At 43.1% G+C, this 110,612-nt stretch overlaps 3 protein-coding genes and 1 long non-coding RNA gene across 14 annotated transcripts; 2 read left to right on the top strand and 2 right to left on the bottom strand.

The window, feature by feature from the left end:
* The first annotated feature begins 3,316 nt into the window (after positions 1–3,316).
* Positions 3,317–58,378, top strand: SYN1 (synapsin I). Of its 2 annotated transcripts, none has more exons than XM_081567186.1 (13): positions 3,317–3,827; positions 19,073–19,130; positions 19,235–19,326; positions 21,388–21,544; positions 21,717–21,806; positions 52,084–52,146; positions 53,209–53,351; positions 53,450–53,524; positions 53,625–53,727; positions 55,078–55,224; positions 55,582–55,669; positions 55,769–56,360; positions 57,335–58,378. In XM_081567186.1, the coding sequence occupies exons 1-13, from the start codon at positions 3,451–3,453 to the stop codon at positions 57,360–57,362; spliced, it is 2,013 nt and encodes a 670-aa protein (XP_081423312.1). In that variant the 5' UTR covers positions 3,317–3,450; the 3' UTR covers positions 57,363–58,378. The 2 variants fall into 2 exon arrangements, with proteins under 2 accessions (XP_081423312.1, XP_081423311.1); XM_081567185.1 differs by having other exon boundaries at positions 3,339–3,827; positions 57,297–58,378.
* On the bottom strand, positions 44,335–47,950 carry TIMP1 (TIMP metallopeptidase inhibitor 1). The gene is made up of 6 exons (XM_081564209.1): positions 47,867–47,950; positions 46,840–46,968; positions 46,003–46,082; positions 45,694–45,820; positions 45,307–45,431; positions 44,335–44,608 (listed from the first exon to the last, which is right to left on the bottom strand). Exons 2-6 carry the CDS (start codon positions 46,958–46,960, stop codon positions 44,438–44,440), a joined length of 624 nt encoding a protein of 207 aa, XP_081420335.1. The 5' UTR covers positions 46,961–46,968; positions 47,867–47,950; the 3' UTR covers positions 44,335–44,437.
* On the bottom strand, positions 58,372–68,904 carry ARAF (A-Raf proto-oncogene, serine/threonine kinase). 10 transcript variants are annotated; one of them, XR_014076078.1, is made up of 16 exons: positions 68,847–68,904; positions 67,004–67,158; positions 66,756–66,859; positions 65,868–65,970; positions 65,630–65,784; positions 65,419–65,517; positions 63,850–64,006; positions 63,718–63,745; positions 63,493–63,638; positions 63,196–63,398; positions 61,373–61,549; positions 61,225–61,271; positions 60,621–60,758; positions 60,253–60,384; positions 59,145–59,279; positions 58,372–58,941 (listed from the first exon to the last, which is right to left on the bottom strand). XR_014076078.1 is itself a non-coding variant. In XM_081567187.1 (16 exons), the coding sequence occupies exons 2-16, from the start codon at positions 67,097–67,099 to the stop codon at positions 58,807–58,809; spliced, it is 1,836 nt and encodes a 611-aa protein (XP_081423313.1). In that variant the 5' UTR covers positions 67,100–67,158; positions 68,847–68,904; the 3' UTR covers positions 58,372–58,806. The 10 variants fall into 10 exon arrangements, 8 of the variants coding, with proteins under 8 accessions (XP_081423313.1, XP_081423317.1, XP_081423320.1 ...); XR_014076079.1 differs by having other exon boundaries at positions 63,850–63,991; XM_081567187.1 differs by having other exon boundaries at positions 60,621–60,725; positions 61,211–61,271.
* LOC145536915 (uncharacterized) lies at positions 67,619–70,145 on the top strand. The gene is made up of 2 exons (XR_014076080.1): positions 67,619–68,265; positions 68,909–70,145. It is a non-coding gene; the product is annotated as an uncharacterized LOC145536915 (long non-coding RNA).
* Positions 70,146–110,612: the final 40,467 nt, after the last annotated feature.

The raw sequence follows: 110,612 nt of genomic DNA, 5'->3' as shown, positions 1-110,612 counted from the left end.
GGGTAGAGATGAAATCAGTGAATATTAGTTATCATAAGAGGAATGAGCCTAAGTGAGGGGGTCTGGTTGCTACTGCAGGGTATGAGAAAGTTATATATGTCTATAAGAAAGTGGAAATTTGGCTGTATGTGTATATTATGAGGCACATATCTTTGTGTATGTGTGATAGGAAGACCTATAGGGTCTGTGCAAGAATTAAGGATGTATTATGTGTGTGTGGAGTGCATGTGAAGTTACAACTGTGTGCACCATAACAATGTGTGAGTTATAAGGATGTGGGGGTATATGGGTGCATGTGTGCTCAATCGTGTCTGACTCTTTGGGACCCCTTGGACTATTGCCCTCCAGGCTCTTCTGTCCATGGGATTATCCCAGCAAGAATACTGGAGTGGGTTGCCATTTCCTCCTCCAGGGGATCTTCCTGACCCAGGGATCAAACCTGTGTCTCCTGCAGCTCCTGCATTGGCAGGTGGATTCTTTACCACTGAGCCACCTGGGAAGCCCATAAACATGGGTACAGTACTGATTACGAACATATGTCAAGGGTGTGTGTTTCAGAGTCATTGCTCACCAATGCACAACAAAGAAAAACATTCTTGGAGCCCCTTCTGTATGTTCCTTCCTGCTGGAGAAGATGAAGCTAGTGCAGAGAAGGAGTTGAGACACTCCTTGCGGGTGGGGGTGGGAAACTCTTCATTCTTCTACAAAAAATTAATTTCGGGAAAATGAGCCACCTGGAGAAAGGGGATGACACTAAGGGGCATGGTACTATAAACCTGGCAATGGGGCCGCTGGGAAGAGGCAGTCTAGAGACAGACTCCTAAGGAGCCTGACTTCTTACTCCTAGAGGAGCCAAAAAGGTCTGTAGACCCTGCAGCTGCTCCTGTCCCTCAGAGAGGGTACCACAGACCCAGCAGAGCTTGTTTGCTTCCATTACTGAGCAAAAACTGGGGAGCACATACTTCGTAATGTTGGGAAATACCCAATTTCTGGGCAGTTCCCCATCTGGGGAACACTGGAATGTGGGATGCCAAAGGGCATCCATGAGAGAGAGAGAAGGAATGGCCAAAGTAAAGGCCTGCAGGTGGACTGAAGCTGGCTTGGATGGAGGAGGGAGCAGAGACGATGGACAGTAGGAGCCTAAGGGGAGAGGGGACTTCCTGGAGACCTTGGCCAAAAGTGATCTTTGAGAGAGAAAGAAAGGACACTCCTGGCAGAAGTCACAGCACTCCCCCACCTCTATCTTTTAGAGTTGGTCAGGTGATTGTTTTTACAGGTGAGGAAGCTGAGTTTCAGAAATGTTAAGCCACTTTCCCAAGAGTATAGTGGAGGCCCAGTTTGAACCTAGGCACTCTGACTCCAGACCTCATACCGTGACCTTGTTTGAACACACCAAAGATTTAATGAATGGAGAATGTACAAGTGAATAAGTGGATGATCCATTTGAAAGTCCTTCAGGCAGAAAAGACTACAAATCTGCCTAGGTCTCTGTATGTCCGTGTGATGCCTCTGTGTGTGTGTAGGCATATTCATGTGCATGTATACATGTATGCCCATGAGTATTACCCTGGGCTTGTTTGTTTCGGTATAGATACTTAGATTGGTGTGTTCTATCTCTCTATTTTCTTCAGGCAGAAAAGTCCAGGCAGAAAAGACTCCAAATCGGCCTGCTTCTTGCCATAACTTCTTCCATATCACTTGGTCCACCATCATCACTCACTATGGCCCACAAGGCCCTGCTCCATCTGGAGCCTGCTAACCTCTCTGACCCCATCTCCTGCCACAATCTCCCTCACTCACTCTGCTCCAGCCACACTGACAACCCTTCCTGGCACACTTTAAAAAAAATATGGATCACAAAGTGAACATGACCCTTTGGGAATGAATTGGAGTTCTTGGATTCCATCTGTAAAATGGAAATCATATTACCCACTCCATAGTATTGTTGTGAGAATTGGGTACAATCAGTCAGCGAATTATTATTTTTAAATGAATTTGTGTCTTCACTGTAATCAGGATCTTATAGGAGCTTTCACATCCCACCTCTGCCTCGACTACAAAGATCATTTGTGCATGTGGCAAACATTATTTGGCACCTACAGCTTGCATACCCTAGGATGGGTCTGCCTTTGCCTGTGGAAAGCTCTCTGGTACAGAGGATGATAGGCTTGGGCACTGACAATGCCAGGTGGTTATCATGGTTTCTGACTGTGTCCAGGGCAAAAGGATGGGGGCTTGTTGGCCGAGTGTGTGTCTGGGGAGATGAACACACATCGGGACTAGACTTCAGGGAATGTGTCTATGTGGAGATCTGGGTTTGTCCATGATTGTCTGTGGGTGCATTTTGTCTGGGTGTGCATGCTCATGTGAGTTTCCCTAGGTCTCTGTGTGTCCGTGTGGTGCCTCTGTGTGTGTGTGTGTGTGTGTGTGTGTGTGTGTGTGTGTAGGCGTATTCATGTGCATGTATGTATGTATGCCCATGAGTATTACCCTGGGCTTGTTTGTGTCAGTATAGATACTTAGATCGGTGTGTTCTATCTCTGTACATGCCTCCGTATGTTTACCTACTTTTGTGTATTTCTATATGTATCTCCACGTATGTGTCATTCCCAGTGTGCCTCCAGGATGCCCCCCCAACCCTGGGCAAGGATGTACACTCCGCTCAAGTTTCCACCTCCTCCTGTCTGATGCTGTCTACACCACCCCCGCATCCATCTCTCTGCCTAGCTAAGCCTATGTGGACGTGGGAAACTGATCTCGCAGAGTACTGCGTGTGACCGTCAGCTCTCGCCGTGAAGGGGTTATTTCTCTACTTTTGAGTCTGCGAGTATAACTCCATTCCCACCCCCCAAATGCCTCCTGTGGTGAATATCAACACTGGAAACCTAGTATCTGCAGAGGGTCCTAGGTGTGGGTGCGAGTGCATGTGAAGGCCAGGATGAGACAGGGTGGGAGGCTTACCTGATGCACCCACCCGACCCTCCGGACAGGCTCCCACCCCACCCCCATCCCCAAGTTGCGCACCCCCAATCAGAGGCGGGGGAGGGGAGACAGGATGCGGCGTGGCGCTTGCGCACTTATGCCTTCAGCACCGCGGACAGCTCCTTTCGCCCCCGCCTGCCAGCGCGCGCCACCGCCGCCCCAGCACTGAAGGCGCGCTGACGTCACTCGCCGCTCCTCCGCAAACTCCCCTTCGCAGTCGCCTTGGTCGCGTCCGTGCCGCCGCAGGTCCAGCCGGACTGCACCACACGGAGCGCGAAACAGGGGGTCACGGGCGCGACTAACCGCGCTGCGGCGGCGGCGGCGACTCAGCGCTGCCTCAGTCTGCGGCGGGCAGCGGAAGAGTCGTGTCGTGCCTGAGAGCGCAGCGGTGGTCCTGGGCCCCTCGCGGTCCGCCCCCGCGGCTCCTGACCAGACTGCTCCTAAGACCCCCTGCCCCGCGCCGCAGCCATGAACTACCTGCGGCGCCGCCTGTCGGACAGCAACTTCATGGCCAATCTGCCAAATGGGTACATGACAGACTTGCAGCGCCCGCAGCCGCCCCCACCGCCGCCCGCTGCCCCCAGTCCCGGGGCCACGACCGGTCCTGCGACCGCCACTGCCGAGAGGGCCTCTTCGGCCGCCCCTGTGGCCTCTCCGGCTGCCCCTAGCCCCGGGTCCTCGGGGGGCGGTGGCTTCTTCTCGTCGCTGTCCAATGCGGTCAAGCAGACCACGGCGGCCGCAGCCGCCACCTTCAGCGAGCAGGTGGGCGGCGGCTCTGGGGGCGCAGGCCGTGGGGGCGCCGCCGCCAGGGTGCTGCTGGTAATCGACGAGCCCCACACCGACTGGTAAGCCACTGCTGCGGACGTCCCCCCGCGGTTCTGGGTCCCCAGATCATCCCATGATGAGCAATTATTGAGCGCCGCTTGTTTGCCCTCTGCCTGCTCCCCTCGCTCAAACCCTCTTCCTTTAAATTATTATGCGAAGCTCTTCCTGTGTGCCCCGCCCTTTCCTCCCCGCTGCCCTTACCCAGGCCTTCTTGATCCATACAGGGAGCAGTTATCGGGCGCCTGCTGTGTGCCTCCATCCCACAAGCCTGACTTCAGTATATCCTGTGAGCATTCAAGAGTCTGATGTGCCCTGCACCCCGCAACCCGTGCCCCAAAGGTCTTGTCCACTAATGGATCTTGTGAGCATTTATCAAGTACCGGGAGTGTGCCTCAGTGGGGAGCCCTTCCTCAAGGCGTTTGGCTTACATGAATTCTGTGAACATTCGTTGGGAGCTTGATATGTGTTTTGTCCTCAGTCTTTGCCCTAAGGTCTTTTCTGATCTGGTGAGCATGTATCCAGAGTGCACTATGTGCCCCACCCCAGCCCTCACCTCAAAAACCTTTTAAACTATTCACTGAACATTGATTGAGTGCCTGCTGTGTATCCCACCCCAGCTTCTTGCCAAAAGCGTTGCCTTTAATAGATCCTATGAGTTTTTATTGAATGCCTTCTGTGTGCCCCAATTCAGTCCCCCTAAGGGCTTATTTCTCCAAAGGATCTAAGAAGCATTTATTAAGTGCCTGATGTGTGCCCCATCCCCAAGCCCTTTCCTCAAACATATTTTCCTTAAATGAGTTCTATGAACATTTTAAAACCTACTGTGTGAGGCTTATCTTCACACTCTCTGCTCTAAATCCTTTTCCTACAGCAGACGGATCTAGAAGGCATTCATTTGAGTGTCTCCCTTACCGCCTGTTCTCAAACTACTTCAATGATCTTTCCTTTGGTAGACCCACCTAGCCTTTATCAACTGCCTGATCTAAAGGTGTGAGCCTTCTCTAAAGGCTCTTTCCTTCAGTATATTCAGCAAGCATTTATTGAGTGCCCACTGTTTACATCACCCCAGACCCTTTCCCCAGTGCCTTTTCCTCCAGTGGCTTCAGTCTGTATATATTGAGCACCATCTGCATGACTCAACCTCAGACCTTCTCCATCAAGACCTTTGCCTCCAATTAATACCGTGATCATATATCTGCACTTACTGTGTGGAGCACTTCAATCTGTCTTTCCAAAGACCTCTTTAAAAAATCACTCCTGGAGCATTTGTGGAGTACCCACTGTGTGCTGATTCTGTGCCTTCTCCATAAAAGCCTTTCTTCCCAAGGATGGAGAATCAAGCTTACATAAATCAAGTTACTGTATCCCCATTTCCCTTCCCCCAAAGACTTTTCCTCCAATGGATCCAGTGATGATATGCTCTTCCATAGCCGCCCCCCCCATCTTCCCCAAAGACCTTTTCTTTTAACGGATGCAGTGAGCATTTGGTCATTGTCTGCCAGGTGCTTGATTCTAATCACCTTCCCCCAAAGGCATTTTCCTCCGGCGGTGGCTCCTGTAAGCATTTGTGTAGTGCTTCCTGTGTGCTCTATATTCACACCTCCTCCCCAAAGTGCTTTTCTTCCAGTGGGTGCAGTGAGCACATTTGCAGTACCTGTTGTGTGCAGAAAGTAGATTCCCCTTCTTTACTCTTAGGATAACCTGTGCCAGTCATACAATATCTCCACAGAGTCCTTTCCTTTGATAAATCTAGAACCAAATTTAGAAGGGTTACCCTTTTCTCACTCTCTTCAGTCTCCCTAGGATTCCCTCTCCCAATCTTAATACCCCAAAGGGACTTTTTTCTATTTAAGCCAATAAACACTTAACTGAGCACTTACTACATAAGAGCCATTCTCAACTTCCCCTTTCCAAGCTTGGAAGTTCCTGTCCTTGTCTCAAGAGCTCTCTCTCCAGGGGTCCCCTTCAGCCTAAATATATTGAATACCGGCTCTTTACTGGTTAATTACCTCTCCTCTGCCAGGAGCCCTTACCCAGCAGGCTTTCGCTCTATTTAGAGCCATTTATTCATTCTACAGATAATTGTTGCATACTTTCCATGTGTTAAACTATGGGAGGCATTTATTATGCACTACAATACACTAGGAAGAAGCCTCCTTGAGTTCCTTTTCTTTCTAATCCCAACCACCAGTTGGGTTCTTCATACCTTCTCCTCCACTCAGCCCCAACAATCTTTTAATGAGCACTTATTGTATACTACTGAGAACCCATAGTCAGTGCCTCTTCTCCTCCTTCTGTAGCCCTAATTCCTCCCTCAACAATCTCCATCCTGCCTTTCACATGACACAATCTCAAAAACTCACGATGTGTACCTACTGCATTCTGGCTAGGAACCCTCTCCCACGTAGTAGCCATCTTCCCCACTGCCCTTTCCCCCCAATTAATCCAAAAAGGATTTATCACTCTCTTACTGTGTTCTGTTCAAACAACATTCCCATCCCTGCAGCAGACTCCTCCACTCTTTTCTCCTTCAATCCATAAAGCATTTATTGAACACGTGTTTTAATTCCTTCACCAACACCCACTCACACAGATGCCATCTTCCTGGCTAAATTTGCTGTATTGAAGTCAACAAACCTTATTGAAGCCCTTGCTGTACATTGGGGGCTTCCCAGGTGGCGCTAGTGGTAAAGAATCTGCATGCCAATGCAGGAGACGCAAGAGATGCAGTTCTGATCTCTGGTTTGGAAAGATCCACTGGAATATTTTAGTAACCACCCTCCTTTCGACTTACCTTCTTCACTCCAACCCTCCAGGCAGGTCCTTTGCTGCAGCATTTTCCTTCATTCCATTAAGCATTTATTAATTATCTACAGACCACTGACAAGACCCTTCCCCTTTCCATAATCACAACTCCTATATGTTCCACTTTTTCTTCTAATTTGTCTAGCAAGCACTTACAGAGCACCTGCTGAATTCTGTGAACTATTCTTCCCTTCCATTTCTGTATCCCAAAAACCTTCCTTTATCCCAGCAGTCGCTTCAGTCTTTTCTTCCAGTCAACATAGCAACTATTTATTTAGTGTCTAGTATAGATAGGGTGGGATGGGCAAAGGGAGAGAGCCTGTGTACACCAGGTTTAGTGCGAGGAACAGAGACTCTGCATCACCAACTTGCAGACATTCAGAACCATGCAGGCTTAGCGATTTCAGCCTGGGATAAAAGGAATCGTGCAAATTCTGTGATGGGGTTGTACACCTAAGTACAGTCTGGTGCCTTCCCCACCAAACCTCACCACTCTCATTCCTTCCTGGGTCTTGAGTCCTGTGTGCTTTAAAGCTGCAAACTCAGAGTTGAGATTCATCACCTCTTTTTACAGATCATTTAGTCCAGTGTTTTTCCAGCTGTAGGTCACCTCTTGGCTTGTGACCAGTGTTTCATTTTCTTCATGAAATGAAAATAAAACTATGATAAATGATAATACTGATACATGAAAATTAAAAATGAGAGTATGTTGCACATAGTAAGTGGAATTATTATTTAGTGAAACTGTTACTCCAATAAGAAATATAATCATTAGTGTGTACCATACATATTATATGTATTCTGTAATATATTTGTTATACAATGGGTTTATAGTATCACATACATATATATGTGTATGTTTCTTTTCATGAAATTAAATAAAAATAGAATAGGAAATATGACCCCATTGTACATATTAAAGGTAATTATTTACTGAAACTATCATTCTACTATATGCATATTTATATACATTCTAGATACTGCAACACATAATATATAACATGCAATATGTTATATAAGACATCCTATAATAAATTTTCTGTATATGTGTCTTGTATAATATATATTATATATATAGAACGTTCTTATTGTGGCTTCTTTTCTTAGACTTCCCTGGATGCAGACCTTGAGACTCTGAGATTTGTGTGCAGATTGATCGAGGAGAGCTCTTGGGCACAACACGTGTTGCAGAGGAGGAGTGGGGGAAGCAGGACTTGGCAGATAGAAAGGTTGAGCAGCTGTGATGCTGTGCAACTGTTGCTCCAGCCAATTATCTGGGGAGCTCTGGAGCTGGGATGACCCTTCAGAGTTGTCCCAGTTGAAATGGGGTGGCCAGGCTTTTGTCGTCCTGCATTAGTCAGTCAGTGACTGCAGGTTGCCCTTTGGGAGGAGGCATAATCTTGCAGAAGTTGAGTCCCTGCTGAGGGGGCAGTTCCCAGTGATGGACAGCACTGTGAGCCTTCAGCAGCAGGTATACCCAGAAGCTGGAGGACAGTTATGACAAGAAGGAGGGGCTTGAAGATCTGAGTAGAGCACTTAGGCAACCCCCAGGACTTCTCAGATTCACTTGCTTTTCAGAACTAAGTTCATTCCATCTGGGAACAGTGTTTCTAGGATTCTAATTGGTCTTGTTTTCTGGGGGGCACTTGAAAGAGCACAGTTAGTAGGACAAACTACAGCCTCCACTGTAGTTTGATAATTGTGGCATGAATAAATGATACATTGTTTCCTTCCTGTACTACACAATCTAGATTCCACTCACCCTCAGCTAGCACCTCTCTTGGTCACAGTGGCTTACCTGGTGAGTGATCCATTCCCTCATCCTTGAGGAATCCCTGAGCTCCTGATCCCCATCTGCTCAGGCTATGACTGCTGTACTTGTCCATTTGCCTTCAATGTTGAACAAGAAATACCAACAAGATGTCAAAACAGATAGCCTGGGGGCCAAACATATTCCTCCCTGCCCCCATTGTTTAACGGCAGCCCTATCCCCTCGGGGGCTTCCCTGGTGGCTCAATGGTAAAGAATCCACCTGCTAATGGAGGTGGGAGACTTGGGTTCAATCCCTGAGTCAGGAAGATCCCCTGGAGAAGGAAATGGAAACCCACACCAGTATTCTTGCCTGGGAAATCCCATGGACAGAGGAACCTAGCGGGCTACAGTCCATGGAGTCGCAAAGAGTCAGGCATGACTTAGCAACTAAACAACAGCAAATATCTCCTCCTGATGATCCGGGTCCATGCTCCTGCTGAGACAGACTCATCTTGTCTGTTGGCTTGTGAAACCTGAAGTGTCCTGGTAACAGTCAAAGCTTAGAATGTAATGGGGTTCTTGCTGTGTCCCCTGGTAGCAGTGTTCCCCCTTGGAGAACAAGGACCTTTAACCTTGCAGAGCCCTGAGGGAACAGGAAACACACATTCCAAAAGTGGATCCAGGGATTGATGGTAAGCTAGGCCACTCCTACTTTCACCTCTGAGTTCCCAACCCAGTTTATTATTCTACCTGTAAGGAACACAGCCCAAACAATGTTCATTGATTTAGGGTGTATACTGTGTTTTGGAGGATGGTACCCCATTCTTGCACAGTATCACCTCCAAGCTGAAATCTTAGCTGTGGCTATACCAATTTGTTCCATCACTCTGTCTGACTAGCAGCTTCTGCATGGTGTGGTATAGAATGTCATCAGTATAAAATGTCAGTTGATTTCATGGTTATGGGTTACCTTTACAGCTCCTTTGCTGTAAAGTGTGTCCTTCAGTTTGTTGCAGTGTTATGTGGGATGCCATAATGGTGGATCAAATATTATGTAAACCCTTGGACAGTGATGCTGGCTAAGGTCCTGTAGTCGGGAAAAGCAAACTTATATATAGAATATTCCAGTCAAAATGAATCATTACTCTTTCCAGAGTAGAAGGGGCCTGGAGTAGTCAGCTCACCACAGAGTGGCTGGTTGCTCTTCCTAAGGGATGGTGCTGTGTTAGGGACCCAATATTGGTCTCTGATGCTGGCAGGTTGGACATTCAGCAATGATGTCATAGGCCCCTAACTCAGCCTCCATCTCTGTTACCCTTGCCACTTCATATGTGTGCTCATCTGCCAGCGCTGGGGCGGCTGATTCTCGAAACTGGCTGACATCATTTGGCTGAGTCATTCTAGCTACCTGGTTGCTTAGTGCCACTTCCAGGGTGGATGCTATCTGGTGGGTGTTAACACACAATACAAAGATCTTCGCTCCATTTCATCTCCAATCCCATTTGTCCATCCACATTTCAGTGTCCCAGGCCTCCTTTTCCTGATCTTCCAATATTGTTCCTTCAAGGCCTCTGCCTAATTAGCCAAGCCATTTACCACTACCCATCAGTGAATATGTATTTGAATCTTGGGTTGCTTCTCTTTCCCAACAAAATAGATGACCAGGTGCACAGCCCAAAGCTCTGCCCCTTGGGAGTTGTGCCACTGTTTTTCAAGGCCACTCTGAATGGGGCTATAGGATAACCCCTGTTCATTTTTGTCCATTCCACCCACATAACAAGCCAACCCATTTGTGAACGAAGCTTAAGATTTTTCTCCCTTCATCTGCTGGTTCTAAGGAGTTCTCTTGGTGAGCTGAGGGAGGCACTAACACAACAGTGTGGATGACACAGGCATCCAGGTTACTTGCTCAGACAGCTTGCTTGGTCCTGTCTGGGATCGATCCTGGCTGCTGGGCCTATCTGACTTCATTACTTGGTGGGCCTGGCATGACCCAGCTCATAACAGGCAGCAGGATACGTGGTTCCTTGGTACCCTGTGGTCAAGCATTCTGTCTCACCCAGGGCCCAGTACTGTACCAGGATTTATTTCTCAAAAGCTGTGTAATTCTCTGCTGCAGATGGCGTGGCCTTGGTCCAGAACCCCAGGGGCCTCCTACTCAGGTATACCATAAGCTCCACACTGCATTTTCCCCCACTATGCAGTATCATAGGATCTGCTGGATCATATACCCTGAGTGGCAGGGCTGCTTGCACCACAGCCTGGACCTGTTCAGGGCTAGCAGCCTTAGATGTCACCTAAAATATGGATCAGAACAGTATTTCCAGGTGTGGAATATGCTGCCTCCAGAACTGAGGAAGCTTCCCATCTGTTGTGTTTTTATTTGTCATAATGGGAGGTGCACAATGCAATGCTTTGCCCTATGATTTGGAAGGGCTGTCTGGCATACCTTGGACCCCCAAATCCCTAAAAACTGTACTAATATGACAGGGCCCTGAGTGTTTTTAGGGTTTACCTCCCACCCTCTGGAGTGCATGTGTCTTATCAAGGCAGTGTGCTAACCAACTCTTGCTCATCTTGCCTAATCAATATGGTGTAATTGATATAGCAGTCCAATGTGATAGTCTCTGGGGTATCCAGATAGTCCATTTCCCCTTCATCTATATGATAACATAGGGTGAGAAAGATAACTTAGCCCTATGGCAAGACCATCAATGTATATTGTGGTCAGTCCCAGATGAATGTGAAATGTCTTTGATCTTCTGATCAAAATAGAAAAGGCATTCATTACATCAGTGGCCACCTGCCATACCTGAGATCTTTTCATTTGCTCCAGCAATGTCAGCATGACTAGTACTGCAGCTTCAATCAGTGCTACCATTTGGCTGAGCTTGCAGTAGTCTACATTCTCAAGGATCCATCCAGACTCCTCAGGGCCCAAATTGGTTAATTCAGCAGAGATATGATGGGACTGAGCTTCTCGGGTGGCTCAGCTGGTAGAGAATCTGCCTGAAATGCAGGATACCCCTGTTCGATTCCTGGGTCAGGAAGTTCCCTTGGAGAAGGGATAGGCTACCCACTCCAGTATTCTTGGGTTTCCCTGTTGGCTCTGATAGTAAAGAATCCACCCACAATGCAGGAGACCTGGGTTTGATCCCTGGGTTGGGAAGATCCCCTGGAGGAGGGCATGGCAACCCACTCCAGTATTCTTGCCTGGAGAATCCCCATGGACAGAGGAGCCTGGCAGGCTACAGTCCATGGGGTCACAAAGAATCAGACACGACTGAGCGACTAAGCACATATACATGATGGGACTAACATCCCTGCATCCTTTGGATCTTTCAGAGGGACGCTAATTTCTACCATCACCCTTAGGATAGATACAATATTGTCTTTGATTTACAGCTTTGCTCAGGGAAGGCAGGAATAGTTTCTGAGGCATCCATTTGAACTTCCCAACTACCATAGCTCTTTTCCCACAGGCCAAGGAACTCATGTAGGGGTTCTGAAAACTACAGATATGTCCATTGCAATTAGGTGTTTGTGAGCTGGGGAAGTGATCACTAGGTGGACCTGTGGACCGAATGTACCCACTGTGAGCAGGACCTGGGCTGGGACTTCATTTATGACCTTACCTCTACTGTGCTTCTCAACATGTCTGGTGCTACTCTCACCAACGTATTCCTCATTTGTAATTCGGGTATATGCTCTGGGCCCTCCCATAGAATACAGTCAGCTAGTTGGTTTTCCAGACTGGAGTAGTGTATCTACTCTAACACATCAGCTTCTCTGAGCCCTTTGATCCTTTCCTCCACAATCAGCCACTGAAGTCTGGTGTTTCTACTTCACTTGGTGTGGGCCACTGTTCTTGCCAGGCTTCCACAAGTCATCCAAAAATTGTATCAGGAACATTTCCTAGAGTCCTTACCATGGTTTTAAGTTCTGTGTCCTGGGAGAGTGCTCCAAGTTCATGCTTCATTCCCTCGATCCATTGTCCTCAGTATCCAGTATAAGGCATGCTTTCCCAACTCCTGCCGATACATGTTAGCCAGATTCTTCAGCTTCCATGTATCATTCCTTTCCTTCCTTTGCAAGCTGAGAACCTCTCCAGGCAGGTTGTGCTAGGATTTGACCCTGGTTATTGATCTGGTTGCCAGGAGGGGAAGGGAAGTTGATTCTGAGAGGAAGAAGAATTGTTTAATAAGGCACATGCTTCACTCAAGGCCTGTGCATCATCTTCAAGCAAAGGGAAGGTCTATATTCTAACAAGAAGAATTGGTCTACTTCTGCAGATCCAGTGGGTTCAGGTGAATCTGTAAGGTCAGGGTGTTAAATGCATGTTCCCAGATATCCCTATCCCAACCTCAGGGCTCCACTCATGTCCTATTAGGGCCCTGAGCATGGAATAGGGGATGTACTGGGCCTGAGAATTCAACCTTCTCTGAAGTTCTGCTACCCTTACAGTTAAGTCATAAGTCTGATCTTCTCCTCTGTCTGCCCTAGGTCACAGAAGATTGAGGTTTCCTTAAATACACCCAAATTTGCTGGCATATTGAGTGCAGCACTTTCACAGCATCATCTTTGAGGATTTGAAATAGCTCAACTGGAATTCCATCACCTCTATTAGCTTTATTCGTAGTGATTCTTCCTAAGGCCCACTTGACTTCACATTCCAGGATGTCTGGCTCTAGGTGAGTGATCACACCATCGTGATTATCTGGGTTGTGAAGATCTTTTTTGTACAGTTCTTCTGTGTATTCTTGCCACCTCTTCTTAATATCTTCTGCTTCTGTTAGGTCCATACCATTTCTGTCCTTTATTGAGCCCATCTTTGCATGAAATGTTCTCTTGGTATCTTTAATTATCTTGAAGAGATCTCTAGTCTTTCCCGTTCTATTGTTTTCCTCTATTTCTTTGCAGTGATCACTGAGGAAGGCTTTCTTATCTCTCTTTGCTATTCTTTGGAACTCTGCATTCAAATGGGTATATCTTTCCTTTTCTCCTTCGCTTTTTGCTTCTCTTCTTTTCACAGCTATATGTAAGGCCTCCTCAGACAGCTATTTTTCTTTTTTGCATTTCTTTTTCTTGGGGATGGTCTTGATCACTGCCTCCTGTACAATGTCTCTAACCTCCATCCATAATTCATCAGGCATTCTATCAGATCTAGTCCCTTAAATCTATTTCTCACTTCCACTGTATAATCGTTAGGGATTTGATTTAGGTCAGACCTGGATGATATAGTGGTTTTCCATACTTTCTTCAATTTAAGTCTGAATTTGGCAATAAGGAGTTCATGATCTGAGCCACAGTCAGCTCCCGGTCTTGTTTTTGCTGACTGTATAGAGATTCTCCATCTTTGGCTGCAAATAATATAGTCAATCTGATTTCGGTGTTGACCATCTGGTGATGTCCATGTGTAGTCTTCTCTTGTGTTGTTGGAAGAGGGTGTTTTTTATGACCAGTGCATTCTCTTGACAGAACTCTATTAGCCTTTGCCTTGCTTCATTCTGTACTCCAAGGCCAAATTTGCCTGTTACTCCAAATGTTTCTTGACTTCCTACTTTTGCATTCTAGTCTCCTATAATGAAAAGGACATCTTTTTTGGGTGTTAGTTCTATAAGGTCTTGTAGGTCTTCATAAAACCATTCAATTTCAGCTTCTTCAGCATTACTGGTCAGGGCATAGATTTGGATTACCGTGATATTGAATGGTTTGCCATGGAAACGAACAGAGTTTATTCTGTCCTTTTTGAGATTGCATCCAAATACTGCATTTTGGACTCTTGTTGACTATGATGGCTACTCCATTTATTCTAAGGGATTCTTGCCCACAGCAGTAGATATAATGCTCATCTGAGTTAAATTCACCCATTCCAGTCCATTTTAGTTCGCTGATTCCTAAAATGTCGACATTCACTGTTGCCATCTCCTGTTTGACCACTTCCAATTTGCCTTGATTCATGGACCTAACATTCCAGGTTCCTATGCAATATTGCTTTTTACAGCATTGGACCTTGCTTCCATCACTGGTCACATGCACAACTGGATGTTGTTTTTACTTTGGCTGTGTCTCTTCATTCTTTCTGGAGTTATTTCTCCTCCGCTCTCCAGTAGCATACTGGGCACCTACCAACCTGGGGAGTTCATCTTTCTGTGTCCTATCTCTTTGCCTTTTCATACTGTTCATGGGATTCTCAAGGAAAGAATACTGAAGTGGTTTGCCATTCCCTTCTCCAGTGGACCACATTTTGTCAGAACTCTCCACCATGACCCAGAAAAGGTCAGTTTTCTTTCCAATCCCAAAGAAAAGTAATGCCAAAGAATGCTCAAACTACCGCACAATTGCACTCATCTCACATGCTAGTAAAGTAATGCTCAAAATTCTCCAAGCCAGGCTTCAACATTACATGAACTGTGAATTTCCAGATGTTCAAGCTGGTTTTAGAAAAGGCAGAGGAACCAGAGATCAAATTGCCAGCATCCACTGGATCATAGAAAAAGCAAGAGAGTTCCAGAAAAACATCTCTTTCTGCTTTATTGACTATGCCAAAGCCTTTAACTGTGTGGATCACCACAAACTGTAGAAAATTCTGAAAGAGATGGGAGTACCAGACCACCTGACCTGCCTCTTGAGAAATCTGTCTGCAGGTCAGGAAGCAATAGTTAGAACTGGACATGGAATAGCAACTGGTTCCAAAGAGGAAAAGGAGTATGTCAAGGCTGTATATTGTCACCCTGCTTATTTAACTTATATGCAGAGTGCATCATGAGAAATGCTGGGTTGGATGAAGCACAAGCTGGAATCAAGATTGCCGGAAGAAATATCAGTAACCTCAGATATGCAGATGATACCATCCTTATGGCAGAAAGCAAAGAAGAACTAAAGAACCTCTTGATGAAAGTGAAAGAGGAGAGTGAAAAAGTTGGCTTAAAGCTCAACATTCAGAAAACTAAGACCATGGCATCTGGTCCCATCACTTCACGGCAAATAGATGGGAAAACAGTGGAAACAGTGGCTGACTTTATTTTCTTGAGCTCCAAAATCACTGTAGATGGTGATTGCAGCCCTGAAATTAAAAGACGCTTACTCCTTGGAAAGAAAGTTATGACCAACCTAGACAGCATATTAAAAAGCAGAGACATTATTTTGTCAACAAAGGTCCGTCTAGTCAAGGCTATGGTTTTTCCAGTAGTCATGTATGGATGTGAGAGCTGGGCTATAAAGAAGGCTGAGTGCCGAAGAATTGATGCTTTTGAACTGTGGTGTTGGAGAAGACTCTTGAGAGTCTCTTGGACTGCAAGGAGATCCAACCAGTCCATTCTAAGGGAAATCAGGCTTGAATATTCTTTGGAAGGACTGATGTTGAAGATGAAACTCCGATACTTCGGCTACCTGATGCGAAGAGCTGACTCATTTGAAAAGACCCTGATGCTGGGAAAGATTGAAGGCAAGAGGAGAAGGGGATGACAGAGGATGAGATGGTTGGATGGCATCAACGACTCAATGAGCATGAGCTTAAGTAAACTCTGGGAGTTGGTGATGGACAGGGAAGCCTGGTGTGCTGCAGTATATGGGGTAGCAAAGAGTCGGACACGACTGAGTGACTGAACTGAACTAAATACACCCAAGGAGGTCTTTTGTCTTTTATAGTTTGTTTTTTTAAAGAATTACTTATTTATTTGGCTGTGTCGGGTTTTAGTTGCAGCACATGGGATCTTTAGTTGCAGCATGTAGGATCTAGTTCCCTGAGCACAGTTTGAACCTGGGCCCCCTGTCTTGGAAGCACAGACTCCTAGCCACTGGACCACAGGGAAGTGCCTACATTTTGCTTTGAATTGGTGATTATTCACCCTGAGCATGTCATATATTTCTTCAGCTAATCAACAGTGTTTAGTCACCCAAGTCTGGTTACCATTTCCCTCACACCTGTCAAGTACCAGCTGGTGCATTCCCTTCCACTAGTATCTCATTACAGTTCACCATCAGTTAAATCACTGCTACTTCAAAACCCCATGGGCCTGCACTATAGTTCTCCCACTCAGGAGAATCCACTCCATGCCACATCTTTTCTCCCTGCAGACATCTCCTGTATCATAGGGTTTGCTACATCTTGTGGTGCAAGTGGCATCCTGCTTGTACCACAGCCCAGACATGCCACAGGGCACTCTGTGTTACTACAGCATGTCAGAGGCCGTCTATGCTGCATGCATGCGTGCTAAGTCGCTTCAGTCGTGTCCGACTCTTTGCGACCCCATGGACTGTAGCCCACCAGACTCCTCTGTCCATGGGATTCTCCAGGCAAGAGCACTGGAGTGGGTTGCCATGCCGTCCTCCAGGGGATCTTTCCGACCCAGGGATCGAACTCATGTCTCCGAGACTCCTGCATTGCAGGCGGATTCTTTACCACTGAGCCACCAGGGAAGCCCTCATCTATGCTCCACCCGCACAAATGATGGCTCCTTTTTGCCTGCGCGCTGCTGGGTAGCCCAGCTCCAGAAAGGCAGTAGAATTTTCCTTGTAGTTTGACTTCTCTGACCCACTGTTTTAGGTTGGGATCTCTGACAGATTTTTCAGGCAGAGAATTGCATGCACAGGCTTATTTGGGAGTGTCTTTGGGATCAACAAGTGGTGCTAGTGGTAAAGAACCCACCTGTCAATGTAGGAAATGTAAGAGACACTGGTTCAATCCCTGGATCAAGAAGATCCCCTGGAGGATGGCATGACAACCCACTCTAGTATTCTTACCTGGGAAATCCCATGGACAGAGGAGCCTGGCGGGCTATAGTGCATAGGGTAGCAAAGAGTCAGATACAACTAAAGCAACTCAGCACACATGCATTGGGATCAACAGCTGTAAGGAAGGCAAAGTTGAGCAGTTGGAGAAGTGTGTCCACAGTGCAGTTGCATCTGAGGCCTCAGCTGATCCTAGGGAGATCCTAGGGTGGTCCTTCAGAGTCAGCCTATAATTGAGGTGAAGAGGCTGGCCTTTGTACTCACTCACAGACCAGATACAAGCCATGGGCTGTCCAAAATAGGTATAACCTTGGGCAGGAAAGTTTCCTGTGATAGAAGATAATTCCCCAAGGGACACAGCTGCAATCTGTCAACAGCTGATACTTAGGGTGCATTGGCCTTGAAGAGGAGACCTGAGCAGAGCACCATAGTATCCACTACATATATGGTCAAAAAAGTTTAAAAAAGACAGTAGTGATATAGTCTATACTCGTCATTTTCTAAATGAAAAATGCGCAGGTCTAAGAGACTGTCTTCCAACATCTGTGAGGGGACAGTGTCAGAGATGGGGTGGGAGGCAGGAGGGAAGAGTGAAAGAGAGAAGAAAATAGCTTGCGGTCTTTGGGGTATGTCAGTGAAATCACCAGAGTCCAGTTGTGCTACATGTATATCAGAGACCCTGATGGTGTGCAGGTAGGCGATCCCAGGAGTGGCTCCTCCCCTCAACCCCTGTCTATGAAAAACCTGATTGATGATGAGCTTCTGTTTGTGGACAAGCCTGTCAGATAGGAATCCTGTGCCTGGTGGAGGAGTCTAGCTGGGGATGGGCCCAGGGACAGTGACTTAGCAATTCGTGATATGCCTACTGCCATTCCTACCCCTCTTCCCTGCTGTAGTTTCCTGTCATCCTCAGCGGCCTTTCTCTCCAACCTCATCATGATTGACTCCAGCTTCTATTGATCCCTCACCAGCCTGCAGCCCTTAGTCTGCTCTTCCTTTTCTGATGCAGCTGCCCACTCATGTCTGCTGTGTCCCTCTCGGTGCACAACAACACATGGTAAATGTGTTCCTCCTTGGGAAAGGACCCAAGCAAAGAGATGCTGCAGCTCACACATACAGGCACTGACACATACTTGGACATAGTCCATATATATATATACATATATGGTGGCTCAGCTGGTCAAGAACCTGCCTGCCAATGAAGGAGATGCAAGAGAGGCAGGTTCAGTCCCTGGGTTAGGAAGATCCTCTGGAGAAGGAAATGACAACCCGCTCCAGTATTCTTGCCTGGAGAATCCATGGGCAGAGGAGCCTGGAGGGCTGCAGTCCACTGGGCCGCAAAAGAGTTGGACATGACTGAGTATGCACACACACACACGTAGATATAGATATGTCCTCTAAGAATCTTTGCCATTTTACAAACCTCCATGCCATTTCAAAGTATGTTACAGTGTACAAAGCACTCCTTGTTTTGAGAAGTTTTTCAAATAGCAGTGTGACAAGCAAACCATACTTTGGGAAATGCCTGCCCTCTGTTTTAAGAACTTATAATTTGCAGTGTCCTTTGACATTTACAGGGCTTCCCTTGTGGCTTAGTTGGTAAAGAATTCACCTGCAACATGGGAGACCTGGGTTCCATCCCTGGGTTGGGAAGATCCCCTGGAGAAGGAAAAGGCTACCCACTCCAGTATTCTGGCCTGGAGAATTCCATGGACTATATAGTCCATGGGGTCGCAAAGAGTCCAACATGACTGTATGATTTAGTACCTTGACATTTACATACCTCCACAAGGATTATAACAGACTTCATTGTTCACAAACAACTGTTAGGTTTTTTCAAAATATTTCAACCATCATAAATCACTTTATAGTTTCTATAGTAGCACTGGAGGAGCAAAGGGGTCAAAGGACCAGTCTGGGTTTTGTCTTCCTGAGATTTGAGCATTGACAGATGTGCTCTGCTTTTCCTCTTCAGGGCGAAATACTTCAAAGGGAAAAAGATCCATGGAGAAATTGACATTAAAGTAGAACAGGTTAGTTGGGGCAGGTGGACCTGGGGGGTCAACTGTCCATACTGCAAGCTGAGTGGTCTTTTGTGTGTGATGTGAATGAATCACTGATTTTTTTTCCTTCCCAGGCTGAATTCTCTGATCTCAACCTCGTGGCTCATGCCAATGGTGGATTCTCTGTGGACATGGAAGTTCTTCGGAATGGGGTGAAGGTTGTGCGGTGAGTGTAAAAAGGTTACCTTGGTGTTATGGGAGAGACATAACTCCCTTAGAGCTGACGGAGATTCCCCACCTCCTCTCCTATCTTTCTGTGAACAAGACTTAGGCACATTACAGTAGCCAAGATATGGAGACAACCTAAGTATCCATCTATGGATGAATGGATAAAGAAGAAGTGGTACACACACACACACACAAAGGGATATTATTCAGCCATGAGAAAGAAGGAAATCCTGCCATTTGTGACAACATGGATGGAACTTGAGGCTATTATGCTAAGTGAGATAAATCAGACAGAGAAAGAGAAATACTGTATGATATCACTTATATGTGGATTCTAAAAGACCCAAACTAATAGAAATAACCTTTCTAGAAAGGTGATTGCCAGAGGCTGCGGGAGGGTGTGTAAGAATAGGAGAGATGTTGTTTAAGAGTACAAATTTGCAACTGGTAGATAAATAAGTCCTAGAGATCTAATTCACAGTATGCACGATATAGACAATAATACTGTATCATAATCAGCAAAGCTCCTATTATAAAAGAAGGCAATGGCACCCCACTCTAGTACTCTTGCCTGGAAAATCCCATGGATAGAGGAGCCTGGTAGGCTACAGTCCATGGGGTTGCTATGAGTCGGACACGACTGAGCGACTTCACTTTCACTTTTCCCTTTCATGCACTGGAGAAGGAAATGGCAACCCACTCCAGTATTCTTGCCTGGAGAATCCTAGGGACGGCGGAGCCTGGTGAGCTGCCGTCCATGGGGTCGCACAGAGTCGGACACGACTGAAGCGACTTAGCAGCAGCAGCAGCAGATCTTAATTATTCCTACCATGAAAAAAAGAAATGATAATTATGTGACATGATAAGGGTACTAACTAATGCTACAATGGCAATCATATTACAATATATTAATATAAATGTATCAAATAACATGTTATATACCTTCCCTGGTGGCTCAGTGGTAAAGAACCTGCCTGCAATGCAGGAGACCCAGGTTCCATCCCTGGGTTGAGAAGATCCTCTGGAGAAGGGATTGGCTGCTCACTCCAGTATTCTTGCCTGGGAAATTCCATGGACAGAGGAGCCTGGCTGGCTACAGTCCATGGGGTTGCAAAAGAGTTGGACACAACCTAGCAACTAAACAACAACAATACACCTTATGCTTATGTAATAATTGACATATAACATGTCAATTATATTCCAATTTTTTTTAAGAACCTAGAAACAGAATGAAAGGAGATAGCTTCTCTTCTGAAGAAGAGCCAGGGATCTCAGAAGACAACAAGCCAAATTTTTCAGCAACTAATTCAACAAACATTTCTTGAGCATCTACTGCATACCAGGTGCTACTCTCAGCATTTCACATTCAACAAATATTTACTGAGTATCTGTGTGTGCCAGGAGCTGTTCTTCATGCTGAGGTCCTGGAAGTGAACACAACAGACCCCAAAAAGACCAAAAAAATCCTCTGCTCTCATGAAGCTTACATTCTACTGTGGGATACACATAATAAACAAAGAAGAAAATGTCAAAGTGCTAAAAAAATAAACATATGTACATCAGCAAAGGGCTGTAGTGATTGTTGGATGGTAAAGAGTCTGCAGTTTGGTTGGTGTAGACCAGAAGAGTGAGAGATATTTGAGGAAAGACCTGAAGGAGGTGGAAGAGTGGTGCATGCAGAAATCTAGGGCGGCTACATTTCAGGCTGAGGGAATAGCCCATGTAGAGCCCTGAGGCTGGAATTTATTCTGGGCAGCATCCTTTGTGTACAGTGGTAGTCTGAGAGATTGTGATGGGGGAACTGTGAGAGCTGAGTAGGCAAGCTGCAAGCTTACTTTGGTGAGGAAAAGAGCAGGCAGGAAAGGCTTAAAAGGAGGTCACCAGATGAGAGGTTAGGAAGGGCACATGTGGTGGAGGGAATAGCTTGCCTATGTGGCTGAGGTAAGAAACCACTATGCCGTTTCTAGGAGCCATGGAGATTTCAAAACTTGACCTTTATTCTAAAAGTGGTGGGGAGCTTCTGGGGGGATCCTCAACACTCTTACCCTTGCCACCCCAGGTCTCTGAAGCCAGACTTCGTGCTGATCCGCCAGCATGCCTTCAGCATGGCACGGAATGGAGACTATCGCAGTTTGGTTATTGGGCTGCAGTATGCCGGAATCCCCAGCATTAACTCTTTGCATTCTGTCTACAACTTCTGTGACAAACCCTGGGTGGTAAGTAACAGGAAGGATGCTACTGGCAGAGGGAATAGCTCATACATGCATGCGGGAGCTTGAACCCACTGTGATTTGGGGGATCGGAGGAAGCTTGGAACATTGAAGTCCCAGCTTGCAGACTCCCTCCAGGTGAAGGGACTTGCTGACCCGTCTCTCCTGGCTCTCATAGTTTGCCCAGATGGTTCGACTGCACAAGAAACTGGGGACAGAGGAATTCCCTCTAATTGATCAGACCTTCTACCCCAATCACAAAGAGATGGTGAGTCTAGGGGAAGGGAGTGGGCAGGAGGGAAAAGCATCTTGCCTATTGCAATAATATTGCCAATGGATGTGTTGCCCGTGGAATGCCATCAGAGAGTACAGCTGGCACATGCACATGGAGGGCAATGTTGCTTTGTGATAGGGTTTATTAATACCATAAATTTATGTATGTAGTTACAAGTGTGATTTAAATCATTGATCCTGCTATAGTATCTATTGTCACCAGTATTAAGAAACTGATTTCTGATGTAAACAGAATTAATGTAATGATTCAGATTACATTACATATACAAATCAAGGCATTGTTACGAACATTATCAAATGTTCCTCCTGATAGAAATGTTAACAGTGTTTCAAATTAGGATTTCCAGTAAAGATTATCAGTAGGAATGTTATAAATTAAATTGTATGCAAATAGAAAATCTGACTGTTGGCTACTATTATCACAAATATAATCACTAATCACTAACATTATAAATTATACCCATTATTTCAAACTATTGTTATTGATGTAAATTATGAGTACCAGTGTTATAAATTATAGCTCCAAATAGAAGTTGAGTAATCGTTTCTAGTATCACTGAAGATTATAACTATTATTATAAATTATTATCAATACATAAATTATGCTCTAATACAAATTATAAGCCCCTGTTTTGAATTATATCATACTTAATAATAAAAATTATATTATCATTACTAATATCATCAAATATTATAACTAAGATTACAATTTATTACCAGTGTTATAAATTAAGGTTATCAATATAAAGTTATTAGAACCTATTTTGTGAATTAAGGTATAATTACTACAAGAAATTAAGCTATTAGTACAAACATTGTAACATACTGTTACAAATTATTGCCAATGTTATAAATTAAGATTACTAATATAAATTATGAATATCTGTATTTTGAGCTATCCTACAATTACTAATAGAAATTACTATTAATATGGTTAATAATCCTATTGATATCATAAATAGTTACTAATATTAAAGTTATGATTACTAATATGTTATGAGTATAACAGTTATTAATCAAATTTTAGTTCCAAATAGAAATTGAGTCACTGTGCTTAGTGCCATCAAATTTTATAACTGATTTTACAAGTTTGTTATGATTTTACAAGTTGTGTTTACTTGTATAAATTATCATCACCAGTTTTATGAATTAAATTACAATTAAATATCAATATTGACCAAGCTTTATCAACTTAAATAAACATTGATTATAGTAGTAAAAATTCTTACAAGTATTACAAATTATGGTCACTGATACAAATCAGCAGTGTTATGAATTAAGCTTACTTGCAGATGAAAATCATTACTTTGAAACCAAATGTTCATTATTATTATCTTATATTCATTGAGAAACTATTGTTAAGAACACAGACACTGAAGTCAGAATTTCTGTGTTATAATCCTAGCTCCACAACTTACTAACTTCTGAACATAAGAAACATTAGTTAAATGCTCTGTGCCTCAGTTTTCCCATCTGTAAAATGCAGGTAATAATAGTTCCTGCCTCATAGAGTTAATGTGAGAATTAAATTATTTAACGAACATAAAGTGGTTAAAACAGTACATCTGGCGTATATACTAACTGCTACCTAAGTGTTGATGAACACTTGTTTGTTGTCCCTTCTGAATTTGAAGTGTTTTTGTAATGGAAGGATGTCGGACTTTGTCAAATGTTTTTTCTGTGTTTATTGATATGATACGGCTCTTGGCCTTTATTCTATGAATATGGTGTATTACATTAATTGATTTTTATTTGAATTAAGCCACACTTGCGTTCCTGAGTCAGATCCCACTTGATCTGGCATATAATCCTTTTTATATGCTGTTTGTTAGCTGTCAGTTTGTTAGCATTTTGTTGAAAATTATGCTGTCAGTAATCATAAGGGACATTGATCTGTAGTTTTCTTATGATGTCTTTGTCTGGTTTTGGTATTGGGGTAATAGTAATCTCATACAATGAAATAGACAGTGTTCCCTCATCTTCTATTTTTAGGAAGAGTTAATGAAAGATTGGTGTTAATTTTATTTTAAATTTTTGGTATACTTCACCAGTAAAGAAGTTCTTTTTATTTACTAATTCAATCTCTTCATTTATTGTAGTTCCATTCAAATTTTTCATTTCTTCTTGAGTTAGTATTGGAAGTTTGTGTCTTTCTAGGAATTTGTCTATTTCAGCTAGGTTTCCTAATTTATTAGAATAGAATTTTTCATAGTACTCTCTTATAATCCTTTATTTCCATTAGGTTAGTAATTATGTCTTTTTCATTCCTAATTTTAGTAGCTAGTTTTCTCTTTTTTAAAATCTTAGTCTAAAGGTTTGTCTATTTTGTTGATCTTTTCAGAGAATCAATTTTGGTTTCACCAATTTTCTCTATTTTTTTCTATTTTCAACTTCATTTATTTCCACCCTAACCTTTATTTCTTCTTTTCTTCTGCTTGCTCTGATGTTTGTTTTTGTTTTTGCTTTTTGTCTAATTTCTTAGGAAGATTATTGGCTATTGGTTTGCTATTTTTGTTCTTTTTAAAAATAGAAGTTTACAACTATGAATTTTCATATAAGCAATTTTTGTATGTTGTCTTCATTTTCTTCCATCTCAAAGTATCTTCTAATTTTCATGATGACTTCTTTGACCCATTGTTTATTTAAGAGTATGTTGTTTACTTTCCACATATTTATGAATTTTCCAAATTTCTTTCTGTTATTTGTTTCTAATTTCATTCAGTTGTAGTCAGTGAACATATTTTGTATGGTTTGGTCCTTTTACATTACTGAGATTTGTTTTGTGGCTTAACATATAGTTTGTCCTAGAGAATGTTCTATGTACATTTGAGAAGAATATGTATGCCGCTGTTGTAGGATGGAGTGTTCTATAGACGTCTGTTAGGTCTGGTTGGTTTATAGTGCTGTTCTGGTCTTCTTTTTCCTTGTTTATCCTCTGTCTAGTTGTTTTATGCATTATTTAATGTGAGATATTGAAATTTCCAGCAATTATTGCTGAATTGTCCATTTCTCCCTTTCAGTTCTGCCTGTTTTTTTTGTTTCAATATGACTCTGTTGTTAGGCACATATATGTTTATAATTGTTAAATCTTCTTGATAGATTGACTCTTTTATCAATATAAAATGTCCTTTTTTATCTCTAGTAACAATTTTTGTTTTAAAGTCTGTTTTATCTGATGTTAGTATAGGCATGCTAGTCCTCTTGTGGTTACTGTTTGCATGGTAAATCTTTTTCCATTCATTTACTTTCAACTTATTTCTAAAGTGTATCTCCTGTAGATAGCATATATTGGGTCATGTTTTTCATCTGTTTTGCCTATCTCTGCCCTTTAATTGGAGTGTTTAATTAATTTACATTTAATGTAATTACTGATAAGGTAAAATTTATGTTTATAATTTTGCTATTTGTTTTCTATATTTCTTGTGCCTTTTTTTGTTCCTGTATTTCTCTGTTAATGCATACCTTCATGTTAAATAGATATTTTCCAGTGTGCCATTTTAATTCTCTTGATATTTCTTTTCCATATTTTTTAAAAAATATTTTCTTTGTAGTTTCCCTGGGGATTACAATTAACATTTTAATTTATACCACTCTCATTTTAATTAAAGCCAGTTTAATTTCAATAGTATTAAAAAAAACTTTGCCTCTTTATAGCTTTATTCACTCACTCTGCCTTTGTGCTATTGTTGTCATACAAATTACATCTTTACACATCATATGCCCATGAATATAGACTTATGAATTATTGCTTGGTGCAATTGTGTTTTAAATCAGATAGGTGGGAGAAAGTGTCAGAAACAAAACAAAACAAAAAAACATAACAGTGTGCATTCATACTGTTACAGGTGCTGATTTCTTCACGTTTTTACAGCTTTGCTTAGCCTTCACTTCCTGCCTATGCAGAGCTTCAGGGTCAGCCAGAGATCCTATTCATGCTCACAGCCTTATGCATATTTATGGCTTTTTAGATTCCTAGGAATATGTCAGAACTTTTCAAAGACTCCTATGGATGTCTTATTCTCCAGATTTTTCTGTTAAGTCTTTTGGTCAGCTTGTTGTTTGTCTTAACTGTAATTGTTGCCCCAAGCAGCTGCTATGTTAAATAATTGCTGCTGATTATTTTTGAAAAGCATCCCCCCAAAAAACTCCTCACATCAGGTGAACTCTGAGTGAGGTCAAATAGACAAGTCTTGTGTGTGAAGTTTTCTAGGGAAGTCCCAGACAGGTCAAATAAAGATAGTTCTTTGGGAATGGGGCTTTGGAGGACTCCAACCCTGTTCTGCTTCTTCCATTGGCTGCTACCCTGCTGGTTTTCATCAGAATTGCAAGGCTGTTGATTTTCAAATCTGTTGGGGAGGTGGAAAGAAGAGAGTAAGAACAGAAAAAGTTCAAATGTCACAAACCTTAACTGTTCTTAGTGAGATTCAGCCTTTTTCTTGAATAAATACTTCTTGAATTATTGTAAACCTGTGCTCAGTTTTCAGAGTTCTGACAAAGTTCACTGTGACCACTTTTGCCAGTATTCTCATTGCTTTTACAGAGGAGAGGGCTTTTATAGGCACTTACTCTGGCATATCTGCTGACTTCTCCTCCAAGTATATCTTGTTCTTTCCCTGCCCTAGGATAATGGTATTTCAAAGTCAGGATCTGGGAGCTAGATCATTGCTACTGGAGTGTCCTTGCTTCTAGATTGTCTCATTGTGCAGAGCTAGGAAACATATTTTTGTTGCTGTTTATTTGCTCAATCGTGTCCGACTCTTTGTGACCTCATGGACTGTAGTCCACCAGGTTCCTCTGTCCATGGGATTTTCCAGGCAAGATTATTGGAGTGGCTTATGACGTATATACATATGAAATTTTATATATACACATGTATGAAATTATATGTAGTGTGCTCATACTGATACTTTTTTTTGGCCATGTCACACAGGTTGTGGGATCTTAGTTCACCAACCAGGGATCAAACACAGACCCCCAGTGGTGAAAGTGCCAAGTCCTAACCACTGGACCACCAGGGAATTCCACTGATACTTTCAATTCTAATCCAACACAATATAAGGTTCCTTCTAGCCTTTCCCCATTCCATATTTATATTTCTTTTCTCTAACATTGAGAGCCCTAGCTTCCAACATCATCAACATATTTACTCATTTGCTCAATTCTACAATACACAGAAAATATTTTTAGAATTTCAACACCCTTACCACTGTGAAAAACAACCATAGTAAGGTACAACTTGCGATTTGTTTGCCCTTTTTATGTCTTTAGATGGGAATATACAAAGCACTATATTCAAATGCTACATGGTTTAGTTCCTTTTGTCATTCAAAACAGTTGTGTTACTCATTTTATTTCAAAATATAGTTTGTTTCCCTTTATATTAAATTTTAGGTTTTTTACTATCTATACTGACTTAATTTTATGTATTTAAATGTAATATGTTACCATGATTCCAAAAGTCAAAATATAAAAAGGCATTCCCAGATAAAAATTTAAACCTACAGGAAATGGATAATTTTCTAGGAGAACACAGTTTACCGAAATTTACCCCGTTTGAGCTTAACACATCAATTTCCATAGAAGTAATGAGGAAAGTTATTAAGAAACTTCCTCCTAAAAAAGCATCAGGCCCAAATGGTTTCAAAGGGGAATTCTACCAAACTGTTAGAGACCAGTTAATCCCAATGCCATGTAAATTATTCCAAAGAACATAAAATGAAGAGAAACTTCCACATTACTTTTCTAAAGCAGTTATAACTTTGACAACACAAAAAAGAAATGCATAGGTAATTTTCAGTCATGAATATCAATGCAAAAATCCTAAAGAAAATATTAGCAAACAAATCCAAAACTATATTAAGAAAATAATATAACTGTGTAGTAAGTTTCCCCCTTGGAATGCAGGAATGGTTTGTTATAGATAATATACTGGGTTGGCCAAAAAGATCATTTGGGTTTTTCTGTACCATCTTATGGAAAACCCAGAATGAACTTTTTGGCCAACCCGATATAATGCAACGTATTAATTGATCTGAAGAGAAAGTCATATGATTATTTCCGTAGATACGTTTGACGCCTTTAACAGAGTTTAGCACCCATTCTGATAAAATCATTCAAAAATAGAAATCAACTCATTCCTTCTTAACATGATCGAATTTGTATACCTCAATCCAAAAGTTACTGTCAAGTTAATAGGACAACATTGAAAGCATTTCCATTAAGGCGAGGAACAAAGCAAGGTGCCCACTCTTTCCACTCCTTTTCAATATTGTGTTTAGAGGTATTGTTGTCATTGTTCAGTTGCTCAGTCATGTCCAACTCCAGAATGCCAGGCTTCCCTGTCCTTCACCATCTCCTGGAGCTTGCTCAAACTCATATCCATTGAGTCAGTGATGCCATCCAACCGTCTTGTCCTCTGTCATCCCCATCTCCTCCTGCCTTCAATCTTTCCCAACATCAGGGTCTTTTCTTTTCTTTTTTAATTTATTTATTTTAATTGGGGGCTAATTACTTTACAACATTGCAGTGGTTTTTGCCATACATTGACATGAATCAGCCATGGGTGTACATGTGTTCCCCATCCTGAACTCCCCCTCCCACCTGCCTCCCCATCCCATCCCTCAGGGTCATCCCACTGCACCAGCCCTGAGCACCCTGTCTCATGTATCGAACCTGGACTGGCGATCTGTTTCACAAATGATAATATACATGTTTCAATGCTATTCTCTCAAACCATCCCACCCTCGCCTTCTCCCACAGAGTCCAAAAGACTATTCTATACATCTGTGTCTCTTTTGCTCTCTCACATATACGGTCATCGTTACCATCTTTCTAAATTCCGTATATATGCATTAGTATACTGTATTGGTGTTTTTCTTTCTGACTCACTTCACTCTGTATAATAGGCTCCAGTTTCATCCACCTCATTAGAACTGACTCAAATGTATTCTTTTTAATGGCTGGGTAATATTCCACTGTGTATATGTACCACAGCTTTCTTATCCATTTGTCTGCCAATGGACATCTAGGTTGCTTCCATGTCCTGGCTATTATAAACAGTGCTGCGATGAACATTGGGGTACACGTGTTTCTTTCCATTCTGGTTTCCTCGGTGTGTATGCCCAGCAGTGGGATTGCTGGGTCATACGGCAGTTCTATTTCCAGTTTTTTAAGGAATTTCCACACTGTTCTCCATAGTGGCTGTACTAGTTTGCATTCCCACCAACAGTGTAAGAGAGTTCCCTTTTCTCCACACCCTCTCCAGCATTTATTGCTTGTAGACTTTTGGATAGCAGCCATTCTGACCAGCGTGAGATGGTACCTCATTGTGGTTTTGATTTGCATTTCTCTGATAAAGAGTGATGTTTAGCATCTTCTCATGTGTTTGTTAGCCATCTGTATGTCTTCTTTGGAGAAATGTCTGTTTAGTTCTTTGGGCTATTTTTTGATTGGGTCGTTTATTTTTCTGGAATTGAGCTATAGGAGTTGCTTGTATATTTTTGAGATTAATTCTTTGTCAGTTGCTTTGTTTGCTATTATTTTCTCCCATTCTGAAGGCTGTCTTTTCACCTTGCTTATAGTTTCCTTCATTGTGCAAAAACTTTTAAGTTTAATTAGGTCCCATTTGTTTATTTTTGCTTTTATTTCCATTACTCTGGGAGGTGGGTCATAGAGCATCCTGCTGTAATTTATGTCAGAGAGTGTTTTGCCTATGTTTTCCTCTAGGAGTTTTATAGTTTCTGGTCTTACATTTAGATTGTTAATCCATTTTGAGTTGATTTTTGTGTATGGTGTTAGAAAGTGTTCTGGTTTCATTCTTTTACAAGTGTTGACCAGTTTTCCCAGCACCATTTGTTAAAGAGATTGTCTTTTCTCCATTTTATATTCTTGCCTCCTTTGTCAAAAATAAGGTGTCCATAGGTGCGTGGATTTATCTCTGGGCTTTCTATTTTGTTCCATTGATCTATATTTCTGTCTTTGTGCCAGTACCATAACTGTCTTGATGACTGTAGCTTTGTAGTATAGCCTGAAGTCAGGCAGGTTGATTCCTCCAGTTCCATTCTTCTTTCTCAAGATTGCTTTGGCTATTCAAGGTTTTTTGTATTTCCATACAAATTGTGAGATTATTTGGTCTAATGAGTGGCCTCTTTGCATCAAGTGGCCAAAGTATTGGAGCTTCAGCTTCAGCATCAGTCCTCCCAATGAATATTCAGTATTGATTTCCTTTAGAATTGACTGGTTTGATCTCTTTGTAGTCTAAGGGACTCTCAAGAGTCTTCTATAACACCACAGTTCGAAAGCATCAATTCTTCGGCACTCAGCCTTCTTTATGGTCCAACTCTCACATCCATACATGACTACTAGAAAAACCATAGCTTTGACTATATGGACCTTTGTCGGTAAAATAATGGCTCTGCTTCTTAATATGCTGTCTAGGTTGGTCATAGCTTTTCTTCCAAGGAGCAAGCGTCTTTTAATTTCATGGCTACAGTCACCATCTGCAGTGATTTTGGAGCCCAAGAAAATAAAGTCTCTCCCTGTTTCCACTGTTTCCCCATCTATTTTCCATGAAGTGATGGGACCAGATGCCATGATCTTTGTTTTTTGAATATTGAGTTTTAAGCCAGCTTTTTCACTCCCCTCTTTCACCTTCATCAAGAGGCTCTTTAGTTCCTCTTCGCTTTCTGCCATAAAGGTGGTGTCATCTGCATATCTGAGATTATTGATATTTCCCCCGGCAATCTTGATTCCAGCTTGTATTTCATCCAGCCTGGCATTTCGCAGGATGTACTCTGCATATGTTAAATAACAAGGGTGACAATATACAGCCTTGATGTACTCTTTTCTCAATTTGGAACCAGTCCATCGTTCCATGTCTGGTTCTAACTGTTGCTTCTTGACTTGCATAGAGGTTTCTCAGGAGGCAGGTAAGGTGGTCTGATAGTCCCATCTCTTTAAGAATTTCCCACAGTTGGTTGTGATTCACACTTTCTTTTTCTATGATCCAACAGATGTTGACAATTTGATCTCTGGTTCCTCTGCCTTTTCTAAATCCACCTTGAACATCTGGAAGTTCTTGGCTTACGTACTGTTGAAGCCTAGCTTGGAGAATTTTGAGCATTACTTTGCTAGTGTGTGAAATGAGTGCCATTGTGCAGTAGTTTGAACATTCTTTGACATTGCCTTTCTTTGGGATTAGAATGAAAACTGACCTTTTCCAGTCCTGTAGCCACTGCTGAGTTTTCCAAATTTGCTGGCATATTGAGTGCAGCACTTTAACAGCATCATCTTTAAGAATTTGAAGTAGCTCAGCTGGAATCCCATCACCTCCCCTAGCTTTGTTTGTAGTAATTCTTTCTATGGCCCACTTGACTTCACATTCCAGCATGTCTGGCTTTAGGTGAGTGATCACACCATCATGGTTATCTGGGTCATGAAGATGTTTTTTGTATAGTTCTTCTGTGTATTCTTGCCACCTCTTCTTAATATCTTCTGCTTCAGTTAGGTCCATACCACTTCTGTCCTTTATTGTGCCCATCTTCCCAGGAAATGTTCCCTTGGTATCTCTAATTTTCTTGAAGAGATCTCTCATCTTTCCCATTCTATTATTTTCCTCTATTTCTTTGCATTGATCACTTAGGAAGGCTTTCTTCTCTCTCCTTCCTATTTTTTAAAACTCTATTCAGATGGGTATATCTTTCCTTTTCTCCTTTGCCTTTAGCTTCTCTTCTTTTCTCAGCTATTTGTAAGGCCTCCTCAGACAACCATTTTGGCTCTTTGCATTTAGAGGTATTAGACCAAGGCAATTAGACTAGCCAAAACAATTATAGATGTAAAAATGGGTAAAGGGGATGTAAAATATCTCTGTTTATAGATTACATGATAGTATACCTAGAAATCCCCCAGAGATTCAATAACAAATTCAAACAATAATAGTAACATAGCAGAATATAAAACCAGCATACAGAAATCAGTAGTTTTCATATATACAACTAACCAGACAGAAGAGAAAACCCCATTTAAGGTAACAACAAAAAAGATAAAATGCTTCAGAATAAGTTTAACAAGAGATGTGCAAAGTTATATGCAGAAAAATTTAAAACACTCCTGAAAGACTCAAAGGTAGACTTAGACAAATAGGAAGGCATTCCTTATTTGTGGATAGGATAAATTAAGATCATAAAGATATCAGTTTCCCTTCTTAGGTCTCTATTTTTAAATTATAAATGTAATATGATCCCCCAAATATACCTAATAAGGTGTTATCTGGAGCTGGATAAGTTGATTGTAAAGTTCATATGAAAAAGCAAACATGCAAGAATAGCCAGGAAAATCCTGAAAAAGAAGAGCTTTGAGGAGGGACTAGCCTTTCCAGTCTACAAGGAGTTTAATGCTTTTGCAAGCAAACATTTTATGAAGCTTTTCTAATTTAAACAATATGACACACATGGATAGACAGACTAACATTTATAATTTAAAAATAGAGACCTAAGAAGGGATATCTTTATGATCTTAATTTATCCTATCCACAAAAATTCAAAGTCCAGATTTAGATCCATGTACGTATGGAAATTTAGTAGATGATACAAGTAGCAAGCTTTGTTTTTGACATTTAAATTCTTCATCCATCTGAAATTGATTTCCTTTCTCTTTTTAGCACTCTTACAAACATCTTTATTACATTTCTTTAACACTTCTCTACATCCATTACAGAATCGCTGTTGCATCCATTCACTTACATAATGCTGTTCTCAATATAGCAATCCCAGCACTCTTCCAAACATCTTTACTACATGTGTTCTTTAAAATTGATTTTCATATACAGTATGAGATAGGTAGGGATCCAGTTTCATCTTTTCCTTTATAGATAGCCCTTTTCTCCCCACTGATCTGGTATGCCACCTCCATCGTATCCTAAATTCCCCTGTATGTATGGGCAAGTTCAGGACTCTGTTCTAGTCCACTGGTCACTTTCTCTTTACCTGTTCCAATTCAGTGCTATCTTAATAACTATATTTTCTCATTAATTCCTGATAGTACCTCCTGGCTGTTTTGTAACTATACAAAGGCTATTTATGTCAGGGACAGAAAGAACGGGCCTTCAGAGGCCAAGAAGACAGTTAATGGTGGGTAATGGTGGCAGGTGATGGCAGAAGAATTAGATGTTTTGCCAGCCAGCTTGCCTCCCCTATTTCCTCTTTTGTCCTCAACAACACTGTACAACATGGAGAGGTAAAAGTTGGCCCTGGATTTGTGGGAGCAGTCTTGCCCAACCCCATACTTGGAAGCTGAGATGGCAGACACATCAGGACTCTGGCCCCGCTACCCTATCTACTCCCATCCAGTTTGCAGACCACCAGGAATCCTCTAGGATGCTCAGCTCAGTGTGTCTAAATATTTACCAATCAAGGGTGGCGTACAATTTGACTTCTCATCACCCCAACTTCCCTAACCTGGTGATCTGCTTACATCAACTTGGTTATGCAGACCTAGAGGGTGGGTTGCTATGGGAATAGGGACTTCTCTTTCCTTGCTACCTGCACTCCAGGTGATTTATGGCTCAGCAAATATTTGTAGAGGGTTCATGATGTGACAGGCAGAGTCTGACCCCAAGGCCTCTCTGGATCCAGTCTCTTCTCTGGGCCCAGGATTCATGGTCCCTGTGCTATAAGGAAAGAGAGGGTGCTTCAGGGTAAGAATCAACAGGGTAATTGACTTTGGGATTGTGTGAAAGAGAGAGTGCAGTAGTGAGGGAGCATTTGAAGGAAAAAGCAAGGGAGATATGTTAACAGGGTGGGGGACTTCATTTATTCCCTTTCTTTGTTTAACTTATTTTTTTTTAATTGAAGTATAGGTGATTTACAGTATTATGTTAGTTTTAGGTGTACAGCATAGTGATTCACAATTTTTCTTCATTATATTCCATTTATAGTAATAATAAAATATGGCCATATTCTCTGTGCTGTACAGTATATCCTTGTAGTTTACAGGGTTTTCTTTTGAGGGGCCAATTTCATTGAAGTGTAACAAATTCAGAAAAGGGAACATATCATAAGTGTATAGCTCACTGAATTTTCACACAGTGAACATAGTCCTCTCTTCTGCACCCAGATCAAGAAACAGAACATGAACCAGATAGATCCCCAGCACAGTAAGAAGCTGGGAGTCTTTTGGAGGCTTGAGGAGGTGGTGATGGGAGGTTGAAGGGCTTAGATTGGTTTATGATGTTGAAGAAAGTGAAGCATCCTCAGCCCACTGTGGCTGAGTAGAAGTCTGGGTCCAAGGCCAGAGGCTATTGTACATGAAGATTCAATAGCAGATATCAGGTCACCAAGGAAGACAGCAAAGTTTATGCCTTCATATTCTTGCACTCAGGGTCCCTCCACAGGGATTGTGCATAGTTGATACTCAGGTATGTGACTTTGCAGGGTTGGCAGGGAGGCAGCTGGGGGTGATTGGGCAGAACACTGCTCCATGTGCTTCTCTACATAGCTTCTGCTTTCAGAAGAGAAGGGCCACAAGGATGAAGGATGGGCCCAGAAGTCAGGGGCCTGTGAAAGGAAATAGCAAACAGCAGTGAAACAAGGAGAAGTGTGGATCAGGAAGGAAGGGAGAGAGTGAGGAGAAGGTGGAGGAGTGAAAAAAAGAATAGAACATGGAGAAGGAGCAGGGACAAGGGATCAGGAGAGGAAGAAGGGACCAGCAAACAAGAGCAAGGAACGGAAAGAACAGGGAAGAGCTGGATCTGTGTCTGCAGGCATCTTGTTGCTCAGTTGCCAATCGTGTCTGACTCTTTGTGACCCCATGGACTGCAGTACAACAGACTTCCCTGTCCCTCACCGTTTCCCAGAGTTTGCCCAAATTCATGTCCATTTAATTGGTGATGCCATCCAACCATCTCATCCTCTATCACCCTCTTCTCCTTCTGCCTTCAATCTTTCCCAGCATCAGAATCTTTTCCAGTGAGTCAGCTCTTCCCATCAGGTTGCCAAAGTATTGGAGCTTCAGCTTCAGTATCAGTCCTTCCAATGAATATTCAGGGTTGATTTCCTTTAAGATTGACTGGTTTGATGTCCTTGTTGTCCCAGGGACTCTCAAGAGTCTTCTCGAGCACCACAGTTCAAAAGTATCAATTCTTTGGTGCTCTGCCTTCTTTATGTACAGTGCTCTCACATCTGTACATGACTACTGGAAAAACCATAGCCTTGACTATACAGACCTTTGTTGGCAGAGTAATGTCTTTGGTTTTTAACATCAAATCCCTTATGAATATACAGTAGAAGTGACAAATAGATTTAAGGGACTAGATCTGATAGACAGAGTGCCTGATGAACTATAGACAGAGGTTCGTGACACTGTACAGGAGACAGGGATCAAGACCATCCACATGGAAAAGAAATGCAAAAAAGCAAAATGGCTGTCTGAGGAGGCCTTACAGATAGCTGGGAAGAGAAGAGAAGCGAAAAGCAAAGGGGAAAAGGAAAGATATTCCCATCTGAATGCAGAGTTCCAAAGAATAGCAAGGAGAGATAAGAAAGCCTTCCTCAGCGATCAATGCAAAGAAATAGAGGAAAACAATAGAATGGGAAAGGCTAGAGATCTCTTCAAGAAAATTAAAGATACCAAGAGAACATTTCATGCAAAGATGGGCTCAATAAAGGACAGAAATGGTATGGACCTAACAGAAGCAGAAGATATTAAGAAGAGGTGGTAAGAATACACAGAAGAACTGTACAAAAAAGATCTTCATGACCCAGATAATCATGATGGCGTGATCACTCACCTAGAGCCAGACATCCTGGAATGTGAAGTCAAGTGGGCCTTAGAAAGCATCACTATGAACAAAGCTAGTGGAGGTGATGGAATTCCAGTTGAGCTATTTCAAATCCTGAAAGATGATGCCATGAAAGTGCTGCACTCGATATGGCAGCAAATTTGGAAAACTCAGCAGTGGCCACAGGACTGGAAAAGGTGAGTTTTCATCCCAATCCCAAAGAGAGGCAATGCCAAAGAATGCTCAAACTACCGCACAATTGCACTCATCTCACACGCTAGTAAAGTAATGCTCAAAATTCTCCAAGCCAGTCTTCAGCAATACGTGAACCATGAACTTCCAGATTTTCAAGCTGGTTTTAGAAAAGGCATAGGAACCAGAGATCAAATTGCCAATATCCACTGGATCATCGAAAAAGCAAGAGAGTTCCAGAAGAACATCTATTTCTGCTTTATTGACTATGCCAAAGCCTTTGACTGTGTGGATCTTAATAAACTGTGGAAAATTCTGAAAGAGATGGGAATACCAGACCATCTGACCTGTCTCTTGAGAAACCTGTATGCAGGTCAGGACGCAACAGTTAGAACTGGACATGGAACAACAGACTGGTTCCAAATAGGAAAAGGAGTATGTCAAGGCTGTATATTGTCACTCTGCTTATTTAACTTATATGCAGAGTACATCATGAGAAACGCTAGGATGGAAGAAACACAAGCTGGAATCAAAATTGCCAGGAGAAATATCAATAATCTCAGATATGCAGATGACACCACCCTTATGGCAGAAAGTGAAGAAGAACTAAAGAGCCTCTTGATAGAAGTGAAAGAGGAGAGTGAAAAAGTTAGCTTAAAGCTCAACGTTCTGAAAACTAAGATCATGGCATCTGGTCCCGTCACTTAATGGGAAATAGAAGGGGAAACAGTGGAAACAGTGTCAGACTTTATTTTTTTGGGCTCCAAAATCACTGCTGATGGTGAGTGCAGCCATGAAATTAAAAGACGCTTACTCCTTGGAAGGAAGGTTATGGCCAACCTAGATAGCATATTTAAAAGCAGATACATTACTTTGCCAACAAAAGTCCGTCTAGTCAAGGCTATGATTTTTCAGTGGTCATGTATGGATGTGAGAGTTGGACAGTGAAGAAAGCTGAGTGCTGCAGAATTGATGCTTTTGAACTGTGGTGTTGGAGAAGACTCTTGAGAGTCCCTTGGACTGCAAGGAGATCCAATCAATCCATCCTAAAGGAGATCAGTCCTGGGTGTTCATTGGAAGGACTGATATTGAAGCTGAAACTCCAATACTTTGGCCACCTCAAGTGAAGAGTTGACTCATTGGAAAAGACCCTAATGCTGGGAAAGATTGGGGGCAGGAGGAGAAGGGGACGACAGAGGATGGGATGGTTGGATGGCATCACTGACTCAATGGTCATGGGTTTGGGTAGACTCCGGGAGCTGGTGATGGACAGGGAGGCCTGGAGTGCTGCAATTCATGGGGTCGCAAAGAGTTGGACACGACTGAGCGACTGAACTGAACTGAACTGAACTGATACTGTCTAGGTTTGTCATAACTTTCCTGCCAAGAAGCAATCGTCTTCTAATTTTATGACTGCAGTCACCATTCACAGTGATTTTAGAGCCCAAGAAGAGGAAATCTGTCACTGCTTCCCCCTTTTCCCCTTCTATTTGCCATGAAGTGATGGGACCCAATGCCATGATCTTAGTTTTTTAATACTGAGTTTTAAGCCAGCTTTTTCAGTGTCCTCCTTCACCCCCGTCAAGAGGCTCTTTAGTCCCTCTTCACTTTCTGCCATTAGAGTAGTATCATCTGCATATCTGAGGTTGTTGGTATTTGTCCCCGAAATCTTGATTCCAGCTTGTAACTCATCCAGCCCAGCATTTGTCATGATGTTCCCTGCATATAAGTTAAATAAATAGGGTGACAATAAACAGTCTAGTTGTACTCCTTTCCCAATCCTGCACCAATCAGTTATTCCATACAAGGTTCTAACTGTTGCTTCTTGACCCGCATACAGGTTTCTCAGGTGTCAGGTAAGACGGTCTGGTATTCCCATCTCTTTAAGAGTTTTCCACAGTTTGTTATGATCCACACAGCCAAAGGCTTTAGTGTAGTCAATGGAACAGAGTTAGATGTTTTTCTGGAATCCCCTTGCTTTCTCTGTGATCCACCAAATGTTGGCAATTTGATGTCTGGTTCCTCTGCCTTTCCTAAACCCAGCTTGAACATCTGGAAGTTCTCAGTTCATATAATGCTGACGCCTAGCTTGAAGGATTTTGAGCATAACTTTACTAGCATGGGAGATGAGCACAACTGTCCGGTGGTTTAAGCATTCTTTAGTACTGCCCTCCTTGGGAATTGGGATGGGGATTGACCTTTTCCAGTCCTGTGGCCACTGCTGGGTTTTCCAAATTTGCTGACATATTGAATGAAGCACTTTAATAGCATCACCTTTTAGGATTTTAAATAGCTCTGCTAGAATTCCTGCAGGCATACCTGTAGATAATCAGGACCCCTCCCTGATATATTCGTCCCTGAGCCCCTTCCAAGACTACAACAACTCAGTGCACATTCTCATCCCTCAAAGAGCCTAAAGGGGGTGAATGCCACTCCCTGATGGTCAGTAAAGTGTGACCAGATGTCTCGGCTGGGACAGATTGTGATCCCCAAGTGCTCAGTCCCAAAGATCCAGGACACTACGGATTGGGGACAGAATTTGCTGTGGATGGCCAAAATCAGGAGCACAGCAAGCTGGGATTAGGAGTACTTGGTAGAAAATGCTCCAGGGAGGGGACACTTTGTTCTAGGGCTGGGACAGAGAGAGGCCTGAAGATGAGGTACCCATGCAGGGTAGGGGCATGCAGGCTGGCCTGAGATAAGGAATTCCTAGAAGAAAACTTCTCCCCAGGGATGTCACCACCACTGTGGTGTGTAGATAGATAGATATAACCACATTGCTCTTTATATTTGAGTACTTTCATGACCCAGAAAAATTGATTCTGGATTTTTTAGAACATTGATTGTCTGTGAGGGGGGAAAGGGGAAAGGGACTCTGGGACTGAAGAATACTTAATGGATGAGGGGCTGGGTCTTAGTATCACATCTCTAGTTTTGGGGCCTCAAAGACCCACCCTATTCCCTCAGCCAGAGCAAGGTCAGAGGCTTGTATTTTGGTGAGGAGACAGGTATGGTGAAGGAGGTGGGCAGGGTGCCTTGATGTTTTGAATTCATAATGCTTCATGGTCTCAGTAAGAAGACCCAGCAATTAAGTCACAGGGATTAACGGTGGGAGAAATGTGTCAGGGGATCCCTTGGGTTTCAAACATTCAAGATTTTCCCTGTCCCCTAGTCTCTTGGAAAATAAAAAAAAGTTTGCAGAGCAACTGTCGTTTAGGTTCAACCACCTCACAGGGCTTTATCCACTCTTCTGGAACCTCACTGTGAGTCCCTGCATTAGAGGCCTTCCTGAGGTCTGCCCAGACTTACCCACATCTGAGTTACAATAAATAGTGTAGGGGTGTGGTTCGTAGCACCTGAGGGCCAGCCTGAGGCTGGTCAGGTACAGAGCCAGGAACAAAGCAGGGACCAGCAGGAAGTTGGGACTAATGGCAGGGACCTGGAGACACAGTAAGGGTGAGGGGAGTTGAAGCATGAGCTTTTCCGGGCCCAGCTCACCCTCAATCAGGAGAGGATTCAGGGAACATTTAATTAATACTACTGCTTTCCAGGGGCCTGGAGCCAGAGGAGGCCCTTGTGATGTGATGCGGGGAAAGGACACTGAGACTTGCCCTCTGGTACCAGGGGCCCCACCTCCATCCATCAGAGCTGTAACTCTTCACAAAGGTTCAGCGGGAGGCCCAGGCTCAGTGGTGGATAAATAGTTAACAATAAAGAGGTGCAGCCTGAGCATTCCTGCCCACATGAACTCTCTATTTTGCTTTTGTAAGAGCTCATATCTTCAGCCTTCTATTGCAGTGGGGACTGGTATTTGGGGAGTGTCTGGGGTTCTAACAACTTCTTATACAGACTTTCAACTAATCTCTTTTTTCAAGCTCCACCTTCACCTCTACATCCAGAGAGAATGTGTGCCCTAATCATTTCCTTTGGTGGGCGCTCTACAGTATAACTGGGGTTGGTCCTCAGATTTCATCACTACTGGCATAGGAGGTGTCCCAGGCTGGAGAGTGAGACCTAAGTGTCAGTCAGTATTGATGAAAAGGAAGAATTGTTCTACCTCTTCATCTGTCATTGGGAGTATGGAGAAATGTTTCAACATATAGGGTAATATATTGAGAGGTGTTCCAGCAGGGAGATTTTCCAACTAGAGATATCTAAGGATGGGGAAATGTGTCAGTGGGGAAGGGTGGTCAATCAGTAGGGGCTATATGGATGGATGAGGTTTTATGAATGGAAATATTTTTCAAGTGAGCTTAGCAATGAGGTAGATATCAATGGTGGGTATTTCTGAATGGTTCTGAATGGTTCTGTATGGTAAGATTTGACCATGAGAGCATTTTGATAGACATGTCTGAATGGGGAGATATGCCAGTAGAATGTATTCTTGGGAAGATTTGTTGATAGAGGTTGTCAATGAGAATTATGTCATAGAAAGGTATTCATGAATAGAGAGATTTGTCAACTGAGTGGTCATAGGAGATATGCCAACGGATTGGGTGATCATCAAGAGAGATATTTGTCACTAGAGTTCATCAGTGGATGATAGATTGCTCCTGGGTATTTGTGAATGGGGAGATTTGTCAGTGGGAGGTCATCAATGGAGATATGTCAATCAGATGTTTATGAATAAAGAAGGTAGCTCAACAGAGGAATTTGTTACTGGGATATTTGTGGAAAATGGAATTCGTGCAGTGAAGAGAGGGGACATTTCAAAGGAAAGACTTGCCAAGGGCTTAGAGATTTGCCACCTGTCGTATGGCAGCAATAGAGATATATAAATGTGATGATTTGTCCACAGTGAGGACTTTTTAAGTGGGGTAAAGTCTCATATAAATAAGAAAGTCTCATATAATAAGAAAAAATAACACATGAGCATATTAAATATTTGTTACATCTCTGGGGAAGATTATCAGGATGATGAGTTAAACTAAGGTGTCCAGGGTGCATTCAATTATTACTACTGATATTATACATTATTTCTAATATTGTAAACTATCATTCTGACATTAAACATGATTTTCAATATTGCAAATAACCATTAGTGATACAGATGATCACTATTAAACATTAAATTACATTTATCATACTACTCCTAATTAATACTTACAAGTGCTGTATACCTAGCCCTGTTCCAGGCACTTTACATGTTTAGTTATATGCCTATGAGTTAGGCATTCTTTTTTTACCAATCTTACAGAGGTGGAAACTGAGGTATAAAGAGGTAATGTAATTTCCCCAAGGTCACAGAGCTACTACATGGAATGGGCAGGATTTGAATGCAAATGACCTGGCTTGAGTGTTTAGGTTCTTAATCACTACACTACACTACCGGTCTAGACATTTAAATTACTGTAACATTATACAGGAAGTTATTGTTATGAGAGTTTCGTGTGTTTTGACACCCCCAAAATACCCAGTGGGTGAATGCACTCATTAATCATCCTCCAATGCTAGCACAGACTTCAGAAGAATTCTGGATAGGGACTACAAGGCCCATCTTTCAGGGAGATGCTGGGAAAGGTTGAGGGCAGAAGGAGAAGAGGACATCAGAAGATGAGATGGCTGGATGACATCACCGATGTTATGAACTTGGACAAACTTCCAGAGATGCTGAGGGACAGATGCTGCAGTCCATAGGGTTGCAAAGAGTCGGACACAACAGGGCGATTGAACAACAACAACTGAGGCTTGGGTGAGAAGGGCCAGTTCCCAGGCTACCCATGGAGCTGGACCCCATGCTGCACACCTCACAGGACTGCCACCCCCCTGCCACTTGCTTCTTCTCAGCCATCAGAGTCTCTTCCAATCAGAGATTCACACACAGACATGTGGAATGCTAGGGGTAAAGGGCAACTCAGTTTACTCACTTTAGTGGATTTTCTCTTTTTTTTTGGCTGCAGTGCAGCATGTGGGTTCTTAGTTCCCTAACCAGGGATCAAACCTGTGGCCCCTGCATGGGGAGTCTTAACCACTGGACCACCAGAGAAGTCCTTTAGTTGATTTTCTAGAAGAGTGGTGGGGGGTGTAATGACCCCAGGACTACACATATCTTGCCTGGAGCTCCTGCTGGGGTCTGGGGGAGGTGATCTTGTATGCTGAGACTCTGTGAAAAGGGCTGCAGTAGGGCCTGGTGGTTACCCCATGAAGCACTGAGTCCTGATCCAGGGCACTACCTGTAGGTGGGCAGGTTGGCAGGAGAACCATTTCCACAATAGGCTCCATCCTTCTACTGCCACTTTCTACTTCACCTTCCTCCCAGGGGTAAAATAATGGAGAGCTCAGGGCACTTCCCAGGTCTCTCAGTGGTAAAGAATCTGCTTGCCAATGCAGGAGATGTGGGTTCAATCCCTGGGTCGGGAAGATCCTGGGAGAAGGAAATGGCTATCCACTGCAGTGTTCTTGCTTGGAGAATCCCATGGACAGAGGAACCTGGTAGGCGATAGTCCATGGGGTTGCAAAGAGTTGAACATGACTGAACACACATGCATACATGCAGAGAACAGGCCCTGGAGTCAGGAAACAGTGTAAGAGTACAGGGAGCTGGTACTAGGGTTTGGTGAACTGTCAGAAGCTGCCATACTCTTGCAGGCAGCTGAGCCAATAGAGACAAGGCCACCAGAGCCCAGGTCCTTCCTTTGTACCCATCAGCAGAGGCTGCCATTTGCCCCTTTTGGTGGACAGGGTTCAATCCTCCCAGGGCATAACCAATATGTAAATATTAAGACACAAATTGTTGCTGGACATATCTGCACAGGTAGCCATTGGATGCTCAAAATCCACCCATCCCTGGGACATACCTTGAGCCCTGGCAGAACCTTCCAGGAGTACAAAAGGACATGGACCAAGAGGATCCAGGGGGCCATACTTGATGACCCAGAATGTCCTGGAGGAGACCTGGGTTCTTACCAGTAGCACCAGTAGGTAGTCTGATGGGAGTAAATTTGGAAGTCTTTTCCTTTGACAAAGTGAAAGTGTTAGTCACTCAGTGTCCAACTTTGCGACCCCATGGACTTTAGCCTGCCAGGGTCCTCTGTCCATGGGATTCTCCAAGCAAGAATACTGGAGTGGGTTGTCATTTCTTCCTCCAGGGGATCTTCACAACTCAGGGATTAAGCCTGGGTCTCCTGCATTGCAGGCAGATTCTTTACCACTGAGCCACCTGGGAAGCCCTTCCTTCGACAAATATCTATGTAAAGCACATTTCGGTCAACAGAACACATGAGTGTTTTACTGAACGTTTGCACCAATCTGAAAGCCCAGTTCCCAGGGGCCTCACTTCAGTTGGATCTTTGGAGTGTAAGGGGCAGGTTCTAGGGGCTGGGAAGGGCCCAGAAGGGCCTGGGCCAAGCTGGGTAAGCAAGAAGTCATAGGAAGGGAGTGTTTGGAAGGTCTCTCACTCAGGTTTTTGGGAGGAAGATGAACCAGAAAGGTGAGGCTTGAGTCTAGAAGCCTAAGTTTTGGTGAATGGACAGCTGTGTAGGGGAAGGTGGAGGAGGGGGTGGGCTGATACACCTGGTTGGTCCTGATTTTGGACCCTAGCTACACTTCACTGCTTCAGCTGATCAAAAGAGGGAGGGGAGCAGAAGTAGGGGGGAGGGGAGAAGAGCAGAACTTGAGGATTTTCAGATCACACCTTCTCCCCCTCCCTCCTTGTCCCCAAATGAACACTTCCAAGGAATCTCCCATAGGCCATGGGTGGGGGACCAGGGCTGCCCTTTCTTCCAGAGTCCCTGGCTGGGTTATGTTGATGGGGGGGGACCCCTGGGCCTACTGGAAGTCTCCCCATTCACTCAAGTCAGACTCACAGTACAAAACCTAAGGTTGCAACAGTGACACCCACAGGTTTAGATGGGGTAAAATGTCCTCCCTGGATGACATCAGGACAGCGCCTGAAGTGAGGAGAGCTGTTTACGAATGATTCATAGGGCATTTGTCAATGAGCTGGTCCACTGGAGGGATTTGTGAATAGGGGAATTTGCCAGTGAGGTCACCATTTGGTATGCATGCATGCGTGCTAAGTCACTTCAGCCGTGTCTGACTCCATGACCCTACAGACTGTAGCCCACTGGGCTCCTCTGTCCATGGGATTCTCCAGCAAGAATATTGGAGTGGGTTGCCATTTCCTCTATCCAGGGGATCTTCCCGACCCAGGGATTGAACCTGAGTTTCTTACATCTCCTGCATTAGCAGGCAGGTTCTCTACTACTAGCGCCACCTGGGAAGCCCCTGCCATGTGGCAGCAGTAGGATAATTTCTGAACTAGAAAGCTCAGTGCAGTAGGAATTACAAATTAGTCTGGTAAAATGCTTTAAAGTATTGAGTAGAGAGATGATCCAGTAAGTCATGGTTGGTAAGGCAGGTTACATGACAGCAGTGCTAATGCCAATGAAGAGAATAATTACCAATACCGCAAACTGTATATAAAATATAAAAAGCATTTGATACCCCTCACTCCCTCAGCATTGGTCCCAGGTTACCCCCACCAGGTCATCAAGTGACATTGGTTTGTTCCCAGACACTACACAGGGAGACTGCCTGCTGGGTGGTAGTTCTTTATTTCATCCTTTTGGAGAAAGAAAAGTGGGAGTGGAAATAGGGGTGAACACTGTGCAGGCTTCAGCTTCTGCTGGGGGCAGGATTCAGGCCATCCGGGGCCGCAAGGACTGCCAGGTGCACATCCCTGGCTCCCGGGGCAGGCAGGCCAGGTGGCGGCTCTGGAAGCCCTTGTCAGAGCCTGTGAGCAGCTGGTCCGTCCACAAGCAATGAGTGTCGCTCTGCAGTTTGCAGGGGATGGATGAGCAGGGAAACACCTGGAGGAGGGGAGGGAGGAACAGCTCTGAGGGCTTCTCCTCCTGCCCCTACTGCCCCTCCAGAGGAGAACTTTCCACTACTCAGCTGTTAACATAGAGCTGCTAGGGAGACCTGGTGTCACCCCCTGTGGGTACGGACTCAAAAACAGTCCCTCTCATTGTGGGGAACAGTCATTGGGTTTGGTGAGATGACAGCAATCCATGTGAAGGATTAGCTTCCTGGAATGGTGGTGGGGGAGCAGTCAGGAGGGTCTCCTGGGGACCCGTCCCATTGGATGGAGAATAGCTGGCGGCAGCAGGGAACAACTGGCAGGCAGGAAACTTAAGCCTAAGAAGGAGACGTGGGGCTCAGAGACAGTCACTGGGGCCAGAGGACTTCCAGGGCCATCAGGGAGCAATCCTGAAACCCTCAGAGTGGCAGAGCAGTCACAAGGGGGAGTGAGAGGGACAGAAAGCAGGCAGATAGTCTAGGGAACTGCGAATCCCCAGGTATCAGACACAGGGCAAAGGAACAAGCAGAATGTCCGGAGGAACAGTCTTGGATTTGAGGGAACAGCAAGAGAGATCCAGAATATCTCTAGGGTTTGGGGAGCAGCCATGGGGACAAGGAATAGCTAGAGGGAGCAAGAAACAAGCCATGGTTTGGGGACAAGCCCAAGGACTGCTCTCCAGGAAGTGGGAAGTCTCCAGGCACTCACTGTGCATTCCTCACAACCAGCAGCATAGGTCTTGGTGAATCCCCGGCGCTGAGCAGAACTCATACTGTTCCAGGGAGCCACAAAACTGCAGGTGGTGATGTGCAGGTGCCCATTTGACAATTGTCCTGTGGCGGGGGTGGGGGGGAACGGCATGGTCAACAGGCAGCTTCTGATTGGCTGAGCCAGGGACAGAGTGGCACCAGATTGGTGTCCCAGGACCACCAACACCCGCTGGGCAAAGCCCCAGCCTTCTGATAGGCTGAAATTGGGGCATTCCTCATTTCAACGGGGACCATTCTTTTAGAGCCTCCCTTCCCTTGCACTTGCTCAGTTGCCAGGCAGCAGCGGAGCGTTGGTGTGGCACAGGGCGATGGGGTGGGACCTCACCAGCTATGAGAAACTCCTCACTGCGGTTCTGGGACGTGTGGAAGTATCCGCAGACGCTCTCCATGGCGGGGGTGTAGATGAACCGGATGTCAGGGGCATCCCTCAAGGCACTGAACCCTTTGAACATCTGTCAGTGGATGAGGGGAAGAGTCTTTTACTGACACAGTCCTCCCACTCCACATTCTTCCCTGAAGTCAGATAGCATCCTGAGATCACAGCTAACTTTCCCGCCAAACCGGTGGCCAGAGGCTTTTATTCTGATGGGGAGGAAGATGTTAGGAACTGCTGGGGCAAGAACTGAAGAGTTACCTTAGTCATCTTGATCTCATAACGCTGGTATAAGGCAGTCTCGTTGACTTCTGCATTCCCCACAAACTTGGCCCTGATGACTGCAAAACAAAAGGGGAAATAAAAACAAGTCAAAGGGACTACAAGGGGCCAATACAAATAATCATGATAATACTAGCAAAGCACATACTTAAATAGGGATTGCTGGATGCCAGACAACACCCTAGAGATTTATACATTTGTTAATTGCTTCATCTGTATGTTGAATGCCTATTCTTGGCCAAGCACTGCTTCAAGCCTTTTTCCTATATTCATCCTGTGTTTGTTCATGCAACAAATATTTTAGAGCATCTGCTCCGTGCCAGGCACTGTTCTGGGTGTCAGGGACACAGCAGGGAACAAAACACAGAAATCTCTCCCTTTGTGGAGCTCACAGTCTAGCTAGAAGAAGAGAGACTAAACATATGTGAAATAACTAAGTATATGGGAGGTTAGAAGGTAGTAAGTGTGATAGGGAACTTCAGAGCTGGGTGAGGGGGATCAGGAGTACTAGGGGACAGGGGTTCAAGTTTTGAATAGGGTGGTCAGGGAAAGTCATCCTGAGAAGGTGACATTTAAGGCAGCCACCCATGTGGATACCTGGGGGGATGGGTATACCAGGCAGAAGCAGGAGCCAGTACAAGGGCTCTGAGGTTGGTTTGGGCCTCGAGTAATCAAAAAAGCATGAGGATGCAGAGCAGCTAAAGCAGAGTCAGTGTGCTGAGTGGAATTGTTCTAGAGGTAGGCACCCTCGTGCACCCCACTGGACTGAGAGGGAAACCAAAGCCGGGAGTGTGTGGGCAAGGTGGGCACACTCACCGACTTCGGAGTTGCAGAAGGCCGTCTGTGGGTGGGGTGGGACGCAGGTACAGGCTCGGCTAGGGGCCGTGAGCCACAGCAGCAACAGGATGCCAGGAGCCAGGGGTGCAAAGGGGGCCATGGTGCGTTCTGTGGGGGGTGGGGAGGAGAGTTCAGAGGGCCCCCAGCCCAGCTGATCCACATACCTGGGCAGGCCTCCCACCCCACTCTACACCACACCCCTCCACCCACACACACACGTGCGCGCACACACACACACGCACACACACACACATGCACACACACACACGGAGTGGGGATTTTAAGGGGCTTGGGGATTTGAGAACCCAGGAGAGTTTAGGGGGATAGGGAGTCAGGAGAGTTTAGGAGTTGTGGAGTTTGAGCAATTTAGGGCACTAGGTAAGTGGGCGAGTTATGGGGCTGCAGTGTTTAGGGGGCTGGGGGAGTTGGAGAATTTCGGGATGTTAAAGAAGTGGGAGGGTTGAGGAGTTGGGGCTGAAGAATTTGGGGTTAGGGGAGCTGGAGGAGTTTGCGGGGAGGTTGGGAGTTTGGGGGTTGTGCATATTGAGTGGTAGAGGAGGTGGGGCAGTTGAAGGAAGTTGAGGAATTTGGAGGAGCTTGGATTTAAGGAGTTGACAGAGTTTCAGGGCTTAAGGGGGTGGGGGTGCCTGAGGAATTAGGGTGCAGAGAAAGCTTTGAGTTTAGGGAGTTGGGAATTTGGGAGTCTGGGGATTGTGGGGGCTGGGGGAGCTTCGGGGGTTTGGGTTGCTGGGAGACAAAGAGGGCATTTAGGGGAGTTGGCAGCTTGGGAGGCAGCTGTGGCTTTAGGGGAGCGGGGGATGGATGTCAGGGGTTCAAAGGAGTTGGGAGTGTTGGGTTGAGAGTGATTCCAGCCCCCCGCCCCCGCCCTTTTCCCCTCCTCCAGCCCTGGGTCCTGGTACCCGCCGGCCGGGCTGAGAGCCGAGGGTGAGGCAGGGAAGCTCCAGCCCAGTTCCAGGCCCCGCAGGCTGCCCAAGCCCCTGCCTACCTCTGGTGTAGCCTCTCTGGGCGCTGGGTCTGCGGCGATGGCGGCAGGGCCTGAGCCGCGGAGGATAAATATCCACGCGAGGGCGGGGTAGCAGCAGCGGTAGGAAACCACAGGCCTCCAGGCTTCCTGGATGCATTACTCATCCGCCCACCATCCGTGGAGGCCAAGGGGCGGGCCCTGGGCTGCCGAAAAGGAGATGCATCCTTCTACTCTCCCTCCCCAAGAGCCTCGCCCTGACCACCCCCCTCCCCCGTCTCCACGTCAGGCACCAGTCCCTCCAGGCGGTCTCAGCGGAGGGTTACAGGCAGGATGCCGCCCAATTCAATTCCCTAAAGTCTCCAGAATCTAGCTGATCACCCACATCCCCCAAAACTCCTCATGGGTGAAGCCCAAATGGTTCCTTCCTTCAATAAACACTTCGGTGTGCACCTATTGTAGGGGGAGGCAGAGAGCAAACAAGTGGAAACAGTGGAGGGAGATAGGACAGGTGAATGGAGGAAGGATACAGTGGGGAAACTGAGGCACGGGGAGGTTAAATGATTTCTCCAAGCTCACAGTTAATAAGTGGCAGAACGTGGATTTGAACTCAGGTCGTAGAGCCAAAGCCTGGGTCTTAACCCCTCCCAGAAACAAAAACAAAAACAAAAAAAAGGCAAACAGTCAGCATTTGTATAGCACCAACTCACTTCATGGAGAAGGAAATGGCAATCCATTCCACTATTCTTCCCTGGAGAATCCCATGGACAGAGGAGCCTGGCAGGCTACAGTCCATGGGATCGCAAAGAATCAGACACAACTGAGCAACTAACACAACTCACTTCAAGCTCATAATAAGCCTCTGAGATGGTTATTGATCTTATTCCCATTTCCCAGAGTTGGCACAGAGGAACTGAAGAACTTTCCCAGGACCACAGGGCATGGCTGGGATTTGAACCTAGGCTAACTGGTGCCAGGATCTTAACCCAGGCGGGGCACAGTCCTGGCAAGCAGGGAACCTGCCTGTGAATGAATGAGCATTGGGGTGGGGGGAGCTGAAAGGTGGTGAAAGAGGCCAGTGAGTCAGTAGAAAACAGATCCCCTCCCATCCTGCCCTCCCTCTTCCCCATCAACCTTCCCATGCCCCTGGTGGGGGGTGGGGTGAGACAATCTGTCCACCAGCTTCCAGATGCTGCCTGGATCTTCCCTGGGGTCCTGAGAAAGGGCTCTGAGGGCCAATTATCCTCCTCGGTTGGTTCAGGGAGGACAGACCAATAATAATGATGATAATGATAGTGATGATAGCAGCCTCTTCCGGAGCACTTACTATATACTATGCCCTGAAGCCTTCGTGTAATTCTGTCATCAGATCTCTGTTACCTCCTTGCTAATTAAGCTTGATTAACTCAGCAAGGTTAGCACAACCATCACCATCACCAATACCACCACAACAGAAACTACTGCCAGCACTTGGGAGTTCTTACTATTACTACACATCAAACACCGCTCTGAAATCTTTGCAACTACTCTATCTGTCATCAATCCCGATTACCTCCTTGTCAATTAATATTGGCTAACCTAGGGATGTTAAAACCAATAATAATAATAGTGCTCGACACTTTTTGAGGATGGAGGCTTCCTGTGTGCCAGATACTAAAGCCAGCACAGGCTTTAGCATGCCAGTGCTAAATGTTTTGTCTGAAATAGTTGTTGTGTTCCTCACAAAATCTGTTGAGTTAGAGACTGTTCATGTTCTCATTATCCCGATGAGGAAACAGACAAAGGGGTCGAGTGATTTTCCCAGGAATGAGAGTGAAGAAATGACTCTTTGGGTTGGGGCAGAGGTGGTGGTGGGGAGGACTAGATAAGGGGGAAGAGACATAAACCAGGAATTTGGAGAAGCTGATTGTGAAAGTGGGGAGTGAGAGTGAATGAGCCGGGGGCTGAGTAAGTCGGTGGTGGGGCAAAGGGAGAAGTGAGGACAGGGAAAGTCCTGCTGCAGCCCCTCGCTGACCCTGCTTCTGACGCCAGCTCTGTGTCTGAAACCTGAGTCAGCACAGAGTTTTGCCCACTGTCTACACATGAGGGGTTTTTGTGTGGATGCAGGTTATTGTGCAGATCTCGAAACTGGTGGGGTTTCCTGGAGGGGTAGTCCAGCTGGTGTGGCCACCTGGTGAGGTGGGTGTGGGGGGTGTGGGGGGTGTGGGGGATGTGGGGTTCAGCTGGGTGTGCAGACACCTGACAGTCCTCCCACACACCAAGTGCTTGGGCCTGATTGTGCCCTATGTACAGATCAGGAAACTGAGGCCTGGAGGGGGTTAAGTGACCTGCTTGGGGTCAAACATGGCCTTAGGAAGAGGAGAGGCCAAGATTCAAACCTAGGGCTGGCCCGGGGATCCCAGTGTTCAGAGATCCCTACAGGCACAGCATGTGTGGGCACACACACACATACACACAGTGTTGTGTTCAGGCTCAGGTCCAGAGAAAACAAAAGGTTTATAAAAGGGGCCTAAAAACTTCAGGGGGGAGTGTGCATGTGCGCTTACACATAGCATCCTGTTGTGTCTCTGCCTCTGAGGGTTATGTGTGTGGTTTTAGGTGGTGTGTGCTCCTCTGTGTGGTGTGCGGTATGTGTGCAGTGTGTGTGCGGTGTGTACCTGAGTGTTTTGGATAGCCCACTATGTTCTGTGTTGTTCTGTGTTGTGTCTGCCTCTGTAAAGCAGGTCTGGGTTGCGCATGGAATTGAGGGTGTGCTGTCACCTCTGTAAGCTGGGTGTGCATCTGTGTTACATTACCTGCCATTTCTGCCTGGTTTGCTTGGAACACTGTCTAAAGCATCCTGGCAACAAGGTAACGACTCGGTGCTTCTCAGCACCCCATCATGACGCCACTCATTTGGGAAATGAGGAAGGTGGGGGGCGGTGGAGGGAGAGTGAGGCCTGAAGGTCAATCGGTCACCCTGACCTTGCGGGCTTCCTGTGCCTGTGTCGGGAACTGAGAACCGCCACCACCCCAGCAGCCCCTCCGGGAATGCTTCTCTCTACCCTGTCGCCCGTCCACACGGCGGAGGGAGGGCACAACCCTGCGCGTGCATCCATGTGTGGTGAGGCTGGGGTCAGCTAACTCAGTTCCCTCTACCCTGCCCAGGGTCAGGGGAGACTTGAGGTATCCCCGCACCTGAGTGTGTGTGTGTGTGTGTGTACATACACACCCCAGAGTGTTGTTCATGTACTTAAGAGGTTGTGGGTGTCCCTAGTTGTGTGCATGCCTGTTGGTATATATGGCAAGGCACATTTTGTATGTATGTGTGTCCAGGAGAGTGATGTGTCTCTGTGTTGTGGGTCTCAGTGCTTCTGTGAATACCTAGAAGTGTGTGTACCTCTGGATGTAGGGTGGATCTTTCTGTTTGTTGTGCATATGCCTAGGAATATTGCATGTGTATGTGAGTGTTGAATATGTACCCAGTTCTGTTGTATATGCCTGTCACACTTGCGTGTGCCTCTGAGGGTTGTGTCTCAGCATTGCACAGGTAGTCTTCGTGTTGTGTGTCCCTCTGTTACATGGCTTTGGGTGAGAGGAGGGCTGTGTGTACGTCTGTGCCCAAAAGTATGGACTGCATGTCTACAAGTGTTGAGTGTATACTGCTGGGCTGGCTGGCTGGCTGTGAGGCCAGAGAGCAAGGCGTGCTCCAGAGCCTGTGTTGGTGGTGCGTCTTTCCATTGCCTGGGTCTCAGCATGTGTGGGAATCTCTGGGTGTGGCAGTGTAGATCTGAGTTCTGAGGGTTTGTGTGTCTCTGGGTTGTGTACGTGTGTGGAGGAGATGCACACACAAGGCCTGGCTGAGGGGTCCAGTTGCTACATGCTCATCACCACACCCCTACACACACACATGCACACACTCACTTCTCTATCATGCATCCATTCACTGTAAAAATAAACTTTCCCTTTTCCGGAAAAGTCCCCCACCCCTCACCCATGCCTCTGCCCGGGAAAGCAGAGGCGGGAAGTCTGGGACTCGGGGGTGGTGGAGGGAGGGACAGGCAGGCAAGGCTCTGGGTTGGATTCTGAGCTCCCAAGTGCTGTGTGACCCCCAGCTGCTAGCTGGCTATCTCTGACCCACCTCTGGTGGGAAAACGGCTCTCAGTGTGGCTCCCACTGGATGGGCTCCCCTCACCCCCACCACAAGCTGTCAGCCCTCCTGCCCTGACCACTAACCACACTCTGCCTTTCCATCCTACCAGCTCAGCAGCACAACGTACCCTGTGGTTGTGAAGATGGGGCATGCACACTCTGGGATGGGCAAGGTAAGTCCCCAGGTGGGGTTTGGACCTGTGTGCTTGTAAATGATGCATGTTCCTGGCACTGTGCAGGTGTAAGTACAGGCATACCTTGTTCTATTGCACTTCCCTTTATTGTGCTTCACAGATACTTTTTTTTTTTTTTTTTTTTTACAAATTGAAGGTTCATGGCAACCCTGCATTGTCAGATGATGGCTAGCATCTTTTAGCAATATTTTAAAATTGAGGTATGTACATTGTTTTTTTTAGATATGTATTGCACTTAACAGAATACAGTATAAAGTATAAATACAACTTTTATATGCACTGGGAAACCAAAAAATTTGTGACTTGCTTTATTGTGACCTTCACTTTATCGCGGTGGTCTAGAACTAAATCCACAGTATCTCCAAGAAGGTATGCCTGTAGAAGTATATTGTGTATTCAGTGAATAAAATAATTCTGTATGTGTGTCCTTTATCTATTTGTATTTTTCCACATATGCTTACATTTGTTGGCCCAATTTTCTATCCTGCACTCAGCCAGTTTTGTGTGTCCTGTTATTTGTGTTTCCAGCACTGTGTTTATATGTAGGCAGGCCTCTTTGTTGAACACATACTATGTCATCTTTTACATTCAAGGGTCTCGGGGTCCTGTGTGCTGTCCACCCATCTGATTTTGTCTGTGTGTCCATAGAAAGCAGACTTGTGACTTGTATGTTTGTGTCCATGCTTCTCTGTTTAAATATTGTATATACAATGGATTTTGTGTCTGGGTGCCCATATGCATATACTGTATATACACACAATTTTCTCATAGCTTTATTGAGAGATAATGCGCATACCATAAACTGACCCATTTAAAGTAAACGAGTCTAAAAATCGGGTTGTATGTACTCATACCCCATGAGGTATCTGTATGCACATGTAAAAACCAGGAGACCCAGAATTAATACATGCTTGAGGGCCTTAGGGGTGTCCACTGAATTTCTGTGCACTCATCTCACCTGTGTCATTTGCCCCAAGGCACTCCCACTGCCCACTACCGCCCCGTCCTAACCAGGCCCTGACTCCCACCCCACTCCTACAGGTCAAGGTGGACAACCAGCATGACTTCCAGGACATTGCGAGTGTCGTGGCACTGACCAAGACATATGCCACCACCGAGCCCTTCATTGATGCCAAATATGATGTGCGCATCCAGAAGATTGGGCAGAACTACAAGGCCTACATGTGAGTGGAAAGACCAAGGCCTGGGGAGGGGTCCCCCTGCGCTGCCTTGTGCAGCCCAGGCCCCCTGAGTCTCTATCCTGTCTCCTTTTGTTCTCCAGGAGGACATCAGTGTCAGGAAACTGGAAGACCAACACTGGCTCTGCAATGCTTGAGCAGATTGCTATGTCTGACAGGTGGGCAGCCTGACCTTGGTGGGGGCTGATGGAGGGAAGAGTGGAAATGTGGCTGCCCAGACCAGGTACTGACAGGCTTCCTTGCCTTGCGTTTTGGCAGGTACAAGCTGTGGGTGGACACGTGCTCAGAGATTTTTGGGGGACTGGACATTTGTGCAGTGGAAGCGCTGCATGGCAAGGATGGACGAGATCACATCATTGAGGTGGGAGCACCCCAGAATTTGGTAGGGGCACAGAGGCACTAGCAGGTACAGGGCAGCAATACTCTGTAAAGCATGCCAGGGCCCAGAAAGCCCTGAATGAATGGAAATATGTAAAACTGTAAAGTGCCTTGTGAACTGGGATTTCCCTGGCAAGTGGCAAAATTCTTAGTAAATTTTAAACTGCTCTGTGAAACTTGGACATCTTTAGTGAATATAGCAAAACACTTGTTCAATTATAATGTCCTCTGTGAACTGAGACACCATGGTGAATGACCAAGCACTTAGTAATCTTTAAAGTATTCTGTGAACTTGTACTTGGCTGACAGCAAAGAACTTTGTAAGCTATAAAGAACTTCACAGAGAGTGGTGGCTGTACTAAAGCATTCTGTAAACTGTAAAGTACCTTAGGAAGGTACTGCTTCATGAATAGCAAAGTGCTTTATAAAATTAGTTTTAAAAGGAGCTCTGACAATAAAAAAGGAGCTCTGTAAACTGGGAAGTCCTCATTCTTGAAGCAAAGTGCTTTCAAAATTCTAAAGCTCTTTGTCAGCAGCAGTGTCCCCACTAAACAGTAAAGCAATTCGTAAACTGTAAAATACCTTGAAAATTCAGAGTGCATGGTAAATGGTAGTGCTTTATAAATAGTAAGCATCTTGTAAACAGTGGTGCCCTTTGCAAAGTACTTTCTGAAGCCTAATTACACCATATATGCAACAGTCCTTTGTAAAGGGCAAGGAGCTTTGTATACTGTAAAGTACCACATAAACCACAAAGTTCTTTGTAAAGGACAAAGCACCTAGCAAACTGTAAAGCAGGGATTGGCAAACTTTTTCTATTGAGGCCAGACAGTGTGTATTTTGGCTTTGTGGGCCATATAATGTCTGTTGCAGCTCCTCAATTCTACAAGAGCAGCCACAGATAATATGGCAAGAAAGTAAAGGGGGTTGTGTTCCCATGAAACTTGGTTTATGGACACTGAAATTTAAATTTCATATAGTTTTCTCAAGACATGAAATCTTTTGGGTTTTTTCTCAACCATTAAAAAATATAAAACCCATCCTTAGCTCAGGAGGCAGGGGGGCGGAGGGGACTGTACAGAAACAGGTGCTGGGCCAGATTTGGCTGGTAGGTAAGCCCTCATTTGCTCACCCCTGTTCGTATGTCCTAAGCCGTAAGGTATCTCGTAAAAGACAAGCCTTCCCATACTGCATAATTGGTGCCTCTCAAACCGGTTTGTTTCCTGGGCAGCTGCCAGTCATGACTTTTTCCAACTTTTCAAGCACTTGGTCATCCTTGCCCTCCCATGCACTTCCTGCTTCTCTCCTCACCAGATCCCCTCTCCTCCCCCAGGTGGTGGGATCCTCCATGCCACTCATCGGTGACCACCAAGATGAAGACAAGCAGCTCATCGTAGAGCTCGTCGTCAACAAGATGGCTCAGGCTCTGCCCCGGCAGCGGCAGCGGGATGCCTCCCCCGGCAGGGGCTCCCACAGCCAGGTCAGGCCCCTGGCTCTGGCCCTCAGGGGCTAGTGGCAGGCAGGCCAGCCCTTGGTCATGGTGTGTCATAGAGCTGATAACCAGCAAGCTAAGAGTAATACAGGGACACACATGTGTCACAGTAGTGACCAACTATTTAAAAAATTGATAAATAGTTGCTACCCTGACTTCCCTGAGTACCTCCTGACCCCTCCCCTGGGAATAAATCCCCACCCCACCCCACAACCTGCCATCCCTCAGCTCAGCCACAAATGCGGCAACACCCAGCATACAGGGAACCCTTGTCATTCTGATTGGCTGATGCCCCACTGGCTGGTAACTATTTTTAACCTCTCCTGCTCCACTCCTCTGCCACAGACTCCATCCCCAGGGGCCCTGCCCTTGGGCCGCCAGATCTCCCAGCAGCCTGCGGGGCCCCCAGCTCAGCAACGACCCCCGCCACAGGGTAAGTGAGGGGCCAGCTTCCTGGGCCCCGACTCTGCCCGGCAGCCTCCTACCTCTCACTGGCTCCCTCTCACATGTGCACTTTCTCTCTGTCCCTCAGGCGGCCCTCCACAGCCGGGCCCAGGCCCCCAACGCCAGGGACCCCCGTTGCAGCAGCGCCCGACCCCACAGGGCCAGCAGCACCTTTCGGGCCTTGGACCCCCAGCTGGCAGCCCCCTGCCCCAGCGCCTACCAAGTCCCACATCAGTGCCCCAGCAGCCTGCATCCCAGGCCACACCGCTGACCCAGGGTCAAGGCCGCCAATCCCGGCCAGTGGCTGGAGGACCTGGGACACCTCCAGCCGCCCGCCCACCCGCCTCCCCATCTCCCCAGCGCCAGGCGGGCCCCCCACAGGCTACTCGTCAGACATCGGTCTCTGGTCAGGCTCCGCCAAAGGCCTCAGGGGTTCCATCGGGTGGTCAGCAGCGCCAGGGCCCACCCCAGAAACCCCCAGGCCCTGCTGGCCCCACCCGCCAGGCCAGCCAGGCGGGTCCCATGCCCCGCACTGGGCCACCCACTACGCAGCAGCCGCGACCCAGTGGCCCAGGCCCCGCTGGACGTCCCACCAAGCCACAACTGGCCCAGAAACCCAGCCAGGATGTGCCACCACCTGCCACTGCTGCTGCCGGGGGACCCCCACACCCCCAGCTCAAGTAAGGGGACCCCACAGCAGCCCTCACCTTGCTGCTCACAAAAAGGGCTCCTGCACGTGGAGGGCAGCCCCAGGCTCCCCGGCTCCTCAGACCCCGGTCCTGCACAGGGTCCTAACAGCTCTCTCTCCAGTTCCAGTCTGAGCCAGACCCTTTCCGGTTCACAGAGGCTCCTACCCTCCGTTCCAGAGAATCCCCCCTTTCAGCTCAGAATCCTCCCCGTAGGCCCTGGGAAAGCCCTCCAGCCCAGCTCCTCTTGGCCTACCCCAGGCGCCTTGCTAACCCTTCTTCAGTACTTCCCTGCCCAACTCATTCTCCTCCTGCCCAACCTGACTCCCTGCAACAGAACCCCCAAACTACTCCCAGCCCAATCCACAATCCTAAGTTACTTCATTTTCCAGTCGTCCTCCTACTTTCTCTAGAGTCTAGGCTCCTTCTGGTCCATTTGAGTCTCCTCCCAAATTACACTATCCTCTCTGCCTCTTCTGGTCCATTCCAGACCTCCTCCATTACCTCAAAAGCCCTCTCTGCCCCACCCAACTGCTCCCCTCTTAGATCTTCCCCTTCCAGCCTGTCCTTGGTCCAAGCCCTACCCCACCCCTCTTTCTGGACTCCTCACCCTTGAACTAGAAACCTCCCTTCCCATCATCAACTTATATCAAACTCCTCCCAATCTGAGATTCAGCCCAGAACTCTTCCCATCCATCCCAGGCTTCCTCACCTTGGATCCAAATCCTCCCACCCAGCCCAGGACTTCCCCACTCCTCCTGAGAATCCCTCAGGGTCCAGGCCTGTGCTGCTGGGTGGGAGGGTAACAGGCACAGCCCCAGGACCAGAGGGGCAGGGCTGGGGCCGGGCCTGGGGTAACGTTGTGTTTCTCTCCCCCTCCTCCCTTCCTCTTCCCCCTTCCTCCCACGCCTCCACCTTGTTTCTCTCTAGCAAATCCCAGTCTCTGACCAATGCCTTCAACCTTCCAGAGCCAGCCCCGCCCAGGCCCAGCCTTAGCCAGGACGAGGTGAAAGCTGAGACCATCCGCAGCCTGAGGAAGTCTTTCGCGAGCCTCTTCTCCGACTGACACCCCACCCTGAGAACCCCCAAATCCCTGGGCAACCCCTGTCTGGGCCTGGAATCTATTTCTCACTTTTGGAAATCTCATCCCTTGAGAAGTCCTCTCCTGGATCGTCAAGATCCCTCTTCTCACTCCTCAGAATGCTCAAGTCCCTGGGGAAACATCACTCCTGGTCCTAAATCCAGTCCTCACGTTTGGAATTCCCACGTCCTTTGAAAAACCCACTCTCAGTCATCTCAAGAACTACTTCTCAGTTTTAGAACCTCCAGATCCCTGAAGACCTCGACCCCTGGTGCCCTCCGAGTGCATTTTCCTTCCTGGAAGCTCCCAAACACCAGGCAACCACTCCTGGAGCCCTGAAATTCCTGGAAAACCCCACTCCTGTCCCCAGATCTCTCCAGTGCACCTTGTTCCCCAGCAAAATTTCCCCAATCCTTAAGAATCCTCTCCCTTTGATACTCTTTCTTTGGATTTCCCATCTCTGGGGATCCACCTGTTTGACTGTCCCCACCCAGCCCCCCAAGGTTTTCCCTTCAGTCCTCCTCGCACCAACCCCATTCAACACACTGAGAGCTCCTCCCACTGCTAGGACCCCTCAGTTCCCCAGGGACCCCTGCCTCACTTTCCTGCCTCTGACAGCTGTCTTTAAATATGCAAACTCCCCCCATCCTCCCAGAATCCTGTGCACACAGAAGGCCAGTGGTCTCCCACTTCCCCACCTTTGCCGTGATGTCTGTGTCTGTGACTGACGTGGCCTCCTCTCGTGCCCGTGCTTGGCATATGTGGTCCTCGTTCATTGTGCCGCCTGTGGTGATGCGTGCAGTGGCACTGTTTGTGTGATCCGCACCTCCCCCCAAACTCCACCCCTTGCCTGGACTCACCCTCACCCCTCAGCGGCTCTGAACCCCATGAGAAGAGTCGGGAAGCAAAATAAACAAGCAAAGGCCCAGCAGAATTCTGTGCTTCTTGGTGAAGAAAAAGGGGACTCCTTGAATGGTGGAAAAGAGACAGACGGGACCCCCAAATCCACATGGGGTGCTGGGACCCCAAAATCCAGTGGAAGGCACATCAGGCACAAATTCCAGAGAGGTGCTGAGTGGAATTCCTGCCACAAATCCCAGCCATTGGAGATGGAGGAGCTCCCGAATTTAAAAGTATCCCCAAAGCCAAGAGGAAACCAAATTATGGGGTTCTCAGTCTTCAAGGGTCCCCCAGTTCCAGAGGAACTGGAAAAGTACATGGGCACCCCCTCATCTCCCAGGGCAGGGATGGGGGATCCTGAGGCAGTATCAGGGCAGAGACAGAACATTGATTGGTTGGTGGAAAGGGCTCCTTGGCGTGGGAGGCTGAGATTGGCTCCCTGGTGGCTGGCGGCGGGGCCTAAGGCACAAGGCGGGCTGCGCTGAGTAGGCAGGCAGGCAACTCATCAGCCTGGGTACGGTGCAAGGAGGGTTCGGAGGCACTCCGCTCAATCTTGGGGAGTGACCGCTGCAGCAGCTCAATCGTGGCCAGGATCTGGGGGCAGGGGCGGGTGAGGAGGGGGTGTCCAGAGCCGCGTGGGCATCCAAACACCCCCAAACCCCAGTCTAAAGGGGAAACACACTCACACACATTGTACACTTCGGAGCCTTGAACACACACAGTTCACATTCACACCTCATAGTCTTCCTCCTCCAAGTCTCCCTTCCCAGGGTGTCCAGCCCTCCTCCTCAGCCCACCTGGGGAAAAAGGGGCCGCTCCTCTCGCTGGAACTTCAGGCAGTCAGACAGCAGGCGCCTCATGGCCTTGGGGCAATTGCTGGAGATTTTGCTGAGGTCCGGGGACAGATAGCCACGGCCCACCATAAAGATAATCTGGGAGAGGGGACAGGAATGGGGTGATCTGGGCTGGGAAGCTCAGGGAATTCTGGGTCTGGAGGGACCTCGGGGACTCCTTTTGGGAGAACTGGGGTATTCTGGGTATTGGGGCCCAGAGGACTGTGGGTATCTGGTGGATCTAGAGATTCTGGGTCCCTGAGGCCTTGGAAGGATTCTCTGCTTAACGGAACAGAAGGATTTAAGCTTGGGGGAATCAAAGATGGTTAAGTGTCTAGGGCCCAAAGGATTATGGGTCCACAGGTTTCTAGGGGGCTTAGGGGCCTGGAAACAACTGAGTCTGGGGGAAACATGAAGTTCTGGGTCTGGAGGGAGTTAAAGGCTGGTAGTCCTCGGGAACTTGTATTTCTGTAGTGCTCTAGGGCTGAGAGGACTATGGGTCCAAGTGGCCTATATATAGGACAGTGAGTGCTCAAGACCCAAAGACTATTGGTACCTGGAGCCTAGAGGATCTTGGGTTTCTGAGGGCCTGGGAGATTCTAGTCTTTGAAGCTGGAGAAATGTGAGAGTCTCGGGCCTAGAGTATTGTGGATTCAAGGGCCCTGGAGCTTGACAGATACCCAAGGCCTGAGTGGTTGTGGGTATCTGTGGGGATTCCAGAAGCACAAAGGGATTGTTTCTGGGAGAAATGGGATTCTGGGCTTTGGGGAGTTTGAGAACCCAGGTCAGAGGACTGTATGTGTCTAGGGGGACTTTTTGGGACCTAGGAGGATTCTGGGTATAGGGGACTCAGGAGATTCTGGACTTTGAGGACCCAGAGAAGTGGATATGAGTGAAGGAGAGAATTCTGGGTACAGAAGACCCAGAGGAGACTGGGAGTCCTCAGCTCTGAAAATCTGGGGTTTCTGGGGGCAGAGTGGTGTTCGTGGTCTGTGCGAAGGAGGAGATCTGAGGTTTAGAGACTAAGGGGATCCCTTGGCCTGGGATAAGGTGGGTAAGGCATGGGGCTCACCTGGTCTCGGCTGCCAATGTGGCTGTAAGGCAGTGAGCCGGTCATGAGCTCATAGAGCACAACCCCATAGGCGTAGACATCTGACTGGAAGCTGTAGGGGTTCGGGTCCTGCATACGGATCACCTCAGCTGCCTTCAGCAGACCGGACCGGGCAGGAAGAATGTGCAGGTCAGCAAGTGACTGACCTGCAGGCCCAGATCCCACCAGCCACACAGTGGTATAACTCAGAGCCGCCCCCACGAGGTGAAGTGTGAGTGGTCCAAATACCCATACCTGGTGCAGGAAACCCCGGCCCCACTCTGCCTTCCACATCTTAGCCCAGTAATCCATGTCCCTATACACCCCCAGGCCAGCCTGGTCCAACTCACCATCCATAGCACAGAGCCTGAGGGTTGCTCCAAGGGCTGGGCCCCACTCCACCGCGTCTTTACTGTGGCCAGGCCGAAGTCCCCGATCTTCACCGTGAGCCCCTCGTGCAGGAAGATGTCCGCCGGGGTTAAGGGCCACTACAGGGTCTCCCAATAGCCATGCTTCTTGCCCTGACTGGGAGGCTCTCATCGATGCCTCCACACCAGTCATTGCCTCTAACCCTGACTAGAAGGCCCCCAGTGTCATACAAATTAGCTACAATCTTGACTTGGAGGGGAGCTCTAATTAATGCTCCCTATACGTGGCCCCCCTGTGACTCCTGACTAGGAAGCTCCTCTCATGGCACCCACACTCACCATGCCTGTGACACTGATCAGGAACTCCCATAATGCCTTCCACCACTGTCACTCCTCAGACCCTGACCAGAGTCCCAAAGAACACCACCTGAACCAGCCACAACTCTGGCACCTGGTAAAGGGAAATGCAACAGGTGCCCCTCCCTGTTTGCCCCCAGAAGGGCCCCCCACAAGAGCCATCCCTCTAAGTCCTCATCCTGTTTGATGCTGCCTGCCCCAGCCCAGCCCCAGAGGGACAGGTAGATACTGTTAGACTTGAGATCTCGGTGGATGATGTTCTTGGCATGTAGGTAGCTGTAGGGGTACAAGCAGGTGTCAGACTGTCTGGGGGCTACCTCATCTCCCTACCCCCAGCCCCCTGGCCCCTTCCCTAGTCCCTGAGCCAGAACACTCACTCCATGCCCTGAGCAGTCTGGCGGGCCACATCAATGAGCTGGACCATGTCGAAGCGTGTGTCAGCCACATGCAGGTGGTGGTAGAGACTGGAGCCCTCACACCACTGTGTGATGATGGCAAATCCTGGCCGGGTCATGAAGCCCATGAACAGCAAGATGTTGACGTGACGTGTCTTCCTGCAGGTAGGGCAGGTGGTATCAGGGCAGGGAGGGCAAACAGCAACTTTCTGAGGCTTTGGAAGGGTGCTGTTGACTGCTGCCTTCTGCCATCATTTCCACCCTGTCTTTCAGGAGGCTCAGGACCAGACTATGGCCAGATTCAGTGAATTTGTGAGATATGCATACTGGGCTGAGCACTTATGTCCTGAACTTCCTCATCCAAATCTCCCAACAAAAGCAGGAGGGAGGGATAACCCTTCACTCCCTACTGACCAGGAGCATCTTAATGATCAAACTTGCCACACCTCTGACCATGACCATGACCTGAGCCTGTGACCATTTGAGATGAGATGAGAAAGTGGAATGCCAACCTTCATCAGGGATATATCAACATAACATTAATAACTGCTGGGTAAAAACATCAGTGACATGTGACTATGTTCTGTTAACCATGAGAGGCTTAGAGGTAAAGAGTTCGGGGTTTGGACTAAAATTATGTTCTAATCCGGGCTTCCTCAGGTGCTCACTGTGCAATCTCAGGGAGGACACTTAAGCTCTCTGTGCCTCATTTTCCTTAACTGAAAAACTGTGATTATTCTATGAGATACCTGACACGGGTGTCGGGAGGACTACGTAATAACCTGTAAGGTGCTCTGAATGGCCAAACACAAGCAAGCACCCTAAAAACACCACTGTCCCTGCTGTTATCGCTACTGGGTACCTGGATCTACCTTATAGAAACTCTGTCCTGTACGAACAGCCACCCTCATTTAGAAGAAAACTTTCATTCCTTATAGAAGGATTAACTATAGTTACAATGGTAACATACATGCAAAGAACATCAATGATGGTCCACAGTTTTGCACACATCAGAGTGGATAACAGCACATGAGTTCTTCACAGCAGTTAGGTTATGGTTTCAGTACAAACACAATGCAAATTCATAGCCTGTTCAAATCACTGCCATTTGACAGAGAGGAGCAGAGACTGAAAACGTCAACTCTGCAACATAATTGTGCTCACTTGTCAAGAGGGGAAAGCCCACACCAGCAACCCCAAGAGTGGTAGTAACTAGGGTGACAAAAGGGAGCACCAGGATTTCTTGGTGTGAATGAATTAATATAGTAGGAATGATATATTAAGTAGAGCAATCACAATCATTAACCAAACAATGATTAAATTATGCTTCTGATTATAGTTTTAATACAGTTCTTTAAAGAATAGTATTATTATAATTAATAACAAGAATATAACACAGTAAACACATACTAATGATGCAGAACAAGCAGAGGAGAAGGAAGGCTGCCAGCCTGCAGGGTGATGCAGTTAACTGACATTATGCTATTGATGTCAGTACATACAATAACACTGCAGTGATACTCATTTCACAACAGGCAAGCAAAAAGAGTCACATTTTGGAGGCAGGGCCATTAATTAATATCAGTATTTACACAAACAACAGCCTCATCAGAGGTCCTTTAAACATACCCATTTCCCAGAGGGGAAAGGCACTTCTCTGATAAAAAAACAACTTACTATTATGGTTATAACATGACATAAACACGGGGGATATGAGGAAGCACCCCCAACAGGGCCTTTCCCCAGAGAGGCATGGAGGCCGAGCCTGCCGCCCCCACCCCATCCACACACACGAGCAATCTCACCTGAGCACCTGCATCTCGTTCTTGAAGGCCTGGGCCTGCTCAGCTGTGGGTTGGGCCACCTTGAGCACCTTCACGGCCACATCGCCATGCCACCGCCCGCGAAACACGGTGCCAAACGAGCCCGTCCCGATCCTCTTCAGCAACTGCACCTCACTGGGTGGCACCTCCCAGTAATAGCCCGAGTCCCGGTACCCCAAATTCTTCTGTGGGCCACACGGGCGGCATCTCAGGGGCCTGCCCACACCCCTCATCACTCAGCCTGTGGTGCCCCCACCAAAGGTGTCCCCTGGAGCTCACCACTTTCTTCTTGTCATCAGCCAAGGACTTCCGCTCCCGCTGCTCTGATGGGGACTTGGAATGTGGGGACTTCCTCCCCGAGGACACGCTGGCTGGGCTGGGGCTCCCCCGGGGGGCTCCATCGCCACCACCTCTATTCCCAGCAGCTGCAGTTACAGAGAGGATGTGAGTGGAGCTGGGTGGGGCGGGGTGGGGGGCTCAGGGCACAGGCAGCGGGGGGCTCACCATCAGTGTTGAAATTCTGGCCAGTGAGCTGGAAGAAGAGGGCTGGGAGTCAGAGACAGGACATGGAGGACAGCAGGAATGGCCCTCCCCTCTGCCTCGTGCTCCCTGGTGACCGCCCGCCTCAACACCAACCTGGATGAGGCCAGAGTCCATGGGGGCTGTGGTGCTGACCATGTGGACATTGGGGGTGGATGTGGAGCGGATGCGCTGGAGGGGGGTGTTGGCCTGGGCAGGGAATGAGAAGTGCTCGGGGTCGCGGTGCTGGGTGCAGGAGCTGGCAGGGGAAAGGCTGTGAAATCACTGTTGAGTGAATGAGAGAACCAGAAGAATGCCCCCCCAACCCACTGCCCCTTCCTAGGTATGTGTTTAGCTCATATAGAGTAAACATCCACCGTCATTACTATTATGCATTTGTTTAAGAAACACTGACTAACTGCCAGCTGTGTGCCAGATACCATTCTAGACAGTGGAAATAAAACTGTGGACAAAACAAATAAAGGTTCTACACACATGCTGATTTGAACTGTACTAAAATTTTTAAATTAAAAAAAAAGAAATGAAAAACAAAGGTTCTCGCCTTCATGGAACTAACTGCAGTAGGGAGAGAGAGAAATAAAAAACAAAGAATATTTCATATGTTCAATGGTGATAGAAGCAATAAAGCAAAAAATAAAGCAACATAAGAAGACAAGAAGTGACCCTGATCATGTCAGGAAAGGCTTCTCTGAGCAAGCGACATTTGAGCAAAGACTTAAAGGAAGGACAGCAAGCCACACAGATAGTGGGGGAAAAGCAATATGTAATATTGTATAACTATAAGCAGTACTTATATATTATGCATTATGTAATATACAATGTTATCTATATTAAAATGGCAATGCTTTACATGTACATAAAATAATGTTAATGTTACATATATACATGTTTTATACATGATATATATTAAATATATTATAATGTTATAGAAATATTTCTTAATGTTTCCTTCACTATCCTGAAATGTAATTCATAGGTAATTAATTCACATGTGCCCATAATTAAAAATAACATAACGCCCTAACTTTACTATTTTATATATTACATAAAAATGTCTAATATTCTACATTATATGAAAATATTATCAATATAACACATAATACAATAGCATAAATATCGTATAAATAGTGACATTATAAAATACATATACATATAAAATGCATATCATATAAACATGATAATTAGAGTGATAATATATTTCAATATTGAAATATATTATAGTATTATAATACTTAAAGGAGAAGTAAAAGTGAATTTATGAGAAAATAATATGTATTCCAAAGTGGAAAGGCTTGAGCATGCTTATACTGGAAGAATTAACAAAGTAGTTAGATTATATATACATAGATAAATATTATAATTAATAAGAAGAACTTATCCTGTGCTAGATCATCTTCTAAGCATTGGACCCACCTTAACTCATTTAATCCACACCAGAACCCTATGTTGTAAAAGTATCATTATCCTTTCCTTACAAATAAGAAACCTAAGGTCCAGAAAGACTAGGGAACTTGCCTGAGGCCCCACAGCACCATGCCCTTACACTTGTAGGTGCTCACTAAATGTTCATTGAGTAGACATAAGAATTAAGTATGGCTTGATCTCTACAGAGGCCTCCAGATCTTTTTCTTCTGACAGTAGCCCTTCAGCTAACGTATCTCCTACCTGGGACTCTGAGGGGTGAGCGGCTCATTCAGGGGGCGGTTTGAGGGAACCTCGTGCTGTCTGGAGCTTCCGGACAAATCCTGGATACTGTGGTAGTACCTTGAGAGCATTTGGGGTATAAAGCAAGGGAACATGGGTCAGCTGTCTGTAAAAGCCTTGTGGCTGGGCCTCTATCCTCCCCATCTCCCCACCCACCCCAGGCCAGGCTCACTGTCGGCGGTTGGTACTCATGTCGACACAGACTGTGGGGACCTTGGAGGAACAATGCTGGTGGAACTTGTATCCACAGGTTTGGCAGCGGAAGCCATGGAACAGAAACTTAAGGCAGAAGTCACAAAAGGCCAGGCTGAAGAACGTCTTCCGTACCTGCTGCCACAGAGTAGAGAAGGTTCAAGCCTGGTCTCAGACCCTCCCGCCATGCCCACGGTCTGCCCCCACTCTCCACTCACAAAATTGTGCATGGTCAGGGGGACGTCTTCGAGGACCTCCACAATGAGCTCCTCGCCATCCAGGGGGGCAATGGCTGTGTCCCAGGAGGTGACTGTCTTTCGCCTGCAGAAGGCATGGAAGGGAGTGAGTGGGAGGGTGGCCAGGGGCCACAAGGAGGAAAGGAACCCACCAAAAGTCCTTCCAAGCCTGCCGTCCATGGAATAATAGATGACATGTTGCATTTTCAGTATGGCAACTCTAGGAACTAGTACTATGCTTACCCCTATTTATGTATGGGGAAACTGAGGCAAAGAGGGATGAAATGACTTGCCCAGAGCCACAAGGGACTGTGAGTGGAAGGACACTGTGAAGAGTCCATGCTCTTAGCTACAAGAAGAGGAGGAAATGAGACAGTGAAAAAACAACTAAATCTCAGAGGTGCTAAGCAAGCCCCCGACAAAGCAGCTGGTGAGGCACTGAAATAACAAATAAAAAGCAATGCGTAAAAAAAAAAAAAAGCAATGTGTGAACTGAATACAAAAGTTAAGGAACTCTAAAACAGAGGAATAAATGGAAGGTCAGCAAGGCTCACACAGCAGACAGAGAATGAGGAGATGGAGGAAGGAGGGAGTTGACAAGTTGATAAAACAGTGAAAGAATGAAACAGATGAATTCCGGGAGGAGACGATGGAGCACGGTGAGGACTCGGGATCTAAGAAGAAAATGAGTTACTGACCTTACAGGCCAATGAACTAATGAAGCAATAAGACAAAAGCTGGATGGACTCATGGATTCACTAAATGAAGGGAAGACTAACAGAGACGCACAGCAGAGTGGAGGAGTCGGATGACTCTGATAAGGGGATGGAAGGCTGGGCACCCAGTTGGGGGTGGGAGAGCCACACTTACCCCTTGATGAGCCGGTAAACCACACAGCAATCTTGATTGAGACCCCGCACCTTGAGGGCCTTGTCTAGAGAGTCATAGACACTCATGCCATCCCGGACAGTCACCTGTGTGTGTGTGCACACACGTAAGGAGTCAGCACCCAGAGAGGTCCCCAGTGGACTCTCCCAGCCCTTGTCACTTTTCTTATTCCCAGATTTACAACTAGGTCCATGCCCACCCCCGGCCAGTTTTGCTCCCATCAGACTCACCACCGTGCGCTGCTTGTTGGGCAGGTACACTTTGACAGTGCCCACTGACCGGGATGGCTCGGCCCCATTGGCAGGGGGGCCCCGTGGTGGCTCCATGGAGCCTAGGACTTCGTCAAGATGGGCTAAGGTGGGGCTGGGCAGGTGCCATGGGGCTCCTAAAAGACAGAGGAAGAATTCAGAGGTCCTATAATGATAGTATGGAAGCAAAGTGGCAGAGGACAAAAAATTCAATCTCCAGACTTCATGTCACCCCCTGTAGCCTAATTTCCACACCGCTCAAGGGATCCAGTTCCTCCTCTGCTCAGCCCCTCCAGTTGTTTGTCTCATGCTTAAGTGCCAAGGTCTCAGATTCACTGCACAGGGCGGGGTGGGGTGGGGTGGGGGTAGGACATAGTGAGAGGCAGCACACACTGTCCCGCAGGGCATAGGAGTACATAAGTCTCTGTGCTGGGGACTAACGGGGAAGTCAGCACGCATTACACTGGGGCGTGTCAAGTACATAATGGACATGAACAGGCTGTCCTGGCTTTCGAATGGAGAAAGGGGTTACCAGATACTGTGGTGTGGGAGGAGTCACAGACAGGGTGATGGGGAACTAACCGATCATCAGACACTGCCCTTAGCCTGGGGGAAGTGGGAATTGCACCAGTGTTTGTAAGGGCATTGTGGGCATCCCAAAGCCCTGGACTGTAATGACAGTAGGTTCACAGGTACTGTGCTAGATACCTAATGGGAGTCAACAGACTGTGATGGGGAGTTCATAAAGGCTCAGAGACACTATGCTGAGGGGAGATGTAATAGTCGTCACTAGAGACTGTAAGGAGTCTGTAAGGAGTCCCTTGGACTGCAAGGAGATCCAACCAATCCATCCTAAAGGAGATCAGTCCTGAGTGTTCATCAGAAGGACTGACGTTGAAGCTGAAACTCCAAAGCTTTGGCCACCTGATGCGAAGAGCTGACTCATTTGAAAAGACCCTGATGCTGGGAAAGATTTAAGGCAGGTGGAGAAGGGGACGACAGAGGATGAGATGGTTGGATGGCATCACCGACTCAATGGACATGAGTCTGGGTAAACTCCAGGAGTTGGTGATGGACAGGGAGGCCTGGCTTGCTGCAGTCCATGGGGTCGCAAAGAGTCGGACACGACTGAGCGACTGAACTGAACTGAGAGACTGTAATGGGAAGAAGAGTGGATAACGGGTATCACCAGACATTGTAATGGGGAAAATGAAGGTTATGGAGCATCACCAGATGTGGCTGAGGTGAGATAAGCAGGGGTAAAGCATAGATGAGGCAGACGGGGCTCCAAAATTCTCCTTGACAGTTAATGAAAGGGTCGCAGACATGTTACTAGTGATAATGGATGGAGGCTGGAGACGGTAAAAGAGGAGGAATGGGAGAATCCTCAAACATTCTCCTATTGGGTTAGACATTGATCCAGAATAAGGAAAGCGAGGAATGAGCCGTGTCTTCACGCATTCCCCGTTGTTGGTAAGGAAGGGACATCAGATACCTTAAAGAGGTTAAGAAGGACTCCACAAGACGAGACACAACAGCCCAAACCACATTCGGCCCGGCTCCGCCCACCGAAGGCCTTCCAGCTTTGCGCAGGCGCGCTGCCACACGCGACGGACGAAACCATCCCCCGCAGCCTTGTGCCCATTCCAATCCCCCCCCTCGCTGTCGACAATGGTTTCGCCCCAGGTCAAACCACTCCTCCGGTTCCGGGTGGGGGGCGTCAGGGCCCAAGCGCAGTCATCCTGGAGCTGAGCTTTCGTTCCTGGCTCCCTACCCGTGCCCGACAGTAGCTCCAGAAACCTAACCCTACCGGGCCCGCCCTCACCTGTCACGCTGCTACAGCCGCCGCCGTCTCCATCTTGGGCCTGTCTTCTTGTTTCCTTACAGAGTCCGCCTCCACCGCCCCTCGGACTTTGCCCATTGGCTGCGGAGGACTCAGCCCTCCATTCTTATTGGATTAGGTACATGCCTGTCAAGGCAGCGCCGGCGGAATGTGGGTCGTGTTCCGGATTAGGAGAGGCTGCATGAAACGTCAGGGTCTAGGGCAAATTCGCTCGTCCGGATTCGCGCAGGCGCAGTCGGGAAAAAACCTGCGTGCCAAAGGTTTTAACCCCAATCTTGCCATAATGGAATAAGGCGGGGCTTTTATTTTTTTGGTCACTTGGGGCTGACTTTAGCGGTTCTCGAAACTGAGTGGGGGCCTTAAGCGCTCTTTTTGCTCCAGTGACCCAGCGCACTAAGTACCATTCCTGTGTCTCAGTTTTACCATCTTTGAAATGGGTTGGAATCAGACCAAACATCAGCAACGTTTTCCAATTCTGAGAGACTGTAGTCATAGCTGTTGATAACAGCTAGTCTCTGGTGTGGCCGGGGCTGGAGGTCTTTCCCTAGGAGTGGCGGCCTGGCGTTTGAGGAGGCTTCCTTCTTTTGGGAATGGAGTTGATAAGGGTTTTGAAAGACTAATCATAGAAGTGTAGGGGAATTGTGGACCTGGAATGGTGCATTATGCAGGGAAGCGTGTGGAGGTATTGTAGGGTAAACACAAAGTTTTTAAAAGTCGAATTTTCTCTGGTGTCACAAATGAGACTTTCCAGCTTCCCTTTTCTTGGTGTAGTTCCCTTAGAAAACTTTCAATTGTAAATTTTTTCTCCCTCCCTTCAAGATGTCTGTAACCCCTTTTAATAAAAGCTAAATAGGCCTCCTGCCAGTCTTACAACTCAGGGATGTTGTTCTTGAGGCCCTGGGAGCCATCTCTTTGAAGTGTAAATGTCAACGGAGATAGCGCCCTATCTTCTGGTCCCTAGGAATTTGACCTGGGCGACTGGCTCCAAGTCGCTGTTTGTCAGAGAGATATGTGTTTTGTTTTTCCTTTGCCTAAAGACAGATGGCTACACCAATTACCAGGTAAATTTGAGATGAACTGTGTGTAGCAAATAGTGCTGTTAAGTTCTCTTGAAGGCAAGTTATCATCTGTCTTAAGAACATGTATGAAATGGGTTGTGTCTGCCTGGCTATATAAAAGGATGAGGTTACTTTCTCCTAAATCACTTTAGTGAATTGTTTGTGATACACTTCACTGTCTTGTTTAATGCTTACTCGATAATAAAACCAGTTCATTCTTTTCTACCTTTGTGGAGAGAATTCATTGAGTTAGCACGAGATTTTATTTTTAATTATTCCCCAACATAATGAACATGGCCTGTTATGTTTGAAGTGACTACCTTCTCCCCTTGGTAGCATCAACATTCCTCTGCAGTGAAATGAGAACATCAGAGAAAGGGTATTATGTGAGGGTATCTCAACATGCTTCTACTTGTATTTATTTGAGGGCTTTCTCCATATATAAGGAGAGAAAACAAATGTATGGCTTACTGGGCTGCCATATAACCTCCATTTCCCATTACCCCTCTTCTATTCAGATCTTCATTCAATGGCTAGAATTAAGACTGACAATACCACGCACTGATGAGAATGTGGAGCAACTGGAACTTTCATACGTTGCTTTTGGGAGTGTAAAATGTTACACCACTTTAAAAACACTTTGGAAGCTTCATATAAAGTCAAACATAGATACATCATGCAGTCCAGCAATTTCACTCCTAGGTATTTACTCTAAAAAAGGAAAAAAACAATGAAAACAAATATGTCCAATGGTGTGCTGGTAAATGTTTACCAACCAGCTCTCCAGGGGAATAAAGCTCTAATTTGTAGTGATTGCCAACTATGGTATAAATACTCCCATAGTGGCTTATTTCAAACTATGTACTAATATGACATCACAGAACCAGAGTTGAGAAGAGATTGGCAAAATTGATTCTGGTGAGCCAGCCACAGCATACCACTGCAATATGTTCACACACACACACACACACACACACAAAACTTGTGCTCAAATGTTCATATTGGCTTTCTTTTTTTAAAAAAAAAATATTTGTATATTTATTTGATTGTGCCAGATCTTAGTTGCAGCATGTGAGTTCTATCTTCGTTGTGGCAGGCGAGATCTTTAGTTGCAGCATTTGAACTCTCAGTTGCACCATGTGGGATCTAGTTCCCCAACCAGGGATGGAACCAGGGCCCCTTGCATTGGGAGTGTAGTCTTTGCTGCTGGACCATCAGGGAAATACCACATTAGCTTTCTTCATGAGAGCAAAAAACTGGAAACATCTCAGAAGGCCAACAACTTAAGAACTGACAAAGAAACACAACAATGGGATCATAGAATGCTATTTACAAAATGAAAGGGACAAACTACTTCATATGTCTATGAAGCTCATAAACTTAAGGTTGAGTGAAAGAAGCCACAGACAAAAGAGAAATGTTGTTATTATTCCATTTGTATGAAATTCTAAGCCAAGAAAAGTAATCTGTAGTGAAGGAAATCGAACTCGTTGTTGTCTTGGGGAAGAATGATTGGAATGAGCATGAAGGAGCTTTTGGAGGTGATTGGGCTGTTCAGTATGCATTTGTCAAAACTCATTGAAATCTGTACTGAAAATAGGCATGTTTATTTATTATATTTTACTTTTATTTTTGGCTTCATCAGGTCTTAGTTGCTGCACACGGGAACTTTGTTGGGGCATGCAGGCTCAGTAGTTGAGACGCACAGGGTCCCTAGTTGTGGCTTGCAGGCTCAGTAGTTGTAGCCATGTGGGCTTCGTTGACCCTCGCATGTGGCGTCTTAGTTCTCCAACCAGGGACAGAACCCACATCTCCTGCACTGGAAGAGGGATTCTTAACCACTGGACCACCAGGGAATTCCCTGAAAATGGGCATATTTTATTGTATGTAAAATATACCTTGATTTTAAAAAATTCATGGCAAAAAATGGCTTCAAATGTAATTGTAAACGTTTGATTTCTTATAAATTCTAATTGGTTAGGGGATTTTTTTTTAAATTCTCTATTCTGAAATTGGATCCCTGGACCAGGCACCCTATTTCCCAGCGCAGGAGCCCTGGTGGCAACCTCAGCACCACATAGGGTCAGGAACAACTTCAGTTGGAGCTCAGTGAAGGGCTCCAAAATGCTTACCAGGAGAAAGAATAATTTCATGGATGGGGAGAGTTTATTTTAAATTTCAGTTCATCTAAATATTATTTAATTTGTTTAAAAACTAATTTCTAGGCAGTATTTGAACACAGATTTCTGACTCCGTTGCTCAACATTTACAAAAAGATGAGCAAAATTCCGGGGTAAGCTCACTACACAGGTGCTGTGTAGGGAGAAGGAGGGGGGAAGGCCAGGCTCACTCAAGGGTAATCCTTTCTCTCCAAAGGGTCATAGGCTCACTCAAAACCCATCCCAAAGTAACACGACTTCAGTCATGTACCTCGCATGTGACTGCGTATACATTTTGCTGAGCGACAATTCAAGACTTCGCTGGGTGTCCCAAAGCCCTGACTCAGCGCCCTCAACTGTCGGCTCTTCTGAAGGGAGTCACTTTGAGCCCCAGGCCTCCGACAGGCAGCGAGATCAACTAATGGCAATGGAGTGGAGGGCGGGCTTTGGGATGCCGGGGGCCATTGATAGGCCCTACCTCACCGCCAGCGTTTAGGAGTGAAGAGAGAGGCTATCCAGACCTAGGAGCTACTGACATACCAGTAGTTACGCATAGGAGGTGGGTTTTGGGCGGTCCCAGCCAATGGGAGGTGGTGCTGGACTGAGACTTGCTACTAACCAGCAATTTAATGTTGCTTTTAAATGAGTGCCAATGCAATTGTAATTGTTCCATCTACAGCAGAGTATGGAAATTTCCACTTCTGAATATTCCTTGAAGATATTTTTCAAATGTACAACCTCGGGGTCAGAGGTGTGGGAAATTTACAAGTGAACCAAAATGCTACTTGTAACATTAATATTCCTTATTAAAATGTCCTACAAAATGCAATGGGTGGTAATTTTAATTTGCTATCTCTGTGAACCAAATTGATGGAAACCACACTATTAAACCAACAGACAGGGTTCTTAAGTTTTTTAAAATTCCTTATATATATATATATATATATATATATATATATATATACACATACATATACTTCTGTGTTTTTATAAAATCAAATGTGCAGTTTTATATATTTTCAATTTCCAAACCCAAGGATCAGAAGAGTTTTAAAAAAGATGAATTATTTCTCAATAAAGCTGGGGAAAAAAATAAACCAAATAACAGCCATGATTTAAGTTTACTCTGATAAGGAAATCCTTTGGTAGGTATGTTTATTTCTCAGAAATAAAGCAAAACTCAAATATGAAAATACTTAGTAGTTGAGCAAAGGAATCAATATAAATCTACAAACTGATCAGTGGAGCCATCTTTGAAATGCCATGAACAGTGACACACACCTCTGACCTTCCATGGCAGCTCCCTCCATAGGGACTGCAATTCAATATGGTCAGCAATTATTTTTTTTATTTTAATTAATTAATTAAACAAACAAAAAGCAATTTCCCCAAAGTAAGTGGTCCTGAAATGTCTGCTTTTGGTTTTGGTTTTGATCAGAAATGCATTTGGTAAAAAAATTCTCAAGGTTAGCATATTTATTCCAAACACATGTACGCTGATCCACAGGCCCATCAAGGGTGAAAAAAAAAAGAGTTTAATATCTGTAGGTTTACCTCACAGTTATTCAATAAATTTTTATTCAATTTGTAAAACCATTTTAAATTAGATTTCAGATAAATATGCTCCAAATAAATTTTCATTATTTCTGCATAAATATCCAACATGTGGTCTTTGCTATATCATTCTTGACATATGTATTATACTTAGTCATTTGTATATATAAAAGGAGGGGAGCTTCCCTCATGTCTCAGACTGTAAAGAATCCACCTGCAATGCAGGAGAGTCAGGTTCTAACCCTGGGTGGGGAAGATCCCCTGGAGAAGGGAAAGGCTACCCATTCCAGTACTCTTGCCTGGGAAATCCTGTGGACCAAGGAGCCTGGCGGGCTACAACCCATAGGATCGCAAAACATCAGACATGACTGAAACCATTTAGCACACACACATATATAAAAATCCCTCATAGTTTTTGTGCCACCCATATAAATGTTGTGTCACATCATGTGGTATGAGAAAATCAATTCTGAAGTTACCCAGAATGCCTTAGGAGTTGACCTTTTGTCTAATTGGAGTGTGTGAGTATCTCCATGTCCTGGTATGTAACAGTGTGACCTTGGATGAATTCTTTCCTTTCTCTATGTGTCGGTTTCCTTATCTTTAATATATTTTTAAAAAGTACTTCTGTGATAGAGTTGTTGTAAGATTCTGTGAACTAATCTGTATCAAACTATATCAAGTGCCTGGTGCATAGTGGCTGTGCAGTAATTGCTAGCTATTCCTATTATCACTATCATCACTGCCGATATTAATAAGATATCAAAGCAAACATATTTGTCCCTTGGCAGAACTTGATGTATGATCCAAGTTCAAGGATTCTGACAGGATTACAATAGATTAAATATCTCCAAGAATCCAGTACGAAGGCTAGTTTCATTTCAGAAGGCTCATTCCCAGCACTGACAGGTCTTGGTGGCCTGCAGTTACCCTGCTTAGCTAGTGCTATGGCCTTCAGAAGCTCTGCTCCTTTCTTTCCCTTTCCTTTCCTTTTCCGAGATACCCTATAAAGTTTCCTGTTATCCTCATTTTCTTGGAGTTTTTATCAAAATAATTATCAGATTTTGTGAAATATTTTTCTGCATCTATTTAGATGATTATGGTTTTCTTTTCTACTTTGTCATTGTGGTAATTGTGAATCACATTAATTGCTTTTCAAGTGTTAAACCAATTCTCCATTCCTGGGATAAATCCCACTTGACCACAATCGTAATTTTAATATATTATGGAATTCTATTTGCCAAAATTTTGTTTACAAATTTTGTGTCTATATTACTGAGGGATATTAGTGTGTAGTTTTCTTTTCTGGTAATGTCATTGTCTGATTTTGGTATGAGGATAATGCTGATCTTATAGGATAAGGTGGGAGGTGTTGTCACCTCTTCAATTTTTTGGAAGAGTTTGTGTAAAATTGTTACTCAGTTCAGTTCAGTCGCTCAGTCGTGTCTGACTCTTTGTGACCCTATGAACTGCAGCACGCCAGGCCTCCCTGTCCATCACCAACTCCCGGAGTCTACCCAAACCCATGTCCATCGAGTCGGTGATGCCATCCAACCATCTCATCCTCTGTCGTCCCCTTCTCCTCCTGCCCCCAATCCTACCCAGCATTAGGGTCTTTTCCAATGACTCAACTCTTCACATGAGGTGGCCAAAGTATTGGAGTTTCAGCTTCAGCAATAAAAAATCGTTATTATTTCCTCCTTAATATTTAGTCCATTCACCAGTAAAGTCATGGCCTGGAGATTTTCGTTTTTCTATAGAAACATTTTTAACTACAGTTTCGATTTCTTTAAGGCTACTCAGGTTATCTTCTGGAGTGAGCCTTGGTAGTTTATGTCTTTCAAGGAATTAACCCATTTCATCCATGTTGTCAAAGTTATTGCCATAAAATGGTTCATAATATTTCCTAATTATCTTTATTAATATCTGTAGAATCTGTAGTCATGTCACTTCTTTCATTCCTGATTTTGGTAAGTGGTGCCTTTTTTTCTCAGTCTATCTAGAGGTTTATCAAGTTTATTGATCTCAAAAAAACAACTTTTGATTTCATTGTGTTTTTTTCTAGTTTTTCAGTTTTCTGTTTCATTGAGTTCTCCTTTGATCTTTACAAATTTCTTCCTTCTGCTTACTTTGGGTTTAATTTGCTCTTCTTTTTCTAGTTGCTTAATGTGGAAGCTAAGCTCATCAATATGAGATCTTTCTTCTTTCCTAATATAGGTATTTCCTCCTAAATACTGCTTTTGCAGCATCCCACAAATTCTAAGATTTAAAAAATTTTCCTCTTTATTTCTCTTTGATCCATGGGTTATTTAGAAGTGTATTATTTAGTTCCAAAATATTGGGAGATTTTCCAAGGATCTTTTAGTTACTGGTTTCTGCCTATTGGATGTGTCCATTTCTGAAAGAAAGGTGTTTTAAATCTCCAAACTATGATAGCGGATTTAGAGGACACAGTAAGAAGATGGCCATTTGCAGCCAAAGAAAGAAGCCTCAGGAGAAACCAAACCTGCCAACACCTTGATCTTGGACTTTCAACTCCTAGAACTGTGAGAAAATAAATTTATGTTGCTTAAGTCACTTAGTCTTTTTTTGTTATGGCAGCCTGAACAGAATAATACAGCTGTTGTGCACATTTACTGTATTCCTGTTAATTTTCTGCCTACTTATTCTATCAGCTTTTGAAAGAAAGATATTGAAATTTCTATTTCTTCTTGCATTTCAGTCAGTTTTTGCTTCATGTGTCTTGATCCACGGTTATTAGGTACATAAATGTTTAGGATTGTTATGTTCTCTTGATTGACTACTTTATCATTATGAAATGACCTTTTCTGTGATATAGTCTTTGCTCTGGAATCTACATTGTGTGATATTTATATAGTCACTCCACTCGTGTTCACTAGTGTTAGAACAGTGCATCTCTTCCCACTCTTTTACTTTTAACCTATTTTTGTTTTTATATTTAAAGTGTGTTTCTTGATACAAATGAACTTACTTACAAAACAGAAGAGACTCACAGACTTAGAAAATGAACTTACGGTGGCCGAGGGGGAAGGGATAGTTAGGGACTTTGGGAAAGTCATGCACACACTGCTGTATTTAAAATGGATAACCAACAAAGACATATTGTATAACACGTAGAACTCTGCCCAATGTTATGTGCCAGTCTGGATGTGAGGGGGGGTTTGGGAGAGAATGAATACTTGTATATGTATGGCTGAGTCCCTTTACTGTTCACCTGAAATTGCCACAGCATTGTTAATCAGCTGTACCCCAATATAAATGTTTTGGTGTTAAAACAAACAAAAATTAAAAAAAAAATAAGGTGTGTTTCTGGTAGGAAGCAGATAATAGTGTCTTGCTTTTTATCCAGTCTGACAATCTGTGCCTTCTAATTTGGCCGTTTAGAACATTTATGTTCAGTGTGATTGTCGGTATGGTTAGGTTGGAGTCTACCCTCTTGCAAATCATTTTCTATCTGTCCCTTTTTCTTTGTGCCCTTTTATCTCTTTTTCTACCATCTTTTGGATTGATAGTTTTATGATGATTCCATGTTATCTCCTTTGTGGACTTACCAGCTATAATTATTTATTATTTTAGTGGTTGCTTTAGGTTTCATAGTAAACATACTTAACTCATCATAGTCTACGTTCAAGTTACAATATACCACTTCATATAGAGTATAAGAACCTTACAACAATATACTTCCATTTCTGCCCTCCTGAAATTTATACTATTGTTACCATGCATTATATTTCTACAACTGTTATTAAACCTCAACATGTATTAATATTTTTGCTTAAACAGGCAATTGTCTTTTTAAAAAAATATATTTATGTATTTATTTTTGGCTGTGCTGGGGCTTCGTGGCTTCAAAGACTTTTCTCTAGTTGTGGTGAGCAGGGGCTACTCTTCATTGAAGTGTGCAGGCTTCTCATTGTGGTGGCTTCCCTTGTGGCAGAGTATGGGCTTAAGGGCACAGGCTTCAGTAGTTGTGGTTCCCGGGCTCCAGAGCACAGGCTCAATAGCTGTGGTGCACAGGCTTAATTGTTCTGCAGCATCTGGGATCTTCCCAGACCAGGGATTGAACCCATGTCTCCTGCATTGGCAGGTAGATTCTTTACCACTGAGCCACCCCCACCAGGGAAGCCCAGGCAATTTTCTTTTAAAGAGATTTGAATATGCAAAATCTTATATATTTATATATGTAGTTACATGTTCAGTGTTCATCATTCCTTTGTGTAGGTCCTGATTTCCATCTGACATCATTTGCCTTTTTCCTTAACGACATGCTTTTAACATTTCTCATACTACAGGTCTACTAATGATTAATTTTTTCAGCTTTTCTATATCTGAAGCACCTTTATTTCTCTTAAAGTTGTTTCTTAAAACTTAAAATTTAAAACAAATTATCTCGAGATAATTGTAGATTCACATGCATGCAGTTGTAGGAAATAATAATGAGAAGTCTGTGTATCCTTTTTCCAAATTTCCCCCAATATTAACATCCTGCAAAACTGTAGTACACTATCACAACCAGGAGATCTTTTCAACTCAAGTAGTCTGTCAGGCTTCATCTCATTCTCTGATGGTTTGCTGGGCATGGAAGCTCTCTCAAGGCAGTAAGGTGGGGCAATCACAGGTCTCACCTTATGTTCCATATCTCGTGGATCATTTTCCTTCATTGTCTGATAGCCAGTGTCTTAAAAAAAACCATTGGTTCATTTATTTTGTCCATTTTCATTTATATTGTTTCATTTATTTTGGTTCTTTCAGATGGAAAGTTCTATCTATTACTCGTTACTTCATCTTGGCTGGAATCAGAAGTGCCTGCTCCTTTTCCTAGTGGCTCCACGTACACCCCTAAATCAAAATCTTGGAGCTTTCCCCAAAATAGTGATATAAGTCTGGTTAAAGTCTCTTTAAAAGCTCCGTTTCCCTGAAATTTTTTTTTCACGTTGGCAGAAGAAGTTTTGCTACACACAGCATCTTTCCTCTTGAAAAGTCCAGTCTGTTATTCTTGGGTTTAATTCTAGGTTAGCAGTTAAATGCTTAATATAGAAATAGTCTAGGTATAAAATGCTTCAGCACAATAGTTCTGTTACTCAGCTGTTTTATAGGAAACATAAATACCTTCAGGCATATTCTCTGAGCCTTCTGAAAAAATTTTACTATGCTGTAGAATTCCATTCTTAGCTTTAACATTTAAAGAGATTTTACCAATATACTTATTAGGAACAAGTGTATCAAGTACATTCAGCTCCTTATTCATGGAAGAGAATGAAGGCATCTTCACCATATGTTAGGGAGTGAATGTAACGTTGCCTCAAAATTCACATGTTAATGGCTAATACACAATGTGCTATATTTAAAGATGCAGCCTCTAAGGCAGTAATTACAGTTAAGTGAGGTCATAAGGGGGCTTCCCAAGTGGTGCTGGTGGTAAAGAACCGGCCTGCCAATACAGGAAAACTAAGAGACATGGGTTCAATCCCCTGAGCGGGTTAGGAAGATCCCTGGAGGAGGGCATGGCAACCCATTCCAGTATTCTTGCCTGGAGAATCCCATGGACAGAGGAGCATGGTGGGCTACAGTCCAAAGGGCCACAAAGAGTCAGACACGACTGAAGCAACTTAGCAAGCATGCATGAGGTCACGAGGATGGAACCCTGATCTGCTGGATTAGTGTCCTTATACGAAGAGACATCAGAAAGTGCACATGAGCTTTCTCTCTCCCTCTCTCTCTCTTCTGTCTCCCTCCTTCTTTCTCTTCCTATCTCTCTTCTTCTCAGTCCCCTCCTCTTCAAAAAGAAGAGGTCATGTGAGCACACAGTGAGATGGCAGCTGCTTAAAAACGAAGAGAAGAGGTCTCAGAATGGAATTCACTTCACAGGCAGGTTGATCTTGGACTTCCAGCCTCCAGAACTGTGAGAAATAAATTTCTGTTGTTTAAGTCACGCAGTCTGTGGTATTTTGTTATGGCAACTCCAGAAGCTAAATACACCATATTTCTCATTCAAGGATAAGGATCTGGGAACATTTCTTTCCTCTAAATTGCACAACATTTTTGTCTCTGTTTCATGTTCTCAGCAAATGCGTGAGCAAAGATGATGTTAGCAAAGGGCATGGAAGGAAAATATTCAAAACATCTTCTTATCAGTGTTCCCTTGAGAAATCACTGAAAAATAACAATTCTTGGCATTCACAAATGCACACACATTTGAAACTCTTTACAATTTTATAGATGATGCCAAATTTTCCAGTCTAAATGTTATTCTACGTCATGGGAAGCCTTTTTCAATGCAGAAGAAAAAAGCGATGTCTTAAGGCACTAATGCAGAGTGAGGTGTCCTAAGTTGGAGGCAGTCTAGGCAGAGGCTGGAAAACATGAAGTTGGAACAAGTGAGGAAAATCAGATCCCATTTCTTCCTTCCCTGATCCTAAGTATGAGGAGGCCAAACTTCCCAGGGACAAAATGAAGGGGCCTAGATCTGCCTTTCCCAGCAGGGCCTAGCCTAGCTCTCTAAACCTGTGTCCACTTTATTCCCAATCTTGCTCTTAATGTAATTTGCATCATAATATTCGAAGAATTTTAACAGATGCTAGAGACAGTGCCAAAGCGTGTAAGGATGCCAAAGAAGGGTGAATTTCTTTTTTTTTACATTTTATTTTTTAAAAATACTTAATTTATTTGGATGCACCATATCTTGGTTGCTGCACTCAGGATCTTTAGTTGTGGCATGCAGACTCTTAGTTGTGGCATGTCAGTCTAGTTCTCTGATCAGGGATGGAACCCAAGCCCCCTGCACTGGGAATGTGGAGTCTTAACCACTGAACCACCAGGGAAGTCCCCAAGGGTGAGTTTCTTTTAACCTTTTTTCTTTAAAAGTTCAGGCTCCCATGAGAAATGGTACTTCTTAATTCTGAAGACCAATACTGGCCCTGTTAGGCCCTAGGACATTTAAGATCCTTCCTGTAACCCATCAGCTTCCCTGATGGCTCAGAGGGTAAATAATTTGCCTGCAATGCAAGAGACCCGGGTTCAATCCCTGGGTCGGGAAGATCCCCTGGAGGAGGAAATGGCAACCCATTTCAGTATTCTTGCCTGGAGAATCCCATGGGCAGAGGAGCCTGGCGGGCAGCAGTCCATGGTCTCAAAGAGTTGGACACGACTGAGCAATTAACATACTTTGTAACCCATCAACACCTAATGCTTTGTTGTCACTATCTACCTCTCTCTATATATCTCTCTTTCTCATTTCCTTCATGCAGGTTATTTTCTGTCTTAAAGTTTTTAAGGCTCTTAAAACCAACAATTGCTAAACCTAGCAATCTCTACTATACCAAGTGTTCCTAAGGTGCAGGCCCTCTAGTGGCACTGTTGAAAGATTTCAACAAAAGACTTAGGCATTTATATTGCACACACAAAAAAGGTCTATTTCAAAAAGATGCAGGGGGGACATATAAATTAGAGGTTTGGGATACACACTACTATATGTAAAATAGATAAACAAGAGGACCAACTGTACAGCACAGGGAAATATATTCTATTAATATATCTTGTAATAACCTATAATGGAAAAGAATCTGAAAAAGAATATATACGATATATATAACTGAATATATATTAATATATAACTGAATAATTTATAGCAAAAATAAACAAGTGGGATCTAATTAAACTTAAAAGCTTTTGCACAACAAAAAAAAAACTATAAACAAGGTGAAAAGACAACCCTCAGAATGGGAGAAAATAATAGCAAATGAAACAACTGACAAAGAATTAATTTCCAAAATTTACAAGCAGCTCATATAACCCAATACCAGAAAAACAAACAATCCAATCAAAAAATGGAAAAAGACCTAAAAGGACATTTCTCCAAGAAAGACATACAGATGGCCAATAAACACATAAAAAGACGCTCAACATTGTTCATTATTAGAGAAATGCACATCAAAACCACAATGAGATACCACCTCGCACCAGTCAGAATGGGCATCATCAAAAAATCTACAAACAATAAATGCTGGAGAGGGTGTGGAGAAAAGGGAACCCACTTGCACTGTTGGTGGGAATGTAAATTGCTGACAGCCACTATGGAAGAGAGTATGGAGATTCCTTTAAAAACTAAGAATGAAACTACCATATAACTCAGCAATACCACTACTAGGCATATACCCAGGGGAAACCAAAATTCTAAAAGACAGATGTACTCCAATGCTCATTGCAGCACTATTTACAATAGCTAGGACATGGAAGCAACCTAAATATCCATTGACAGATGAATAGATAAAGAAACTGTGGTACATATATGCAATGCAATAATACTCAGCCATAACAGTTAAGTCAGTTCTACTGAGGTGAGTGAACCTAGAGCCCATTATACAGAGTGAAGTAAGTCAGAAAGAGAAAAACAAATATCGTGTATTAACACATATACATGGAATCTAGAAAGATGGTACTGATGAACCTATTTGCAGGGCAGCAATGTAGACGCAGACATAAAGAACAGACTTAAGGACAAGGCTGGGGGAGCGGAAGAAGAGAGTGGGACGAATGGAGAGAGCAACATGGAAGCATATACACTGTGCTGTGTGCTGTGCTTAGTTGCTCAGTCGTGTTCAACTCTTTGCAACCCTATGGACTGTAGCCCGCCAGGCTCCTCTGTCCATGGGGATTCTCCAGGCAATAATACTGGTGTGGGTTGCCATGCCCTCCTCCAGGAGCATATACACTACCATGCGTAAAATAACAAATGGGAATTTGCCATATGACGCAGGGAACTCAAACCAAGGCTCTGTAACAACCTACAGGGGTGGGATGGGGAGAGGTGGGAGGGAGGTTCAAGAGGGACCAGGCATATGTATACCTATGGCTGATTCATGTTGATGTATGGCAGAAACCAACACAATATTGTAAAGAAATTATCCTTCAAGTAAAAATAAATAAATTTTTAAAAATAAAAAATAATATATAGTTGAATATATATTAATATATAACTGAATATATATATATATATAAACTGAATCACTTTGCTGTACACCTGAAACTAGCATAAGAATATAAAAATTTGCAAATTTTTACTCTGAGTTCAAACGTTTCTGTTCAGATTAATCTTAAAATTTATGTCACACTAGAATATAAGAAACAAAAAGGGCTAAAATGGTAAAAACCATTTCACCTTCAATATGAAGTTTTAATTCAGATAAAATTCTTGTATTTCTAGAGCATCAGTTTTTTTTTCTTTTTCTCTCTTTCTTTTTTTACAACTAATGGGAAGATTTTCATGTTTAATCCAAGAATATGAATACCTTAGCATTTGTACAAACTAATTGAAATCTAAGCTGAGTTAAATGATTTTTTTTCCACTTGTGTCTTCAAAATGCACACATTTCACAGTAGGCTGAAGCTTTGCAACTTGAGGTGTATTCTATAATATAGTTATGTTATATACACAAGTTTGTTGAAACCATATACCTTGAAGCCATAGACTCATCCATCTGATCTGGTAGTTGCAATGTCCGTCATTTCTTTTAAAACCTGACAGCATAGGCAGCAAGATAAGAAGTTGATGTTGCAGGTGGGGCTCTCTAACAAGCAGTCCCCACACACGATGGAGTTTAATGTTCAGATGATTTATACTGAAATGTTCTTGTTATTGGTGCATGTGTAGGGGAGGCAAAGAGGCCAGACTGGACAGAGGGACAAGTCTAGCTGTTACATGCAGTTCCTAAGATAGCTTTCATGATCATCCAGGACCTTTGATCATGTGGGACCTTTGATCTTTGTTTCGGCATGCAAGATCTTTGTTTTTTAATCTCTTTATTTTTTAATTGAAGGATAATTGCTTTACAGAATTTTGTTGCTTTCTGTCAAACCTCAACATGAATCAGCCATAGGTATACATATATCCCCTCCCTTTTGAACCTCCTTCTCATCTCCCTCCCCATCCCACCATTCTAAGTTGATAGAGAGCCCCTGTTTGAATTTCTTGAGCCATACAGCAAATTCCCATTGGCTATCTATTTTACATATGGTAATATAAGTTTCCATGTTACTCTCTCCATACATCTCACCTTGTAGCATGCAAACTCTTTAGTTGTGGCACGTGGGATCTAGTTCCCTGACCAGGGATTGAACCTCAGCCCCTGCATTGGGAATACTGAGTCTTAGCCACTGGACCACAAGGAATTCCTTAGGTGGGTTGACTTTAACTGACACCTAGAACAGCAAGTTATTCTAATTAAGCATTCCCAGAGCAAGGAGAGTGAGCTAGCATTTGTTCAGGAAGGCCTCACTCTGGGAGGCTACTACTGGTTATTCATCTATATTCTCTCCGATCAACACTTCAGGTTTTGCTAATTTGCATAATGAATATTTAAAATGTCTTTTCATTTGCAAAACAAGTGCTTGTTATTAGCTTGTGGATGTTAGAAATAGGGTTTCAATGGTCAAATTACTGGGGTTCAGGAAATGTACACCAACTGAACTATTTAGGGAAACCCTTACACTTGCATGGATTAAACTACAGCCAGCCTAAGGCACTTTATCCTTATGAATGACTCAGACAGACATGTGTTTACATCTCTGTGTCATAGAGAGTACATATCCATAAAGTCATTAGATAAAGGTGCAGTTTTTACAGTTCCATCAAACTTTAAAATGTTTGATAATCTCTTGAGTGGATAGTGGCATTGTATTACGGTTTTAATTGGCAATTTTCTTACTACTAGTAAAATAGAGCACTTTTTCTTATGTTTATATGCCATATGTCATCTGAAGTGCCTAGTTATGAGTTGCCTGTATACCCCCTTATTGTTGGGTTGCCCATTTTTATATTGATTTGCAAAAACTCTTTTCACCTTCTGGATAAGATAATTTTCATAGCTATGTTGCAAATATTTTCTCCCATACTGTGACTTATCTCTTTATTTTAATTACAGTATAATTTGATGAACAAATCTCTTAATTTAATAGAGTAAAATAAATCACACATTTAAGATTTGTGATTTGGAGTTTTCATTTAAAAAGAAATTCCCTGCCACCAACTCATGAAGATATTCCCCTATCTTATCTATTAAAGGATTTATAGTTCTGCCTTTCTTATTCAAATCTATAATGCCCTGATAGTTGATGCTTAGTGGATAGTGTGAAATAGGGAACCAGTTTCAGCCTTTTTCCATATAGATACACAGCTGGCCCAGAGCCACTTATTGAAAAGGCCTACCTTCCTCATTGCTCTGTAATAATACCTTGATCATAGGTTAAGGGTCTATATTGGACATACTGTTATACTTTCCATTCAACTTCATTTATTTGCTTGCCTGCTAAGTCACTTCAACTGTGTCCAACTCTTTGTGACCCCATGGACTGTAGCACATCAGGCTCCTCTGACCATGGGATTCTCCAGGCAAGAATACCAGAGTGGGTTGCCATTTCCTTCACCAAGGGATCTTCCCAACCCAGGGATCGAACCCACATCTCTTACATCTCTTGCATTGGCAGGCAGGTTCTTTACCACTAGCTCCACCTGGGTTGGTATTTGCTTGCCTATCCCTATACTATTAACATTGCCCTAATTTGTCAACATTCTGAGATCTGGTAGAACAAGTCTTCCAAACTTGTTTTTCTTCAGAAAGATCATCTACACAATTTAAGTCCGCCTCTATCAGATCCTAAAGCAAGAATGAAGATACAGACCACATACTCTCTTTATATGTACACACACACACACACACACACACATATATACACACATATCAATAATGTATATGTATATATATATATGTATACATATTTAAAAGCTATAAATCTAACTAAAAATTTAACAAAACATGTTGTCTCTTCCAGTCTTGACAAACTTCATACTGACCAATGACAGGTTTTTTCACACTTTAAAAAATTAGTTTTAAATTTACAGAATAGGGGACTTCCCTGGGCTGCTCCCTTTACCCACTAGTGGTAAAGAATCCACCTGCTAATGCAGGAGATGCAAGAGATGCAGGTTTGATCCCTGTGCTGGGAAGATCTCCTGGAGAATGAAATGGCAAACCATTCCACTATTCTTGCCTGGATAATTCCATGGACGGAGGAGCCTGGCAGGCTACAGTTCATGGGGTCCCAAGGAGTCGGACATGACTAAGCAACTGAGCACTACTACTAGTGGTCCAGTCTAAGAATCCACATTCCAATGTAGGGGATGTGGGTTGGATCCCTGGTCAGGGAACTAAGATTCCACATGCCATGGGGCAACTAAGCCCAAGTGCCACAACTACAGAGCACACATGCTGAAACTAAGATCTGATACAGCCATAAATAAAATATTTTTTAAAATAAATTTACAAAATTTGAGCATGGAGTTTCATAGAGCCCTGCCCCCCACATCTCTCCTGCCACTGATACAAGTTTTCCCCTCTTACTAACATCTTGTAATAATATGGTATATCTGTTACAAGGAATAAATCTATATTGATACAAAATTACAATTAAAACTCATAGTTTACATTAAGGTTCACTCTTTGTATTATACAGTTTTATGAGTTTTCGCAAATGCAAAATGTTGTATCTAGCATTACTGTATCATACTTGATAATTTCACCACTCTAAAAAGTCCCCACGTGTCATCTATTTATCCCTTTCCTCCCTTATACTGAACCCTAGGCAACCACTGATCTTTTATTGTCTTTATTGTAGTTTTGCCTTTTCCAAAATAACACATACTAGGAACCATATAGTATGTAGCTTTTCAGACTGGCTTCTTTCACTTGGCAACATGTGTTTAAAATTCATCTGTATCATTCATGGCTTAATAGGTCAGTTCTTCTTATCACTGAATTATATTCTATTATATGGATGTACTATGGTTTGTTTGCCTATTCACGTATAGAAGGACAGTTTGATTCTTTTGATGTTAGTCGCTCAGTCATGTCTGACTCTTTGTGACCCCATGGACTGTGGCCCTCCAGGTTCCTCTGTCCATGGAATTTTCCAGGCAAGAATACTGGAGTGGGTAGCCATTCCCTTCTCCAGGGCATCTTCCCGACCCAGGCATTGAACCTGGGTCTCCCGCATTGCAGGCAGATTCTTTACCATCTGAGCCTGATTCCATTTAGTTTTTGGCAATTATGAATACTAAAAATGATTTTTTTAAAAAATTTTGTTCCAGTTTTACTGAGATAAAATTGACATACAGCACTGTATAAGTTTAAGGTGTATGGCATAATTATTTGACTCACGTACATCATGAAATGATTACCACAGTAAGTTTAGCGAACATCCATTATCTCATATAATTTAAAGAAATAGAAAACAATTTTTCACTTATGATGAGAATCCTTAGGATTTACTATCTTAACAACTTTCATATATAAGATACAAGTGTTAATTATGTTTCTCATGTGGTACATTTCATCCCTAGTACTTATTTATCTTATAACTGGAAATTTGTACTTTTTGACAGCCTTCATCCAATCCCCCCTCCTCCCACCCTGCCTCTGGTAGCCACATTTCTGATCTCTTTCTCCATGAGTTTGCTTTTGAAGTATAATTGACCTACAACACTATGTTAGTTCCTGTTATTATACACAACATAGTGATTGTATATTGCTATACATTTCAAAATTATCACCACAGTAAGTCTAATTACTGTCTGTCACTATTCAAAAATATTACATAATTATTTATTATATTCTCCACACTGTACATTTCATGCCATGACTCAATTTATTTTGCATCTAGAACTCTGCACCTTTTAATCTCCCTCACCTATACTAAAAATGATTTTAAAAAATCCATGTGCAGGTTTTATGTGTGGACATAAGTTTTCAACTGACTTGGATAGTATGGTAAAACTATGTTTACCTTTGTAAGAAATTGCCAAACGGTCTTCCAAACTGACACCATTTTGCATTCCCACTAGCAGTAAATGAGGATTCCTGTTTTTCTGTATCCTCACCAGTATTTGATATTGTCAGTTTCTGGATTTTAGCCATTTTAACAAGGACGTAGTGGTATCTCACTATTGATTTAATTTGTGATTCCCTAATGACATACTATGTTGAGTATCTTTTCATATGCTTGTTTATCATTTGTGTATTTTCTTCACTCTTTCTTATGCTCAGATATTTTGCCCATTTTTATTTTTTGATTTATTTTTATTTAATATATGTTTTAATTGGAGGAAAATTGGTTTACAATGTTGTGTTGGTTTCTGCTGTACAATAACACGAATCAGTCATAACCATATATATATCTCCTTCCTCTTGAACCTCTCTCACACTTCATCCCACCCCTCTAGGTCATCACAGAGCACCAGGTTGGCCTCCCTGTGTTATATAGCAACTTCCCACTAGCTATCCACTTTACACAGATAGTGTATGTGTATGTGTGTGTGTGTGTGTGTGTGTATATCAATGCTACCTTTTCAATTCATCCCACCCTCTCCCTCCCCTACTGTGTCCACAAGTCCATTCTCATCTGCGTCTCTATTCCTTGCCTGCAAATAGGTTCATCAGTACCATTTTCTAGATTCCATATATATGCGTTAATATACTGTGTTTGTTTTTATCTTTCTGACTTCACTCTGTATAACAGGCTCTAGGTTCATCCACCTCATAGAACTGACTCAAATCCATTCTTTTTATGGCTGAGTAATATTCCATTGTATATATGCACCACATCTTCTTTATCCATTCATCTGTTGATGGACAGCTAGGTTGTTTCCACAGCTGGTCATTGTAAATAGTGCTTCAGTGAACATTGGGGTACATGTGTCTTTTAGAATTATGGTTTTCTCAGGGTACGTGCCCAGTAGTGGGATTGATGGGTCATATGGCAGGTTCCCCAATGGCTCAGCAGTAAAGAATCTTCCTGTAATGCAGGAAATGTAGGAGACTCAGGTTCAATCCCAGGGTGGGAAAGATCCCCTGGAGGAGGAAAGAGCAACCCACTCCAGTATTCATGCCTGGAAAGTCCCATGGACAGAGAAGCCTGGTGGGCTACAGTCCACGGGGTTGCAAAGAGTCGGACACGACTGAGTGGCTGAGCATGCACACATGCATAGTAGATTTATTTCCAGTTTTTTAAGGAATCGCCATTCCGTTCTCCATAATGGCTGTATCAGTTTACATTCCCACCAACAGTGAGGAGGGTACCCTTTTCTCCACATTCTCTCCAGTATTTATTGTTTGTAGATTTTTTTGATGATGGCCATTCTGACTGGTGTGAGGTGATACCTCATTGTAGTTCTCATTTGCATCTCTAATAATGAGCGATGTTGAGCATATTTTCATGTGTTTATTGGTCATCTGTATGTCTCCTTTGTAAAACTGTCTGTTTAGGTCCTCTGCCCATTTTTTGATTGGATTGTTTTTCTGATACTGAGCTGTATGATCTGCATATATATTTTGGAGATTAATTCTTTGTCAGTTGCTTCATTTGCAATTATTTTCTCCCAATTTGATGGCTGTCTTTTTTATCTTGTTTATAGTCTCCTTTGCTGTGCAAAAACTTATAAATTTAAAGGTCTCATTTGTTTAGTTTTGTTTTTAATTCCATTACTCTAGGAGGTGGATCAGAGAGAATCTTGCTGCAATTTATGTCTAAGAGAGTACTGCCTGTGTTTTCCTCTAAGAGCTTAATAGTTTTTCTGGCTTTACATGTATATCTTTAATTCATTTTGAGTTTATTCTCGTGTATGGTGTTAGGAAGTTTCTGATTTCATTTTTTGTAAGAAGCTGTCCAGTTTTTCCAGCACCACTTATTGAAGGGGCTGTCTTTTCTCCATTGTATAGTCTTGCCTCCTTTGTCAAATATAAGGTTCCCATATGTGTGTGAGTTTTATTTCTGGACTTTCTATCTTGTGCCATTGGTCTATATTTCTGTTTTTGTGCCAGTACCATACTGTCTTGATGACTGTAGCTTTGCAGTATAGTCTGAAGTCAGGTAGATTGATTCCTCCAGCTCCATTTTTCTTTCTCAAGATTGCTTTGGCTATTTGGGGTCTTTTGTGTTGCCATATAAATTGTGAAAATTTTTGTTCTAGTTCTGTGAAAAATGTCATTGGTAATTTGATAGGTATTGCATTGAATCTGTAGATCACTCTGGGTAGGATAGGCATCTTGACAATATTGATTCTTCCAATCTAAGAACATGATATATCTCTCCATCTGTTTGAGTCACCTTTGATTTCTTTCATCAGTGTCTTATAGTTTTCTACATATACGTCTTTTATCTCTTTAGGTAGGTTTATTCCTACATATTTTATTCTGTTTGTTGCAATGGTGAGTGGGATTGTTTCCTTAATTTCTCTTTCTGATTTTTCATTGTTAGTGTATAGCAATGCAAGGAATCTCTCTGTATAATTTTATATCATGTGACTTTGCCAAATCATTTGATTAGCTCTAGTAATTTTTTGATAATTTTGTCCATTTAAAAATTATTTATTTATTTATTTAGGGGCTGTACTGGTTCTTCATCCCTGCACAGAGGTTTTCTCTAGCTGCAGGGAGCAGTGGCTCCTCTCTTGTCATGGTGTGTGAGTTTCTCATGGTGGTGGCTTCTCTTGTTGTGGAGTACGGGGCTCTAGGGTGCACAGGCTTCAGTAGTTGTGGCACATGGGCTCAGTAGTTGGGGTTTCCTGGCTATAGAGCACAGGCTCAGTAGTTGTGGCACACAAGCTTATTTGCTCAGCAGCATGTGGGGTCTTCCTGGATCAGGGACCGAACTTGTTTCTCCTGCATTAGCAGGGGGATTCTTCACCACTGAGCCACCAGAGAAGCCCTGTTTTGTCCATTTTTAATTGGGGTGCTTGTTTTCTTGTTGAGGTTTAAGTGTTGTTTGTATATATTAGATACAAGTATTTTTATCAGATATGTGTTTTGCAGATATTTTCTCTGAGTTTGTGGCTTCTCTCTTCATTCTCTTAACAGTATCTTTTGCAGAGCAGAAGTTTTAAATTTTAACTTAACCATTTTTTCTTTCATGGTTTGTGCTTTTGGTATTATATTTAAAAACTCAATGCCAGGCCTAAGGTCACTTAGATTTTCTCCTGTGTTATCATCTAGAAGTTTTATTTGTTATTGTTGTTCAGTCATTAAGTCATGTCTGACTCTTAGCAATCCCATGGACTGAAGCACACTGGGCTTCCCTGTCCTTCACTATCTCCCGGTGTTTGCTCAAACTCATGTCCATTGAGTCGGTGATGCCATCCAGCCATCTCATCCTATGTTGCCCCCTTCTCCTCCCACCCTCAATCTTTCCCAGCATCAACATCTTTTCCAATGAGTCAGCTTTTTGCATCAGGTAGCCAAAGTACTGGAGCTTCAGCTTCAGCGTCAGTCCTTCCAATGAATATTCAGGGTTGATTTCCTTTAGGATTGACTGGTTTGATCTCCTTGCTGTCCAAGGGACATTCGAGAGTCTTTTCCAGCACCACATTTTTATAGTTTTGTATTTTATACTTAGGTCTAAGATTCATTTTGAGTTAACTTTTGTGAAAGGTATAAGGACTGTGCCTAGATTTCTTTCATATTGATGTTCAATTATTCCAGCTCCATTTGTGGCAAAGACTATCCTTTCTCCATTGAATTGCTTTTATTCCTTTTTCAAAGATCAATTGACTATATTTGTATGGTTTTATTTCTGGGATCTCTATTCTGTTCCATTGATCAATTTATGTATATTTTCACTGATACCACACTATCTAAATTAATGTAGCTTTATATTAAGTCTTAAATTTGGGAATTGGTTCTTTGACTTTGTTCTTTTCAGTATTATGTTGGATATTCTGGGTCTTTTGCCTCTCCATATAAACTTTAGAATCAGTTTATCAGTATCCACAAAATAACTTGCCAGGATTTTGATTAGAGCTGTATTGAATGTATGTATAAATGAAGTTTCAGAGAATTCCAACCCACGAATACAAATCTCTTCATCTAGTTATATCTTCTTTAATTTCTTTCATCAGAGTTTCACAGTTTTCCTCATATACATTCTGTCCGTATTTTGTTAGATTTATGCCTAAGTAATTTTTGATGTTAACGTAAATGGTATTGTGTTTACAGTTTCAGATATCAATTCTTCATTGCTGGCACATAGGAAAGCAATTGACTTTTATATATTAATTTTATATTCTGTGACCTTGTTTAATTGCTTATGATGTCCAGGGGTTTTTGTTGTTGTTGCTTTTGATTCTTTGGGATTTTTTACATAGAGAATAACGTTACCTGTGAACAGAGTTTACTTCATTTTCCCCAATCAGTATACCTTTTATTTCTTTTTCTTGTCTTCCTGCATTAACTGGACTTCCAGTACAAAGTTGAAAAGGAGTCGTGAGAGGGGACACCCTTACCTTTTCTTGATCTTAATGGGAAAGTTCTAGTTTCTCACTCTTAAGTATGTTATCTGTAGGTTTTTGTAGAGGTTCTTTATCAACTTGAAGTTCCTCTCTGTTCCTATTTCACACAGAGCTTTTGTCATGAATAAGTGCTAGGATGCGTCAAACGCTTTTTCTGCATCTAGCAATATGGTCATACCATTTTTCTTCATAGGATGTTGATGTCATGAATTACATTAGTTGACTTTCAAACACTGAACCAGCCTTACATACTTGACATATATCCTACTTGATTGTGCTGTATAATTCTTTCTTGGATTCAATTTGTTACTGTTTTGTTAAGGATATTAACATGTGTGTTTATGCAAGACATTGGTTTATAGTTTTCTTTTATTGGAACGTTTTTATTTTGTTTGCATATTAAGAGTCATGATGACCTTGCTGAATGAATTAGGAAGAATTTCCTCTGCTTCTATTCTCTCTCTTTCTTCACATATAAATTATGCATCTTCTAAAAATTTTATTTTAGTGGTTACCCTAGAGTTTGCAATGTACATTAAAACTAGTCCAAGTCCACTTTCAAATAAAGCTATAGTGCTTCATGGGTAGTACAGGTACCTTATAACAGAGTATTTGTAATTCTTCCCTCTCATCTTTTATAGCGTTGCTGCCATTCCTTTCACTTATCCATGCTATAATCACCTAATACATTGTTGCTATTATCACTTTGAAGAAACAATTCTCTATTAGATAAGAATAAGAAAAATATTTTCTCTTGACCTTATTTATTCTTTCTCTGATGCTCTTCATTTCTTTATGTATATCCAAATTTATGACCTATATAATTTTCCATCTCTCTGAAGAATTTCTTTTGACATTTCTTGCAAGTCAAGTCTACTAGAAACAAATTCTGTTTTTTTTCACCTGATAAAGTCTCTTTTTCCTTCACTTTTGAAGGACAATTTCACTGGATACAGAATTCTAAGTTAATGTTTTTTTTTGTTGTTGTTGTTGAGATTTTGAATATTTCACTCCACTCTCTTCTTGGTTGCATGGTTGATGATACACCTAGATATAAATGTTTTGGGTTATTTATCCTGTTTCATATACTCTGAACTTCCTGAATTTGTGGTTTTGTTTATATCAATAAATTTGGGAAATTCTCAGCCGTTATTATCTCAACTATTTCTTCAATTCATTTATTCTCCTGATATTACTATTACATTTTTCTTACATCTTTCATAGTCATCTTACAGTTATTGGATATACTGTTCTGTCTTTCTCACTGGTTTTTTCTCTTTGCATTTTAGTTTGGGAAGTTTCTATTGACAGATCTTCAAACTCACTGATTCTTTTCTTGATCTTGTCCAGTTATCTGATCAGTGCATCAAAAGAATTCATTTCTATTACAATATTTTTGATTTCTAACATTTCCTTTTTATTCTTTATGGAGTTTTTATTTCTCTGCTTACATGATCTATTCTTGCATGTTGTCCATTTATTCCATTATAGTCTTTAGCACATTATCAGAGCTGTTTAAATTCTTGGTCTGATCATTCCAAATCTATGCTGTATCTGAGTCTAGTTCTGTTGCATGTTTTGTCTCTTCAGACCGTGTTTTTTCTTGCCTTTTAGCATGTCTTGTAATTTTTTTGGTTAAAAGCCACACATGATATATTGGGTAATAGGAACTGAGGTAGATAGACCTTTAGTGTGAGGTTTTATATTGATACAGCTAAAGATCAGCTGTGTTTACAGTTTGTCATATCTTCAGGTTTCAGAGGCTTCAATTTCCTCTAGTGTCATTGTTTTACATCTCCTGTTGTTTTGGGGTTTCCCTAGAAACTTCTTCTTAAACGGAGACCAAGGCTCGAAGTTGCTTTAGCTTAATCCACTGCTATTATACAGGAACCATGTTGATGTTAGGTGTGGGAGGAAGAGAAACTTTCTATAATCATATGATTAGGTTTCTCTCTTTTAGTGACTCTTTGCCCCTGGCCTATGACATACACAAATGTTTTTCAGCTCCTCCCTGACCCTTAGTTCAGACAGGAGAGGACTAAAGTTGGGTAATTTCCCTTCCTCCAAGTTGGATAAGGCCCTGGCAAAGACTTTTCCATTGTGGGGTAGTTCTTTGCTATGGGATTAACATTATGGGGAACATTCTGGGATTATTTCTGAATGGATACTTTTTCCCCCTTCCCTGGTCAAATGTAAACTATTTATTGGCTCCAGTAGCTTCTGCTTCTGGTAAACTGACATGAATTCTCTGTATTCATGAGTCTCTCCAGTTTGGGGGTGGAAGTTTGTCCTGTGACTTCAGTTCTCTGATGGATCTAAGAAGAGTCATTGATTTTCAGTTTTACCAACTTTTTTCTTATTGTAAGTATGAGAGAGACATCTTTCAGCTCCTACAGGTTGGAGCAACTGTAATTTTATGACTGAAAGTCAGCAAAATATTATAGATGGCTAAATGTAATTATGGCTTCCCTGGTGGCTCAGACGGTAAACAGTTTGCCTGCAATGCAGGAGACCGGGTTTGATCTCTGGGTTGGGAAGATCCCCTGGAGGAAGAAATGGCAACCCACTCCAATATTCTTGTCTGGGAAATCCCATGCACAGAGGAGTCTGGTGGGCTACAGTCCATGGGGTTGTGAAGAGTCAGATACAACTGAACCACTTAACACCACACCACCCAATGTAATTATCATTGCCCATATGTATTCTGTTGATGAATAGCTGATATTGTGATGAATATTAAAATAAGAATTCACATAAAATGTTTAAATTGTTACACGTCCATTCCATATAATTTATTTTCCTTCATTTTAGCAAAAATACTAAAATCAAGATCTTGTGAAATTTTGGTTGTATTGATAGTAATGAACTAAATGATTAAAAATAAAATGCAATTGAAATAAGTATACAAAATTATGTGTTCCATCACAATATAAACTAAATGAAATAGAAAACTTTCTTACATTTAAAATTATTTGCTTCAAAAATACTCAATATTAACTGTTATAAGGAAAATGCAAATTGTAATTGATAAATTATAAATAAAAAGCTTTAACATGCATTTTGTTGTTTAGTCGATAAGTTGTGTCCAACTCCTTTGTGACCCCATGGACTGTAGCCCATCAGGTTCCTCTGTCCATGGGATTTCCCAGGCAAGAATACTGGAATGGGTTGCCATTTCCTTCTCCAAGATTTAATATGCATACAAATCTTGATTTCTAAATTTCATTCCCCATTAGAAGGAACCTAGGGAAGGGGAAACAAATGAAATTGGAACATCTTGTGCAATTAAGTGAAGATGTGCTCAAACAATGATGGAGATATGTCAAAAGGACACAAAAGCCAGCTTGCACTGGCCAAATGTGGTATTATTTGGAGCAAATATGGAATCATATGAGCATCAAAATAGATTGTCATCGTAATAGACTGTAACCATTTTAATAAACTAAGAATCCATGAATCCATACCATATATATATATTATATATCATACAATATATATGGGCTTCCCAGGTGGCCCTAGTGGTAAAGGATCCACCTGCCAGTGCAGGAGACATAAGAGTTGTGAGTTCAATCTCTGGGTCGGGAAGATCCCCTAGAGGAGGGCATGGCAACCTACTCCAGTAATCTTGCCTGGAGAATCCCATGGACAGGGAAGCCTGGGGGGGTACAGTCCATAAAGTTGCAAAGAGTCAGACATGACTAAAGCGACTTAGCACGCATGTGTCTATGTTATATTAGTTTGTTCGAACTGCTAAACAAAATACAACAGACTGGGTGGCTTACAAATAGCAGAAATTTATCTCACCATTCTAGGGACTGGGAGTCCAAGATTTTAGGGTGCCAGCATTGCTGGATTCTGGTGAAGGCTTTCTTCTGAGTTATACACTACCAACTTCTCTCTGTGCCCTCACTTGGTGGAAGAGAAGAGAAAGCTCTCTGGGCCCTCTTTCATTCCATTTATGAGGGATCCACCCTCATGACCTAATCATGTTCCAAAGGCTCCGCTTCCTAATTTAACCACATTGGGCGTTAGGTTTTCAACATGTGAATTTAGCAGTATGCAAATATTCAGTCTATACCAAGTGCTTTACATTAGAAAGCAATTCTTTATTTTATTTATTTATTTTTGGCTGTGATGCATCTTTCTTGCTGGGCTGGCTTTTCTCTAGTTGTAGCAAGCGAGAGCTACTCTAGTTGTGGTGCATGGGCTTCTCATTGCAGTGGCTTGTTGCAGAGCATGGGCTCTAGTGTCGGGAGCCGCAATAGGCATTACTGACAAAATGGAGGCATGGCCCCAACCCCCTCTCTTCATCCCGCAGGCACGGTCCCGGGATAAAGGAGTTAGGTCTTGTGATTCTGACTTGTCCTTTCTTTCTTCCGGTTGAGTTGGCTGGAAAGAATGTTATAATCTATAAAGTTAACTATTGACATTTGTTCAAGTATCTTTACAAAGAATGCTCTAGGATGAGCACACAGGCTGCAGCTTGAGACCATGGGAAACATTGTTATCTAAAACCTGCCTGTAAGAGGAATGTGATATACAGCCCAGAGACAAACTTGAGTTACAATATTATCACAAGGACACTTAAGAAAAAACTCTGAAGGACAACAATGATTTATGGAGACAGTAAATATGGGTGAGGGGAAACTGAAGATGTCATACCTCTGACCTAATGCTTTTGTAAAAGTATAAAAGAAAACCTGATGCTTAAAATAAACATGCAGCCCAGTGCTTTGAGCGAGAGACTGCATAATTTTCTCCGCCGAGATGCAGTCCAAATGAGTGAGAGACTGCATCATTCGCCGACCCCGTTCATCCCTTCAGGGCGATTCCCTGGCTGCCGGAGCTGGACTCTGGCAAGTGGCGCCCGAACAGGGACACCTGAAGGGTAAGTAATTAATCAAGTAGGTAAGTAATTAATTAAGTAATTTCATAAATGCAAAGCGGAACGGGTAAGATTGTGTTCGTGGATGACCGGGACCCCTCTGCAGTTTAGGCAGGGTGAGGAGAACACAGAATCAGTAAGAATATTCTCTAGGAAAATGGGACTCTCTGCATCCAAGAATAGACAAATGTTTATTGAAATGTTACTCACATGTTAGCCCATAGAGGCATTAAACTTCTATTTTTTGTATTCTCTAAATGTTTATTGAAATATTACTTCACATGTTAGCCCATAGAGGCATTAAACTTCTAATTTCTGTCCAAGAACAATGCCCATGGTTTCCTGAAGAGGACATCGTAAATCTGAAAACCTGGGCTAAGGTTGGAGATCAGTTACATTTATTTTTTACTTTACATGGGCCAGAAAAGGTTCAGGTAGATGCTTTTGCTCTGTGGAATATGATTAGGGACATACTGGACCCTTGGCATGAGGCTGTTAGACAGCCTATGGGAGAGGCTGCAACGGTGGATGGTGGGCTTCCGCCTTCCGTGCAGATTATGTGTTCTGCCATTGGCAAAGAAAAGGAGGGAGACTGTGCTCAACCTCCCGAGGAAGGAGAGGACTTGCAGGACGCTGTGGCCGAATGCCCTAGCAAGGCCCCTCCTCCTCTACGCAAACCTTTAAAAATTTATCCATCACTTTTTGATTTAAGGCGATCGCCGCTGCCTCTGTTTGTGCCTTCCAGGGTCCAGGAGTTCCCCACTTTGCCCCCAAAGCCTCCCAGAGCATTGCCTGAGGCTGAGAAACATAAGGAGTTTTCTAAAACAAAGAAGCTTTTAAAACAGACGCATGCACAATATACAGAGCATGCTCCTTGGAAAAAGCCCCTTCATGGGGGGCCTCACCCAGGCTAAAAAAAAAAAAAAGAGTAAAACAACAGGGAGACTTAAAATTCTCTATGGCCTTTCCAGTAGTTTTTACCAAAACAAAAAGGGAAGGCGAAGAAGCTCAAATTCCAACGGGAGTGGCTGGCCCCCTGTTGGAGGGCATTTTAAGACTTGTGCTCACTTTCCCTTCAAAAAATTTTGGTAGTGCCTGATGTAATAGATTCTGATTATACTGGAAAAATTAAAGTTTTGATCTCGCTGCCTGCCAAAACTGTGCAAATTAATAAAGGTCAAAAAATAACACAGCTTCTGCTTTTACCTTATTATCAGATAGAAAAAACCTTGACTTCTCAAGCTAGGGGCCCCAGAGGATTTAGATCTAGTAATCTAGCCTTTTGGGTGCAAAAAATTACAGCTTCAAGGCCTTTAAAAGATCTTTTAGTTCAAAAAAATAAAATGTCAGGGCTGTTAGATACTAGAACAGATATCTCTTACATTGCTAAAAAAGATTGGCCCTCATCCTGGCCGACACGTCTGACCAACGCCGGCTTGGTAGAAATAGGGTCAATGCCCTCGGTTGTTAAGAAGCTCACAAATTTTGACATGGTCAGATAAAAAGGGGACACAAGGCACCTTTTGCCCATATGTGATTCCTTCACTGCCTTTTTCTTTATGCGAGAGAGATTAATTATCTCAGATGAGAATGCTTTTATATAGCCCAGGTTACTATAGGTTACTGAAAAGGTTACTAACCAAATGCTGCAAATGAGGTATAATTCTGACAAGGGGCTTGGTAAAGATCAGCAGGGAATTGTTTCTCCATTAGAAACAATTTATTCCTAACAAAAATAAAAAAGGTTTAAGATATTCAAATTTATCCTAGAGGCTGTTACTCTTGCTGCCGACCCTATTATCTGAAAATCTGATAAACCGGTATGGGTAGAGCAATGGCCCTTAACAGCTAAAAAGCTACAGGCAGCTGAAGATTTAGTTAAAAAAATCAGAAAAATAGAGATTGTTACAAGATTTGAGAGCTATAAATGCAACTATAAAAGACATGGGGGCCCTTCAGCCGGGTCTCCCTTCCCCAGTAGCCGTATCTTTTCAACATAATGTAATAGTCATAGATCTACATGATTGTTTCTTTACCATCCCTCTGGCTGTTCAAAATTGTAAAAAATTTGCCTTCAGTCTTCCTTCAGTTAATTTTAAACAGCCCTATAAAAGGTTTCAATAGAAGGTTTTGCCTCAGGAAATAAAAAATAACCCCATCTTGTGTCAAAAATTTGTGGATCAAGCTGTACAAAATGTTAGAGGAAAGTATAAAGATTTATATTTGATACACTATATGGATGATATTTTGGCTGCCCATAAAGATAGAGCCTTATTGCAACAAATCTTATCTAAATTGATTGAGGCCTTAAAAAACTGGAGTTTGAAAATAGCTCCAGATAAGATACAAGTAAATCCTCCTTTTTCTTATTTAGGAAGGGTGTTAAATACCCATACTGTGAGTCATGCTCCTTTACAGCTGTGAAGAGATCATTTACTAACTTTAAATAATTTCCAAAAATTATTAGGGGATATTAATTAGCTACACCCACATTTAAGACTGACTACTGCGTATTTAAAGCCTTGCTTAAGGGGCGATCCTAATCCCAGTTCTGTGGGCTTCAGTAGCTGTGGTAGGTGGGCTCAGTAGTTGCAGCTTCTTGGCTTTAGAGCACAGGCTCAAAGTGGTGCATGTGTTTAAGTTGCTCCACAGCATATGGGATCCTCCCAGATTAGGGATTGAACCCAAGTCTCCTGCACTGGCAGATGGATTCTTTACCACTGAGCCACTAGGAAATCCCAGAGAGCTATTATTAAAAGTAGAAAAAAATGATAGAGTTAGAAAAATCATTATTTTTAACCATTCTTGACGTAGGCAAGACTAATCAATGAATGGGCTTCTCTAGTGGCTCAGTGGTAAAGATTCTGCCTGCCAGTGCAGGAGACATGGGTTCCCTGGGTTGGGAAGATCATCTGGAGAAGGGAATGGCTACCTACTCCAGTATTCTTGTCTGGAAAATCCCATGGACAAAGGACCCTGGTGGGCTACAGTCCATGGGGTCCAAAAGAGTTGGACACAACTGAACAACAAAAACAGCAACAATCAATGAATGGGAGGGGAGGAATTTGAGTCTACAAAATATCCTATTCATCAAAGTGTCTCCTTACAAGATACTTTATTAATTAGGAAGAAAGAAATAGTAACTCTACAACAGAGAAACCTGGCAATCATCACCTTACCCAAGTGCTCAAAGTTAATATTGAAACAAACCTATTGTTTCAGATTAAAAGTAACTAAAATGAATTTGATAATTAAATGCAATGTGTGATTTTGGATTGTATCCTGGACCAGAAAAAATTGCTTTAAAAGGCATTATTAGGAAAAGTGTGGAAGTCTGAATAAGGGCTGTAGAGTAGATAATATTCATATTAATGTTGAGTTTCTTGAATTTGATAATTGAACTGTGATTTTGTAAGAGAAAGCCCTTGTTGTTTCATCTTTTTTTAAAATTTTTTAAATTAGTTTATTTTTTAACTTTATAATATTGTATTTGTTTTGCCATATATTGACATGAATCCACCATGGGTGTACATGTTTTCCCCATCCAGAACCCCCCTTCCACCTCCCTCCCCATCCCATCCCTCCAGGTCATCCCAGTGCACCAGCCCCGAGCACCCTGTATCATGCATTGAACCTGGACTGGCGATTTGTTTCACATATGATAATTTACATGCTTCAGTGCCATTCTCCCATATCATCCCGCCCTCGCCCTCTCCCATGGAGTCCATAATACTGTTCTATTTATCTGTGTCTCTTTTTATGTCTCGTATACAGGGTTATCTTTACCGATTGACTAAATACCATATATATATGCTAGTATACTGTATTGGTGTTTTTCTTTCTGGCTTACTTCACTCTGTATAATAGGCTCCAGTTTCATCCACCTCATTAGAACTGATTCGAATGTATTCTTTTTAATGGCTGAGTAATATTCCATTCTGTATATGTACCACAGCTTCCTTATCCATTCGTCTGCTGATGGGCATCTAGGTTGGAGAAGGCCCTTGTTAATAGGAGATACAATCTGAGGTATTCGATAAAATTTTAATATCTGTATTTATTCATATTATATTGAAAGTAAACATAAGATTTCAAGGAAGGTTATTTACTTACAGGAATAACTACATCAGTTTCCCTTTGCCCATATCTTTCCCTCTTCTAGTGGAATTCATTAAGAGTTAAATGGACAGACATGGAACACCGGGTTTAGGCTATAAAAGAGGAGCACCAAAATCAGGAATCTTGGAACTTGTATAGGAATAGGACAGCTGCCCACCCATTTCCTTTCTGTGAAAGAGAGGGAGAACCCATTGTACCTTAGTCCCAGTCCTTCAGAAACCTCTGGAAGGTAAACAACTGGATCTGGGTTTCTTTTCACTTTGATATGTAAACTCATATCTTTGGGATGACAAATTTCTCCCAGTGGTCTCCTACTATCTAATCACCCTTTAGCTTCTAAGTCTTGTCTTTTAGCCTAAATTTCTTTGCTCAGAGAACCCTGAATATGCAGAAACATGAAAATATTTTCTTTAAAGTCTCACAATAGTTAAGGTAAATGGAAATCATGCCAAAATATTATATATATTGTGAAGTGGTGTATTTCCTTTCATATCAATAAACAAGGATGTCACAGCCATCAGCAATCCTGGCCCTCCAAATGTGAATTTCTGGGCCCAGAGGGCATCCAGGAAGAACTGTGTTCTTCTGGCAGCCATCAGGCTGCCACCATGAGGCTGCAGCCACTCCCTGCAGTGAACTGAGAAAACCAAGGGTATAAACCAAGGATATAAAAAAGCCAGGATACTGGCCTCAGATAGCTGAGATGTATATGAAAGGAATGATTTCAGTAGGCCCAGACTCTTCCTTCTTCCCATATATAGAAAAGGGCTAAGATCCTTAACTTTGAGATATCTGATTTTCCTTAATTAACAATAGTCTTTTAATATTCAGACTACCTGCCTCTTGTTGCAAGCTTCTATATAACTTGACTCCTCCCCACTCACCCCCACCTCCTCAGAAGTTCTCTCAGGGTCTCTTGAGATGCTGTCTCCTGAGCTTGAAGTCCTAAAAATTTCCACCAAATAAAAAACAACTCTCGACTTCTAGGTTATGACTATTTCTTAAGTCATCAATATAAATGAAGGGGGGTGCAAAGAGAGAAGGATAAAGCAAATGGGACAAAATGTTAACAAATGAGGAATCTGGATGAAGGAATTCTTTGTACGGTTCTTACAAGTTTTCTAAGTTTAAAATAATCTCAAAATAAACATTTAAAAATGTAAAGTAGAAAGCAAATTTGTGGGTACCAAAAGGGAAAGGGAGAGGAGGAGGGATAAATTAGGAATATGGGATTAACAGATATAAACTACTATAAGAAGGATTTACTGTATAGCCCAGGGAACTATATTCAATATTTAGTAATAACCTATAATGGAAAACAATCTGGAATATATATGTATATAACTGAATCATTTTGCTGTGCACCTGATTAACATGTTGTAAATCAACTATGCTTCAGTTTTTAAAAAGCAAAATAAAATATGGTGGGAAAGAGAAGGAAGACCCATCTTAGAACTAGAGAATGCTTACAAACCTACTTTTTCTATAAGTACAGTTCATTTACACATACATGAAATGCAGGTTTGGCTCAAGAATTTCCTGAGTCCTTCCTTCCTGGTTCAGCAAATGACCTGGTGGTAGAGAGCAGAAGCTAGTTGCAGTGGGGGAAGATGAGTAGATCTCCATGAAGAATAGTTGGAGAGTGAAATCTAAAAAAATAAAACAAATGAATATAGCAAAATATAAACAAACTCAGATATAGAGAACAAACTAGTGGTTACCACGGGGAAGGAGGTGGGGGGGGGCGGAAATAAGGGTAAGGGATTAAGAGATACAAACTACCATGTATAAAATAAATAAGCAACAAAGATACATAGTTCAGCACAGGAAAATGTAGCCATTATTTTATAATAACTTTAAATGGAGTAAGTGTCTAACCTTTTGCGGCCCCATGGACTGCAACACACCAGGCCTCCCTATCCTTCACTGTCTCCTGGAGTTTGCTCTTTTAATTTCATGGCTGCAGTCACCATCTGCAGTGATTTTGGAGCCCAAGAAAATAAAATGTCACTGTTTCCATTGTTTCCCCATCAGTTTGTCATGAAGTGACAAGCTGGAATCAAGATTGCTGGGAGAAATATCAATAACCTCAGATATGCAGATGACACCACCCTTATGGCAGAAAGTGAAGAAGAACTAAAGACCCTCTTGCTGAAAGTGAAAGTGGAGAGTGAAAAGTTGGCTTAAAGCTCAACATTCAGAAAACTAAGATCATGGCATCTGGTCCCATCACTTCATGGCAGATAGATGGGGAAACAGTGGAAACAGTGGCTGACTTTATTTTTCTGAGCTCCAAAATCACTGCAGATGGTGACTGCACCCATGATAGTAAAAGACACTTACTCCTTGGAAGGAAAGTTATGACCAACCTAGATAGCATATCAAAAAGCGGAGACTTTGCCAACAAAGGTCTGTCTAGTCAAGGCTATGGTTTTTCCAGTAGTCATGTATGGATGTGAGAGTTGGACTATAAAGAAAGCTGAGCACCGAAGAATTGATGCTTTTGAACTGTGGTGTTGGAGAAGACCCTTGAGAGTCCCTTGGACTGCAAGGAGATCCAATCAGTCCATCCTAAAGGAGATCAGTCCTGGGTGTTCATTGGAAGGACTGATGTTGAAGCTGAAACTCCAATACTTTGGCCACCTGATGTGAAGAGCTGACTCATTTGAAAAGACCCTGATGCTGGGAAAGATTGAGGGCAGGAGGAGAAGGGGACGACGGAGGATGAGATGGCTGGATGGCATCTTTGACTCGATGGACACGGGTTTGGGTGGACTCAGGGTGTTGGTGATGGACAGGGAGGCCTGGTGTGCTGCGGTTCATGGGATCGCAAAGAGTCGGACACGACTGAGTGACTGAACTGAACTGATGAGACTGGATGCCATGGTTTTAGTTTTTTGAAGTTTTTTGAGTTTTAAGCCAGCTTTTTAACTCTCCTCTTTCACCCTCATCAAGAGGCTCTTTAGTTCCTCTTTGCTTTCTGCCATAAGGATGGTGTCATCTGCATATCTGAGGTTGTTGATATTTCTCCCAGCAATCTTGATTCCAGCTTGTGATTCATCCAGTCCAGCATTTTGCATGATGTACTCTGCATGTAAGTTAAATAAGCAGGGTGACAATATACAGCCTTTCCCAATTTTGAACCAGTTGTTGTTCCATATCTGATTCCAACTGTTGCTTCTTGAACTGCATACTAATAAAATATTGCAAATCAACTATACTTCAATTAGAAGAAAAGAACAGTTGGACAACCAAAGAATGAAGGAGCCTTGGGTAAGTCACAGCTGGAGTTGGGGAGATAGAGGACCTGCTTAAAGGGGATAAGATGGTAATGTGTTCAGTTTCCTGATAAGAGTGTGTGATCTAGATTAGGCAGGCAAACCTTTTTTGTGGTTTTGATAGGGAAGCGTTCAGGGTGTGAAAGTGCCTGGCACATAAACGGAATCTAAATATTTGTGGGATAAAGGAGTAAATGATCTTTTAATTCAAAATATAGTTAATGACAGAGTCATCAGACAGGGTTTTCACCCCTCCTTGAAATGGAGATAAAAACAACAGTAATTCACTGTGCATCTTTTAAACTTTGTTTCTGCAAGAAAAAGATCCATGCCTTCTTCACATAAGTGGATTCTTCCATTATTTTTCCCTGAAAGGATTAAAAATGACCAATTATATATTGCTGTTATTCAGTCGCTCAGTTGTGTCCGACTCTTGGCGACTCAGTGGGCTGCAGTACACCATGCTTCCCTGTCCTTCACCATCTCCCAGAGTTTGCTCAAACTCATGTCCATTGAGTCGGTGATGCCATCCAACCATCTCGTCCTCTGTCATCCCCTTCTCCTCCTGCCTTCAATCTTTCCCAGCATCAGCATCTTTTCTGATGAGTCAGTTCTCTTCGCATCAGGTGGCCAAAGTATTGGAGGTTCAGCTTCAGCATCAGTCCTTACAATGAATATTCAAGATTGATTTCTTTTAGGATTGACTGGCTTCCTCCTGCAGTCCAAGGGATTCTCAAGAGTCTTCCCCAACACCACTGTTCAAAAGCATCAGTTCTTCAGTGCTCAGCCTTCTTTGTGTCCAATTCTATATAGGCTAAATGAACCATTTTCACATACATTATTTTACACCGTTCTAAAAACTCTTTCAAATAAAGATTGTTTAAAGTTGCTCCAAATGTTTTGAATCTTTTTGATAAGCATTATTCACTTCCTGTCTCTTGCTTTTTCGTTCTTCTATATTTTCTCTTTTTGAAAGTGGAATATTCAAAACAAAAGAACCGCACAAACTGTAAAATTTAGGGGAAAAAACAATGTAGCAAAATCAACCATAATCTCTTCATTAATAACCATTGTTCACCACCACTGTGATGTGTTTCTTTTTAATGTATTTTTCCTGAGCATTTATGTTATATACTTGCATATCTTTCAAATACATTTTAAAATGAAAATAGGAACTTAGGGGAATAAAAGCTGCAATATAAAATACTTGCATGGTAATTCACATAATGGGGATACTTTTCCAAGCTGCTAGTTATTCTTAGAAACCATTTCTTCTGACTCCTTGATTAAAAGGAAGTGCAAACACCATCTGTTGTTAGCTGAACAGCTGTAACTAGAACTTGATAGCCCTGTGGTTGGAGTGTGGGAGGTAGGAGCCTTCATTCCTGATTCCCTAACTGGGTGTCTGCAGTGTCTTCTATGTATGCCTGACTGTGGCTCAGAACACAGAGCCCTCTTCTGGGTCTTATGCAAAATTCCATCCAGGGAGCTTTCTGGAGGGAAACAAGCCAAGGAGAACGTAATGTAGGGAAAAAATTTTCTGAGAACCAAAGAAGACAACTAAGTATACATTTTATTTTTTATACAATTTGGAAACTGCTTAGAAGATATAATATTTAAATCATCAAATTAGAAAGCTCATTTTTCCTCTCCTTTTTGTTAGCATCACCTGAGATGTATTGATGTGTTAAGTTTATTTTTTAAATTTACTAACATGGTGCATTTTATTATCACTCTGAAAAGCAAAATTATGTAATTTTCAACATCCATAACTTTATTTTCTTCAGAATCTTACTTTTTTTAAATACTAAACTTCATATCCACCTGTGGGTGGTGTAAAAAATATGCTTCATGACTCAGCAGTTTTCTTTTCAGAATCATTTATTTCCTGCCGCTTGTTGGAACAAAGAATATCAGGAAAGCATTGCATTAGGTGCTTTGAAACCCTTTGATAAGAACCTCTAGGCATTATAAGTGTTGGTGTAGGCTTACTCTTTGTTCCTCCTATAACCTGGTTAGTTAAGATATTAACAAAAGAGAAGAATATAAAAGAATACATTATAGATTTCCATATAATGAGATATATTTTCATTAAAACAAAAGGACTGATTTGGAAAGATGCCTTTATATTATTGCAAAGTGAATAAAAATAAGTTGCAGAGCAACAAGCATTCACTGATCTTATTTTTTGTTAGAAAATTTTGTTGGTATAAGAATAGCAAAATGTTCAGAAGCATACACAAACAATTATATTTTTAAGAGGCTTAATTTATCAATGTTTTTTTCTTTCATGACATCCGATCTGTCAATTATAAAAATATTTGCCCTTATTTTAACACTTTCAAGGGTTTTTTCCCCTGAGTTTTCTTTTCTTTCTTTTTTTTCTTTTTTAACATTTAGAGCTTCAAACCAGATGGAATTTTCTTTTTTGGTAGAAGGAGAAGACGGATATCATGTTTTCATTTTTTCCCCAAATAACTACTAGATACTCTAGAAAACTGGAAATATTTCATTTATTTTTTATTTAAAAATCTGAAGTTTTATAAGTAGTGAGATAGAGAAAGAAAATGCCATGAAACAGGTAATTAAAATAATTACTACCAAAAATAGAACAACGTCATGGTATTACTTGAATAGGGAAAAGTCACAACACAAGGAAATCATGATGCATGCTATTTTGACATCGAAATCTCCAAGTTGGTAGGGAAGAAAAGAGTTTTTATTGCCTTCATCTTAAGTTTACAAGAGAGTAGTTGTTTAAAGGGATTAATAACACAAGTAAATTTTGCTCTGTGGTTTGAGCCAACAGAATGTAAGACAGCTAACTGAAATATATGTTTCTTTTACTCTTTTGTTGGGTAAAACAATATTGCTGAATGTATACCACTCACAAAAACAACTCAAAATGAATTAAAGACTTAATTTAACTCTTAGAAGAAAACTCTCAGAAGAAAATGCAGGGAAAAGCTCCTTGACATTGGTCTTAGCAGCAACTTCCTAAATATATCAGCAAAAGCACAAGCAACAAAGGCAAAAATAAATAAGTGGGACTACATCACAGAGAGGAAACCAACAGAATGAAAAAAAGAAACCTATGGAATGGGGGAGGATATTTGCAAATCATTTATATGATAAGGGGTTAATATCCAAATATATTAAAAACTAAAGAAAATGAATAGACAGTTTTCCAACGAAGACATATAAATTGCCAAAAGATACAAGAAAAGGTAATCAACATCACGAATCATCAGGGAAATTCAAATCAAAACCAAAGTGAGATAGCACCTCACACTTGTAAGAATGTCTATCATCAAAGAGGCAAGAGATAACAAGTGTTGGTAAGGGTATGGAGAAAGGGAAACTTAGTGCACCATTGGTGGTAGTGCAAATGGGTATAGCCACTAGGAAAACAGTATGGAGCTTCCTCAAAAATTAAAAATAAAATTACCATATGATCCAGCAATCCCACTTCTGGGTATATATCCAAAGGAATAGAAATTGGGATCGTGTTGAGATATCTGCACTCCCATGTTCAATGCAGCAGTATGTATAATAACTAGGAAATGGAAACCACCTAAGTGTCTGTCAACAGATGAGTGGTTAAAGAACATGTTATATATATATATATATATATATATATATATATATATATATATATATATATATATATATATATATATAATGGAAGATTATTCAGCTGTAAGAAGGACTTCTGTGATGACTTGGATGAACCTTGAGGGCATTATGTTAAACGAAATAAAGCACCAGACAGAGAAATACAAACGCTGAATGATATTACTTATATGTAGAATGTAAAAAAGCCAAACTCAGAAACGGAGTAGAGTGGTGGTTATCCTGGGTTGGGGGTAGGAAAATGGGGAGATACTGGTCAAAGGGCACAAAATTCAAGCTTTAAGATGAACAAGATCTAGGGTTCTTTTGTACAGTATGATGAATATAGCTAATGATACTGTTTCATATACTTGAATGTTGCCTGCAAAGTAGATCTTAAATGTTCTTTTTACCAAGTCCAAGCTTGCTCTGTGCACTGCATGACAGGCCTTTAATTCAAGAGACAAGATGTTGAGGCAAGGAATATGACTGTTATTTGGAAAGCCAGCAGACTGAGAAGATGGCAGACTCATGTCTCAAAATCACCCTCTTGTGGGGTCTAGATGCCAATTTCTTTTATAGAACAGAGAGGGGGAGGTGAGGAAGTAAAGTAAGAAGGGCCATTAATCTTACAAATATCTCTTGGAGTGGCCAGCTTCAGGGTGGGGATGTGTCAATTTCTTCCTTCCTGAAGCCATCCACAGGTGGAAAGAGTCCTAAACAAAGGCGTATCGGATTAACATTCAGGTAGAGGGGCAGGGTTCCTTGAGGCAGGCCATTATGTATAAACAGTGTCTTTTTAGTGAACAAAAGCATTGGGAAGCAAACATTAAAGTAAAAGAAACAGATCCAACATGGAGTCAAAGTTGGATCTTCCTTGTAACATTCTCACCACACACACACACACAAATAAAATGGTAACTATGTGACAGGATGGAGGTGGTACCTAACACTACGCTATGTGTCAACTATTGACTGATGAAAAAAAAGCAAAACCTAAAAGTTGTGAGTTAGGTGTTATTCAAGGACCTTACTGAGGACTATAGCTTGGGAGACAGCCTCTCAGATAGCTTGGAGGAACTGTTCCAAAGTAATAATGAAGGAGCCAGGATATATAGGAGTTTTTTTGTGGGGGAAATAACCCAACATATAGTCAAGCATGAAAAGATTACTACTAACCAGAAAAACAGACATCTCAAGTTAATTACTTTAGTGCTTTTCTATGTATGGGAAGATGCAAGAATCTAGATCCACTGAAATTATTCCTTAGATATGCATCTTAACTATCTGGGGCCAGTGTCCTGTTTTTCTCCATCCTGAATTCCCCTCAAGGTGCATCATCAGTGGTGGCTGCAGTGGTTGATGACTTGATGGCAGGCAACATTTGTCATTTACTTGAATGACAGGCAAGATTCTTTGTTTACTGAAATAGCAGGTGACATTTTTTTTTCTCTGCACAATTATATCTCAATAAAGTTGTTAAATAAATAAGTAAATATTGTAGAACAGGTTTGAATCACTATGAAGATCAGACACTTTAGCTACATTTACTCATATGATATTGAATATACTAGGTACAAATCATTTTTATACGTATGATGAAGAAAGCAATCATTTTCTTATTAAGTAGATTTTACAGTATTGGAAGATCTCCAGTATTGGGTTAATAGCACAATGACTACTACCTCTGGTTCTTTTGGAGATTTTATTCATGAACCTGAGCATCTTTTATCTGATTATTTGCTTCTTTTTTCAATTGTTTGTTTAAATTTCTTTTTTTTTATTAATCTGGACCATTTCTTTAAAGTTTTTATTAAATTTGTTACAATACTGCTTCTGTTTTTTATGTTTTGGTTTTTTGGCCACAAGGCATATAGCATCTTAGTTCCCAGACCAGAGATCAAACCACATGGACATGACTGAGCAACTGAGCACATTGTCCCAACAGCATTCATTATAGCAAAAGAATCCAGTTTAGGATTACGTTTAGCATTTAGTTTCCATATCTCTTTCGTACTCTTCAGTTGGGAATAGTTCTTCAGTCTTGCTTTATCTTTCATAACCTTTTGAAGATTATGTGTGTTAGTTGCTCCGTCATGTCTGACTCTTTGCAACCCCATGGACTGTAGTCCACCAGGCTCCTCTGTCCATGGAATTCTCCAGGCAAGGATACTGGAGTGGGTTGCCATTCCTTTATAGAGCAGTTATTTTGTAGAATGTCCTTCAACTTGGATTTGTCTAATGCTTCCTCATGATTAAACTCAGGTAATTAATCTTTGTCAGGTATGGCACAGAAGTGAGGCTGTGTCCTGAGTGCATCCAATCAGATGGCACAAAATGTAAATTTGCATTGTAACCAATGATAATTCACTATGATGACTCAAGTAAGGTGAGTCTGCCAGACTTCTCCACTGTAAAGTTACTCTTTCTCCCTCTGTAATTAATATGTAATTTATGGAGATCATGTAAATATCCTGTTCCTCATCAAATTTTCAATGTATTCATTTATTTATATAAATTTGGACTCATAATTCCCTATTTATTCTATTGGTTATAATCTGTTTCTATTATTATTTTATTTTTAGTGTGTATTATTTTTATTATATAAATAAGGATGAATATGGAGAAGAATGAAGTAATTAAAAAAAAAACAGAAAATTTGAAGTCTTTCAAATTATTACATAGATGCTATTTATCCCCAGAGCATAAATAATGAAATTCTCATGAGTTA

Source organism: Giraffa tippelskirchi, chromosome X (genome assembly GCF_054371585.1).
Source record: "Giraffa tippelskirchi isolate mGirTip1 chromosome X, T2T-mGirTip1v1.2.pri, whole genome shotgun sequence".
NCBI classification, from domain to species: Eukaryota; Metazoa; Chordata; class Mammalia; order Artiodactyla; family Giraffidae; genus Giraffa; species Giraffa tippelskirchi.
This window is presented reverse-complemented; position numbering and strand designations above follow the sequence as displayed.

Coding starts and splice junctions, on each gene's coding strand:
- SYN1 (XM_081567185.1), top strand. CDS start 3,451: ATGAACTACCTGCGGCGCCGCCTGTCGGACAGCAACTTCATGGCCAAT. Junction 53,352..53,449: donor CAGAACTACAAGGCCTACAT/GTGAGTGGAAAG, acceptor TTTGTTCTCCAG/GAGGACATCAGTGTCAGGAA. Junction 55,670..55,768: donor GCAACGACCCCCGCCACAGG/GTAAGTGAGGGG, acceptor TCTGTCCCTCAG/GCGGCCCTCCACAGCCGGGC.
- TIMP1 (XM_081564209.1), bottom strand. CDS start 46,960: ATGGCCCCCTTTGCACCCCTGGCTCCTGGCATCCTGTTGCTGCTGTGG. Junction 46,083..46,839: donor CTTCTGCAACTCCGAAGTCG/GTGAGTGTGCCC, acceptor TTTGTTTTGCAG/TCATCAGGGCCAAGTTTGTG. Junction 45,821..46,002: donor ATGAGATCAAGATGACTAAG/GTAACTCTTCAG, acceptor ATCCACTGACAG/ATGTTCAAAGGGTTCAGTGC.
- ARAF (XM_081567187.1), bottom strand. CDS start 67,099: ATGGAGCCACCACGGGGCCCCCCTGCCAATGGGGCCGAGCCATCCCGG. Junction 63,746..63,849: donor TGGACTCTGGCCTCATCCAG/GTTGGTGTTGAG, acceptor CTCTTCTTCCAG/CTCACTGGCCAGAATTTCAA. Junction 61,272..61,372: donor CAGACTGCTCAGGGCATGGA/GTGAGTGTTCTG, acceptor GTACCCCTACAG/CTACCTACATGCCAAGAACA.